Source organism: Salminus brasiliensis, chromosome 1 (genome assembly GCF_030463535.1).
Source record: "Salminus brasiliensis chromosome 1, fSalBra1.hap2, whole genome shotgun sequence".
In the NCBI taxonomy this organism is placed as follows: domain Eukaryota; kingdom Metazoa; phylum Chordata; class Actinopteri; order Characiformes; family Bryconidae; genus Salminus; species Salminus brasiliensis.
The window spans coordinates 26,173,116-26,312,200 of NC_132878.1; the positions used below are offsets into that span (position 1 = coordinate 26,173,116).

Consider the following 139,085-nt stretch of genomic DNA (forward strand, 5'->3'; position numbering starts at 1 on the left):
AAGCAAACTTCAGACCCCGAACAACTTTTGACTCTGTTTGGGAAAAGGAGAAAAACTGTGTTTTTCTGTTCTCACCTTAAGAGTGTTCACTGTCTGTTCCAGCTCCTGCAGCTTCTTCTGCTTCTCCTGGATCCTCTGCTGGAGTTTCTCCTGCATCTCTTTTAGCTGAGTCTATGAACAAACACATTTGATGATGTTTATGAATTTATGTGAATTATGATCTAGATGGGTAGATGGGTGTTGGCTGGTTACACATTCACTAACTGCTCTGATCAGTTTATTGAACTCTTCTGTACAAACAGCATTTGAACTCATTCCTTCAAAATCTATGTACTAAAATCAAGAACCGACTTTCTTTAACTCAATCAAGTGATTAATGAAACTCCTTCTGGATGAGGAATCTAATTAGTCTGAGCTGATTCTGAATGATCTAACAGTTCTCACCTGTTTCCTGCTTCTTTCTGTTGTAGCTGAGACTGTATCGTGTCCCCTGTGATCCTCCATTGTGCATAAATAGCAGATAGAGCTCTGATCAGTACGACAGTAGATCTCGATCAGTCTGTCATGCTGAGAGCAGATCTTCTCTTGTAGCTGGGTGGACGCTTTGACCAGCTTGTGCTTCTTCAAGGCAGGAACTTCATAGTGAGGTTTAAGATGAGTTTCACAAAAGGAGGCCAGACCCATCAGACAGGACTTGATGGCTTTGAGTTTTCTCCCGGTGCAGAAATCACACTCCACATCTCCAGGTCCAGCGTAACGGGGAGCAGGAGAAGCAGCTTGGAGTTGTGTCTTCTTCAGTTTCTCCACCACTTCAGCCAGCATGTTGTTCCTGCGTAGAACAGGCCTTGGAGTGAACGTCTCTCTGCACTGGGGGCAGCTGTAGACCCCCCTCTGTTCATCCTGATCCCAGCAGCCATTAATACACACCATACAGAAACTGTGTCCACAGTGGATGGTCACTGGATCCTTCAGCAGATCCAGACAGACTGGACAGCTGAACTGCTCGTGATCTACTGAAATACTGGCCTCTGCCATTTTCCTGCACTTCTAGACTGAGAGAGAGCAGCACTCTGAGATCACTTTCGTTTTCTCTGAACTGAGCAGGAGAGACTTCCTGCTTTCCTGCTGCTCAGAGTGTCACAGAGAGGGGAGGAGAGAGAGAGAGAGAGAGAGAGAGAGAGAGAGAGAGAGAGAGAGAGAGAGGGAGAGAGAGGGAGATAAAGAGGACAGAACTGATTGGTGGACGGGGAACTAAATATCTTGCACTTTTGCAGAACACATGACCGTTTAACTATTAGCTAAATTCATCAGCAAGAAATACAGCATTAAGTGGCTTTTACACACAGTGCTCCTCATGATCCAGGAGGGAGAGGAGCACACTTGGCTAAATCCCACAAAGTGGCAGACAGATTATTAGGTACAGGAGTTCTTATTTTACCTTATTTTACGGACTGTTAAAGATTGATGGAAAATAACAGCCATTTTCAACAGTATTATTCTGTTATTCTAAAGAAAGATTCTGTTGTAAATGGTCTGAATGTGAAATGCATTATGGGACATTTTTTAGACAAGTCCTAATAAAGCCACTCTGCACAAGCAGACTGCTTTAACCTCTTCATTACAGTTTGTACTTTAGACACATTTTACTGTGTTTTCATGAATTATTTAGCGTTTTATTAACAGTGATATCATGTGTTTATAAAAGCAGCATTTTACTGTACATTTCTACAACAGTGTAACAGGCAGGACTTGTTCATTTATTATGTATCAGTCAGGATCTGTGAAGGACCTGTTAGCATGTATTATGCATCAGCTAGGACCTGGGGAGAGTTCTCCTCCCGCGAGCTGTATTGGGCAGCGCCCACAGGTGTAGTCTGCGTCTATTGGGCATGACGTCAACACAGCATGGCGCCTATATCTATCCGGACTTGCGCAACAGCGTTTGTTTGGCGTGGTGAACGCAGGTAGTATGAGTTATTGCTCTACAGACGGTGGGTGGATCATGTTTTATAGGAAGTGTTCTGTCTGTTTGTTCAGTTGAGGTACTTAATAAATCTGAGTTCAGGTAACTGTGGTGCCACATTAGTTAAAGTGGACTGGGTTCTATTGGTGGACCCATTTGGTATTAAGGTTACATTTACAGTAACTTATTGGAAACCCTGCTACTTTTTTTTGTTGCTACAAATCACTGCCATGTTTAAACAGTGTAACAAGCAGTGCAGTGATGCTGAGACTAATGCTGTGTATGAACCATAACACACTCTGCTTTGACAAATCTAATTTGTGTATATATATTTATTTATTTTAATTAGTTTAGTGGACAGTCACATGAGCGCAGCTAGTTAAGTCTCCCTGTTCCATCTCCAGCACCATCACACTGAATGTGGGGGTGACCCAACACAGTGCCCCAGGGGGTTCTGAGTTCTCTGCTGAAAAACTCAGATCACTTCAAGAAGTTCACCAACTTCCAGTGCTGGGTCTGATCAGCATACAGAGAGGAGGTGCAGAGACTGGCAGACTAGAGTAAAGTCAGCAGCCCTTACCTGAAGGTAGACAAGACTAAAGAAATGGTTGTTGGAGAACGCTACACAACTACTCTCTGCTCAACATCGACAGTCCAACAAGACTGCAACAGCAGTTTCCCCACAAGCAATCTGACTCCAGTGAAAGCATTGCACTACATACTACCTCACTACATCCCTGGACTCTGCACATTTATTGACCTATTGCTGCTCTAACCTGTGCTGCACTCTACTGGTTTGAACATGATATGCACATTTTATTGCACAACCCTACTCACCACTACCCTCAGACTCTTATTTATTTGCACTCTCTAGTCTGCACTGTATGCCTTGTGTTGTGCTGTCTGTATTCGCTTGTTCTGTGTTGGACTTTTGTTTCTGTCTGCACTGTGTTGCGTTGCACCATGGTCCTGGAGGATTGTTTTGTTTCACTGTGTACTGTGAGTTAAAATGACCAAGCCTCTTGACTTGGTCAGTCATAGCTGATTAAAATTTGTATAAATATCTATGCTCACATCAGACACCTTAAACTGATAACTGACTTTTTTGTTTGACTTTATAATCTGATTGGAGCTACAAACACTGCAGGAATCTACAGAACAGTCATCATGGTCTTGTTAGCACAACATGCCCTTAAAACTCCAACCAGAAGACCACATGAAGAACAGAGTGGATGTAGCTCTTTGGGAGGAGTCACATTATCTGCTGCTCCCAGAAAAAAATCTCCCTCATGCTGGTTAAGGGTCAGCAGATGAGGAGTGCAACTCCAGAAGCAGAAAGACCATAAAGCTTGTCTGTAATGAGATTAGTCTGACTTGTGTTTCCAGGTATAGCAGGATTGTGTGATCTGATTCAGATAGACAATATGGTCAGTGTGAACTTGCTGCTGGTCATATCTCATATGGATTAGTAACCACTGAAAGAAGCACATCAGCATTATACAGAGATATGAAGTTTATAGTGGACAGTCACATGATCACAGCTAGTCCAGTCTCCCTGTTTCATCCTGTTTATCTCATACATTTGTTACAATGTCCAGTCTTACATTTCTCTGGTGTGTAGATCAGCTCTTACATTTACATCACTACACTTCTCAAGTGGGTGGGTGTAAGACTCGCACATTGTTCTCGAATCTCACAACAAACCTCTGAAATCTCCAACTTTACTAAATATCTGAGACTTCAAACTCCTGCTGAAAGCATATTACTCAGCATGTTTGGATTCAGGGCCTTTATTCTGTCTTGATGTCCACTGTCTGCTGTGCAGCAAGAGGGACATCTTGTGCTGGTATGATGGTGCTATATGCCAAAGGCTAGATTACTGTAAAGCACTTTTGTCAGGTTGTTCCAGCAGGAACCTCAATAAACTTCAGCTGGTTCAAAATGCTGCAGCCAGGGTCCTTACTAAAACTACAAACCGGATTCCAAAAAAGTTGGGATACTAAACAAATTGTGAATAAAAACTGAATGCAATGATGTGGAGATGGCAAATGTCAATATTTTATTCGTAATAGAACAAAGTTTAATCTGAGTAAATGGAACATTTTAAAGGAGAAATATGTTGATTCAAAATTTCATGGCATCAACAAATCCCAAAAAAGTTTGGACAAGTAGCAATAAGTGGCTGGAAAAAGGAAATTGAGCATATAACGATCAGCTGGAAGACCAATTAACACTAATTAGGTCAATTGACAACATGATTGGGTATAAAAAGAGCTTCTCAGAGTGTCAGTGTCTCTCTGAAGCCGCGATGGTAAGAGGATCACCAATTCCACTATTGTTGCGCAGAAAGATAGTGCAGCAATACCAGAATGGTGTTACCCAGCGTAAAATAGCAAAGACTTTTAAGTTATCATCATCAACCGTGCTTAACATCATCAAAAGATTCAGAGAATCTGGAACAATCGCTGTGTGTAAGGGTCAAGGCCGTAAAACTCTACTGGATGCTCATGATCTCCGGGCCCTTAAACGTCACTGCACCTCAAACAGGAATGCCACTGTCAAGGAAATAACAGAATGGGCTCAGGAATACTTCTAGAAATCATTGTCAGTGATAACAATCCACCGTGCCATCCGCCGTTGCCAGCTGAAACTCTACAGTGCAAAGAGGAAGCCATTTCTAAGCAAGCTCCACAAGCTCAGACGTTTGCACTGGGCCAGGGGTCTTTTAAAATGGAGTGTGGCAAAATGGAAGACTGTTCTGTGGTCAGATGAGTCACGATTTGAAGTTCTTTATGGAACACTGGGACGCCATGTCATCCGGACCAGAGAGGACAAGGATAACCCAAGTTATCAAAGCTCTGTTCAGAAGCCTGCATCACTGATGGTATGGGGTTGCATGAGTGCTTGTGGCATGGGCAGCTTGCATGTCTGGAAAGGCACCATTAATGCAGAGAACTATGTTTAGGTTCTAGAACAACATATGCTCCCATCTAGACGTCATCTCTTTCAGGGAAGACCCTGCATTTTTCAACTGCAGCAGTCACGACATCATGGCTACGTAGGAGAAGGATCCGGGTACTGAAATGGCCAGCCTGCAGTCCAGATCTTTCACCTATAGAGAACATTTGGCGCATCATAAAGAGGAAGGTGCGACAAAGAAGGCCCAAGACGATTGAACAGTTAGAGGCCTGTATTAGACATGAATGGGAGAGCGTTCCTATTTCTAAACCTGAGAAACTGGTCTCCTCTGTACCCAGACGTCTGTTGAGTGTTGTAAGAAGAAGGGGGGGATGCCACACAGTGGTAAAAATGGCCTTGTACCTACTTTTTTGGGATTTGTTGATGGCATGAAATTTTGAATCAACATATTTCTCCTTTAAAATGTTCCATTTACTCAGATTAAACTTTTGATCTGTCATCTAGGTTCATCTATTGACATTTGCCATCTTCACATCGTTGCATTCAGTTTTTATTTACAATTTGTTTAGTGTCCCAACTTTTTTGGAATCCGGTTTGTAGAAATTTTCACCATATCAGTCCAGTTCTATCAGCACTTCATTGGCTCACAGTTAAATTCAATACAAAATTCTTTTTTTAACATATAAAGTCCTACATGGCCTCACTCCTGAGTACCTGCGGCATCTTATTACATATTACGAACCATCAAGACTACTTAGATTTCAGGGTGCTGGACTCCTACTCATTCCCAAAATTCAGAAAACCTCAGCAGGGGGAAAGAGCCTTTTCTTATAAAGCCCCCCAAACTCTGGAATAACCTTTCAGATAACCTTCGGGACTCAGACACCGTCTCAATCTTTAAATCTAAGCTGAAAACTCATCTGTTTAGTTTAGCTTTTGGTAATTAATGTTTCTTAGATAAAGGTTGCAGGTCCAGGGGTTCGCGGACCCAGGGGATTGTAGTACACTGAGATGCTGGAGCTGTCGTCTCGCTGTCGTCTCGTTTTCAGGGTGCTCTCGTGTCTGTGTTACCTTCTGGCTCTCTCCTTATAATTAGGCTGTTATAGTCTGACTTGCCGAAGTCATCAGACACATTCTGATACTGCTCTGATCTCTGCTCTCCATAAAATTCCTCTCAGAATCTTCTCAGAGTAAATGGCCACCCAGCCCGACCTGCTGGAAGATTGCCCGCTGAGGTCCCCTCTACCTGTGTCAAACCAGCTGCCACCTACTGGTCTAACCAGCAGGCCCCCCACCCACCACCACCCATAACTGCTACCTGTTTAATGACCATGTTAAAACCTAAAAAAAAAAACCCAAATGGACTCGTAACTGTCTGCCACTATTAATATCACCATTATTAACTATCTGTTGTATCTGGTTTGGTCATTTTTATCATTAATGTTTAAATAGTTCTGACCATTGGAGGATGGGTCCCCCTTGTGAGACTTGGTTCCTCCCAAGGTTTCTTCCTCCAGCTCTGAGGGAGTTTTTCCTTGCCACTATCGCCATTGGCTTGCTCACTGGGGGTCTTTGATCCATCATATCTTACGTTATTTTCTTCTTTCTTCTTTGTCTCTGTCTTTTATTAATCACTATTTATGTAAAGCTGCTTTGTGACGACAACAGACTTAACTTGACTATATCACAGTGTGCTGGGGCAGAGGTTCTAGTGCAGGGCATTTTCTACACACTGCTTTTCTCTTAGAGGAACTGGGAAGCTGGTTCCTTCTAATGAACTTTATCCCAAATCCTCATGGATTTGTACTTTCCTGAGAGTTGAACGAGTTTAATACTATATAATCTAGTACTATCTAGTACATGTCACAGAGGGAGAAAACATGGCCTCGTTTTGGGGGGATTTCATGGAGTTGAGCGCTTTCACACGGTGTAATGGAGTTTGGGCGACCCCTAGTGGCAAGTGGTGAACTGCAGCTAAACTTAGCTTTGGTGCTTCTGAGCTGCGGTCCTTCAGCAGCAGACTGTGCTTCTAACGCTGGGGGCAGGAGCACAGCTCCGTGTTTTGTTGCTAAATTCAGATTAAAAACGTGTTTCAGTTAAAAATCCTCTACTCACTTCAACTATCATACAGATGAGCAAGTGTTGAGATGAAGACTGCACTGTTTTAGCTCGTAGTTCAGCTTTTATCAGCTTCGTCTTCGTTTCTCTGTCGTGAGTTTGGGTGAGGAGAACATGAGGCTCCATTTTCCTCTGTTTTCTCCAGTCCTGCTAGCGGTGGATGAACTAAGCCATGTTTTACTTTCATTAGAGATATTAGTATTTCTTTACCCAGCTTAAACCTGATCTGCAGTCATCACACCACCTAGAAGACTTTGAACCTCTCCAGCCCTTTTTTCCATTTCCAGTCTGAAATTACACTCCCACATCTTGAGGCTTTCTGCTCCAGCCTTATATAAACTAGAGGCAATTTCACCAGTTACTGAAAAGCCTTCACTTTTGGAGTAGAAAACATGTAGAGATATTGAAATTGATCTGCAGTGGTCAAAATATGATAAAAACCACAAAAAGAATTTTCCTGAATTTCATTTTAAAATCTAGATTTTAGAGACTATAAACTGAAGCCTTCATGTCCCCCAAAACTTTCTGCTTTGGACTCTCGTGTCACCATGGGTCTACTTTCACCAGGCAACATTTGGAGCTGATCCCTCCTCCTGATTTGAAGTTCTTCTAGCTGGAGCTGACAGTGAACAGGCAGCTTCTCCAAGTGTCCTTTTAGAGTCTCCAAAGTCTCCAACCTCTCCATCATAAGAACAGCTCATTTTACTGCAGGAAAGGGATCGTGTATTATCTGCACTTGATGGCAACATGTTATCCTGTATTTCTTCACCTTCTTTTTACAAACTTACGTCATCCACCAGTTCTGATTGAATATTTTATTCTAGTGCCAAACCAAGAGCAATCACTAGTAGATAAGAGCAAAGAGGCAGGAGGGTCTAGTTTCACCTTTGCTTGTTTTATTTAGTCCGGTTTTGTTATTCTAGCTTTCACAGCTCTCACTGCTGTCCGACTCCAGCAAAGCCTCTGCTTCACTTTCCCGTTCCCACTCGGTCAAAATCTCTCCAACAGCATAAAATACTTTCTTCTATGGTTTCTGAGTTTGTTTTGAAGCAATTTTTATTGATTATTGCTGCCAATAATTTCTTCCTTCCTGAGAAGCTGCTTCAGGAAACAATCCTTCAGAAGGAAAAAGGTTCTGGAGCTCAGATTTGAGAAGCTTCAGAGCTGCATGAATGAAATGCTGGATTTCTGCTGGAAATCCATGATGTGAGCTGACAGACTGTAGATGAGCTGGTGTGAAAGGACTCCTTCACATCCTCACCTAATGCTTCCTTTTCCATCAGCTGTGTTACTGACAACCCTCTGAACTCTTCATCTGCGTCTGTTTAAACACTCAAGCAGCAGAGAGGCTGAGAGAATGTGGGTTCAGCTCTGTGGAGAAGACGTGAAGAAGAGTCTTCATGTGAAGAGCTTCATCTTTTTCTCTCAGTTAATGAATGAAAGAGAAACGTAGGAGATTCTTTTCAGATCTACAAGATTTAACACACACATCACTTCTTATCACATAACCTCACAGTTCCTGCAACATAGAACCCAGCGTAGAGCGGCTGAGTGAATGTGGTGTGGAGTGTGTGTAGGAGGGTCATTGTGTCAGAGACGCTGTAGAAGGACAGAGTTCCTGCACTGTGATCCACATACACTCCTATTCTGGAGGATGGTGGAGCTGAGAGCTTAGTCTGAATGTTGTTGTGGAGGAAAGAGAGAGAGGAGGAACACTTCAGACTCCAGGACTGACTGTTGCGTCCAAACACACACTCATTACCCCCTCCTTTCCTGCTGATCCCTTTATATGAGACTGATATGTACACCCACCAATCTCCACTGTTCCACTCAACCTCCCAGTAACAGCGTCCACACACACTCTCCTTACACAACACCTGTTTCCAGCTGTTAAACCTCTCTGGATGATCAGAGTATGACTGGTCTTCTTCACTCCACATCACCACTCTGTTCTTCTCAGACAGTCTGAGGTAATTATTCACTGTGTTGGAATCCAGAGTCAGTCGACAGTGATCTACAGAAAAGTAAAGAAAAGAAAAGTTAAATTATTTAAAGTAAAACACTGTTGCTGAGTGTGTGTGTGCTTGTGTGTGTGTGTGTTTAATTCAGTATATGTCTGTGTGTGTGTTTGTCTTTTAATGTGTGTGAATTTATTTCATTTAGTGTCGTGTTTGTGTGTGTTGGGTATGTATGTGTTTTGTGAATGTGTGTGAGTGTGTGTATGGATGTGAGTGTTCCTTTTAAATGGTTTGTGTTTGTATGTTTTCTTTGTGTGTGTGTGTGTGATGTTGGTTTAATGCGTGTTTAATTCAGCAGTTGTGTTTGTTTGGTATGTCTGTTCGCGCGCGCATGTGTGTTTGTGTGTGTGTGTGTGTGTGTGTGTGTGTGTGTGTTACACATACATTGCAGAAAATCTTCTCTGGTTTTTGGCTCTGAGGATAAAATCTGAACTGCTGCAGCTGTGGAGACACACAAACACAACAGTCCAACAGCATGAATAGAATAAAACAGAGTAGAGCAGAATAGAATAGAATTAAAATGTTCCTGAAGATTAAAGATAAAGTTTAAAACGTAAAAACAATCTTTATTTCTAAGAAACTTAGAAGATCAGTCATTTCAGTCTTTCTCTCTCTCTCTAAAACAGGATTTACCTGTTGATAAATATAACAGTTTTGTAGAAATATGAGAGAAGTAATAACAGTAATAATAGAAGAACAGCAATAATACAATAATTCATGTAAAGCAAATAAATGATATTTTTAAAGGGTGCTCTTTTAAATGTATGTGAATTACACTGATCAGTTACCAGCATCTTTCTCACTGTGTGTGTGTGTGTGTGTGTGTGTGTGTGTGTGTGTGTGTGTGTGTTATTGGTCTAATGAAATATGACACTCTGTTACAGTGTGAATCTGTAATGGTGGACCAATTCCAGCCACCAGAGGGCAGCGGTAGTCCGATAATCAGTCCTAACTCCCAGCACCTGGTGAGCTGAGTATATATACTCCTCAAGGAACAACCAGAGTGGCTGGTCTTTTGTGGAGCACATGGTGTTTACAACATACAGGCGGTTATTTGGTGTCGTTTCATACACAGTGTTCCTTCTGTCTTGTCTCTTTTGAAAAGTTAGGTCTCACCCTTCCCTATTTTCCAATTCCTGTTCAAAAGAAGGCAGTGAGGTTTCTCCATCCCCTTCTCCTAGTTTACTCATTTATCTTTAGGAAGAACTGGAGGTTCAAGGAACCTTCCTCCTTTCCCTCCTTATTTTTCTGCCATAGCTTTGTTTGGCAGTCCAAGCTATTTAGTTCGCCTCAGTTCAAAGAAGGCAGCCAGCCTCCCCTGACATCGTTGTCTGGTTTTCCCGCTCAAACCCTCCCCTGTGCAGTGGTAAAGTAGTGGTAAAGTACCTGGTTTCTGATCCCGTGGACCTGGGTTCAATTCCCACTGAAAGTTGGGATATCATTAAGTTCTGATACCCATGCCTTTCTGTTCCACATCTTGACAGCTAAGTGTTTAGGTCATATTCTAACTACCACTGGTAGCTCTATCAGTAGGGCCCTGGACTAGTTCTATTAGTGCTACCATTACAGAATCAGCTGCTGGACACAGTTGGTGGCTGCAGTGCTTGGTCAGTGTGTGGAGGAACAGTAAGAGGAACAGAGTTCAATTAGATCATTTCTATGGAGCTCAGAGGAAACTTGTCTCACTTGTCCTCTTTCTGTCCAAGTAAAGATTCCCATCCTTATGTCTGACAGCAGGACAGCTGCTCTTACCATGTGGAGGGATCTTCCAGAACTCCTCTCTGCAGAATTCCTCTAGTCGCTCTTTCAGCTCAGAGACAGATTTCCTCACTCCATCAAATGAGGGATGTTGATGGACAGGAATGCTGGCTGAGTCCTCAGATCCAGAAGAGACACAGAGAGACTGGAAACTCTACAGAGAGAAGAAACACAGTGGAGGAAGATGAAGATGAAGGTGGAGAAGAGAGATGAAGGAGATCAGAGCAAATGAGACTAAAGAGAAAGTTGGGATTACAGACAACTTTATTTAGTGGAGCTTAATGAACTTCTGCTGAGAGGAACTTTACAAACTTGATGAGGAGCAGCTTCCTCTGTAGATCAGTGAGTGTTACCTGGAGGAAATGGAGGTGATCCTCTGTGTGTGAAAGCTGCTCCAGCTCAGTGTGTCTCTTCTTTAGATCAGCCATCTCCTGCTGCAGTTTCTCCAGGAGTTCTTCAGCTCCACTCAGTTCAGCCTTCTCCTGAGCTCTGATCAGCTCTGTTACCTCAGAGCGCTTTTTCTCAATGGAGCGGATCAGCTCAGTAAAGATCCTCTCACTGTCCTCCACTGCTGCCTGTGCAGAGCACTGTTACACACACACACACACACACACACAGAGTGAATATTCTCTACAAGGCTAATGTAGCAGTGGTGTAAAAGTACTCTGATTCTGATGAGATCTGAGTAACAGTAAGAGTGAAGGAAAGGAGCTGGAGGAAGAATCAATCAGAGTAAAGAGGAAATAACAATAAAGGGAAGAAAAGAAAAGTGAAAGCTGCAATGAATCAAATCACTTCTAATGAATGTGATCTTTAGCAGAGCTGTTTCAGTACTGTGACCTGATCTGGAACCTGACTGGAATTGTTCAGAAACAATATATTTTTATTTATTTGTGTAAAGATTCAATTTTCTAGTATTTTACTGAATAGAGTAGGTTGAGCTCATGTTTGAGGTAAACACTAAAACACAGAACAGTACTGAAGATCCTCACATTCTGATTATTAGATCTTAGTGTTGATTAATGTTGTAAAAAAGCATAGCAGGTAAATATTTCTGCTTTTTTTACTGTAAAGCCGTTCTAACAACAACTGGAAGCTCATATTCGATCAGTAACAGATCATTTGTTCAGGAAATGTAGTAAAAATAAGGTAACCTTGTTTATGTGGAGTCTGACACTGTATTACACACTGTTATCTATAAACATGGAAAATAAATGATATGTGTGTTTGTCAGGTTTTATAGATTAGAAATAGCTACATTAGCCTCAGTCCTTCACTGCAGAACTGAAAAGCAAACTTCAGACCCCAAAACAGCTTTTGACTCTGTTTGGGAAAAGGAGAAAAACTTTGTCTTTCTGTTCTCACCTTAAGAGTGTTCACTGCCTGTTCCAGCTCCTGCAGCTTCTTCTGCTTCTCCTGGATCCTCTGCTGGAGTTTCTCCTGCATCTCTTTTAGCTGAGTCTATGAACAAACACATTTGATGATGTTTATGAATTTGTGTGAATTATGATCTAGATGGGTAGATGGGTGTTGGCTGGTTACACATTCACTAACTGCTCTGATCAGTTTATTGAACTCTTCTGTACAAACAGCATTTGAACTCATTCCTTCAAAATCTATGTACTAAAATCAAGAACCGACTTTCTTTAACTCGATCAACTGATTAATGAAACTCCTTCTGGATGAGGAATCTAATTAGTCTGAGCTGATTCTGAATGATCTAACAGTTCTCACCTGTTTCCTGCTTCTTTCTGTTGTAGCTGAGACTGTATCGTGTCCCCTGTGATCCTCCATTGTGCATAAATAGCAGATAGAGCTCTGATCAGTACGACAGTAGATCTCGATCAGTCTGTCATGCTGAGAGCAGATCTTCTCTTGTAGCTGGGTGGACGCTTTGACCAGCTTGTGTTTCTTCAGTCCAGGAACTTCATAGTGAGGTTTAAGATGAGTTTCACAAAAGGAGGCCAGACACATCAGACAGGACTTGATGGCTTTGAGTTTTCTCCCGGTGCAGAAATCACACTCCACATCTCCAGGTCCAGCGTAACGGGGAGCAGGAGAAGCAGCTTCGAGTTGTGTCTTCTTCAGTTTCTCCACCACTTCAGCCAGCATGTTGTTCCTGCGTAGAACAGGCCTTGGAGTGAACGTCTCTCTGCACTGGGGGCAGCTGTAGACCCCCCTCTGTTCATCCTGATCCCAGCAGCCATTAATACACACCATACAGAAACTGTGTCCACAGTGGATGGTCACTGGATCCTTCAGCAGATCCAGACAGACTGGACAGCTGAACTGCTCGTGATCTACTGAAATACTGGCCTCTGCCATTTTCCTGCACTTCTAGACTGAGAGAGAGCAGCACTCTGAGATCACTTTCGTTTTCTCTGAACTGAGCAGGAGGGACTTCCTGCTTTCCTGCTGCTCAGAGTGTCAGAGAGAGAGAGAGAGAGAGAGAGAGAGAGAGAGAGAGATAAAGAGGACAGAACTGATTGGTGGACTGGGAACTAAATATCTTGCACTTTTGCAGAACACATGACCGTTTAACTATTAGCTAAATTCATCAGCAAGAAATACAGCATTAAGTGGCTTTTACACACAGTGCTCCTCATGATCCAGGAGGTAGAGGAGCACACTTGGCTAAATCCCTCATGGTGGGACATATTATTAGGTACAGGAGTTTTTATTTGACATTATTTTACGGACTGTTAAACATTGATGGAAAATAACAGCCATTTTCAACAGTATTATTCTGTTATTTTAATGAAAGATGCATTTCTGTTGTAAATGGTCTGAATGTGAAATGCATTATGGGACATTTTTTAGACAAGTCCTAATAAAGCCACTCTGCACAAGCAGCCTGCTTTAACCTCTTCATTACAGTTTGTACTTTAGACACATTTTAATGTGTTTTTATGAATTATTTAGCGTTTTATTAACAGTGATATCATGTGTTTATAAAAGCAGCATTTTACTGTACATTTCTACAACAGTGTAACAGGCAGGACTTGTTCATTTATTATGTATCAGTCAGGATCTGTGAAGGACCTGTTAGCATGTATTATGCATCAGCTAGGACCTGGGGAGAGTTCTCCTCCCGCGAGCTGTATTGGGCAGCGCCCACAGGTGTAGTCTGCGTCTATTGGGCATGACGTCAACACAGCATGGCGCCTATATCTATCCGGACTTGCGCAACAGCGTTTGTTTGGCGTGGTGAACGCAGGTAGTATGAGTTATTGCTCTACAGACGGTGGGTGGATCATGTTTTATAGGAAGTGTTCTGTCTGTTTGTTCAGTTGAGGTACTTGATAAATCTGAGTTCAGGTAACTGTGGTGCCGCATTAGTTAAAGTGGACTGGGTTCTATTGGTGGACCCATTTGGTATTAAGGTTACATTTACAGTAACTTATTGGCTTTTTTTGCTACAAATCACTGCCATGTTTAAACAGTGTAACAAGCAGTGCAGTGATGCTGAGACTAATGCTGTGTATGAACCATAACACACTCTGCTTTGACAAATCTAATTTGTGTATATATATTTATTTATTTTAATTAGTTTAGTGGACAGTCACATGAGCGCAGCTAGTTAAGTCTCCCTGTTCCATCTCCAGCACCATCACACTGAATGTGGGGTTGACCCAACACAGTGCCCCAGGGGGTTCTGAGTTCTCTGCTGAAAAACTCAAATCACTTCAAGAAGTTCACCAATGATAAACCAGTGCTGGGTCTGATCAGCATACAGAGAGGAGGTGCAGCGCCTGACAGACTAGTGTAAAGTCAGCAGCCCTTACCTGAAGGTAGACAAGACTAAAGAAATGGTTGTTGACTTTAGGAGAACGCTACACAACCACTCTCCGCTCAACATCGACAGTCCAACAAGACTGCAACAGCAGTTTCCCCACAAGCAATCTGACTCCAGTGAAAGCATTGCACTACATACTACCTCACTACATCCCTGGACTCTGCACATTTATTGACCTATTTTAAAAAAATGGCTGCTCTAACCTGTGCTGCACTCTACTGGTTTGAACATGATATGCACATTTTATTGCACAACCCTACTCCCCACTACCCTCAGACTCTTATTTATTTGCACTCTCTAGTCTGCACTGTATGCCTTGTGTTGTGCTGTCTGTATTCGCTTGTTCTGTGTTGGACTTTTGTTTCTGTCTGCACTGTGTTGCGTTGCACCATGGTCCTGGAGGATCGTTTTGTTTCACTGTGTACTGTGAGTTAAAATGACCAAGCCTCTTGACTTGGTCAGTCATAGCTGATTAAAATTTGTATAAATATCTATGCTGACATCAGACACCTTAAACTGATAACTGATCTTTTTGTTTGACTTTATTATCTGATTGAAGCTACAAACACTGCAGGAATCTACAGAACAGTCATCATGGTCTTGTTAGCACAACATGCCCTTAAAACTCCAACCAGAAGACCACATGAAGAACTGAGGAGTGGATGTAGCTCTTTGGGAGGAGTCACATTATCTGCTGCTCCCAGAAAAAATCTCCCTCATGCTGGTTAAGGGTCAGCAGATGAGGATTGCACCTCCAGAAGCAAAAAGACCATAAAGCTTGTCTGTAATGAGATTAGTCTGACTTGTGTTTCCAGGTATAGCAGGATTGTGTGAACTGATTGAGATAGACAATATGGTCAGTGTGAACTTGCTGGTCATATCTCATATGGATTAGTAACCACTGAAAGAAGCACATCAGCATTAGACAGAGATATGAACTTTATAGTGGACAGTCACATGATCACAGCTAGTCCAGTCTCCCTGTTTCATCCTGTTTATCTCTCATACATTTGTTACAATGTCCAGTCTTACATTTCTCTTGTGTGTAGATCAGCTCTTACATTTACATCACTACACCTCTCAAGTGGGTGGGTGTGAGACTCACACATTGTTCTCGAATCTCACAACAAACCTCTGAAATCTCCAACTTTACTAAATATCTGAGACTTCAAACTCCTGCTAAAAGCATATTACTCAGCATGTTTGGATTCAGGGCCTTTATTCTGTCTTGATGTCCACGGTCTGCTGTGCAGCAAGAGGGACATCTTGTGCTGGTATGATGGTGCTATATGCCAAAGGCTAGATTACTGTAATGCACTTTTGTCAGGTTGTACCAACAGGAACCTCAATAAACTTCAGCTTGTTTAAAATGCTGCAGCCAGGGTCCTTACTAAAACTACAAACCGGATTCCAAAAAAGTTGGGATACTAAACAAATTGTGAATAAAAACTGAATGCAATGATGTGGAGATGGCAAATGTCAATATTATATTCGTAATAGAACATAGATGACAGATCAAAAGTTTAATCTGAGTAAATGGAACATTTTAAAGGAGAAATATGTTGATTCAAAATTTCATGGCGTCAACAAATCCCAAAAAAGTTTGGACAAGTAGCAATAAGTGGCTGGAAAAAGGAACTTGAGCATATAACGAACAGCTGGAAGACCAATTAACACTAATTAGGTCAATTGACAACATGATTGGGTATAAAAAGAGCTTCTCAGAGTGTCAGTGTCTCTCTGAAGCCGCGATGGTAAGAGGACCACCAATTCCACTATTGTTGCGCAGAAAGATAGTGCAGCAATACCAGAATGGTGTTACCCAGCATAAAATAGCAAAGACTTTTAAGTTATCATCATCAACCGTGCTTAACATCATCAAAAGATTCAGAGAATCTGGAACAATCGCTGTGTGTAAGGGTCAAGGCCGTAAAACTCTACTGGATGCTCATGATCTCCGGGCCCTTAAACGTCACTGCACCTCAAACAGGAATGCCACTGTCAAGGAAATAACAGAATGGGCTCAGGAATACTTCCAGAAATCATTGTCCACAAACACAACCCACCGTGCCATCCGCCATTGCCAGCTGAAACTCTACAGTGCAAAGAGGAAGCCATTTCTAAGCAAGCTCCACAAGCTCAGACGTTTGCACTGGGCCAGGGGTCTTTTAAAATGGAGTGTGGCAAAATGGAAGACTGTTCTGTGGTCAGATGAGGCACGATTTGAAGTTCTTTATGGAACACTGGGACGCCATGTCATCCGGACCAGAGAGGACAAGGATAACCCAAGTTATCAACGCTCCGTTCAGAAGCCTGCATCACTGATGGTATGGGGTTGCATGAGTGCTTGTGGCATGGGCAGCTTGCATGTTTGGAAAGGCACCATTAATGCAGAGAACTATGTTTAGGTTCTAGAACAACATATGCTCCCATCTAGACGTCATCTCTTTCAGGGAAGACCCTGCATTTTTCAACTGCAGCAGTCACAACATCATGGCTACGTAGGAGAAGGATCCGGGTACTGAAATGGCCAGCCTGCAGTCCAGATCTTTCACCTATAGAGAACATTTGGCGCATCATAAAGAGGAAGGTGCGACAAAGAAGGCCCAAGACGACTGAACAGTTAGAGGCCTGTATTAGACATGAATGGGAGAGCATTCCTATTTCTAAACCTGAGAAACTGGTCTCCTCTGTACCCAGACGTCTGTTGAGTGTTGTAAGAAGAAGGGGGGATGCCACATAGTGGTAAAAATGGCCTTGTACCTACTTTTTTGGGATTTGTTGATGGAATGAAATTTTGAATCAACATATTTCTCCTTTAAAATGTTCCAGATTAAACTTTTGATCTGTCATCTAGGTTCATCTATTGACATTTGCTATCTCCACATCATTGCATTCAGTTTTTATTTACAATTTGTTTAGTGTCCCAACTTTTTTGGAATCCGGTTTGTAGAAATTTTGACCATATCAGTCCAGTTCTATCAGCACTTCATTGGCTCCCAGTTAAATTCAATACAAATTTATTTTATTTACATATAAAGTCCTACATGGCCTCACTCCTGAGTACCTGCGGCATCTTATTACATATTACGAACCATCAAGACTACTTAGATTTCAGGGTGCTGGACTCCTACTCATTCCCAAAATTCAGAAAACCTCAGCAGGGGGAAGAGCCTTTTCTTATAAAGCCCCCCAAACTCTGGAATAACCTTCGGGACTCAGACACCGTCTCAATCTTTAAATCTAAGCTGAAAACTCATCTGTTTAGTTTAACTTTTGGTAATTAATGTTTCTTAGATAAAGGTTGCAGGTCCAGGGGTTCGGGGACCCAGGGAATTGTAGTACACTGAGATGCTGGAGCTGTCGTCTCGCTGTCGTCTCGTTTTCAGGGTGTTCTCGTGTCTGTGTTACCTTCTGGCTCTCTCCTTATAATTAGGCTGTTATAGTCTGACCTGCCGGAGTCATCAGACACATTCTGATACTGCTCAACAGTCTCTGCTCTCCATAAAATTCCTCTCAGAATCTTCTCCGAGTAAATGGCCACCCAGCCCGACCTGCTGGAAGATTGCCCGCTGAGGTCCCCTCTACCTGCGTCAAACCAGCTGCCACCTACTGGTCCAACCAGCAGGCCCCCCACCCACCACCACCCATAACTGCTACCTGTTTAATGACCATGTTAAAACCTAAAAAAAAACCCAAATGGACTCGTAACTGTCTGCCACTATTAATATCACCATTATGAACTATCTGTTGTATCTGGTTTGGTCATTTTTATCATTAATGTTTAAATAGTTCTGACCAGAGGAGGCTGGGTCCCCCTTGTGAGACTTGGTTCCTCCCAAGGTTTCTTCCTCCAGCTCTGAGGGAGTTTTTCCTTGCCACTGTCGCCATTGGCTTGCTCACTGGGGGTCTTTGATCCATCATATCTTACGTTATTTTCTTCTTTCTTCTTTGTCTCTGTCTTTTATTAATCACTATTTATGTAAAGCTGCTTTGTGATGACAACAGTTGTAAAAAGCGCTTTACAAATAAATCTGACTTGACTTGACTATATCACAGTGTGCTGGGGCAGAGGTTCTAGTGCAGGGCATCTTCTACACACTGCTTTTCTCTTAGAGGAACTGGGAAGCTGTGTGTAACCTGTAATGGTAGAAACTGGTTCCTTCTAATGAACTTTATTCCAAATCCTCATGGATTTGTACTTTCCTGAGAGTTGAACGAGTTTAATACTATATAATCTAGTACTATCTAGTACATGTCACAGAGGGAGAAAACATGCCCTCGTTTTGGGGGGATTTCATGGAGTTGAGCGCTTTCACACGGTGTAATGGAGTTTGGGCGACCCCTAGTGGCAAGTGGTGAACTGCAGCTAGACTTAGCTTTGGTGCTTCTGAGCTGCGGTCCTTCAGCAGCAGACTGTGCTTCTAACGCTGGGGGCAGGAGCACAGCTCCGTGTTTTGTTGCTAAATTCAGATTAAAAACGTGTTTCAGTTAAAAATCCTCTACTCACTTCAACTATCATACAGATGAGCAAGTGTTGTGATGAAGACTGCACTGTTTTAGCTCGTACTTCAGCTTTTATCAGCTTCGTCTTCGTTTCTCTGTCGTGAGTTTGGGTGAGGAGAACATGAGGCTCCATTTTCCTCTGTTTTCTCCAGTCCTGCTAGCGGTGGATGAACTAAGCCATGTTTTACTTTCATTAGAGATATTAGTATTTCTTTACCCAGCTTAAACCTGATCTGCAGTCATCACACCACCTAGAAGACTTTGAACCTCTCCAGCCCTTTTTTCCATTTCCAGTCTGAAATTACACTCCCACATCTTGAGGCTTTCTGCTCCAGCCTTATATAAACTAGAGGCAATTTCACCAGTTACTGAAAAGCCTTCACTTTTGGAGTAGAAAACATGTAGAAATATTGAAATTGATCTGCAGTGGTCAAAATATGATAAAAACCACAAAAAGAATTTTCCTGAATTTCATTTTAAAATCTAGATTTTAGAGACTATAAACTGAAGCCTTCATGTCCCCCAAAACTTTCTGCTTTGGACTCTCGTGTCACCATGGGTCTACTTTCACCAGGCAACATTTGGAGCTGATCCCTCCTCCTGATTTGAAGTTCTTCTAGCTGGAGCTGACAGTGAACAGGCTGCTTCTCCAAGTGTCCTTTTAGAGTCTCTAAAGTCTCCAACCTCTCCATCATAAGAACAGCTCATTTTACTGCAGGAAAGGGATCGTGTATTATCTGCACTTGATGGCAACATGTTATCCTGTATTTCTTCACCTTCTTTGACAAACTTACGTCATCCACCAGTTCTGATTGAATATTTTATTCTAGTGCCAAACCAAGAGCAATCACTAGTAGATAAGAGCAAAGAGGCAGGAGGGTCTAGTTTCACCTTTGCTTGTTTTATTTAGTCAGGTTTTCTTATTCTAGCTTTCACAGCTCTCACTGCTGTCCGACTCCAGCAAAGCCTCGGCTTCACTTTCCCGTTCCAACTCTGTCAAAATTTCTCCAACAGCATAAAATACTTTCTTCTATGATTTCTGAGTTTGTTTTGAAGCAATTTTTATTGATTATTGCTGCCAATAATTTCTTCCTTCCTGAGAAGCTGCTTCAGGAAACAATCCTTCAGAAGTAAAAAGGTTCTGGAGCTCAGATTTGAGAAGCTTCAGAGCTGCATGAATGAAATGCTGGATTTCTGATGGAAATCCATGATGTGAGCTGACAGACTGTAGATGAGCTGGTGTGAAAGGACTCCTTCACATCCTCACCTAATGCTTCCTTTTCCATCAGCTGTGTTACTGACAACCCTCTGAACTCTTCATCTGCGGCTGTTTAAACACTCAAGCAGCAGAGAGGCTGAGAGAATGTGGGTTCAGCTCTGTGGAGAAGACGTGAAGAAGAGTCTTCATGTGAAGAGCTTTATCTTTTTCTCTCAGTTAATGAATGAAAGAGAAACGTAGGAGATTCTTTTCAGATCTACAAGATTTAACACACACATCACTTCTTATCACATAACCTCACAGTTCCTCCAGAAACATAGAACCCAGCGTAGAGCGGCTGAGTGAATGTGGTGTGGAGTGTGTGTAGGAGGGTCATTGTGTCAGAGACGCTGTAGAAGGACAGAGTTCCTGCACTGTGATCCACATACACTCCTATTCTGGAGGATGGTGGAGCTGAGAGCTTAGTCCGAATGTTGTTGTGGAGGAAAGAGAGAGAGGAGGAACACTCCAGACTCCAGGACTGACTGTTGCATCCAAACACACACTCATTACCCCCTCCTTTCCTGCTGATCCCTTTATATGAGACTGATATGTACACCCACCAATCTCCACTGTTCCACTCAACCTCCCAGTAACAGCGTCCACACACACTCTCCTTACACAACACCTGTTTCCAGCTGTTAAACCTCTCTGGATGATCAGAGTATGACTGGACTTCTTTACTCCACATCACCACTCTGTTCTTCTCAGACAGTCTGAGGTAATTATTTACTGTGTTGGGATCCAGAGTCAGTCGACAGTGATCTACAGAAAAGTAAAGAAAAGAAAAGTTAAATTATTTAAAGTAAAACACTGTTGCTGGATGTGTGTGTGCTTGTGTGTGTGTGTTTAATTCAGTATATGTCTGTGTGTGTGTTTGCCTTTTAATGTGTGTGAATTTATTTCATTTAGTGTCGTGTTTGTGTGTGTTGGGTATGTATATGTTTTGTGAATGTGTGTGAGTGTGTGTATGGATGTGAGTGTTCCTTTTAAATGGTTTGTGTTTGTATGTTTTCTTTGTGTGTGTGTGTGATATTGTTTTAATGTGTGTTTAATTCAGCAATTGTGTTTGTTTGGTATGTCTGTTTGTGTGTGTGTGTGTGTGTATTACACATACATTGCAGAAAATCTTCTCTGGTTTTTGGCTCTGAGGATAAAATCTGAACTGCTGCAGCTGTGGAGACACACAAACACATCAGTCCAACAGCATGAATAGAGTAGAATAGAATAGAATAGAATAAAACAGAGTAGAGTAGAATAGAATAGAATTAAAATGTTCATGAAGATTAAAGATAAAATTTAAAACGTAAAAACAATCTTTATTTCTAAGAAACTTTGAAGAAGATCAGTCATTTCAGTCTTTCTCTCTCTCTCTCTCTCTCTCTCTCTAAAACAGGATTTACCTGTTGATAAATATAACAGTTTTGTAGAAATATGAGAGAAGTAATAACAGTAATAATAGAAGAACAGCAATAATACAATAATTCATGTAAAGCAAATAAATGATATTTTTAAGGAGTGCTCTTTTAAATGTATGTGAATTACACTGATCAGTTACCAGCATCTTTCTCGCTGTGTGTGTGTGTGTGTGTTATTGGTCTAATGAAATATGACACTCTGTTACAGTGTGAATCTGTAAGGGTGGACCAATTCCAGCCACCAGAGGGCAGCGGTAGTCCGATAATCAGTCCTAACTCCCAGCACCTGGTGAGCTGAGTATATATACTCCTCAAGGAACAACCAGAGTGGCTGGTTCTTTGTGGAGCACATAGTGTTTACAACATACAGGCGGTTATTTGGTGTTGTTTCATACACAGTGTTCCTTCTGTCTTGTCTCTTTTGGAAAGTTAGGTCTCACCCTTCCCTACTTTCCAATTCCTGTTCAAAAGAAGGCAGTGAGGTTTCTCCATCCCCCTCTCCTAGTTTACTCATTTATCTTTAGGAAGAACTGGAGGTTCAAGGAACCTTCCTCCTTTCCCTCCTTATTTTTCCGCCATAGCTTTGTTTGGGAGTCCAAGCTATTTAGTTCGCCTCAGTTCAAAGAAGGCAGTCAGCCTCCCCTGACATCGTTGTCTGGTTTTCCCGCTCAAACCCTCCCCTGTGCAGTGGTAAAGTAGTGGTAAAGTACCTGGTTTCTGATCCTGTGGACCTGGGTTCAATTCCCACTGAAAGTTGGGATATCATTAAGTTCTGATACCCATGCCTTTCTGTTCCACATCTTGACAAGTGTTTAGGTCATATTCTAACTACCACTGGTAGCTCTATCGGTAGGGCCCTGGACTAGTTCTATTAGTGCTACTGGATCAGCTGCTGGATACAGGTGATGGCTGCAGTGCGTGGTCAGTGTGTGGAGGAACAGTAAGAGAAACAGAGTTCAATTAGATCATTTCTATGGAGCTCAGAGGAAACTTGTCTCACTTGTCCTCTTTCTGTCCAAGTAAAGATTCCCATCCTTATGTCTGACAGCAGGACAGCTGCTCTTACCATGTGGAGGGATCTTCCTGAACTCCTCTCTGCAGAATTCCTCTAGTCGCTCTTTCAGCTCAGAGACAGATTTCCTCACTCCATCAAATGAGGGATGTTGATGGACAGTGATGCTGGCTGAGTTCTCAGATCCAGAAGAGACACAGAGAGACTGGAAACTCTACAGAGAGAAGAAACACAATGGAGGAAGATGAAGGTGGAGAAGAGAGATGAAGGAGATCAGAGCAAATGAGACTAAAGAGAAAGTTGGGATTACAGACAGCTTTATTTAGTGGAGCTTAATGAACTTCTGCTGAGAGGAGCTTTACAAGCTTGATGAGGAGCAGCTTCCTCTGTAGATCAGTGAGTGTTACCTGGAGGAAATGGAGGTGATCCTCTGTGTGTGAAAGCTGCTCCAGCTCAGTGTGTCTCCTCTTTAGATCAGCCATCTCCTGCTGCAGTTTCTCCAGGAGTTCTTCAGCTCCACTCAGTTCAGCCTTCTCCTGAGCTCTGATCAGCTCTGTTAGCTCAGAGCGCTTTTTCTCAATTGAGCGGATCAGCTCAGTAAAGATCCTCTCACTGTCCTCCACTGCTGATTGTGCAGAGCGCTGTTACACACACACACACACACACACACACACACACAGAGTGAATATTCTCTAGAAGGCTAATGTAGCAGTGGTGTAAAAGTACTCTGATTCTGATGAGATCTGAGTAACAGTAAGAGTGAAGGAAAGGAGCTGGAGGAAGAATCAATCAGAGTAAAGAGGAAATATTTGCTAAAGGGAAGAAAGGAAAAGTGAAAGCTGCAATGAATCAAATCACTTCTAATGAATGTGATCTTTAGCAGAGCTGTTTCAGTACTGTGACCTGATCTGGATCCTGACTGGAATTGTTCAAAAACATCATATTTTCATTTATTTGTGTAAAGATTCAATTTTCTAGTATTTTACTGAACCACAGTAGGTTGGACTCATGTTTGAGGTAAACACTAAAACACAGAACAGTACTGAAGATCCTCACATTCTGATTATTAGATCTTTGTGTTGATTAAAAAATGTTGTAAATGATGTTGTAAAAAAGCATAGCAGGTAAATATTTCTGCTTTTTTACTTTAAAGCCGTTCTAACAACAACTGGAAGCTCCTATTCGATCAGTAACAGATCATTTGTTCAGGAAATGTAGTAAAAATAAGGTAACCTTGTTTATGTGGAGTCTGACACTGTATTACACACTGTTATCTATAAACATGGAAAAGAAATGATCTGTGCGTTTGTCAGGTTTTATAGATTAGAAATAGCTACATTAGCCTCAGTCCTTCACTGCAGAACTGAAAAGCAAACTTCAGACCCCGAACAGCTTTTGACTCTGTTTGGGAAAAGGAGAAAAACTGTGTCTTTCTGTTCTCACCTTAAGAGTGTTCACTGTCTGTTCCAGCTCCTGCAGCTTCTTCTGCTTCTCCTGGATCCTCTGCTGGAGTTTCTCCTGCATCTCTTTTAGCTGAGTCTATGAACAAACACATTTGATGATGTTTATGAATTTGTGTGAATTATGATCTAGATGGGTAGATGGCTGTTGGCTGGTTACACATTCACTAACTGCTCTGATCAGTTTATTGAACTCTTCCGTACAAACAGCATTTGAACTCATTCCTTCAAAATCTATGTACTAAAATCAAGAACCAACTTTCTTTAACTCGATCAACTGATTAATGAAACTCCTTCTGGATGAGGAATCTAATTAGTCTGAGCTGATTCTGAATGATCTAACAGTTCTCACCTGTTTCCTGCTTCTTTCTGTTGTAGCTGAGACTGTATCGTGTCCCCTGTGATCCTCCATTGTGCATAAATAGCAGATAGAGCTCTGATCAGTACGACAGTAGATCTCGATCAGTCTGTCATGCTGAGAGCAGATCTTCTCTTGTAGCTGGGTGGACGCTTTGACCAGCTTGTGCTTCTTCCAAGTAGGAACTTCAGAGTGAGGTTTAAGATGAGTTTCACAAAAGGAGGCCAGACACGTCAGACAGGACTTGATGGCTTTGAGTTTTCTCCCGGTGCAGAAATCACACTCCACATCTCCAGGTCCAGCGTAACGGGGAGCAGGAGAAGCAGCTTGGAGTTGTGTCTTCTTCAGTTTCTCCACCACTTCAGCCAGCATGTTGTTCCTGCGTAGAACAGGCCTTGGAGTGAACGTCTCTCTGCACTGGGGGCAGCTGTAGACCCCCTTCTGTTCATCCTGATCCCAGCAGCCATTAATACACACCATACAGAAACTGTGTCCACAGTGGATGGTCACTGGATCCTTCAGCAGATCCAGACAGACTGGACAGCTGAACTGCTCGTGATCTACTGAAATACTGGCCTCTGCCATTTTCCTGCACTTCTAGACTGAGAGAGAGCAGCACTCTGAGATCACTTTCGTTTTCTCTGAACTGAGCAGGAGGGACTTCCTGCTTTCCTGCTGCTCAGAGTGTCACAGAGAGGGGAGGAGAGAGAGAGAGTGAGAGAGAGAGAGAGAGAGAGAGAGAGAGAGATAAAGAGGACAGAACTGATTGGTGGACGGGGAACTAAATATCTTGCACTTTTGCAGAACACATGACCGTTTAACTATTAGCTAAATTCATCAGCAAGAAATACAGCATTAAGTGGCTTTTACACACAGTGCTCCTCATGATCCAGGAGGGAGAGGAGCACACTTGGCTAAATCCCTCATGGTGGGACATATTATTAGGTACTTCTTATTTGACATTATTTTACGGACTGTTAAAGATTGATGGAAAATAACAGCCATTTTCAACAGTATTATTCTGTTATTTTAATGAAAGATGCATTTCTGTTGTAAATGGTCTGAATGTGAAAAGCATTATGGGACATTTTTTAGACAAGTCCTAATAAAGCCACTCTGCACAAGCAGCCTGCTTTAACCTCTTCATTACAGTTTGTACTTTAGACACATTTTACTGTGTTTTTATGAATTATTTAGCGTTGTATTAACAGTGATATCATGTGTTTATAAAAGCAGCATTTTACTGTACATTTCTACAACAGTGTAACAGGCAGGACTTGTTCATTTATTATGTATCAGTCAGGATCTGTGAAGGACCTGTTAGCATGTATTATGCATCAGCTAGGACCTGGGGAGAGTTCTCCTCCCGCGAGCTGTATTGGGCAGCGCCCACAGGTGTAGTCTGCGTCTATTGGGCATGACGTCAACACAGCATGGCGCCTATATCTATCCGGACTTGCGCAACAGCGTTTGTTTGGCGTGGTGAACGCAGGTAGTATGAGTTATTGCTCTACAGACGGTGGGTGGATCATGTTTTATAGGAAGTGTTCTGTCTGTTTGTTCAGTTGAGGTACTTAATAAATCTGAGTTCAGGTAACTGTGGTGCCGCATTAGTTAAAGTGGACTGGGTTCTATTGGTGGACCCATTTGGTATTAAGGTTACATTTACAGTAACTTATTGGAAACCCTGCTACTTTTTTTTTTGTTGCTACAAATCACTGCCATGTTTAAACAGTGTAACAAGCAGTGCAGTGATGCTGAGACTAATGCTGTGTATGAACCATAACACACTCTGCTCTGACAAATCTAATTTGTGTATATATTTATTTATTTTAATTAGTTTAGTGGACAGTCACATGAGCACAGCTAGTCAAGTCTCCCTGTTCCATCTCCAGCACCATCACACTGAATGTGGGGGTGACCCAACACAGTGCCCCAGGGGGTTCTGAGTTCTCTGCTGAAAAACTCAAATCACTTCATGAAGTTCACCAATGATAAACCAGTGCTGGGTCTGATCAGCATACAGAGAGGAGGTGCAGAGACTGACAGACTAGTGTAAAGTCAGCAGCCCTTACCTGAAGGTAGACAAGACTAAAGAAATGGTTGTTGACTTTAGGAGAACGCTACACAACCACTCTCCGCTCAACATCGACAGTCCAACAAGACTGCAACAGCACTTTCCCCACAAGCAATCTGACTCCAGTGAAAGCATTGCACTACATACTACCTCACTACATCCCTGGACTCTGCACATTTATTGACCTATTTAAAAAAAAAATGGCTGCTCTAACCTGTGCTGCACTCTACTGGTTTGAACATGATATGCACATTTTATTGCACAACCCTACTCCCCACTACTCTCAGACTCTTATTTATTTGCACTCTCTAGTCTGCACTGTATGCCTTGTGTTGTGCTGTCTGTATTCGCTTGTTCTGTGTTGGACTTTTGTTTCTGTCTGCACTGTGTTGCGTTGCACCATGGTCCTGGAGGATTGTTTTGTTTCACTGTGTACTGTGAGTTAAAATGACCAAGCCTCTTGACTTGGTCAGTCATAGCTGATTAAAATTTGTATAAATATCTATGCTGACATCAGACACCTTAAACTGATAACTGACCTTTTTGTTTGACTTTATAATCTGATTGAAGCTACAAACACTGCAGGAATCTACAGAACAGTCATCATGGTCTTGTTAGCACAACATGCCTTTAAAACTCCAACCAGAAGACCTCATAAAGAACTGAGGAGTGGATGTAGCTCTTTGGGAGGAGTCACATTATCTGCTGCTCCCAGAAAAAATCTCCCTCATGCTGGTTAAGGGTCAGCAGATGAGGATTGCACCTCCAGAAGCAAAAAGACCATAAAGCTAATCCGTAATGAGATTAGTCTGACTTGTGTTTCCAGGTATAGCAGGATTGTGTGAACTGATTCAGATAGACAATATGGTCAGTGTGAACTTGCTGCTGGTCATATCTCATATGGATTAGTAACCACTGAAAGAAGCACATCAGCATTATACAGAGATATGAAGTTTATAGTGGACAGTCACATGATCACAGCTAGTCCAGTCTCCCTGTTTCATCCTGTTTATCTCTCATACGTTTGTTACAATGTCCAGTCTTACATTTCTCTGGTGTTTAGATCAGCTCTTACATTTACATCACTACACTTCTCAAGTGGGTGGGTGTGAGACTCCCTCATTGTTCTCGAATCTCACAACAAACCTCTGAAATCTCCAACTTTACTAAATATCTGAGACTTCAAACTTATGCTGAAAGCATATTACTCAGCATGTTTGGATTCAGGGCCTTTATTCTGTCTTGATGTCCACTGTCTGCTGTGCAGCAAGAGGGACATCTTGTGCTGGTATGATGGTGCTATATGCCAAAGGCTAGATTACTGTAATGCACTTTTGTCAGGTTGTTCCAGCAGGAACCTCAATAAACTTCAGCTGGTTCAAAATGCTGCAGCCAGGGTCCTTACTAAAACTACAAACCGGATTCCAAAAAAGTTGGGATACTAAACAAATTGTGAATAAAAACTGAATACAATGATGTGGAGATGGCAAATGTCAATATTATATTCGTAATAGAACATAGATGACAGATCAAAAGTTTAATCTGAGTAAATGGAACATTTTAAAGGAGAAATATGTTGATTCAAAATTTCATGGCGTCAACAAATCCCAAAAAAGTTTGGACAAGTAGCAATAAGTGGCTGGAAAAAGGAAATTGAGCATATAACGAACAGCTGGAAGACCAATTAACACTAATTAGGTCAATTGACAACATGATTGGGTATAAAAAGAGCTTCTCAGAGTGTCAGTGTCTCTCTGAAGCCGCGATGGTAAGAGGATCACCAATTCCACCATTGTTGCGCAGAAAGATAGTGCAGCAATACCAGAATGGTGTTACCCAGCGTAAAATAGCAAAGACTTTTAAGTTATCATCATCAACCGTGCTTAACATCATCAAAAGATTCAGAGAATCTGGAACAATCGCTGTGTATAAGGGTCAAGGCCGTAAAACTCTACTGGATGCTCATGATCTCCGGGCCCTTAAACGTCACTGCACCTCAAACAGGAATGCCACTGTCAAGGAAATAACAGAATGGGCTCAGGAATACTTCCAGAAATCATTGTCAGTGAACACAATCCACCGTGCCATCCGCCGTTGCCAGCTGAAACTCTACAGTGCAAAGAGGAAGCCATTTCTAAGCAAGCTCCACAAGCTCAGACGTTTGCACTGGTCCAGGGGTCTTTTAAAATGGAGTGTGGCAAAATGGAAGACTGTTCTGTGGTCAGATGAGGCACGATTTGAAGTTCTTTATGGAACACTGGGACGCCATGTCATCCAGGCCAGAGAGAATCTTCTCCGAGTAAATGGCCACCCAGCCCGACCTGCTGGAAGATTGCCCGCTGAGGTCCCCTCTACCTGCGTCAAACCAGCTGCCACCTACTGGTCCAACCAGCAGGCCCCCCACCCACCACCACCCATAACTGCTACCTGTTTAATGACCATGTTAAAACCTAAAAAAAACCAAATGGACTCGTAACTGTCTGCCACTATTAATATCACCATTATGAACTATCTGTTGTATCTGGTTTGGTCATTTTTATCATTAATGTTTAAATAGTTCTGACCAGAGGAGGCTGGGTCCCCCTTGTGAGACTTGGTTCCTCCCAAGGTTTCTTCCTCCAGCTCTGAGGGAGTTTTTCCTTGCCACTGTCGCCATTGGCTTACTCACGGGGGTCTTTGATCCGTCATATCTTACGTTATTTTCTTCTTTCTTCTTTGTCTCTGTCTTTTATTAATCACTATTTATGTAAAGCTGCTTTGTGACGACAACAGTTGTAAAAAGCGCTTTACAAATAAATCTGACTTGACTATATCACAGTGTGCTGGGGCAGAGGTTCTAGTGCAGGGCATTTTCTACACACTGCTTTTCTCTTAGAGGAACTGGGAAGCTGTGTGTAACCTGTAATGGTAGAAACTGGTTCCTTCTAATGAACTTTATTCCAAATCCTCATGGATTTGTACTTTCCTGAGAGTTGAACGAGTTTAATACTATATAATCTAGTACTATCTAGTACATGTCACAGAGGGAGAAAACATGCCCTCGTTTTGGGGGGATTTCATGGAGTTGAGCGCTTTCACACGGTGTAATGGAGTTTGGGCGACCCCTAGTGGCAAGTGGTGAACTGCAGCTAGACTTAGCTTTGGTGCTTCTGAGCTGCGGTCCTTCAGCAGCAGACTGTGCTTCTAACGCTGGGGGCAGGAGCACAGCTCCGTGTTTTGTTGCTAAATTCAGATTAAAAACGTGTTTCAGTTAAAAATCCTCTACTCACTTAAACTATCATACAGATGAGCAAGTGTTGAGATGAAGACTGCACTGTTTTAGCTCGTAGTTCAGCTTTTATCAGCTTCGTCTTCGTTTCTCTGTCGTGAGTTTGGGTGAGGAGAACATGAGGCTCCATTTTCCTCTGTTTTCTCCAGTCCTGCTAGCGGTGGATGAACTAAGCCATGTTTTACTTTCATTAGAGATAATTGTATTTCTTTACCCAGCTTAAACCTGATCTGCAGTCATCACACCACCTAGAAGACTTTGAACCTCTCCAGCCCTTTTTTCCATTTCCAGTCTGAAATTACACTCCCACATCTTGAGGCTTTCTGCTCCAGCCTTATATAAACTAGAGGCAATTTCACCAGTTACTGAAAAGCCTTCACTTTTGGAGTAGAAAACATGTAGAAATATTGAAATTGATCTGCAGTGGTCAAAATATGATAAAAACCACAAAAAGAATTTTCCTGAATTTCATTTTAAAATCTAGATTTTAGAGACTATAAACTGAAGCCTTCATGTCCCCCAAAACTTTCTGCTTTGGACTCTCGTGTCACCATGGGTCTACTTTCACCAGGCAACATTTGGAGCTGATCCCTCCTCCTGATTTGAAGTTCTTCTAGCTGGAGCTGACAGTGAACAGGCTGCTTCTCCAAGTGTCCTTTTAGAGTCTCTAAAGTCTCCAACCTCTCCATCATAAGAACAGCTCATTTTACTGCAGGAAAGGGATCGTGTATTATCTGCACTTGATGGCAACATGTTATCCTGTATTTCTTCACCTTCTTTGACAAACTTACGTCATCCACCAGTTCTGATTGAATATTTTATTCTAGTGCCAAACCAAGAGCAATCACTAGTAGATAAGAGCAAAGAGGCAGGAGGGTCTAGTTTCACCTTTGCTTGTTTTATTTAGTCAGGTTTTCTTATTCTAGCTTTCACAGCTCTCACTGCTGTCCAACTCCAGCAAAGCCTCGGCTTCACTTTCCCGTTCCAACTCTGTCAAAATTTCTCCAACAGCATAAAATACTTTCTTCTATGATTTCTGAGTTTGTTTTGAAGCAATTTTTATTGATTATTGCTGCCAATAATTTCTTCCTTCCTGAGAAGCTGCTTCAGGAAACAATCCTTCAGAAGTAAAAAGGTTCTGGAGCTCAGATTTGAGAAGCTTCAGAGCTGCATGAATGAAATGCTGGATTTCTGATGGAAATCCATGATGTGAGCTGACAGACTGTAGATGAGCTGGTGTGAAAGGACTCCTTCACATCCTCACCTAATGCTTCCTTTTCCATCAGCTGTGTTACTGACAACCCTCTGAACTCTTCATCTGCGGCTGTTTAAACACTCAAGCAGCAGAGAGGCTGAGAGAATGTGGGTTCAGCTCTGTGGAGAAGACGTGAAGAAGAGTCTTCATGTGAAGAGCTTCATCTTTTTCTCTCAGTTAATGAATGAAAGAGAATCGTAGGAGATTCTTTTCAGATCTACAAGATTTAACACACACATCACTTCTTATCACATAACCTCACAGTGGATCCACCACAAACCCAGAACCCAGCGTAGAGCGGCTGAGTGAATGTGGTGTGGAGTGTGTGTAGGAGGGTCATTGTGTCAGAGACGCTGTAGAAGGACAGAGTTCCTGCACTGTGATCCACATACACTCCTATTCTGGAGGATGGTGGAGCTGAGACCTTAGTCCGAATGCTGTTGTGGAGAAAAGAGAGAGAGGAGGAACACACCAGACTCCAGGACTGACTGTTGCATCCAAACACACACTCATTACCCCCTCCTTTCCTGCTGATCCCTTTATATGAGACTGATATGTACACACACCCCCCTCCGCTCCACTCAACCTCCCAGTAACAACGTCCACACACACTCTCCTTACACAACACCTGAGGCCAGCTGTTAAACCTCTCTGGATGATCAGAGTATGACTGGACTTTACTCCACATCACCACTCTGTTCTTCTCAGACAGTCTGAGGTGATTATTTACTGTGTTGGGATCCAGAGTCAGTCGACAGTGATCTACAGAAAAGTAAAGAAAAGAAAAGTTAAATTATTTAAAGTAAAACACTGTTGCTGAGTGTGTGTGTGTGCTTGTGTGTGTGTGTTTAATTCAGTACATGTCTGTGTGTGTGTTTGTCTTTTAATGTGTGTGAATTTGTTTCATTTAGTGTCGTGTTTGTGTGTGGGTATGTATGTGTGTTACACATACACTGCAGAAAGTCTTCTCTGGTTTTTGGCTCTGAGGATAAAATCTGAACTGCTGCAGCTGTGGAGACACACAAACACAACAGTCCAACAGCATAAATAGAATAGAATAGAATAGAGTAGAGTAGAGTAGAATAGAATTAAAATGTTTCTGAAGATTAAAGATAAAGTTTAAAACGTAAAAACAATCTTTATTTCTAAGAAACTTAGAAGATCAGTCATTTCAGTCTTTCTCTCTCTCTCTAAAACCGGATTTATCTGTTGATAAATATAACAGTTTTGTAGAAATATGAGAGAAGTAATAACAGTAATAATAGAAGAACAGCAATAATACAATAATTCATGTAAAGCAAATAAATGATATTTTTAAGGAGTGCTCTTTTAAATGTATGTGAATTACACTGATCAGTTACCAGCATCTTTCTTGTGTGTGTGTGTGTGTGTGTGTGTGTGTGTGTGTGTGTGTTATTGGTCTGATGAAATATGACACTCTGTTACAGTGTGAATCTGTAAGGGTGGACCAATTCCAGCCACCAGAGGGCAGCGGTAGTCCGATAATCAGTCCTAACTCCCAGCACCTGGTGAGCTGAGTATATATACTCCTCAAGGAACAACCAGAGTGGCTGGTTCTTTGTGGAGCACATAGTGTTTACAACATACAGGCGGTTATTTGGTGTCGTTTCATACACTGTGTTCCTTCTGTCTTGTTTCTTTTGGAAAGTTAGGTCTCACCCTTTCCTACTTTCCAATTTCTGTTCAAAAGAAGGCAGTGAGGTTTCTCCATCCCCTTCTCCTAGTTTACTCATTTATCTTTAGGAAGAACTGGAGGTTCAAGGAACCTTCCTCCTTTCCCTCCTTATTTTTCTGCCATAGCTTTGTTTGGGAGTCCAAGCTATTTAGTTCGCCTCAGTTCAAAGAAGGCAGCCAGCCTCCCCTGGCATCGTTGTCTGGTTTTCCTGCTCAAACCCTCCCTTGTGCAGTGGTAAAGTAGTGGTAAAGTACCTGGTTTCTGATCCCGTGGACCTGGGTTCAATTCCCACTGAAAGTTGGGATATCATTAAGTTCTGATACCCATGCCTTTCTGTTCCACATCTTGACAGCTAAGTGTTTAGGTCATATTCTAACTACCACTGGTAGCTCTATCGGTAGGGCCCTGGACTAGTCCCGCTAGTGCTACCATTACAGAATCAGCTGCTGGACACAGGTGGTGGCTGCAGTGCGTGGTCAGTGTGTAGAGGAACAGTAAGAGGAACAGAGTTCAATTAGATAATTTCTATGGAGCTCAGAGGAAACTTGTCTCACTTGTCCTCTTTCTGTCCAAGTAAAGATTCCCATCCTTATGTCTGACAGCAGGACAGCTGCTCTTACCATGTGGAGGGATCTTCCTGAACTCCTCTCTGCAGAATTCCTGTAGTCGCTCTTTCAGCTCAGAGACAGATTTCCTCACTCCATCAAATGAGGGATGTTGATGGACAGTGATGCTGGCTGAGTCCTCAGATCCAGAAGAGACACAGAGAGACTGGAAACTCTACAGAGAGAAGAAACACAATGGAGGAAGATGAAGGTGGAGAAGAGAGATGAAGGAGATCAGAGCAAATGAGACTAAAGAGAAAGTTGGGATTACAGACAGCTTTATTTAGTGGAGCTTAATGAACTTCTGCTGAGAGGAGCTTTACAAGCTTGATGAGGAGCAGCTTCCTCTGTAGATCAGTGAGTGTTACCTGGAGGAAATGGAGGTGATCCTCTGTGTGTGAAAGCTGCTCCAGCTCAGTGTGTCTCCTCTTTAGATCAGCCATCTCCTGCTGCAGTTTCTCCAGGAGTTCTTCAGCTCCACTCAGTTCAGCCTTCTCCTGAGCTCTGATCAGCTCTGTTAGCTCAGAGCGCTTTTTCTCAATTGAGCGGATCAGCTCAGTAAAGATCCTCTCACTGTCCTCCACTGCTGATTGTGCAGAGCGCTGTTACACACACACACACACACACACACACACACACACACAGAGTGAATATTCTCTAGAAGGCTAATGTAGCAGTGGTGTAAAAGTACTCTGATTCTGATGAGATCTGAGTAACAGTAAGAGTGAAGGAAAGGAGCTGGAGGAAGAATCAATCAGAGTAAAGAGGAAATATTTGCTAAAGGGAAGAAAGGAAAAGTGAAAGCTGCAATGAATCAAATCACTTCTAATGAATGTGATCTTTAGCAGAGCTGTTTCAGTACTGTGACCTGATCTGGATCCTATTTTCATTTATTTGTGTAAAGATTCAATTTTCTAGTATTTTACTGAACCACAGTAGGTTGGACTCATGTTTGAGGTAAACACTAAAACACAGAACAGTACTGAAGATCCTCACATTCTGATTATTAGATCTTTGTGTTGATTAAAAAATGTTGTAAATGATGTTGTAAAAAAGCATAGCAGGTAAATATTTCTGCTTTTTTACTTTAAAGCCGTTCTAACAACAACTGGAAGCTCCTATTCGATCAGTAACAGATCATTTGTTCAGGAAATGTAGTAAAAATAAGGTAACCTTGTTTATGTGGAGTCTGACACTGTATTACACACTGTTATCTATAAACATGGAAAAGAAATGATCTGTGCGTTTGTCAGGTTTTATAGATTAGAAATAGCTACATTAGCCTCAGTCCTTCACTGCAGAACTGAAAAGCAAACTTCAGACCCCGAACAGCTTTTGACTCTGTTTGGGAAAAGGAGAAAAACTGTGTCTTTCTGTTCTCACCTTAAGAGTGTTCACTGTCTGTTCCAGCTCCTGCAGCTTCTTCTGCTTCTCCTGGATCCTCTGCTGGAGTTTCTCCTGCATCTCTTTTAGCTGAGTCTATGAACAAACACATTTGATGATGTTTATGAATTTGTGTGAATTATGATCTAGATGGGTAGATGGCTGTTGGCTGGTTACACATTCACTAACTGCTCTGATCAGTTTATTGAACTCTTCCGTACAAACAGCATTTGAACTCATTCCTTCAAAATCTATGTACTAAAATCAAGAACCAACTTTCTTTAACTCGATCAACTGATTAATGAAACTCCTTCTGGATGAGGAATCTAATTAGTCTGAGCTGATTCTGAATGATCTAACAGTTCTCACCTGTTTCCTGCTTCTTTCTGTTGTAGCTGAGACTGTATCGTGTCCCCTGTGATCCTCCATTGTGCATAAATAGCAGATAGAGCTCTGATCAGTACGACAGTAGATCTCGATCAGTCTGTCATGCTGAGAGCAGATCTTCTCTTGTAGCTGGGTGGACGCTTTGACCAGCTTGTGCTTCTTCCAAGTAGGAACTTCAGAGTGAGGTTTAAGATGAGTTTCACAAAAGGAGGCCAGACACGTCAGACAGGACTTGATGGCTTTGAGTTTTCTCCCGGTGCAGAAATCACACTCCACATCTCCAGGTCCAGCGTAACGGGGAGCAGGAGAAGCAGCTTGGAGTTGTGTCTTCTTCAGTTTCTCCACCACTTCAGCCAGCATGTTGTTCCTGCGTAGAACAGGCCTTGGAGTGAACGTCTCTCTGCACTGGGGGCAGCTGTAGACCCCCTTCTGTTCATCCTGATCCCAGCAGCCATTAATACACACCATACAGAAACTGTGTCCACAGTGGATGGTCACTGGATCCTTCAGCAGATCCAGACAGACTGGACAGCTGAACTGCTCGTGATCTACTGAAATACTGGCCTCTGCCATTTTCCTGCACTTCTAGACTGAGAGAGAGCAGCACTCTGAGATCACTTTCGTTTTCTCTGAACTGAGCAGGAGGGACTTCCTGCTTTCCTGCTGCTCAGAGTGTCACAGAGAGGGGAGGAGAGAGAGAGTGAGAGAGAGAGAGAGAGAGAGAGAGAGAGAGATAAAGAGGACAGAACTGATTGGTGGACGGGGAACTAAATATCTTGCACTTTTGCAGAACACATGACCGTTTAACTATTAGCTAAATTCATCAGCAAGAAATACAGCATTAAGTGGCTTTTACACACAGTGCTCCTCATGATCCAGGAGGGAGAGGAGCACACTTGGCTAAATCCCTCATGGTGGGACATATTATTAGGTACTTCTTATTTGACATTATTTTACGGACTGTTAAAGATTGATGGAAAATAACAGCCATTTTCAACAGTATTATTCTGTTATTTTAATGAAAGATGCATTTCTGTTGTAAATGGTCTGAATGTGAAAAGCATTATGGGACATTTTTTAGACAAGTCCTAATAAAGCCACTCTGCACAAGCAGCCTGCTTTAACCTCTTCATTACAGTTTGTACTTTAGACACATTTTACTGTGTTTTTATGAATTATTTAGCGTTGTATTAACAGTGATATCATGTGTTTATAAAAGCAGCATTTTACTGTACATTTCTACAACAGTGTAACAGGCAGGACTTGTTCATTTATTATGTATCAGTCAGGATCTGTGAAGGACCTGTTAGCATGTATTATGCATCAGCTAGGACCTGGGGAGAGTTCTCCTCCCGCGAGCTGTATTGGGCAGCGCCCACAGGTGTAGTCTGCGTCTATTGGGCATGACGTCAACACAGCATGGCGCCTATATCTATCCGGACTTGCGCAACAGCGTTTGTTTGGCGTGGTGAACGCAGGTAGTATGAGTTATTGCTCTACAGACGGTGGGTGGATCATGTTTTATAGGAAGTGTTCTGTCTGTTTGTTCAGTTGAGGTACTTAATAAATCTGAGTTCAGGTAACTGTGGTGCCGCATTAGTTAAAGTGGACTGGGTTCTATTGGTGGACCCATTTGGTATTAAGGTTACATTTACAGTAACTTATTGGAAACCCTGCTACTTTTTTTTTTGTTGCTACAAATCACTGCCATGTTTAAACAGTGTAACAAGCAGTGCAGTGATGCTGAGACTAATGCTGTGTATGAACCATAACACACTCTGCTCTGACAAATCTAATTTGTGTATATATTTATTTATTTTAATTAGTTTAGTGGACAGTCACATGAGCACAGCTAGTCAAGTCTCCCTGTTCCATCTCCAGCACCATCACACTGAATGTGGGGGTGACCCAACACAGTGCCCCAGGGGGTTCTGAGTTCTCTGCTGAAAAACTCAAATCACTTCATGAAGTTCACCAATGATAAACCAGTGCTGGGTCTGATCAGCATACAGAGAGGAGGTGCAGAGACTGACAGACTAGTGTAAAGTCAGCAGCCCTTACCTGAAGGTAGACAAGACTAAAGAAATGGTTGTTGACTTTAGGAGAACGCTACACAACCACTCTCCGCTCAACATCGACAGTCCAACAAGACTGCAACAGCACTTTCCCCACAAGCAATCTGACTCCAGTGAAAGCATTGCACTACATACTACCTCACTACATCCCTGGACTCTGCACATTTATTGACCTATTTAAAAAAAAAATGGCTGCTCTAACCTGTGCTGCACTCTACTGGTTTGAACATGATATGCACATTTTATTGCACAACCCTACTCCCCACTACTCTCAGACTCTTATTTATTTGCACTCTCTAGTCTGCACTGTATGCCTTGTGTTGTGCTGTCTGTATTCGCTTGTTCTGTGTTGGACTTTTGTTTCTGTCTGCACTGTGTTGCGTTGCACCATGGTCCTGGAGGATTGTTTTGTTTCACTGTGTACTGTGAGTTAAAATGACCAAGCCTCTTGACTTGGTCAGTCATAGCTGATTAAAATTTGTATAAATATCTATGCTGACATCAGACACCTTAAACTGATAACTGACCTTTTTGTTTGACTTTATAATCTGATTGAAGCTACAAACACTGCAGGAATCTACAGAACAGTCATCATGGTCTTGTTAGCACAACATGCCTTTAAAACTCCAACCAGAAGACCTCATAAAGAACTGAGGAGTGGATGTAGCTCTTTGGGAGGAGTCACATTATCTGCTGCTCCCAGAAAAAATCTCCCTCATGCTGGTTAAGGGTCAGCAGATGAGGATTGCACCTCCAGAAGCAAAAAGACCATAAAGCTAATCCGTAATGAGATTAGTCTGACTTGTGTTTCCAGGTATAGCAGGATTGTGTGAACTGATTCAGATAGACAATATGGTCAGTGTGAACTTGCTGCTGGTCATATCTCATATGGATTAGTAACCACTGAAAGAAGCACATCAGCATTATACAGAGATATGAAGTTTATAGTGGACAGTCACATGATCACAGCTAGTCCAGTCTCCCTGTTTCATCCTGTTTATCTCTCATACGTTTGTTACAATGTCCAGTCTTACATTTCTCTGGTGTTTAGATCAGCTCTTACATTTACATCACTACACTTCTCAAGTGGGTGGGTGTGAGACTCCCTCATTGTTCTCGAATCTCACAACAAACCTCTGAAATCTCCAACTTTACTAAATATCTGAGACTTCAAACTTATGCTGAAAGCATATTACTCAGCATGTTTGGATTCAGGGCCTTTATTCTGTCTTGATGTCCACTGTCTGCTGTGCAGCAAGAGGGACATCTTGTGCTGGTATGATGGTGCTATATGCCAAAGGCTAGATTACTGTAATGCACTTTTGTCAGGTTGTTCCAGCAGGAACCTCAATAAACTTCAGCTGGTTCAAAATGCTGCAGCCAGGGTCCTTACTAAAACTACAAACCGGATTCCAAAAAAGTTGGGATACTAAACAAATTGTGAATAAAAACTGAATACAATGATGTGGAGATGGCAAATGTCAATATTATATTCGTAATAGAACATAGATGACAGATCAAAAGTTTAATCTGAGTAAATGGAACATTTTAAAGGAGAAATATGTTGATTCAAAATTTCATGGCGTCAACAAATCCCAAAAAAGTTTGGACAAGTAGCAATAAGTGGCTGGAAAAAGGAAATTGAGCATATAACGAACAGCTGGAAGACCAATTAACACTAATTAGGTCAATTGACAACATGATTGGGTATAAAAAGAGCTTCTCAGAGTGTCAGTGTCTCTCTGAAGCCGCGATGGTAAGAGGATCACCAATTCCACCATTGTTGCGCAGAAAGATAGTGCAGCAATACCAGAATGGTGTTACCCAGCGTAAAATAGCAAAGACTTTTAAGTTATCATCATCAACCGTGCTTAACATCATCAAAAGATTCAGAGAATCTGGAACAATCGCTGTGTATAAGGGTCAAGGCCGTAAAACTCTACTGGATGCTCATGATCTCCGGGCCCTTAAACGTCACTGCACCTCAAACAGGAATGCCACTGTCAAGGAAATAACAGAATGGGCTCAGGAATACTTCCAGAAATCATTGTCAGTGAACACAATCCACCGTGCCATCCGCCGTTGCCAGCTGAAACTCTACAGTGCAAAGAGGAAGCCATTTCTAAGCAAGCTCCACAAGCTCAGACGTTTGCACTGGTCCAGGGGTCTTTTAAAATGGAGTGTGGCAAAATGGAAGACTGTTCTGTGGTCAGATGAGGCACGATTTGAAGTTCTTTATGGAACACTGGGACGCCATGTCATCCAGGCCAGAGAGAATCTTCTCCGAGTAAATGGCCACCCAGCCCGACCTGCTGGAAGATTGCCCGCTGAGGTCCCCTCTACCTGCGTCAAACCAGCTGCCACCTACTGGTCCAACCAGCAGGCCCCCCACCCACCACCACCCATAACTGCTACCTGTTTAATGACCATGTTAAAACCTAAAAAAAACCAAATGGACTCGTAACTGTCTGCCACTATTAATATCACCATTATGAACTATCTGTTGTATCTGGTTTGGTCATTTTTATCATTAATGTTTAAATAGTTCTGACCAGAGGAGGCTGGGTCCCCCTTGTGAGACTTGGTTCCTCCCAAGGTTTCTTCCTCCAGCTCTGAGGGAGTTTTTCCTTGCCACTGTCGCCATTGGCTTACTCACGGGGGTCTTTGATCCGTCATATCTTACGTTATTTTCTTCTTTCTTCTTTGTCTCTGTCTTTTATTAATCACTATTTATGTAAAGCTGCTTTGTGACGACAACAGTTGTAAAAAGCGCTTTACAAATAAATCTGACTTGACTATATCACAGTGTGCTGGGGCAGAGGTTCTAGTGCAGGGCATTTTCTACACACTGCTTTTCTCTTAGAGGAACTGGGAAGCTGTGTGTAACCTGTAATGGTAGAAACTGGTTCCTTCTAATGAACTTTATTCCAAATCCTCATGGATTTGTACTTTCCTGAGAGTTGAACGAGTTTAATACTATATAATCTAGTACTATCTAGTACATGTCACAGAGGGAGAAAACATGCCCTCGTTTTGGGGGGATTTCATGGAGTTGAGCGCTTTCACACGGTGTAATGGAGTTTGGGCGACCCCTAGTGGCAAGTGGTGAACTGCAGCTAGACTTAGCTTTGGTGCTTCTGAGCTGCGGTCCTTCAGCAGCAGACTGTGCTTCTAACGCTGGGGGCAGGAGCACAGCTCCGTGTTTTGTTGCTAAATTCAGATTAAAAACGTGTTTCAGTTAAAAATCCTCTACTCACTTAAACTATCATACAGATGAGCAAGTGTTGAGATGAAGACTGCACTGTTTTAGCTCGTAGTTCAGCTTTTATCAGCTTCGTCTTCGTTTCTCTGTCGTGAGTTTGGGTGAGGAGAACATGAGGCTCCATTTTCCTCTGTTTTCTCCAGTCCTGCTAGCGGTGGATGAACTAAGCCATGTTTTACTTTCATTAGAGATAATTGTATTTCTTTACCCAGCTTAAACCTGATCTGCAGTCATCACACCACCTAGAAGACTTTGAACCTCTCCAGCCCTTTTTTCCATTTCCAGTCTGAAATTACACTCCCACATCTTGAGGCTTTCTGCTCCAGCCTTATATAAACTAGAGGCAATTTCACCAGTTACTGAAAAGCCTTCACTTTTGGAGTAGAAAACATGTAGAAATATTGAAATTGATCTGCAGTGGTCAAAATATGATAAAAACCACAAAAAGAATTTTCCTGAATTTCATTTTAAAATCTAGATTTTAGAGACTATAAACTGAAGCCTTCATGTCCCCCAAAACTTTCTGCTTTGGACTCTCGTGTCACCATGGGTCTACTTTCACCAGGCAACATTTGGAGCTGATCCCTCCTCCTGATTTGAAGTTCTTCTAGCTGGAGCTGACAGTGAACAGGCTGCTTCTCCAAGTGTCCTTTTAGAGTCTCTAAAGTCTCCAACCTCTCCATCATAAGAACAGCTCATTTTACTGCAGGAAAGGGATCGTGTATTATCTGCACTTGATGGCAACATGTTATCCTGTATTTCTTCACCTTCTTTGACAAACTTACGTCATCCACCAGTTCTGATTGAATATTTTATTCTAGTGCCAAACCAAGAGCAATCACTAGTAGATAAGAGCAAAGAGGCAGGAGGGTCTAGTTTCACCTTTGCTTGTTTTATTTAGTCAGGTTTTCTTATTCTAGCTTTCACAGCTCTCACTGCTGTCCAACTCCAGCAAAGCCTCGGCTTCACTTTCCCGTTCCAACTCTGTCAAAATTTCTCCAACAGCATAAAATACTTTCTTCTATGATTTCTGAGTTTGTTTTGAAGCAATTTTTATTGATTATTGCTGCCAATAATTTCTTCCTTCCTGAGAAGCTGCTTCAGGAAACAATCCTTCAGAAGTAAAAAGGTTCTGGAGCTCAGATTTGAGAAGCTTCAGAGCTGCATGAATGAAATGCTGGATTTCTGATGGAAATCCATGATGTGAGCTGACAGACTGTAGATGAGCTGGTGTGAAAGGACTCCTTCACATCCTCACCTAATGCTTCCTTTTCCATCAGCTGTGTTACTGACAACCCTCTGAACTCTTCATCTGCGGCTGTTTAAACACTCAAGCAGCAGAGAGGCTGAGAGAATGTGGGTTCAGCTCTGTGGAGAAGACGTGAAGAAGAGTCTTCATGTGAAGAGCTTCATCTTTTTCTCTCAGTTAATGAATGAAAGAGAATCGTAGGAGATTCTTTTCAGATCTACAAGATTTAACACACACATCACTTCTTATCACATAACCTCACAGTGGATCCACCACAAACCCAGAACCCAGCGTAGAGCGGCTGAGTGAATGTGGTGTGGAGTGTGTGTAGGAGGGTCATTGTGTCAGAGACGCTGTAGAAGGACAGAGTTCCTGCACTGTGATCCACATACACTCCTATTCTGGAGGATGGTGGAGCTGAGACCTTAGTCCGAATGCTGTTGTGGAGAAAAGAGAGAGAGGAGGAACACACCAGACTCCAGGACTGACTGTTGCATCCAAACACACACTCATTACCCCCTCCTTTCCTGCTGATCCCTTTATATGAGACTGATATGTACACACACCCCCCTCCGCTCCACTCAACCTCCCAGTAACAACGTCCACACACACTCTCCTTACACAACACCTGATACCAGCTGTTAAACCTCTCTGGATGATCAGAGTATGGCTGGTCTTCTTCACTCCACATCACCACTCTGTTCTTCTCAGACAGTCTGAGGTGATTATTTACTGTGTTGGGATCCAGAGTCAGTCGACAGTGATCTACAGAAAAGTAAAGAAAAGAAAAGTTAAATTATTTAAAGTAAAACACTGTTGCTGAGTGTGTGTGTGTGCTTGTGTGTGTGTGTTTAATTCAGTACATGTCTGTGTGTGTGTTTGTCTTTTAATGTGTGTGAATTTGTTTCATTTAGTGTCGTGTTTGTGTGTGGGTATGTATGTGTGTTACACATACACTGCAGAAAGTCTTCTCTGGTTTTTGGCTCTGAGGATAAAATCTGAACTGCTGCAGCTGTGGAGACACACAAACACAACAGTCCAACAGCATAAATAGAATAGAATAGAATAGAGTAGAGTAGAGTAGAATAGAATTAAAATGTTTCTGAAGATTAAAGATAAAGTTTAAAACGTAAAAACAATCTTTATTTCTAAGAAACTTAGAAGATCAGTCATTTCAGTCTTTCTCTCTCTCTCTAAAACCGGATTTATCTGTTGATAAATATAACAGTTTTGTAGAAATATGAGAGAAGTAATAACAGTAATAATAGAAGAACAGCAATAATACAATAATTCATGTAAAGCAAATAAATGATATTTTTAAGGAGTGCTCTTTTAAATGTATGTGAATTACACTGATCAGTTACCAGCATCTTTCTTGTGTGTGTGTGTGTGTGTGTGTGTGTGTGTGTGTGTGTGTTATTGGTCTGATGAAATATGACACTCTGTTACAGTGTGAATCTGTAAGGGTGGACCAATTCCAGCCACCAGAGGGCAGCGGTAGTCCGATAATCAGTCCTAACTCCCAGCACCTGGTGAGCTGAGTATATATACTCCTCAAGGAACAACCAGAGTGGCTGGTTCTTTGTGGAGCACATAGTGTTTACAACATACAGGCGGTTATTTGGTGTCGTTTCATACACTGTGTTCCTTCTGTCTTGTTTCTTTTGGAAAGTTAGGTCTCACCCTTTCCTACTTTCCAATTTCTGTTCAAAAGAAGGCAGTGAGGTTTCTCCATCCCCTTCTCCTAGTTTACTCATTTATCTTTAGGAAGAACTGGAGGTTCAAGGAACCTTCCTCCTTTCCCTCCTTATTTTTCTGCCATAGCTTTGTTTGGGAGTCCAAGCTATTTAGTTCGCCTCAGTTCAAAGAAGGCAGCCAGCCTCCCCTGGCATCGTTGTCTGGTTTTCCTGCTCAAACCCTCCCTTGTGCAGTGGTAAAGTAGTGGTAAAGTACCTGGTTTCTGATCCCGTGGACCTGGGTTCAATTCCCACTGAAAGTTGGGATATCATTAAGTTCTGATACCCATGCCTTTCTGTTCCACATCTTGACAGCTAAGTGTTTAGGTCATATTCTAACTACCACTGGTAGCTCTATCGGTAGGGCCCTGGACTAGTCCCGCTAGTGCTACCATTACAGAATCAGCTGCTGGACACAGGTGGTGGCTGCAGTGCGTGGTCAGTGTGTAGAGGAACAGTAAGAGGAACAGAGTTCAATTAGATAATTTCTATGGAGCTCAGAGGAAACTTGTCTCACTTGTCCTCTTTCTGTCCAAGTAAAGATTCCCATCCTTATGTCTGACAGCAGGACAGCTGCTCTTACCATGTGGAGGGATCTTCCTGAACTCCTCTCTGCAGAATTCCTGTAGTCGCTCTTTCAGCTCAGAGACAGATTTCCTCACTCCATCAAATGAGGGATGTTGATGGACAGTGATGCTGGCTGAGTCCTCAGATCCAGAAGAGACACAGAGAGACTGGAAACTCTACAGAGAGAAGAAACACAATGGAGGAAGATGAAGGTGGAGAAGAGAGATGAAGGAGATCAGAGCAAATGAGACTAAAGAGAAAGTTGGGATTACAGACAGCTTTATTTAGTGGAGCTTAATGAACTTCTGCTGAGAGGAGCTTTACAAGCTTGATGAGGAGCAGCTTCCTCTGTAGATCAGTGAGTGTTACCTGGAGGAAATGGAGGTGATCCTCTGTGTGTGAAAGCTGCTCCAGCTCAGTGTGTCTCCTCTTTAGATCAGCCATCTCCTGCTGCAGTTTCTCCAGGAGTTCTTCAGCTCCACTCAGTTCAGCCTTCTCCTGAGCTCTGATCAGCTCTGTTAGCTCAGAGCGCTTTTTCTCAATTGAGCGGATCAGCTCAGTAAAGATCCTCTCACTGTCCTCCACTGCTGATTGTGCAGAGCGCTGTTACACACACACACACACACACACACACACACACACACAGAGTGAATATTCTCTAGAAGGCTAATGTAGCAGTGGTGTAAAAGTACTCTGATTCTGATGAGATCTGAGTAACAGTAAGAGTGAAGGAAAGGAGCTGGAGGAAGAATCAATCAGAGTAAAGAGGAAATATTTGCTAAAGGGAAGAAAGGAAAAGTGAAAGCTGCAATGAATCAAATCACTTCTAATGAATGTGATCTTTAGCAGAGCTGTTTCAGTACTGTGACCTGATCTGGATCCTATTTTCATTTATTTGTGTAAAGATTCAATTTTCTAGTATTTTACTGAACCACAGTAGGTTGGACTCATGTTTGAGGTAAACACTAAAACACAGAACAGTACTGAAGATCCTCACATTCTGATTATTAGATCTTTGTGTTGATTAAAAAATGTTGTAAATGATGTTGTAAAAAAGCATAGCAGGTAAATATTTCTGCTTTTTTACTTTAAAGCCGTTCTAACAACAACTGGAAGCTCCTATTCGATCAGTAACAGATCATTTGTTCAGGAAATGTAGTAAAAATAAGGTAACCTTGTTTATGTGGAGTCTGACACTGTATTACACACTGTTATCTATAAACATGGAAAAGAAATGATCTGTGCGTTTGTCAGGTTTTATAGATTAGAAATAGCTACATTAGCCTCAGTCCTTCACTGCAGAACTGAAAAGCAAACTTCAGACCCCGAACAGCTTTTGACTCTGTTTGGGAAAAGGAGAAAAACTGTGTCTTTCTGTTCTCACCTTAAGAGTGTTCACTGTCTGTTCCAGCTCCTGCAGCTTCTTCTGCTTCTCCTGGATCCTCTGCTGGAGTTTCTCCTGCATCTCTTTTAGCTGAGTCTATGAACAAACACATTTGATGATGTTTATGAATTTGTGTGAATTATGATCTAGATGGGTAGATGGCTGTTGGCTGGTTACACATTCACTAACTGCTCTGATCAGTTTATTGAACTCTTCCGTACAAACAGCATTTGAACTCATTCCTTCAAAATCTATGTACTAAAATCAAGAACCAACTTTCTTTAACTCGATCAACTGATTAATGAAACTCCTTCTGGATGAGGAATCTAATTAGTCTGAGCTGATTCTGAATGATCTAACAGTTCTCACCTGTTTCCTGCTTCTTTCTGTTGTAGCTGAGACTGTATCGTGTCCCCTGTGATCCTCCATTGTGCATAAATAGCAGATAGAGCTCTGATCAGTACGACAGTAGATCTCGATCAGTCTGTCATGCTGAGAGCAGATCTTCTCTTGTAGCTGGGTGGACGCTTTGACCAGCTTGTGCTTCTTCCAAGTAGGAACTTCAGAGTGAGGTTTAAGATGAGTTTCACAAAAGGAGGCCAGACACGTCAGACAGGACTTGATGGCTTTGAGTTTTCTCCCGGTGCAGAAATCACACTCCACATCTCCAGGTCCAGCGTAACGGGGAGCAGGAGAAGCAGCTTGGAGTTGTGTCTTCTTCAGTTTCTCCACCACTTCAGCCAGCATGTTGTTCCTGCGTAGAACAGGCCTTGGAGTGAACGTCTCTCTGCACTGGGGGCAGCTGTAGACCCCCTTCTGTTCATCCTGATCCCAGCAGCCATTAATACACACCATACAGAAACTGTGTCCACAGTGGATGGTCACTGGATCCTTCAGCAGATCCAGACAGACTGGACAGCTGAACTGCTCGTGATCTACTGAAATACTGGCCTCTGCCATTTTCCTGCACTTCTAGACTGAGAGAGAGCAGCACTCTGAGATCACTTTCGTTTTCTCTGAACTGAGCAGGAGGGACTTCCTGCTTTCCTGCTGCTCAGAGTGTCACAGAGAGGGGAGGAGAGAGAGAGTGAGAGAGAGAGAGAGAGAGAGAGAGAGAGAGATAAAGAGGACAGAACTGATTGGTGGACGGGGAACTAAATATCTTGCACTTTTGCAGAACACATGACCGTTTAACTATTAGCTAAATTCATCAGCAAGAAATACAGCATTAAGTGGCTTTTACACACAGTGCTCCTCATGATCCAGGAGGGAGAGGAGCACACTTGGCTAAATCCCTCATGGTGGGACATATTATTAGGTACTTCTTATTTGACATTATTTTACGGACTGTTAAAGATTGATGGAAAATAACAGCCATTTTCAACAGTATTATTCTGTTATTTTAATGAAAGATGCATTTCTGTTGTAAATGGTCTGAATGTGAAAAGCATTATGGGACATTTTTTAGACAAGTCCTAATAAAGCCACTCTGCACAAGCAGCCTGCTTTAACCTCTTCATTACAGTTTGTACTTTAGACACATTTTACTGTGTTTTTATGAATTATTTAGCGTTGTATTAACAGTGATATCATGTGTTTATAAAAGCAGCATTTTACTGTACATTTCTACAACAGTGTAACAGGCAGGACTTGTTCATTTATTATGTATCAGTCAGGATCTGTGAAGGACCTGTTAGCATGTATTATGCATCAGCTAGGACCTGGGGAGAGTTCTCCTCCCGCGAGCTGTATTGGGCAGCGCCCACAGGTGTAGTCTGCGTCTATTGGGCATGACGTCAACACAGCATGGCGCCTATATCTATCCGGACTTGCGCAACAGCGTTTGTTTGGCGTGGTGAACGCAGGTAGTATGAGTTATTGCTCTACAGACGGTGGGTGGATCATGTTTTATAGGAAGTGTTCTGTCTGTTTGTTCAGTTGAGGTACTTAATAAATCTGAGTTCAGGTAACTGTGGTGCCGCATTAGTTAAAGTGGACTGGGTTCTATTGGTGGACCCATTTGGTATTAAGGTTACATTTACAGTAACTTATTGGAAACCCTGCTACTTTTTTTTTTGTTGCTACAAATCACTGCCATGTTTAAACAGTGTAACAAGCAGTGCAGTGATGCTGAGACTAATGCTGTGTATGAACCATAACACACTCTGCTCTGACAAATCTAATTTGTGTATATATTTATTTATTTTAATTAGTTTAGTGGACAGTCACATGAGCACAGCTAGTCAAGTCTCCCTGTTCCATCTCCAGCACCATCACACTGAATGTGGGGGTGACCCAACACAGTGCCCCAGGGGGTTCTGAGTTCTCTGCTGAAAAACTCAAATCACTTCATGAAGTTCACCAATGATAAACCAGTGCTGGGTCTGATCAGCATACAGAGAGGAGGTGCAGAGACTGACAGACTAGTGTAAAGTCAGCAGCCCTTACCTGAAGGTAGACAAGACTAAAGAAATGGTTGTTGACTTTAGGAGAACGCTACACAACCACTCTCCGCTCAACATCGACAGTCCAACAAGACTGCAACAGCACTTTCCCCACAAGCAATCTGACTCCAGTGAAAGCATTGCACTACATACTACCTCACTACATCCCTGGACTCTGCACATTTATTGACCTATTTAAAAAAAAAATGGCTGCTCTAACCTGTGCTGCACTCTACTGGTTTGAACATGATATGCACATTTTATTGCACAACCCTACTCCCCACTACTCTCAGACTCTTATTTATTTGCACTCTCTAGTCTGCACTGTATGCCTTGTGTTGTGCTGTCTGTATTCGCTTGTTCTGTGTTGGACTTTTGTTTCTGTCTGCACTGTGTTGCGTTGCACCATGGTCCTGGAGGATTGTTTTGTTTCACTGTGTACTGTGAGTTAAAATGACCAAGCCTCTTGACTTGGTCAGTCATAGCTGATTAAAATTTGTATAAATATCTATGCTGACATCAGACACCTTAAACTGATAACTGACCTTTTTGTTTGACTTTATAATCTGATTGAAGCTACAAACACTGCAGGAATCTACAGAACAGTCATCATGGTCTTGTTAGCACAACATGCCTTTAAAACTCCAACCAGAAGACCTCATAAAGAACTGAGGAGTGGATGTAGCTCTTTGGGAGGAGTCACATTATCTGCTGCTCCCAGAAAAAATCTCCCTCATGCTGGTTAAGGGTCAGCAGATGAGGATTGCACCTCCAGAAGCAAAAAGACCATAAAGCTAATCCGTAATGAGATTAGTCTGACTTGTGTTTCCAGGTATAGCAGGATTGTGTGAACTGATTCAGATAGACAATATGGTCAGTGTGAACTTGCTGCTGGTCATATCTCATATGGATTAGTAACCACTGAAAGAAGCACATCAGCATTATACAGAGATATGAAGTTTATAGTGGACAGTCACATGATCACAGCTAGTCCAGTCTCCCTGTTTCATCCTGTTTATCTCTCATACGTTTGTTACAATGTCCAGTCTTACATTTCTCTGGTGTTTAGATCAGCTCTTACATTTACATCACTACACTTCTCAAGTGGGTGGGTGTGAGACTCCCTCATTGTTCTCGAATCTCACAACAAACCTCTGAAATCTCCAACTTTACTAAATATCTGAGACTTCAAACTTATGCTGAAAGCATATTACTCAGCATGTTTGGATTCAGGGCCTTTATTCTGTCTTGATGTCCACTGTCTGCTGTGCAGCAAGAGGGACATCTTGTGCTGGTATGATGGTGCTATATGCCAAAGGCTAGATTACTGTAATGCACTTTTGTCAGGTTGTTCCAGCAGGAACCTCAATAAACTTCAGCTGGTTCAAAATGCTGCAGCCAGGGTCCTTACTAAAACTACAAACCGGATTCCAAAAAAGTTGGGATACTAAACAAATTGTGAATAAAAACTGAATACAATGATGTGGAGATGGCAAATGTCAATATTATATTCGTAATAGAACATAGATGACAGATCAAAAGTTTAATCTGAGTAAATGGAACATTTTAAAGGAGAAATATGTTGATTCAAAATTTCATGGCGTCAACAAATCCCAAAAAAGTTTGGACAAGTAGCAATAAGTGGCTGGAAAAAGGAAATTGAGCATATAACGAACAGCTGGAAGACCAATTAACACTAATTAGGTCAATTGACAACATGATTGGGTATAAAAAGAGCTTCTCAGAGTGTCAGTGTCTCTCTGAAGCCGCGATGGTAAGAGGATCACCAATTCCACCATTGTTGCGCAGAAAGATAGTGCAGCAATACCAGAATGGTGTTACCCAGCGTAAAATAGCAAAGACTTTTAAGTTATCATCATCAACCGTGCTTAACATCATCAAAAGATTCAGAGAATCTGGAACAATCGCTGTGTATAAGGGTCAAGGCCGTAAAACTCTACTGGATGCTCATGATCTCCGGGCCCTTAAACGTCACTGCACCTCAAACAGGAATGCCACTGTCAAGGAAATAACAGAATGGGCTCAGGAATACTTCCAGAAATCATTGTCAGTGAACACAATCCACCGTGCCATCCGCCGTTGCCAGCTGAAACTCTACAGTGCAAAGAGGAAGCCATTTCTAAGCAAGCTCCACAAGCTCAGACGTTTGCACTGGTCCAGGGGTCTTTTAAAATGGAGTGTGGCAAAATGGAAGACTGTTCTGTGGTCAGATGAGGCACGATTTGAAGTTCTTTATGGAACACTGGGACGCCATGTCATCCAGGCCAGAGAGAATCTTCTCCGAGTAAATGGCCACCCAGCCCGACCTGCTGGAAGATTGCCCGCTGAGGTCCCCTCTACCTGCGTCAAACCAGCTGCCACCTACTGGTCCAACCAGCAGGCCCCCCACCCACCACCACCCATAACTGCTACCTGTTTAATGACCATGTTAAAACCTAAAAAAAACCAAATGGACTCGTAACTGTCTGCCACTATTAATATCACCATTATGAACTATCTGTTGTATCTGGTTTGGTCATTTTTATCATTAATGTTTAAATAGTTCTGACCAGAGGAGGCTGGGTCCCCCTTGTGAGACTTGGTTCCTCCCAAGGTTTCTTCCTCCAGCTCTGAGGGAGTTTTTCCTTGCCACTGTCGCCATTGGCTTACTCACGGGGGTCTTTGATCCGTCATATCTTACGTTATTTTCTTCTTTCTTCTTTGTCTCTGTCTTTTATTAATCACTATTTATGTAAAGCTGCTTTGTGACGACAACAGTTGTAAAAAGCGCTTTACAAATAAATCTGACTTGACTATATCACAGTGTGCTGGGGCAGAGGTTCTAGTGCAGGGCATTTTCTACACACTGCTTTTCTCTTAGAGGAACTGGGAAGCTGTGTGTAACCTGTAATGGTAGAAACTGGTTCCTTCTAATGAACTTTATTCCAAATCCTCATGGATTTGTACTTTCCTGAGAGTTGAACGAGTTTAATACTATATAATCTAGTACTATCTAGTACATGTCACAGAGGGAGAAAACATGCCCTCGTTTTGGGGGGATTTCATGGAGTTGAGCGCTTTCACACGGTGTAATGGAGTTTGGGCGACCCCTAGTGGCAAGTGGTGAACTGCAGCTAGACTTAGCTTTGGTGCTTCTGAGCTGCGGTCCTTCAGCAGCAGACTGTGCTTCTAACGCTGGGGGCAGGAGCACAGCTCCGTGTTTTGTTGCTAAATTCAGATTAAAAACGTGTTTCAGTTAAAAATCCTCTACTCACTTAAACTATCATACAGATGAGCAAGTGTTGAGATGAAGACTGCACTGTTTTAGCTCGTAGTTCAGCTTTTATCAGCTTCGTCTTCGTTTCTCTGTCGTGAGTTTGGGTGAGGAGAACATGAGGCTCCATTTTCCTCTGTTTTCTCCAGTCCTGCTAGCGGTGGATGAACTAAGCCATGTTTTACTTTCATTAGAGATAATTGTATTTCTTTACCCAGCTTAAACCTGATCTGCAGTCATCACACCACCTAGAAGACTTTGAACCTCTCCAGCCCTTTTTTCCATTTCCAGTCTGAAATTACACTCCCACATCTTGAGGCTTTCTGCTCCAGCCTTATATAAACTAGAGGCAATTTCACCAGTTACTGAAAAGCCTTCACTTTTGGAGTAGAAAACATGTAGAAATATTGAAATTGATCTGCAGTGGTCAAAATATGATAAAAACCACAAAAAGAATTTTCCTGAATTTCATTTTAAAATCTAGATTTTAGAGACTATAAACTGAAGCCTTCATGTCCCCCAAAACTTTCTGCTTTGGACTCTCGTGTCACCATGGGTCTACTTTCACCAGGCAACATTTGGAGCTGATCCCTCCTCCTGATTTGAAGTTCTTCTAGCTGGAGCTGACAGTGAACAGGCTGCTTCTCCAAGTGTCCTTTTAGAGTCTCTAAAGTCTCCAACCTCTCCATCATAAGAACAGCTCATTTTACTGCAGGAAAGGGATCGTGTATTATCTGCACTTGATGGCAACATGTTATCCTGTATTTCTTCACCTTCTTTGACAAACTTACGTCATCCACCAGTTCTGATTGAATATTTTATTCTAGTGCCAAACCAAGAGCAATCACTAGTAGATAAGAGCAAAGAGGCAGGAGGGTCTAGTTTCACCTTTGCTTGTTTTATTTAGTCAGGTTTTCTTATTCTAGCTTTCACAGCTCTCACTGCTGTCCAACTCCAGCAAAGCCTCGGCTTCACTTTCCCGTTCCAACTCTGTCAAAATTTCTCCAACAGCATAAAATACTTTCTTCTATGATTTCTGAGTTTGTTTTGAAGCAATTTTTATTGATTATTGCTGCCAATAATTTCTTCCTTCCTGAGAAGCTGCTTCAGGAAACAATCCTTCAGAAGTAAAAAGGTTCTGGAGCTCAGATTTGAGAAGCTTCAGAGCTGCATGAATGAAATGCTGGATTTCTGATGGAAATCCATGATGTGAGCTGACAGACTGTAGATGAGCTGGTGTGAAAGGACTCCTTCACATCCTCACCTAATGCTTCCTTTTCCATCAGCTGTGTTACTGACAACCCTCTGAACTCTTCATCTGCGGCTGTTTAAACACTCAAGCAGCAGAGAGGCTGAGAGAATGTGGGTTCAGCTCTGTGGAGAAGACGTGAAGAAGAGTCTTCATGTGAAGAGCTTCATCTTTTTCTCTCAGTTAATGAATGAAAGAGAATCGTAGGAGATTCTTTTCAGATCTACAAGATTTAACACACACATCACTTCTTATCACATAACCTCACAGTGGATCCACCACAAACCCAGAACCCAGCGTAGAGCGGCTGAGTGAATGTGGTGTGGAGTGTGTGTAGGAGGGTCATTGTGTCAGAGACGCTGTAGAAGGACAGAGTTCCTGCACTGTGATCCACATACACTCCTATTCTGGAGGATGGTGGAGCTGAGACCTTAGTCCGAATGCTGTTGTGGAGAAAAGAGAGAGAGGAGGAACACACCAGACTCCAGGACTGACTGTTGCATCCAAACACACACTCATTACCCCCTCCTTTCCTGCTGATCCCTTTATATGAGACTGATATGTACACACACCCCCCTCCGCTCCACTCAACCTCCCAGTAACAACGTCCACACACACTCTCCTTACACAACACCTGATACCAGCTGTTAAACCTCTCTGGATGATCAGAGTATGGCTGGTCTTCTTCACTCCACATCACCACTCTGTTCTTCTCAGACAGTCTGAGGTGATTATTTACTGTGTTGGGATCCAGAGTCAGTCGACAGTGATCTACAGAAAAGTAAAGAAAAGAAAAGTTAAATTATTTAAAGTAAAACACTGTTGCTGAGTGTGTGTGTGTGCTTGTGTGTGTGTGTTTAATTCAGTACATGTCTGTGTGTGTGTTTGTCTTTTAATGTGTGTGAATTTGTTTCATTTAGTGTCGTGTTTGTGTGTGGGTATGTATGTGTGTTACACATACACTGCAGAAAGTCTTCTCTGGTTTTTGGCTCTGAGGATAAAATCTGAACTGCTGCAGCTGTGGAGACACACAAACACAACAGTCCAACAGCATAAATAGAATAGAATAGAATAGAGTAGAGTAGAGTAGAATAGAATTAAAATGTTTCTGAAGATTAAAGATAAAGTTTAAAACGTAAAAACAATCTTTATTTCTAAGAAACTTAGAAGATCAGTCATTTCAGTCTTTCTCTCTCTCTCTAAAACCGGATTTATCTGTTGATAAATATAACAGTTTTGTAGAAATATGAGAGAAGTAATAACAGTAATAATAGAAGAACAGCAATAATACAATAATTCATGTAAAGCAAATAAATGATATTTTTAAGGAGTGCTCTTTTAAATGTATGTGAATTACACTGATCAGTTACCAGCATCTTTCTTGTGTGTGTGTGTGTGTGTGTGTGTGTGTGTGTGTGTGTTATTGGTCTGATGAAATATGACACTCTGTTACAGTGTGAATCTGTAAGGGTGGACCAATTCCAGCCACCAGAGGGCAGCGGTAGTCCGATAATCAGTCCTAACTCCCAGCACCTGGTGAGCTGAGTATATATACTCCTCAAGGAACAACCAGAGTGGCTGGTTCTTTGTGGAGCACATAGTGTTTACAACATACAGGCGGTTATTTGGTGTCGTTTCATACACTGTGTTCCTTCTGTCTTGTTTCTTTTGGAAAGTTAGGTCTCACCCTTTCCTACTTTCCAATTTCTGTTCAAAAGAAGGCAGTGAGGTTTCTCCATCCCCTTCTCCTAGTTTACTCATTTATCTTTAGGAAGAACTGGAGGTTCAAGGAACCTTCCTCCTTTCCCTCCTTATTTTTCTGCCATAGCTTTGTTTGGGAGTCCAAGCTATTTAGTTCGCCTCAGTTCAAAGAAGGCAGCCAGCCTCCCCTGGCATCGTTGTCTGGTTTTCCTGCTCAAACCCTCCCTTGTGCAGTGGTAAAGTAGTGGTAAAGTACCTGGTTTCTGATCCCGTGGACCTGGGTTCAATTCCCACTGAAAGTTGGGATATCATTAAGTTCTGATACCCATGCCTTTCTGTTCCACATCTTGACAGCTAAGTGTTTAGGTCATATTCTAACTACCACTGGTAGCTCTATCGGTAGGGCCCTGGACTAGTCCCGCTAGTGCTACCATTACAGAATCAGCTGCTGGACACAGGTGGTGGCTGCAGTGCGTGGTCAGTGTGTAGAGGAACAGTAAGAGGAACAGAGTTCAATTAGATAATTTCTATGGAGCTCAGAGGAAACTTGTCTCACTTGTCCTCTTTCTGTCCAAGTAAAGATTCCCATCCTTATGTCTGACAGCAGGACAGCTGCTCTTACCATGTGGAGGGATCTTCCTGAACTCCTCTCTGCAGAATTCCTGTAGTCGCTCTTTCAGCTCAGAGACAGATTTCCTCACTCCATCAAATGAGGGATGTTGATGGACAGTGATGCTGGCTGAGTCCTCAGATCCAGAAGAGACACAGAGAGACTGGAAACTCTACAGAGAGAAGAAACACAATGGAGGAAGATGAAGGTGGAGAAGAGAGATGAAGGAGATCAGAGCAAATGAGACTAAAGAGAAAGTTGGGATTACAGACAGCTTTATTTAGTGGAGCTTAATGAACTTCTGCTGAGAGGAGCTTTACAAGCTTGATGAGGAGCAGCTTCCTCTGTAGATCAGTGAGTGTTACCTGGAGGAAATGGAGGTGATCCTCTGTGTGTGAAAGCTGCTCCAGCTCACTGTGTCTCCTCTTTAGATCAGCCATCTCCTGCTGCAGTTTCTCCAGGAGTTCTTCAGCTCCACTCAGTTCAGCCTTCTCCTGAGCTCTGATCAGCTCTGTTAGCTCAGAGCGCTTTTTCTCAATGGAGCGGATCAGCTCAGTGAAGATCCTCTCACTGTCCTCCACTGCTGACTGTGCAGAGCGCTGTTACACACATACACACACACACACACACACACACACACACACACACACACACACACACAGAGTGAATATTCTCTACAAGGTTAATGTAGCAGTGGTGTAAAAGTACTGTAAAAGTAAAAGTTCTGATAAGATCTGAGTAACAGTAAGAGTGAAGGAAAGTAGTTCAGAGGGATTAGGAGTAAAGAATCAGAGTAAAGAGGAAATATAAGCAGCAGCTGATCTTAGAACATGAGTTTGAACATATTCATTAAAGCATTCCAAGACATATTTTGGTGCTAATCTATGATCAAATGTATAAACCAGTATAAATACTTTATAATCCATTGAGAAAGTTAAAAATCATTAAAGGTCATTGAAAACCTTTAAGAGATTTAAATGATTTAGACATTTTATTTTATTTTAAAATCACTTCTAAATGAGGCAGGTAGCTGTAGTCTAATGAAATTAAATGTGTTTATTCTTTTTTGTGTAATAGTGCTCTGACTACAACGGTCTGAACAAGCTGTAGTTGATCAGTTGTGTTTTAAACACAATGCATAACACATTACAATAGTCTAATAGTTCAGGTTCTCATGATCTTTCAGTTTGACAAAAGGTCTAAACATTTTTTATTTCTTAACTGAAGGAGAGTAAAAGTTTTCTAACAATCAAAGTAAGATTTAAAGGTCAGGGTGGAGTCTAAAGGTATCTAATTTCATATTCAGTTAATTACTATTGTAAAAATAAAAATACAATTTAATATTTTACTTTTTTACTTCACATACCTTCTAACACAAACTACAAAATGTAGTACCAATCACTTATCTCTTCACTGGCTGACTGGAGGAGATCCAGACTGAGCTCTGAAATATCAAATCTCTGCTCAGTACTCACCTTAAGAGTGTTCACTGTCTGCTCCACCTCCTGTAGCTTCCTCTGCTTCTCCTGGATCCTCTGCTGGAGTTTCTCCTGCATCTCTTTTAGCTGATTCTGTGAATGTTTATTACTTTTTGTGAATTATGACCTACAAAGATTAGTAATAACTGGCATCTGAAGATGTAATGTTAATTTTTTTCACAGAGCTGTCTTTTAGACTATTACTTTTATACAATTACTTTAATATTAGTAATATTATGACATATTACGGTCACACACACAAGTATTTCCATTGCGGCATAACACTACATGCGAAATTGTGATTTTGTCTTTGCATCATCGGTTCATTTTGGCTAGAAAACATTTAAAAGATAATCACAACGCTCATTTTGTTTGTTTCAAGCTTGTGTTATCAAGGCCCCTTTCACTAGCTTAAATAAAGCCTATTCTAACGTTACTGATTCCTTGGTATTTTGGTAGGTTATACAGTTATAAGTGGCTATAAACAGAACATTCTGCTATAAGCTTTCTTTAGCTTGTCTGTTGTATGGCCTTCTTTCTTTTAAGTATGTACAACGGTCCATTGCTCAGTAAAATTGAACTAAACTGACTGACTGAAAGAGTTAGCTGCTCAAGCTTTTGGAAAGATGCTGGGGCATTATAAGGAATGAAGTGCCTGTAATGAATTTGCATGGTGTGTCCTGTACTACTGCTCAGCAATGGGAAGAAATTGACTTTGACTTTGTCTAATAATGCCCCTGTGTCACACTGTCTTATGAGCACAACAACCCAGGTAGATGGGTGTCGGCTGATTAATAAAACTCCTTCCTCATCCAGAAGGAGTTTCATTAATCAGCTGACACCCATCTAGTCTGAGCTGATTCTGAATGATCTAACAGTTCTCACCTGTTTCCTGCTTCTTTCTGTTGTAGCTGAGACTGTATCGTGTCCCCTGTGATCCTCCATTGTGCATAAATAGCAGATAGAGCTCTGATCAGTACGACAGTAGATCTCGATCAGTCTGTCATGCTGAGAGCAGATCTTCTCTTGTAGCTGGGTGGACGCTTTGACCAGCTTGTGCTTCTTCAGTCCAGGAACTTCATAGTGAGGTTTAAGATGAGTTTCACAAAAGGAGGCCAGACACATCAGACAGGACTTGATGGCTTTGAGTTTTCTCCCGGTACAGAAATCACACTCCACATCTCCAGGTCCAGCATAACGGGGAGCAGGAGAAGCAGCTTGGAGTTGTGTCTTCTTCAGTTTCTCCACCACTTCAGCCAGCATGTTGTTCCTGCGTAGAACAGGCCTTGGAGTGAACGTCTCTCTGCACTGGGGGCAGCTGTAGACCCCCCTCTGTTCATCCTGATCCCAGCAGCCATTAATACACACCATACAGAAACTGTGTCCACAGTGGATGGTCACTGGATCCTTCAGCAGATCCAGACAGACTGGACAGCTGAACTGCTCGTGATCTACTGAAATACTGGCCTCTGCCATTTTCCTGCACTTCTAGACTGAGAGAGAGCAGCACTCTGAGATCACTTTCGTTTTCTCTGAACTGAGCAGGAGGGACTTCCTGCTTTCCTGCTGCTCAGAGTGTCACAGAGAGGGAGAGGGAGAGGGAGAGAGAGAGAGAGAGGACAGAACTGACATCCCATCTACTACATTTGTACTTCTACTCAAGTTTTCTTTTTGGTAAAGACTTTTAAAGTAAATTACTGTTTCTTGAGTATTGCTTTGAATTACAACCTCTGCTGCTGGTAATTAAAAAAAATGTTGTCAGTCTCGACTTTAATAAAATAATATTAGGTATGAACACCCAGGTTCTGTCTCACTGTCTGTCTGTCTTCTTGGCTCTCTGTCTGTCTTTCAGCTGGGGTTCTCTACAGCTTTTGATAAACATCTACAGCTACAACGTGATATACACATATTTCTGTTATGTAAGAATCATCTAGTGCTCAAGTGGTTTTGTTTTTTTGAACGACTTGCAAAATCGAATATTATATTATTTTAATATTATTAATATTTGGTACGTTTTTCTGCAGCAAATGTGAGTGTTATACATTCGCAACTTTGAATAGAAGCGCTGGTTTACGGTGTAGTTGCTGGATTTATCCGCCAGGGGCAGCACCGCAGAGCTGCGTCCCACCGTACCATAACCCCCTGCAGTGCGCATGCGCGTCCTCTTCGGTCCTGCGCTACGAGGGCAACCATGGTATGTAAAACGGAGCAGGAAATTTTCACCCAAAATCCGATATAATCCTGTAAATATCAGCACTCTAGTTCTTATTAACCTTTAAAATATGAATCTATAATACATCGACCCCAAGGTCAATGCTTTATTTGATTACGTTTTTGTCTAATTTGATCATTTAAACTCTTGTTAGCCGTTATCAGGAACCTGAGCTCAACAGACAGCAGTGATGGTGGTTAAAAGCAGAATAACTAGGGTGTGCTCATTACATTTCACATATAACGTGAATAAAATACAGGATTTCTGATGGCGTTGGGATTTTAACATTGAAAATGGACTGTTTTAATCCAGTTATTCGGATGCTTTAGCTTCGTTAGCCGCAAGCTATGGCTAAGGGACAGTCAGCGCCACGCTGAGTAAAGTGTAGCAGAAATTTAGCGTTGGGGTTTTTCTTCTTCAAGTGAGGTTAATGTGTTAACATGGCCACGGCACGAACGTTTTGTCCTTTAGGAAGAGCTTTAAGGTACAAATTTAGTTGAAGTTGATAACTCGACAGCTTCGTATATCGATTTTCTGCTCCACCTTAAGTGGTGCAGCAGTTCCATTCTGCTGCCCGAACCGCCGCCTTAATGGCACTGCACAATTTAAGGTGGACCAGAAAAGTGGAGCTAGACTTTTCTTGTGTTTTGGCGTTTTTGCAGGTGAACGTACCGAAAACCCGCAGGACTTACTGCAAGAAGTGCAAGAAGCACCAGCCTCATAAAGTTACCCAGTACAAGAAGGGCAAAGACTCTCTTTATGCCCAGGGTAAGTGTTCACCCTGTATTTAACAAGGACTAAAAGGTCCATGAATGCCAGGACCATGTGTGCGGAAGAAGGTGAGGATTGTGGTTTGTGACCATTATTTTATTTGTGTCTTTTTCAGGTAAGAGGCGTTACGACAGAAAGCAGAGCGGTTACGGTGGACAAACAAAGCCTATTTTCAGGAAAAAGGTAGGAAAGTGACAGGCTTTGAGACAGTTGTGTATGTTTGACTCTGAAAGGACCAATTCAGCAAGAGGGGAGGGATGAAGAATATGTAGTTCACCGTATCATTGGCTTGGTTGCACATGTAACATTTTAGTGAAGAAATAGCATTTAAAGCTCTATTTTGTCACTTGTAATCCACTTTGTATATTCTACAGCTATTGACTTGCACTGTATCTAGCCTTCAGTGTCACTTTTAAACTGGTCCTAAAGAGGACCTTGCATAGTATGTGTAAACCAAGAGAAACCAGGTAGCCCAAAAAAGAAGCTGGATGTTACAAAGTACTGTTCTTTCCAGGCTGATGCGTCTGTGTCGTGTATTCTTCAGTTATCAAAATTTTGGGATGTTTAAACATCATTCATTGCTAGCTGATCAGAGTTTGGGGGAGGGGGGGGGGTTAAATAAAGCTTTTATCACTTGATTCTTGGATCAAGTTAGGTTTGAGATGTACAAGGGTATAACAATAAAAATGAAAAGAAATATGCTTGGTGACCGGAACACTGCTATTTTGAACAAGGCGTATCTGTAACCCTAACACTAAAATGTGATATTGGCCAGTACTCACTACAGCTATTTTTCACATTGAGACTGTAGACAATGCTTATTAACAAACATTTGTGTTGATGTAGGCCAAAACCACAAAGAAGATCGTGCTAAGGCTGGAGTGTGTAGAGCCGAACTGCCGTTCCAAGAGGATGCTGGCCATTAAGAGATGCAAACACTTTGAGTTGGGTGGAGACAAGAAGAGAAAGGTAATGTTTTCCATACACTCAAAAATCACTAAAGCTATGTTCACACTGCAAGTCTGTGCATACATGTGCAATCCAATGTTTTCAAATCGGATTAGGGTCACTTTTATGTGATCCTAGACCCCAAATATCAAAGTGCTATACCGTGTATCATCGCCCATGTTGTACACTCATCATTCCTGTTTTTGTTCATGAATGAATAACTTTCCTTCACAACAAACAAAACCTTGTTTTAGCAGTAGTTGTATTTCAGCTATTGTTTGAGCAGGGTTATACACTTTAATTTGGGTCCAGCCAGTAAATGCAAGTACGGTAAAGGCACCAAGACAATTGGCCAATAAAAGCTTAAACTGTCACTATCAAATCTTCCCTTTTAGACACCCTACTGTTTTTATCATACAGTGCTCTCTACTGGTCAGGTTTGGTCAGTGTAGTTAACCTCAATCTTTGGGAATGAACATCTGAAAACCTGTATGTTGCACCAAGAACCTGTGAAATAAAATTCAACTAATGTTTAAGCAATGTTTGTTCGAAGCACATGCCATTTCAGGAACTTTTTCAGATTTGTTTTAGACACATTACATTTGTCATTTACGTTTATAAATGTGAATGGTCAAGATTGTCAAATCCGAATAGTCAAATTTGAATTTATGAATGAGGCTTGTCTTCAAATACACACTTAAGATTTGTGTAAGGTGGGATCAGGCATATATCCCAGTGGAATCAGATGAACACAAAGCAGTAAAATGAATATATGCTCATATAGAGTGATGCTTAATGAGTTGGCATTAACAATAAGTTAAGTTCCGTTTCCGTGTTTTTGAACATGGTTCTAGATGGTTTTTAATTTAAGACGATTTGTGAAGTCATATGGTTTAATGTTGCGTTGTGTTCTAGCATTAATTTATGTTGCACTGTGTCATTTTGTTTAAGAGTGTGGTTGTTGCCAAAGCAAATGCTGCTGGGTTAAAATAAATAAAAATCCAAGAGTCAGTTGGTGCAAATCTGATTAAAGTCCTTCTAGCATAACATAGAATTTATGTATTTTTTGCGAAGTGGTGGTAAAAATTAGTCTGCACTGTGATATTTTGTGTTAATGTACTCAATAGGTCAGTTTTCTGGCAACAGTTAAATGTCTTATGTTGCGCAAGTAGTTTTTGGATTTCCTGTCTGGATTTGGTCAGGGCTTAATCCAAGATTGGGATTTAATTAGTGTCGTACTTTCAATGCCTATTGAAATTTAATGCAAATTAAAATGTGATGTCTTGTGTCATGGCTGCTTATAGACTTAGTGCAGTGCATTTCTTGTGTTGAGAAAGGGTGCTAATAGAACAATGAGGCAAAATCCTCAGAATAAAGTATGCCTGCAACAGTGGATGCATTTTAAACCTTTCTCTCTTATTTATTTTTTTATATATATATATATATATATATATATATATATATATATATATATATATATATATATATATATATATAAATAATCAAAATTATATTCTATTATAAATCACTTACTTTTAGCTGCACAAAGTAGTTAAGACCTAATTTGGCTTCTGCACTTAATTATTTGGCCACACTGTGGTGCTGATGGTTAAACATCTGCAGTTTGAACATATCTGGGGCCTTTGAAGTTTGGCCTGTTTGGAAATTTCAGACTTCTGCAGTCCTGTTTCGTAGACTTAACAATTACGCTGTGGGACGTTCACTGTGCTCGCTGTCAAGTAGAGCGTAAAAAGCACTCAATCTATTGAGATTGTCCTTTCTCAAGGCATGTTGTACTGCGGGGAAGGAGCTGCACCTTTTTTCTTTTAATTACTGTAAGTATAGGTCAATGTAACAGGTAAAATAAGAGCAGCTTTGTGCCCCCTAGTCTAGCAGCACAGAGAGGGTTGAGGCTTTAGATTGAGATCAACCTAGTATTTCAGTCTCACTTGGTTTTGTCTAAAATGCCAAATGCTTGTTATAAAAGTATTGAGCTATGCTCATTTTCAGATTCTGTAGCCATTTAGTTATTATACATATTTCACATCTAGTCTCAGCACAATTGAAATTGATGTCCTGCTCAATTTTGTAATCTGGTCGCAATTTGTGTGTAACTTATGCCCTCTAACAAGACGTGTCTTCAAAACTAGACCTTTGCATAAGAAAAATTCCACTTTTTCCATATTTTGAACATTTATATACTGTTCATCATTTGCCCCTTTTAAGAGTCATTTATTAGTCCCGCAGTGGGGAAATTAAGTTTGATTAAAATCTTCAGTGTTAAATATGCACATGTAGTTGGACATGATGACTATTGTAAGATCACCCAAGCATGCCATTTGATTTCCCAGAAGTATAAATTATTTTTCCATAGAAAATGTTCATTTTCAGCAGTGACCCAAGCTAAAATACCAGTCAGTGATGTAGGTCACAGTTCTGTTCTGTTGATTGGTCTCAGAATTCTCATCGCTTCAGTGCAGTTGTAATGGTATGCTTCAGGACTGTTGAGTATCGCCCTCAAAGCACTTAGTTCATGCATGTGGACCTCCCTGAGTAAGAGGGCTTCTGGGTAATTGCCATTCAGAGTGTTTGACTAGAAGGAGAATATTAAATTAGACTTGGGAGACACAGATTGTGTGGTTGAAGTGCTTTGGACTGTTGGGTTGTGTATGAATTGAAGAGACTTCTCATCAGCTCTGTTAACTAATGCTTTCCTTCTGTCTCTTACAGGGCCAGGTCATCCAGTTCTAAGCTGGGCCATGGACGTTTTTGTGGTATTCCATCAATAAAAGTTGTATACAGAAACATATTGACTCCTGCATTTATTTGGATTACTTCATTTGCTGAAGGTGACTGGTTTGCCTATATTGCGTAAACAAAGTACTTACTGAAGTACCAGCGCTTGTCTTTAGGCAATGTAGTGGCGTTAATAGAGAATCATTTAAAATGTAACAGATTGACGTAAACGTAAGGATCTAAATGTACTTCCCAAGTCTGTTTATATGCACACAGTAGCCCTGCAGTTGGATTATGTGGACGTGTTTAGTCGTGACACCCACTGAAACAATATATAGTTGCACAAACAATGTACAGTTGACACTTGTGTTCAAGTGCTGAAAACACAGACGCTGTGGTTCTCTTCCCCTCTTGCGCAACAGCAGTTCCGTTGACTGTAGATCACAACCACAGCAATAATGAACATGTGAGGAGAAGTAGGTGCTCAATAATGTGAGGAATATGCTCTTTCAAAGGGAGCCACAATAACTGGATGAAGAGGAGCCTGTTGTGAGGCACCTTGCAACCCATCCAGTGCCTGCGTCTGTGGTTGAAAGTGCTTTGTTTAAAACATCTACCCAAACGTCTACACATCCGATCTTAGCATTTCAATGACAGCATAACATCCTTACCCAGTAAAGTGGACGTGCTGGGTGCTGGTGAGGCTCTTAGGTTGGATCTTAGGCTACTGTCTTACCTGAGAGCCACAAAACACACACCAAAACTTCCATAATAAAATCATTACAACCCTTTCAACAGCCCTTTTAAACTTTGCTTGTAAAAAAGCTTTTCAAACAGACAGCAAGTCCATGTAACTGGATAAGGCAGCTAGGTGGAGTGGCTCACTTGTACACAGTGTCTTGCGTGTACCCATGCTGGGAAACACATTACGCATGAAAGGCCTCCTGTTCTGCAGAAAGAAGAGTGTCTTGTATAAACACTTATCAGCAGAATCATTTAGCTGCTGCGCCCCATTGTGTCAGTGAGTGAACATCTAAGAGAGGTGAGGGTGCATTAGACAACGACTGAAAAACTGATCTAAGATCTGCACTGTTTGCTCTGAAAAGTGTTCTGCATGTTGCCAGGTTAACTTTTCATAAAGAACCATGTTTAATTCCTGCTACACTAAATGGATTTGGTTTGTCTCTTACAGTAAAGGAGTAGGAAACAGTAACTGTTATGATATTGGAAGTTTAATTTTGATATTTTGACTATCTCTCTTCACCAGAGCCAGGCCAAGGCGCACTAGAATTATGCGGCCGCTTAGGGCCCCAATGTCACCAGGGACCCGTAAGAGCACCAAGATATCATGATAAAAATATTAATTTTAAAAATAACATTGAATAATAAAATGAAATCATATTACACAGGTAAAAGCGACTTTATATGAATTTATTTTCATAGTTGGCACACCAATACTAGGTTAATCAGTTCCTGCTGTTGGCTGCTGCCACTGTTGGGCAAATGCAGATATTTTCCGCTTGGGTGGTTGAGAAAGGCCCGGGAGCTTCTGCGTATTGCACAATATCTCTCTCCTGGCAAATCGCTCCAATCTAATTGACAGAATGTCCTTATCAGTAGATTGCGGGGATGTCAAACACATGTCAAAAACATTTTCCGAATACATTGAAATAAAAGGCATAAACAGTTATGACAAAGCTCTTTTACAGGAAATGATGTCATTAGGTAAAGTGGTTTTATTGCCTTTGAATTGTGCAGAAAGTTGACAAAAGCCTCAGTGTCTATTCTTTTCACAAGCAGTTTGAGATTTGGCTCTAGGATTTGCTGGTATTTTGTGGTACTCCATTCTTCCCTCCACCTGTGCTATATTGAGGGTATGCATGCTACATCATAGATGGTGGGGTTACTGTGGCTACGGCCACCAAGCAGCAAAAAGACAGACTGAGCGGCAGCGTTAGCACTCCGTGTGAATGCCGCTAACACAAAAACAGAAAGAGCTGTTCAGCAGAAATTCAGAGCACCATTTTTACAGACTGCTGAGAGTTAAAGAAAAAAGAAACTAATGGATTGCTGAATTTCACATAAACGACTGGAATCCAGGCACCGAAATGTGTGGGGAAAAAACAAAGCCCACTGCAGTTGCGAATTTAGAAAGCTAGCAAACCTGGATGAGACTAAAGCCATTCACTCAACTTTGTGCTCTCAGATATGAGGCTTTATCATCTAAACGAATGTGATTTGAGCCTCGGTTAGCTGGACGTTTCTGGCTACACACCAATGTCCATGGATCATTGGTTCTTTAGTTAGTTTAATTTGGATGGATCACTGTGGAGTTCAACTGCCTTTAACTTGAGCAGATAGTCGCTTGTTTCATTACTGCTTTGGTTGTTTTTCCTAATAAATGCAGCCATGCTACAGAATGTTTAGCCACTCGGTCTGACTACAAGAGGCGTGTTCCAGCTAGAACGTGACATCAGTTCATACTCACCATTAAAAACGTCACTGGCAACAACACAACCCCAAAACAACGATAGATCCACCCCCATGCTTCACAGTTGGCAAGGTGTTCTTTTCATGAAATGCAGTTTCTTTTTTTCCTCCGAATGTATCCCCGCAACACCCCCCCCCCCAAAAAAAAACAAAACAAAACAAAAACTAAAACAAAAAAAAAAACAAAAAAACATTTTAAGCTAATGCAAGGTTGGAGACCTTCTGAAAACAATAAATAAATATATTAATAAACAGGTTGTTTGTTATGAAAGACAGAGTAACATGCCTGTATGCAGAGAGCCATGGCAACTCAAAGACACATTTGTATGCTTAAGCGGTTCTTCACATTGGTGGAAAAATGTTTGTGGACAGTTCTGTATAGCTCTCCCATTTTGCTTTGAGTGTAGTTAAGTAAGAGAGAGCTGCTCTTTTAGACATCAGGTCAACTGAGGCACTTGTGTATCAAGTCTCTGTGTGTGGTTTTAGAGAACCTTCTAACCCACACTTGCCCAGCTGCTGGCCATTCCCCAAGCTGCACAATCATGGATTGAGGTCATTTTAGCTGTGTGTCCGACGCAGCGCAGTTCAGTACAGTAGAAAAGCTGAGCATTTGGAGGAAAAGCCCAGAGGAACATCAGCGCCCCCTGGGGAAAAGCCACGGTGCCGCAGCTTCTCTGGACATGTTGATTAAGGATTAAGTGTGACATGTTGCCCCATTTACAGAAAGGATTGTATGTGTGTGTGTGTGTGTGTGTGTGTGACACAGAGAGAGAGAGAGACAGAGAGAGACCTCCAGGCTTGGTCAGAGGTTATCTCTCCACAGCAGGACTTTAGAAGAGGGAAAGAGAGGGATGCTTATAAGAACAGATTCTTATAAGACCAGGGGTTGGTGGCTTTGTACTGCAGTGCTGCTTTATTTTAGACACTGTAGGTCTGTTTTGTTTTTATTGGTAAATAATAGTAAATAATATTTGTGCATCTGCTTTAATTGCATGCACAAACGTAAAAGAAATTGCACGAAATAGTAAGCGAGAGGTTCACTTTTTCTAGCCTGCACTGAGGATGTTTAGTCAATGTGCTTGATTAAAGATATAACAACTGTTTATCTGTAATTATGACTTGAATAGCGATTAAACATTTTATTAGAAATTATTGCAGATATAAAGTAAATTTCAAGCGGTAAACCCATTATGGACTTGAATGTCATGGCAATATTGGACTTCTTTGGAATTATTTATTTGAACCTTTTTTTTTTCTAAGTCAGAACGAGTGTGCAAGATGCATCTTTAATAGAACAAATGCAGCTCAGGAATGTACACAATCTTGGAGCCATAAAGCTCAAGTAAAGATGCCAGCTGACCACATGGACAAAGAAATCTTTATCTAAAAAAAGAATTGTCCCACCACAAGAACCTGAAAGTGAGGCATTTAACCCAAAGAAAACAGCACAAACTGTTAAGCATGATGGTGGTAGCATCGTTCTCTGGGTCTGTTTTTGTGCACAAAGTGAATGGAAAAATGAAGCATTCTCCAGCATAACCTTAAACCATCAACTAGATGGTTGAAACCTAAAAACTTACAACAGACCAGTGACCCAGTGTGTTTAAGATGTATGTAGAAAAAGCTCAACGCAATTGAGGCCCAACAACGCCATTACAACTGTAGACCTTTAGAAAATAATCAAAAACATTATTATTATTATTATTATTATTATTATTATTATTATTATTCATAATAATAATAATAATAATAATAATAATAATAAAGGTTTCTGTTCATTCACTTCTTCATCTTTTTAGGATTTTTGTTGTTTTCCCTCGCTGCTGGAAGCATGCTAATCTGATGAGGGAATGAGTCATTAGATTGTGCCGTCACATTCATGATTCATGACCAGTGTTTGTAGTGCTGGGGAACAGATGACTGACAGATTGATGTCAGAGAGTGTGTGTGTGTGTGTGTGAGTGTTTAAGTTGACAATGCATGTGCCTCTGTGTTTTTAAGGTCAGTGCTGTGTTTTGATGCCATTATAATGGAGAAGTATCCAGTTGTAAATGCAGACATATTTACCAAACCTGCTTTTAACTGTGAGCCAAAACTGATTTCACCATTTTATTGATTTATAATAAATTACACTGAAGAAAAAACAAGTGAATACTGTCAAAAGACGTCAAAGTCTTCTGAGAAATGTAAACCAACACAGCCGTTGATGTCATTTAGTTTCCCCACACATATTTATTGCGTGGTAAAACAAAACCCAGTGCAAATGTAACCATTAACTGGTGCCTTCCTCCATGCCAATGTCACTCTCTGCTGATTGGTCAATCGACAGTTCTGTAAAGTGATTGTTTTAGTGTCAAGGGCATGTTTTTGTTTTTTTAATCTTATCAGAGTGAAGATTGGTAGACCTTTACCCAAGGACACACAGACTCAGCATTATCCACAAAAAGTGTTGTTGTGCAAGCCTAGAAAGTCTAGAACTTAAGGGGACACTTAAGTTTGATCTAAATGAAAAATATAACCAAATATGCTTGCTTACTGTACACAGCAGTGCCCTACTATACCCTAGATTAAGATTTCCAAGTTCGAATACAGAAAATGATGTATTTTGAAGTTGGTAGGACTGTTTGGAGGGCTACATTCACTGTTAGAATCCATTTTTCTAGCTAGTAGCAATAGGGATTTTCAGTGGTTGATGAACAATGATGCCCAAAGAAAATCCTGAGAGACTGAACATCCTGAACCATCCTGGACATTTTTTAAGCTAAAAACCTGGAAAAGTATGGAAATGAACACTGTAACAGTCACTTTAAGTGCACAGTAAGAGAGAGAATTGAGACATGAACAGTTATGTACGTGCATGTGGATAGCTCTGGGTTATAGCCTGTATGTTCTACCCTACTGTCACAGTACTTGATGGTGATGAGTGGCATGTAGGTGCTCCTGTGCCCAATAAATGGTTTCCGTTACACTGCACTGACTGTCTCTTGACTGTTTTCCTCTATGGAGAATTGGGACAAGTAGCTACCCACCGCTCGCATCACTCCCCATTGGAGCATTCGTCTGTTGCCACCAGACATTACAACACGCATTGGGAAAAGTATAGATGTTCTGTTGTCAAAGTAATATAGATTTAGAATGCCAATCTTCTAAGATTCTCAGTCCGCTTTAGAAAACCTAATTCTGACTTGTCAGTATTAGTAAAACCAAATAAGCCAAATAAGTGTCAGTAAAACCAAATAAGCTTGCTTACCTCATACAGCAGTGACCTGCTATACCCTAAATTAAGATTTCCTAGTTTAAATACAAAAAACAATGTATTTTGAAGTTAGGAGTACTGTTTGGAGGGCTACATCCACTTATTTCCTAAAATTAACATTACTGTGTTTGGATTTGTGTGATTTGTGGATGAATGCTGGGATGATGTGTCCTGGGCTTCATATACTCACTTTCATACACTTACCGAGCTGTAATGGTGTTACCAGAGTTTTTACTTCATTATGTATATAAAGTGTAGGCTGGAACAGTTGACTTTTTTTCATCATCAGAGAATAGTCCTGACTGATGGAGCATCCACGGGCTGAGCAAAAGGATTTTGTGGATGGGTATGGGAATCATAAAGGGAGCTACCCGAATCCTACATGGGAGCCAAACAGAATGTTCAGTTCGGTCTGCTTGCACTCCTAGTGCAGTGGTTAAATCCTTGAGATGTTCAAGTCCCTTTCACATTACACAACCTATGTATTCGCACCCCGGTAGTATATTTTATTTTACATGCTTTCATTTTTAAAGAGGCCATATTCTACTTTTATTTGCATTTCACTCCACATGTCCATTTCTAATGTTTGTGCACAAAAATCAGGTTTTCATAGTCACTTCCCAACTTTTATCCATTAGAATTGAAGAAGATGCTGTATTTGTTCATGTGCCTTTAAGACATGTGTATGTAAATTGTAAATCACTTCTGATTGTCTGCATTTTCATATGTTTTTAAAAGCAGCCCCGGCTGAAATGTGAAGCAAAAAAAAAAGAATAACACTAAGGATCATATGTTCATAAATATGTAAATGTGTTCATGGTTGTGAGATCACAAATATGATGAATTCAAAATGTAGGCTGTTTCTGCTTCCACATATGAATTGTATAAATTCAGAGGTGACCAGTGCAGCATCTGCTACGATTTCAAGCTCTATTTTGTTATTCCATTATATGGCCCCTTTAAATGACCAGAAATGTCCCTACCTATACCCCACCGATTTTCTGTGGTATCCGTCTTCTTACGACATAAGGAGCTCGAAGCCACAACGACATAAGTCATGCAGTGTGAAAGGGGCTAATTGACACTGTCCAGTCCTTTGGTCAATGCGCCCCTCGTTCACAGGACTGCGTGGATGTCCTCATTGCGAAGTACCTTGTACGTGAGCCAATAGAAGACATTGAAGATCAGGAAACTGAGAGGGAAGACGGCTCGGGAGATTGTGTCAATGCGTTTGGCACGGTCGATGAAACGGCGACGGATCTCCAAGAGGCCGTGGCCAGGAGGCAGACTGGCAAACATGGCAGCTGTTTCAGAGATGGGTCCATCTCCAGAGAGGAAGGTGTCCAGACCATAACCAGGGAAGAAGAAATCTGGATTCTGCTGAGCCAGCTGTTCCTCCTGCAAGATCAAACAGAGAGGAAATGAGCAGCCTCACATAGGCTCAGTACAGTGCGGTTCTCAATACACATATTTTAATTTGTATATTGTCCTAAGGAGTACATACACTGTATGTCCAAATTTTGGTGGACATCTATTCTAATGAATGTATTCAGCTACTTTAAGTTTTACCCATTGCTGACAGAGATGTGCAAATGCCCAATTTTGTCCATATAGTGACATAAGTCATAAAAGTGCCTTGGGTGAAATTAACCTGGCTGATTGCAGTATGATGTGTAGCTCTGCATACCTCCATATGTTTCAATGACAAAACAGCCCATTTTAAGCCCATTTCTCTCTTTTAGCAGTGCAGCTCAGGGGTTAAACTGGATCATAGGAGTATCAGTTGATCTCAGCAGCAAACACTGAACTGTAATTTGATGGAAATGTAAATAGTTTTGGGATAAAATATATGAACTGCACTTTTACTGTTAAAACATTAAACTTTTATTGTTCTAAAATCTTACCAAAGCACTTAAGGTGCTTTGAGGAACCTTTAAGTAACTTGTTTCTTCTAAAAACAATTTCTTGAAGGTTCCTCAAAGCACCTTCAGAGGTTCCTCCACAGTTTCAAATTGAAACCTCCAAATGTTCCTCAAGAACATTGAGGAGTGTACTGACACAAAATGGGTATCCAGGGGAAAAATCTGCTTTGCTTCTGCACTTAAGGAGCTTAATGATGGTGGCCTGAGACACGCTCGGTCTAGGAGAAGGGGGAAAGTCTACCAAATGAGTAGGCAAGTCTGGCTTGCCTCTGGTCTCCACTGCACATGTTCTGGTTGCAAATTTACCAAATTGGCGGACAGTTTAGGCAAAATTTCTATAGAACGGAAGAGCCCATGGCGTCCATGTTTTTTTGTAGTTGGGTGAAATTACCTCAAATTTGACAAAGTAGTAGTACTTTTATTCAGTTGTGAAAAGTTCTGCAATTCTGTAGGGACAAAGGACTAGGCCAGATTCTCAGGCAAGCATTAAGCCAAATCTAAACTGCACTTTACCTACAGAGCAGCCTAGCTAAGCATAATTTTCTGTTAATGGTAGGTGGTAGATGTAAACTATACACTGGTACACTGTATACTGTACACTGGTGACATGATAAAAAAATCAGGCACTGTTTTAGATCCAGCGAACGATATTACATAAGGAACATTGGAACATTTTAAGTTTGTCTTTTCATTAACGTAATAAGATAAATCATGCTCCCCAATTTTGTTCCACACATTCGCTAAGATTCCCCATCACATATATGCCACTAGCGCTAAACCGGGTGAAGGTTAGCACCAACATTCGGAGGACATTAAGTGGAATTGTTTGGTTCATCCATTTGAAATGATGTTTAGTTGGAAGGTTTTAGATGATAGGATTTGAGCTACATGGAGGAAGACTTCCTAAAAACATCCTCAAAACATTCCTGGAACATTGTGAGAACATAATAAAAGAAAGCTGGAGGCTAATGTTTTTCAGAGCTGTGAAGCAGAATAAGAGCAGCGCTGACATGGAAAAAGACTGGGTCGGAGATGCAGGCTGCAGGGTGTTGTTCTAATCACTGATCATAAACCTGCTGGCCATTTTTATAATCATTCATTGTGGCATTGTGATGAGAAGCTGACACAGCATGACACATCAGCTGGGCATCTGCGTGTGGTGTACTGACTTTGCATATGTGTGTATGCTGTCTATGCAGAGTGTAGAGGCAAGTGTGAGTGTGCCATAGAGTCAGACTGACTGTACCAGAGCCTTGTACCCTGAGTCATGCCAGCCTTCATTGGCCTCTTTCATGAGTGACCTGGTTTTAACCAAAGGGCAGGTGTTATCTGGGTGCTTGTAATATTCAGCATCTGCTATGATGTCAGAGGAGCTAATTAGTGAAAAGGGGCAACTATAAACACAGCAAAACACAAGTAAGCATCAGTCTGCTAAAACTCTTGAACCTATGTTACATGGCAACTATGTAGCCTCCAAAAAAACACCACATTAGCTTTTCGGTGACACATCCTAAACCGTCAAATGCGTTAAGAAAGCATTTATGAGAAAAGTGAAAGAGGTCAGAGTTCATGCTTATTTAGGTTAAGCTTCAGGATGAGGTGGGCATGTGTTTATGTGTGTGTACCCGTGCACAGGCGCTGCACTGGCGTTGTGTGTTCCTGCAGGACGTTGTGCTGCCCGTAACATCGTTGTTCTTGCTTTTCGTCTCGGCTCCCCCAAGCTGACCTGAAGCCTGAACACACACACACACACCTTTAGAAAGAAACAGCCATAACACATCATTTATTCACACAGTAAAATGATTCTCTCACTCTTCTCTTCTCCACTCAAACTCTCCAGACACAACACACACACACACACGCAGAGCTCTAAAGCTCTGAATCGAGGTCACTGTGTACCCCAACACACACACAGAACTGAGGATGACTCCTCGCTCTGCTGATGCATCAGCTGGTCTTTAGACTCTCAGAGGAGCAAAGGGAACCTCATATGTTCAAACACACACATGCACACAAACACACTACTGACAAAAGTGTGATCCTTAAGCGTTAAATTCCTGAAGGAATCTGAAAAGGGCCGATAAGCAAGCAGCTCATGCTTAAGATACTAGAAGTATCCTGAAAAAGAAAAGGCGAGAAGTTGTTTAAATATTATCAAACTGCAAACTGGACCCATCTGTCTTCTGAAAAGAGACTGTCTCAGCGCACTGCAGAGCTAATAACAGTAGCTTTCTGTATTTTAGCCTTTTTCAGATTAAGGCCTCCTATGTGGATGATAGTGAGTCCCACTGCAGCCTGTTGTTTATTTTACTTACTGGACCAGAACCAGAATCTTACCAGACACCTGTCCAGGCTCTATCACTGACCTGCACATACATGAGATGAGGTGCTGTTCTATAACATTGAACTCATTAAAGTGCAACTAAACTCAAAATAATGCATTTTTTATATAAAGTGATGGGAGCTCCCTTACACTTATTATTAATTGTTCATATACATTTATATTCTCATTACTTAATTAAATAATTGAATAAAAACAGTTTATAATACATTACTTAATCATTTAGATGGATATTTAATATACACTCTCTTCAGCTCTGTCACAATGACTAGAACACAAGGCTTTGGAGCTTGTATAAACTCTTGTAAAGGGCAAGGTATTTTCTATTGACTATGGCTGTGAGTGGCAGAGAAACTTCTTTGTGTGTCCTGGGTTCCAGATCCTGGGTTTAAAAGATAAGATAAGATAAGATAACACTGTACTGATCCTAAAGGAAATTGCAGAAAGAGTATGATCTATGAGACAACAAGCTATCTAAGTGAATTGCTCGAAACCACTGCTCAGTATAGCCAGCGACTGCCTGTTCTGTGAGGTGTTCCGCTTGAGCTATGGGAACTGCCAAAATAGACCCCCCCCCCACGGCCATCAAAGCCGGACAACATGTTAATCGGACACTGATGACGCAGTCATACTGATAGATGCTATCCAATAGTTTCTGCTTAAGTATTACACTTATGACCTTAGACATGGTGCCAACAGGTTTGTGTTGATCTGCTACCGAGAGTCGTATTCTATTGCCAATACTTCTCTTCATACACTAGACTGTGTGTGTGTGTGCATTTGCACATATGTGTCAACAATGGGTGCAACTTAAAGTAGCTAAATGCATTCTCTAGAACCAAAACCTTTTGCAAGAAAAAAAGACAGATTTCTATCAGCTTTAAACTGTAAACACTGCAGTGTTTCTGATTGTCCAGACCTTGTATAGTTTTATCAATTGTCTTGTTAGTTTTTGTTTGTGTGTGTGTGTGTGTGTGTGTGTGTGAGTGAGTGAGTGAGTGTGTACTGGTGCATGAGACACAGACCTTGTTTCTACCCTGAGGAAAGTGTGTTCTCACTGGAATATGTTATTCAGCACAGTGTGTGTGATTGTGTGTGTAGCCACATATTGTGCACAGGTCAGTGCTTGGTGAGTAAGTGTGTATGAGATCAGACAGTGTGTGCGGGTTCCTTTGCCCAATCATATGTGTGGGGGGACTCAATGTGTGTATGTGTCCATGCTTGCATGCATGTGCCTAACAAAGCTACAGTTGGCCAGGTAAAGCCAAAACCCAGTTCCTAAGCACCTGCTCAAGCACACACACACACACACACACACACACCAAGTGGGCCAATATGCCCTGCAGGAGGATGGAGGGATGATGCGTGGGGGAAGAGTGGATTATTTCTGCTTTCTGCCCTCTCAGGCTGTGCATCCTGACAGTCCCCAAGCGAAGTTCCCGGAATTCTTATCAACAGTTGCTAAACATTTCCACACAGTTCTGAAGTTTCTGTATTCCTGCATATTTTTGACCTGAAATGTGAGCAAAATCTTCACTTACGTCCTTAAACTAGTTAAATAGAGCCCAATTAAACAAATGAAACAAAAGCATTATACGTTCTATTAAATGAAAATGTTATTCAATCAGTCAGAAAAGGTATGTGAATAAGGGATAATTGGGATTTTCATAGAAGAGGATTAGGTGTGAGATAAGCAGGCCCTCTCATGTTTCAAGAACATACATTTGCGTCTTCACTATTTGGTTCTGATCTTTACTGTCACACAGGTTAATGGAAGTGTGCCATGCCTAGAACAAAGGAGATTCCTGAGGAACTTAGAATAAGAGTTATTAAAGTTTACCAGACTGAAAAACAGACATTTCTAAAGGGTTTGGGCACCACTCAGTGACACCGTAGGAGTTAGGATGATTCAATCGGTCTGACAGGGACCTTAAAAATAATTGATTGTTTAATTGAGTATTTTGGATTTGTTAGAGTTGTGGGGCCCGGTGTGATATCTTTTTATGAGGTGTAAACTCCCTGGCAGCGCCCATGCCTCCACCAATCTGAGGCACTGCGAAGCAGATGATATACAAGGGAGTAAATTCAGCACCATTGTTAACTGTCTAACGAGTGGTCGCCCATCAAAAAAACACTCAAGCAATTGCAGCAAGCAATATTATAGGAAGTCACAAAGAACCTCAGGGTAACATCTAATTCTAATTCATCTAAATCTGAATTCAGCATTAGGCAAACACTGAACAGGAATGATGCGCATGCCAGATCTGCTCTCCAGAAAGAACCCTGCTGCCCCTCTGGAGTTTGCTCAAGACCACATGGATAAGCCAGAAACCTATCCAGAAGCCTTCTGAATCCGAAATAGTACTTTAAATGAAAAAAAAACTAACAAACACTGCATTTGAACAAAAGAAGCTCATTTCAACTGTAAAGCATGGGGATGGCAGTTTCATAGTTTGGGGCTACTTTTCTGCCTTGGGATTAAGAAGGCTTGCCATCATTGGGTATTTCACTAGCAAATTCTACTGGAGAATGCCATGGTACCTGCCAGTGGAATCCAGATGAATTGTGTTTATGTTTAATGTTTAGAGCCATACTATCTGCTCAGATTTAGTCATATGCTGCCAAAGTGATGGGGTGATGCTTCACAGTACAGATAGATAATGACCCAAAACCTACAGCGAAAGCAACCCAAGAGCATCTTAATGCAAATAAAGTGAATGTTCTTAAAAGGCTGTTAAACGCTCACCTGACCACAACCTAATTGAACAGCTTTTCGCTTACTGAACACCAAACTGTTCCACAAAACAAGCTGCAAACAACGGCTGCTGCAGTAAAGAGCTGACAAAACATCTAGGGAGAGCATTTGGTGAAGTTCATAAGTTTCAGACTTTAGACAGCCATGGAATGCAATTATAATAATAATTTATTTGTATATAGTTATGTTAGTTTGTCTAATTACTTTTGAGCCTGTGAACATGGAGAGACTGTGTTAAAAATAATAGTTATAATAGTTCCTAAACCGTATGAATTGCATTCCTGTATTAGTTTTTTGTAAACCCCTTAAATTAAAGCTGAAAGTCTACACTTTAATCACATCCTGCTTAATTTAAAATCCATTGAGGTGGTTACAGAGGCAAAACTACATTTTGTCACTGTCCAAATACTTATGGACCTGACTGTATGCTGTTACGACATGGGATGTTTCTGTAATATAGACTTGTCGCTGCTCTCACACTGCCTTCCGTAGAGAGGGTTCCACAGTCGGATGACTTCATTAGCCAAGAGGCTAAGAGGACAGCTTACTTTGGCCTATATTTTCTTGGATGATGGGCTGTTGTATTATGCAGATGTGTGATTCCGCACAACCCCTATGGCACGGCAGTGCAGTTAAATGTCTCGAGAGACAAGAAAATTAAGCTGCTCTCTTCCCTAGGCAGCGAGCCTGTACAGGAGACAAACGTGATTGTGAAGTGCCCAAAGGGGTGTGTGTGTATGTGTTACTCACAGCTCGTTGCCGTTGCTCCTCCCGTAGCCTCCTTCTGAGTCTGAAGAACTCTTTGTGTTGCCGAGAGACAAAGTTTACAGCAGCATATTCCAACAACGCAGCGAAAACAAACAGCAAACACACCGCCATCCAGATGTCTATGGCCTTCACATAGGACACCTGTAACATACACACACACACATACATAAACACTTTTTGTAATTGATTTTATTCACTTATTCATTTAGGAGAAATAGTCAGGTGTGCAGATCTGAAAGGGGTGTCCTGGTCAGCCATGGTAGGTATCTACCGACAGTGGTCCAAGGTGGGACAAATCAAATACTGGCGGCAGGGTTATGGGCGCCAAGGCTTATCGATAGGTAAGGTTCTACCTGGGTGGAACTGACAAAAGGGCTGCTGTGGCTCAAGTCTCAGAAACATTCAATGGAAGTTATGGCAGAAGTGCCTTAAAACACACAGTGCAGCACACCTGCTGCATAGCTGAACACTAGTTAAAGTGCCCATGCTAAACCCTGTCCACCGTCAAATGTCCTGTTTCCTTTGACATCACTTAGATGGTGTCCCGATTTGCAGCGGATGCACCTTTCAACTGTCAGGAGTTAAAGGATCTGTCCTATCTTGGTGCCAGATACCACAGAGCACATTCATAGGTCTTGTAGAGTTGTACTGGTGGCACATAGATGGAGCTTTCATTAATTGTTATGTGGATTAGTTGTATAGCTCCAGTGCAAAATGAATCAAATGTCTTGGCGGATTGATTACATTTCAGGCCAAGCCAAAGTGAGGGGGCTTGGTGGATGTGCAAATGCAAAAGAAGACATGCAAAATGTAAACAAGATTAAATAATATTACTGTAAATAGATTAGTCTGCATATACCCTAAATTACCCTAAACCTAACCCTGTTTCTATAAAATAAAGTCCCTCAGATCTATTCCTACATTACTTTACTCACATTTCCAGACACACTTTCTGAATGGGCTCCTGCAGCCAACAGAGGACACCCACAAATAATACACACATACTTAATTATACAGTTATTAAAGATGTGGGTACTGCACACATGCATCCACACACACAGATTCAATGTAGGACATCCACTGCACACAAACACACACACACACACACACACATTTCGTCATCATGTAGTGAGACGTTAACCCTAATCATACTGATGACATACTGATGTCTTATGTGGAGTGACTTAAAGATGCCAGTTCAAGGACAATGCCCTCAGAGCGGATTGAGTATTTCTAGTTGTGCTAAGGGGCGTGAAGGCAGCAGCTAACCACTAATAGCTACAATCAAAGCCATGGCTTGCTGAATTATAGCTGAGGTTTCTGAGCAATGGGCTAATACACCCCCAAAACACATTACTGGATGGATGCATGGATGGAAATATGGATGAGTGAAGAAATGAAAAGACTGATGGTCAGTGATCCCTGTGGTACCACCATGGATGGATGCATTGATGGGTAAATGCATGAGTGCAGAAATTTAAAGGCAGATGGAATCATGGGTGACATAATAGACAGATGACTGTATGAGTGGACAAAAAAGTCATTGATGGATTCATCAGTGACTATGTTACCACTGTAGTATAGTGGTGGATAGACAAATGGACAGATAGATGTATGGATAGATAATAAATAAATGACTGGAAGATGCTCAGACTAACACCATAAAAGTGGATGGGAAGATGAATGGAAGGTATGATTGGATGAAAAATGTAATACTGAACCTTGGGCAGTGAGGCTCTGGAGCCGGAGCTCTGAGTGGTCATGGTCAGTACAGTAGTGATGCCCAGCCCCACTCGAGCTGGAGCAGCGTCCATGTTGATCCAGAAGGAGACCCAGGATAGGATAACGGTCAGCAGGCTGGGGATGTACATCTGGATCAGATAATAACCCATCTGCCTCTCCAGGTGGAACTTTACCTCTATACAGGTGAACTTACCTACACACACACATACACTCTGAAACTGTGTAGACTGAAGCTAAATAATATTCTAAACCCAAGTAGATGTTTTGGGCTGTTTAGTGTTTCCACTAGTTCAGGCAATCTGTATTATATTAATACATAATTTTGACACATTACTACAATTTGAAATTCAACATAGATAAAAGACTTAAATATTTGTGTGTGTGTGTGTGTGTGTGTGTGTGTGTGTGTGTGTGTGTGTGTGTGCGTGTGTGTGTGTGCGTGTGTGTGTGTGTGTGTGCGTGTGTGTGTGTACCAGTGTTGTAGTGTTTTGTACAGTATCCCAGGTCTTTTTCCTCTTTGAGAACAAACTGAGGCAGCATTAGATCATCAGCCACCTGCACAGGGCCATTATCCAGCCACTGAAATATCAGATCATTCATAGTATAACCAACTGCAGAAAGAGAGAGAGAGAGAGAGAGAGAGAGAGAGAGAGAGAGAGAGAGAATATTATACACATGCATAACTTGTTCCACATAAACAATAAGTCGGTGCTGTCACACAAAAACTTTATATCTCATGTGACATTTTGTCCTTCTCCTCTAAAGTTGCTATTCTGGAGATTTTTGTTTGTTCACATGTTTTTGCATGACAGCAACAATATACAGCAATATGATTAAATACAGAGATGAAGATACCTACCTATAGAACCTAAAGTATAGTATAGTAACTAAAGAAGTATTCAGTAAGTGTTCTAAAGTAAAGAGGTGTTTAGTATTTAGTTATTGACATATTTAAATAATATTTAAGTAATTATTCTTTACTAATTAAATAAAGTAATAAAGAAGTAAAGTTATTAATTATGTAGTAAGATACTTCAGCAGCAGATTAAGTAAAGAAATATTAAGATATTTAACTAAAGTAAGTATGAGAGTTACCAAAGGTCTAAAGTAACTAATTAAAGCATCACTAAAGTGTCTAAAACTAAATGAAAGTAATAACTAGACTAAACTTTAACTAAAGTAGCTAAAACCAGTAAGCAAGTTTACTGTTTACTGTAACAGAAATCAGGAACAAGCATATTATATTGTGAATATTCTGAAGTTTATTGTTTTCTTCTTTTTAAGTTGTAAATTTGCTTTAAGGATTGTCTGCATAACGTGAATCTGCCTTTCTTTCACAGAAATCTTCAGTCTGTGTGATTGACTGTCACTCAGCTCGGACAAATTGGGGTGTATGATCAAACCTCTGATCAGTTTTCCTCAGACCACTTTGACTTGTATTTTAGAGAGCGCTACTACTTTAAATTAAGTAAATAAAATATAAAATTGTAATCAAATATGCAGAAGTGTCTCTGTAGATCAGGGTTTAATTATTGACCTATTTGCTAGATCAGGTGTGTTGGAAGCCTATTTAACACTAAAACACACAGGGCAGGGGGTCCTGGAAAGCACTGCTCTAGAGGATGTGACTTGTTTACACTGAAAACATAATTAATGCCATTTGACCCAGAGTGCCCTGTAGATGCAAACTACTATTGATATCAAAATACAGTGTTTGAGAGGGAAGGGGGGTCCATTAATTCAAACAAAGGGCAGCAAAAAAAATTAACAGAGTAAAGAAAAGAATTGAAAAGGAGAAGTAAAGTCTCACAGCTCTCTAGCTGCATGGTGCAGGTCTGAATGTCCATGGGGAAATTCTTCAGATCCATGGGACAGGAGAGAATCAGAGTTAACCTGAGAGAGAGAAAAAGAGAGAGAGAGATGCAGTGAGACAGAGAGAGGGCAAGACAGAGAAGGAGTTGTGACATATTTACACTGCCGTGTCCTGAGAGAGGTACACACTCCGCTGTCCTGCGGGTTTGTGAGTGTTTAGCCAGGTGACAGACAGCAGGTGCTGCTGATCTGAGAATGTGTTGGAGCAGAAAAAGACAAACTCAGCTGGACAGCACACACACACACACACACACACACATAAACATACACACACCTGAACTTCCAGGCACCGAGGTACAAATCTATGGAGTTCTGAGACCTGCATGAATTTCAGATTGGATGTTTAGTTTGTGAAATATGTTCAGGTCAGACAGATCGAAGTCAGAGTAATACAAACCTCACATGATCCCTACTTATTTATAATCAATTCATTGAACGACACATAAGTTAGAATTAAACAAATCAGCAAAAATATGTTCAGGGGTCCATGTGAAAAAGGTAAAAATGTTTTGTTGTTATTGCAATGCCCATCTCTGAGTAGCAGGTGATGCTGCAAGAATAATATAAGCATCTATAAAGAGTCAAATGCTATACAGGCATTACGTGGACAGTACAGCGCTAACATGAACCACCAGTGAACTGAACCATAATATAAGCATATATATACACACTAATGTAAAGCTAAGTAAAAGAAAAAAAAAGACAGTAAAGAAAGTTCATTAATCTAAATAAGGGGTCTTCCGACTGGCACAGCCATCTCGACGTCGGCTCTATCATTGGGAGATCATTAGCCTGATCCTTGGTGATGATCCTTGATTCATGACTGGGATTCCCACACGACTGGGATTTTTTTGCACGGCCACATAAAAACATATAAAAAAAAAGAATAACCAAAGAGAGAGAAAATATTGAAAGTTGAAATATTGAAAAGGATGTTAAAAATGTAATTTAAATGACAGAGTACCAATAAACCATTTTTAACATCGCCCACCAATGCCCCCACTCAGCTTAACACGACCAACACACATAACACTGTATAAAGGGGACATCCTAAGTGAATGTGGATTGGAAAGGATTAAATTGAGGAAATTTTGGGAAAATCTCTCCTCAAAAAAGAACTAAAAATGAAAAAGGCTGATTGGTCCACAACAAACAGCTGCAATGGTCTCAGGGGTTGAAAAGGTGGTCCTAACCTGATGCTGTAGAGCACGTTTCCATTCTGGAAGATTCTCAGCAGCTTGTTGTCGGTGGTGACTTCATGGAAGTTGGCGCCCTTCTCATTGGCGAAAAATAAGTCGGGTTTCCAGATGGAGTCCAGCATGGAGGGATCCAGGTCCAGAGAGTCATCTGGATACTCCTTATAGGCCAGCCGCGGGTCGTTCCATTGCTGCCTCAGAAACACATTCAACCTGTAGTCCTACAGTAGGACACAGGATTGAAATGTTTAGAGGCTTAGATCATAGCTGCTAACCTGGATGCCATGAGCTTCTAGTGCTTGTTAGCTACATCAACCTCAGAGCTCCAGTGCAATGCTTAAAGGAGCAAATGTCAGACACAAAACATGTCTGATGAACTAAATGTGAGTTAAAGGGGGTGGGGGGCAGAATATAGGTAAGGACACCTGTATCACTGAAATTACTGATAGAAGTAGAATAAAGGGCTCCTTAAGGGTACTTTAGTAAAGATGATAAATGCTTATTATTGGTCTGGTTAAAGGGTTTTCTGGATTGATGAAAGTGGTTTTGTAGATGGTTCTATATAGAACCTTTTAAAAATGGTTCTTTAAAGCACCAAAAAGGTTCAACTATTGTTACAAAGAACCTTTTCTATACTATATAGAATTTTTTTTTGCTTAGAGTAAAGGGCAATTTAGGTTAAAAACAGAAATTAGTAGTGTAACTCTAAATGTATTGGTATATGGTCACAGATGAATGAACAAAATCAAAACCAAGTCTCAGAAGTTCCACCCAGAAAGCTTATGCTGTAAGCTGTTAGCAAGTTAAGCCTGGATTTGTGTGGTTTTGGGGGAATAGTAGTGGATTTACAGGTAGCGCTATGAAATTTTGATGTTTCTCCTCACCCCTAATTGAATTTTCTATGATATGGGTCTTTTAAGATCCCCTTTTTGACATTGCTTCATTTAGTCATCAAGATTTGCTTTTGCTCTGCCAGATTGACATAAATTATTCTGTATAGTATCTGGCTGCTCAGAGTCTACTGTGGCCGATCCACTCTACTTAAATATCCCTCATGCTGTTTATTTAATGGGTTCAAGTAGAGAAGCATGCTGCAGTAATTTGACCTTTGGAAGTGTGTTTGTGTGTGTGTGTGTGTGTGTGTGTGTGTGTGTGTGTGTGTGTGTCTGTGTGTGTGTGCTCCATTATTCATAGAGGGTTTCTCTGTGCTTTATAGCATGTCTGCTGGTTGCTCTGTGGTTTAAAGGTGGACCGGCTTGGTGTAATGCACAGTGACATATGGTGGTCCTGTGGCAATACTTAATATGGCACTTGTTACAATTGTGTGTGTGTGTGTGTGTGTGTGTGCGTTTGTGACTATGTGTGTGCAAGTCATTATAACTTTTAAACTTTCATGTGTCTTCACAAGTACAGTAAATATTGAAATAAACTCCAGTTGCATCAGAATCTATATCCATACTTTATGATACAGATTATACAGATTGAGATACAGTACGTATACTTACACTATAGTTCAGTTTCTGCTCTTTTAATTAAGTTATATTGTGATACAGTACCATATTTACACCATAGTTCAGTTTCTGCTCTTTTAATTGAGTTAGATTGTGATACAAGACTCATACATTCACTATAGTTCAGTTTCTGCTCTTTTAACTGAGTCAGATAGTGATACTGTATATAAATCCCCAAGGGATTTGAGCTCTTGAGCTCTTTACCAAGGTCTCAGGCCTTAATGAGTTTGTTAGGGCTATGGCTTGTTCACAGTCATCAATTGGAAAGAATGTATATATATATATGTGTGTGTGTGTGTGTGTGTGTGTGTGTGTGTGTGTGTGTGTGTGTTTGTGTGTGTGTGCACGTGACTGTACCATAGTTGTCTCTGTGACAGAGCCAAAGCTGTTGATAAAGATGTTGCAGGTGACATTGACAGGAGGCCCTAAAAAAGCACACACACACACACACACACACACACACACACACACACACACACACACATACACATACACATAAAACACACACATATCCATAAACATGAGTTCTCTACCTGTCATTTTGTGTAAAAGACAAATGATTCATCCACACACACACACACACACACACACCCCCATGCAGAGATAAAGATAAAGCTTCTTGTTGTTCTTGTACTTCTTGTTTCTGACATAATAGGCCATGAAGGGCAACACACACATCATTCAGTCTATCACACATTATTATGAAAAGCCAGGAGTGGTTTTGCATCAGTACATCAGTATACTCCTAATAAATAAAACATCCCCACATCTCCAAAAAGACAACTTTACTGAAAAAAGGGGAAAACTTTCCCAGTGAACGTCAGTGTAAAACGTCATTTTGGCCCATTTCTGTTGGTTCTACTCGATTCATCATGTAAAGGAGAACTGGCCTTTTCACATTTTTGAAATACATTACTACTAATATGCTTATTCCAATAAACAAAGCACTGCATTACTATAACTTTATTCTACATTTGTGTTGTATACAGTATTGTGGTATTTATGTATGTTTTCTTTCCCCAGAAAAGTTGGAAATGAAGTAGTGTTGCTGTCTGTAAATCCTCTACAGGAAATAAATGTATATATGTGTTTTTTCTAGTTATTTGTTAACTTTAATATATTTAAACATAGTAATAGTTTGTGCAATAATGTGTATTTATTCACACAACTTATTTATTTCATTTAGCTACTTTGAGATGCATCCATTGCTGACACAGATGTGCAAATGCACATCCTGTAGAGAAGTATATCCCATATCTAGCAGAAAGTCTTCCCTGGACAGTACAGACAGTTGCTCCAACAAAAGCAGGATAAACTCTTTTTTTTGTCCTGAAGAAACCATAAATGAGCAGGTGTCCCAATTCTTTTGTCCATATCTTGTATATTTGTCTCAGAACTACTGGCCAAACAAACCCCATTAGTGATGTCTTACTTGTCAAACTGGCCCAATTGTTTCCAGCTCAGATAAATAATGAAGCAGAACTGTTAGCATCGTAATAGCAAAGCAGAACCGAGAGACTGTGGCTGGGACACAGACAAAGGCTCCACCTGTAGCTCGCTGCAACAGATACCATCAATGTGGTGAATTATCTAAAAGGCTGCCAGATTCTCACATCATTCCCCCTGAAAGTGACAGCACAGGAGGAGCTTGTTGTAGAACGCAGCCAACTGGCAAGCTTTCACTCTCCACCAGCCTGACACTGTCTGACTGTGTTGATCAATTCAGCATGGTCCAATTAGTGGCCAGCCATTTCAAACTATTCGTGGTAAATATTTGATTGTGTTGTTTCCACGGAAATGATCATTTATTGATTAAGCATTAGAGTGATATTTATAGCTGATAAGTTGGGACGTTCCCTCGCCTGCACTGACAGCCTCATCTCTGAGATGTGGAACAGAGATGAAATATACATGAGTTCAGAGACCGCCCACAGATGCAGAGAGAGAGAGAGAGAGAGAGAGAGAGAGAGAGAGAGAGAGAGAGAACATGCGGAAAGCAAGGGAGAGTTGACGCGAGAGCTGGGGAGCGGAAGAGGCGGAAAAAAGGGAACAGAGATGAACGAGAAGAGAAGGAAAAAAGGGGGAGGGAGTTTAAAAATGGAAAGAAGAGAGAAAGTGAAGAAGGGTGGGAGGACAGGAGAGATTGTTCCTATATATATTTTATATTTGGTTGTTCTGCACCTTCACTGCTAATATCATTGCGTTTGCATGTGAAGATTCTGTCTAAATGTCAACCCAAAAGGTTTCCCTGTTTGTTTGTTTATTTGTTGCAATGCATATTCTCATAATCCTAGCTCAGGCATGGCACCAATAATGGCAAGCAGAAACAGCTATTGGACAAAAATATTGGGACACCTCATTCATTGTTTCTTCTAAAATCAACGGTGTTGAAACAGTTTATCCTGCTTTTGTTGGAGTAACTGTCTTCACAGTCCAGAGCCAAGGCTTCCTACTAGATTTCGGAGCATTGCTCTGAAAATGTTAGTGAGTGTTAGTGAGGTCAAACCTCATACCCAACTTATCCCAAAAGTATTGGACAGAGCACCACCATCTTTACAAGAGAACACAGTTCCACTGCTCCACAGTTCAATGCTGGGGGGCTTTATACCTGTCTAGCCCACGTCTGGCATTAGGCACAGTGCCAATAGGTTCATGTTTATCTGCACCAGAGAGTCCTATTGTATTGGCAATACTTTTCTACAGGGGCTAGACAAGCTGTGTTGTGTACATTTGCACATCTGTGTCTGCAATGGGTGCAACTTAAAGTAGCTGAATGCAGTCATTAGAAAGGGTGTCCACAAACATAACAAACACATACAAATACTGTATCATCACTGTCACGCAGAACCTACATATCTCAACTCTACAGGAGAAGGAAATAAACCTGCTAAACATTCAATGGAGGTTTAAATACAATACAAAGTCATTTTGGAACCTTTTATTAGTCCATTCATCAGGAGGTTCTGACACCATGTAAAGAACTACTGCCAGACAGTACACAGTATGTCGATATAGGAAGTGAACGAAGAGACAAGTTTTTTGTGAGACAGCGACGATATATTTAAGGATTTACTTTGAATATTTAATAACTTCTTTGGCAATGTTGTAAATCAGACATACCAAGAAAGAGCTAAATTAACTAACGACAGATAAACAGAGAGAGAGACAGAGCCCGCAGCAAGTGTGTCACACAGAATCTGCCAAGTATATTGATGAACTGAGCAATAGAGGAGAAAAAAACTGAGAGAGAGAGAGAGAGAGAGAGAGAGAGAGAGAGAGAGAGAGAGAGAAACAGAGGGAGAGCGACTGATTTAGGTCTGTGGGTTAACACACAGTCGAGCAGACAGGAAAGCAAACTAAATGGACCCACTGACAGAGAAAATTCCCTCTACGCAAAGACTCATGGACAAGTGGCTGTGGCACTTTTCTGTGCACCGCGGCCTCACAACACACTGTCAAACCGACGCGCCGCCACAGTTGTAATCTTAGGATCCACTTTAATCATGTTCCACAGACCTGCTCTCGCAGAGAATCAATTTTTCAGCTTTGTTTTAATTTCAAAGCAAGGGCCTGTATGTTTAGACCAGGAGTGGCAAACTCATTTGAGGTAATGAGGCACATCACATCAGAACGATTTATCGCATGTCCACGTCTTTAGAAGAGAGGCACAAAGTTCTCAGTTTGCTAAAGAAGAGTTAGTATCATTAGCATGTTTTGCCTAAAGTGTACAAGTGGAACAGCACTGAACTGACTGACAACTGACAACCTTCTCTCACTGATAAAAGACAACTGAGCCACTGACTAACAGAGATCTAACCGTGCTAGCTGACGTCTCTGAAGAACAACAGGTTCCAGCTTAGGGAGGTGAACTGACATTCAGTAGAGTTCACACCGTGTGAAACACAAACTATGACCAATTGTAGAGTTTTTAGGTCTGCCTCCGAGTTTGACTCTCTGTTGTCTTGCCCCCAACTGTCCTGTCTCGTGCCTTTAGATTGGTGTCAGTTTAGAGAGAGTGGATTTCCTTCATAACTCAATTAAACTCAATTAAAATGTTACTATTAAAAACATGGATTCTTCATTTATTTAGTGGGAACCTTCAGTAGATCTGGCTGGTTTTAGGCTGCGGGCTGTATGTTTGCTACCCCTGGTTTAAATGGAAACACATAAAGCAGATGAGACATCAGATTACCCACACCTTTGGACAAACCGTGCTTCTTAAAATGAGCTAGTCATGTCCTGTCTCTTACACTTAGGCCTACCAGCCAATCTTAGTGCAGAACAAAGTGGAATATGACTTGCTGATTCCGATCTTATCACAAGAGGCAGGATACTGTTAACCAGTCCAAGTTCAGGAGGTAGGATACAACTAGTCTTACCAATACAGGCAGTGTGCTAGACAACCCTAGTAAATTAGACAGAATAGTACTAGCAAAAACTATAGCCACTCCTTGTGCAGGCAGGATACCATTAACCAACCCTATTCAAGTCAGGAAATGGAACCAGAAGGTGGGGTACTACTACCCAATCCTAACACAGACCAAACCTCATGCAGGATATAAGATACTGCTAGTCAGTTTTAGCTCAGGTGATAGAATAGTGCTAATCAATCCTAGTGAATGCTAGTAAATCCTATCACATGAGGCGGGAGACCACTTGCCAATGTAAGTCTTAATTCTGGAGGCAGGATGCTACTCACTCCGAGCACAAGATGTGAGATTCTGCTAGCTAGGTGGGACACTATTAGCCAATCCTACCACAGGGCCACTGATATTACCAGTCAATTATAGCACAGGAGGTAGGGCACTACTAGCCAGTCCTATTCCTAACCCTGAAGGTGGGATACTAATGGCCAGTCTTAAATCAAAAGTCTTAGTCCCACAGGAGGCAAAATATATACTCTAGAGCAGGGAGTGGATAGCCAATCCTATTGTAGGTATTGTTAGCCAATCCTTGTGTAGAAGCCAGGAGGTATTGGCCTGTAGTTAATACTAGAGGTAAGATATTACTGGATAAACATAACAAGAGGCAGGATTCAACTTAGATGCAGGTTGCCATTCCTTGTTTCAGCACAGGAGACTAGTGAAGTAGGACACTACTAGGCCGTCCAAGTCCAAGCACAGGACATGGGACTAACCAGTCCTATCAGAATAGGCTAGCCCAAGTGTTGGGATACTACAAGCTATTCTTGCAGGAGGTCAGATACTACTACCCAAGTATTGGAAGTGGGACACTACAAGCCAGTCTTCATGCGGAAGGCAGGACATGTTGGAATATGCGTGGGAAAAAATAACTTAGAACAGATGTCCGTCTCTGTGAAGCAGAAATAGCCTGTGCTGACCTGAGTGCTCCACTTTGCCTTTCTGACCTTTCGAGTTTCTGAGCTTTTTCACAGGTGAGTCTGTCAGATTAGAAAAAAATAGTTTTGCTGCACACGTCAAAACATTCTCTTATGCTCTCATTTTTCGGTCTCTCTTTCTCCTCTTCTCTCACACACATACACACACTCTCTTTCACTCTCTATCAGCGATTGTCTTTGTATTCCTGCAGTCCGAAAGTGAGTGAAGTTCCGGACTGAAAGCATTTTCCGGCTGAAATCAGCAGGTTTCCTTCTGTGCGCTGCCGCTATTTCAAAATGTCCCAAAGTGACAAAAATATCACCAGGAGACAGCAGTGCAGGACAGGCAAGGGAATGAAGGCATGAGGAAGAAAGATTTAAAGAAAAAAACTAGATGAGGAAAGAGAGGAGCATCAAAGAGAAAGTTCAGCTGTGGAAATTAACCCCTAAAAATAGACCATGACTCTTGAACTGAGCGCACTCTTCTGCAAGAATAATCCCCTTGGATCCACTGTGCTAAAACCTTCCGAAATAAACGAAATAAACAATGTGCTAAATTGCCGTTTCAATTTTTAAAAACTCATACTTGATTACACAGGTTGTTTCTGGGTAATCGACTGTACAAATCCCTCCCCCGCCAGCTACACTGATTTCTCCCCGGAAATTGAAATTGAGTCGACAAATCAGTGGTGTGGAACACGAGCCAATGTTAATTTGTTAAGAGTTGTTAGCTCTGTGTATGTTTAGCATACCTTGGCCCAGTATCCCAGACCTAGATTAGGCCTAAGGCTGGAATAAAGACCATTTTCAATTAGTGAATCATTATTCAATCCATGGGAAACCATCTGCTTGAGTTTAGTCAAGGCCTGTGTTTGTGCTATATGCGCACTGTAACTTTAACATTTGTGCTTTTTGTACCTTTAAAGTTAGGCCTGATGCGAGCGTCATAGCCTGATGTTTTTCCCATCAGCTTGTCCAGGAAGTCGGAGGGGGACATAGGCTTCGCTTTACTGCTAGGGGACTTCATCTCTCTACCAGACACAAACCTGAAAATGGACATGGAGAGAAAAAATAGGGAGCAATGAGAGACGGATGTGGTAAATGGGTACAGTGCCCTTCCTCCAATCACAAATTCAAGCACAAGAGGTCACTGGAGACACATTAAATATGTAAACAGCTTTACATTTCACTGTCTACTTGTGATCAGATCAACAGAGGCTGATATTTATACCAAAAATGAACAGGGACTTATTGGTGTGCTTTTCTGGGTGGGGAATAGAACCCTAGTCTGCCAGTCTTGCTTGTGGTTTTTAATGTGCCATAAAATATGATCTGTGAAAAATAGACAAAAGGGGCTCTCAACTGGCACAACCGTATCAGAATCATACAAGAGTTCCATCTCCGGTGATGCCACAGCCACCCCTGACCAAGCATGAGAAGAGCTCTCTGTATCCTTCTATGACTCACATTGCTAGCCAGGGTTAGTTAGCTCATGTAACAGAAATAGAAGTTAGTGTTCTTCTCCAAGCGTGTTGAGCTACAGTGACATCATATTAGCAGCAGTTTGGAAAGATGTGGTGGTGCTTTACATCACAGGGGAAGCACAGGCTAGCCTTCACCTTCCCAACACGGGTAGCATTGTGTGAAGTAGAGTTGGAACTGGTTTCTACATTGTTTCCTCGCCTCCTAACCAAAAAAGAAAAAGCAAAACAAACAAAAAACCCTCAGGGAAAGTGTCTTGAAATGGATATGCATTGCTAGCCAGCCAGCGCAGCTCCCCAGCTCCGATAATACACCAGCTTACAGACGGCTGTGCTGCCCAAAATCACACTGATGAGATGTGGGAAGAAAGTGCCATCAACCCACCCCTGAGAGAGTAAGGCCAATTGTGCTCTCCTAAGCTCCAACTGCTGATGGCAAGCACCATGTTTTAGCTATTTGACATACTTCAGTCCATGTTTATGGACAGTGGGTCAGTTCCCATTTACCACGTAAACATGACTATTAGAGGTTAAATTGAACTCTTCCACATGGTTAATGCAATGATTTAGCCATTCATTTTGTTCCGTTAGTTCCATCTAGTTCTATTAGTTGTTAGCTGCATTAGCCTCTTAGCGCCAGCACAAAACTAAAGAAGCAAACACTTTAAAAACCAAACACGTCTTGACTCCATTTGGCTAAAGGGGGAAACTGTGCAAACTGTCCCTTCAAAGATTATACGTGATTGCACCCACTGTACCTCAAACTCCAGATGGCCACTGTGTATCTAAACAGACCAACCTGCGCCCCCCTGCCACCCACTCTCATTGCACCCTCTGTCTAGAGCACTCTTCCAGTCCAACACATTAAGAAACCTCAACAGATTCTAGTCCTAAATTGCAAGTTGTTGTACATGTGAATATTTCATGTGTGACAAGAGGCCCTAAATGATTATAAGAATAACTATAAAGTGCTCTCTCTGTCTTACACACTCACACACTCACACACACACAGTGTCACACTCCAGTCAGTTTAAGTCCAGTGAATTTTTCTCCACATTTAGACACATTTCACGCTGGAGCTGTTCCAGAACAGAAGTGTGCCACGTTTTACTGCCAAAACTATAAAAACAGCCAGACATGTTAACAGCCAACCCAAAGTACAGGTCCCCGTTAATTCATTTTGGCTTCACGTTTGATTGTCCTACTGGCCCACATTTTTTTTCAGGGCTCGGTCTGACAGTAGCGTGAGCGGTATGTCTCATTAAACCCAAACGGAATGAGTATTTCTGGATGCAGTATTTTTTTCTTCCCTTTTCTGTTCATTGACAGCAAAAATATGAATCTGGACAGTGCTGTCTCTGTGTGTCAACTTCATCATTTACAGAGAACTAAAAGTGCACCACACACACACACACGCATGCATGGACACACTCAGACACATAAACGGACACATAGCCATTCAAGAATAAATAAAGTGCACTCCCACACATCAGCATGCCTTTACACACACTATACATACTATAGGTATATACACTGTAACTGTCCCAAAAAAAACCCCCCAAAAAACCCAAAATGGCAAGTTGATCTGCTGATCTTTTTACAAGGAGATGTAATAATGAATTAACTATTAGTAGCTACTTAATGGTTAAAAAAACGTTCAATCGAAGTCAATGTAAAAAGGTATTATTTCAGGTCACTTTGGAGCATTTCTATTGCTCCACTCATCATAAGATCTTGACACACTGCTATATATATATATATATATATATATGTGTGTGTGTGTGTGTGTGCATACATATACACACTATATATACACACACATTTTCTATAGACACACCCATAAAGATACAAACAGGTGATATACAGTACAACTCTGCATGCACATACACAAACAAACACACTCACACACAGACACACATTCCTGGCATACTGGGGATTTCCATACACATACTCTCCATGCAGAAATAAACACTCCTGTAAATCCCACAGTTTCAAATGGCAAACAGATGTTTACCTGAGGACTCCTCCACACAGCCACAGCAAAAGCCAAATCCACCAAGTCTTCCACACGTGTGTAAACATTCTTAATCCTTCTCTCTCTCTCTCCCTCTCTCTCTCTCTTTTTCTCTCTGTGCTCTGAAGTGGTCTGTGATGTTCTCCGAAGTGCTCACACACTCACCCACCCCTCTCCTCCCACACGGCAGGACTCAGCAACCACATCAGGCATTCAGATAAGTTTTCAACTCTGAATGTAGGAATCTCTCTCTCTCTCTCTCTACTCTTATTCTGTTCTCTGGGTATTTCAATATCTGCCTCTTCTTTTCTATTTTGCTCTCTTGCTATTTACTCACATTAATCTCTTTCCTCTCATCCTTTTTCTCTTAATTTCACTCTCTATTTTCTCTCTCTCTCTGGTTCTGATTCTCTCCTCATGTCTTGCTCTAATCTCTCTGTCTCTACTTCTTCCTCTTTTTCTTTTCTCCATCATACTGCTCTCTCTCTCTCTCTCTCTCTCTCTCTCTCTCTCTCTCTCTCCTTTTTTCTCTCACTGGACACATGCTAGCCCGAGGAGCCGGAGCAGACACAAAAGCTGTGTGTGTGTATGTGTGTGTGTGTGTGAGAGAGAGACATAGAGAGGGAAAGATGGGCAGCTGGGTGAGTGATGTGCTTAAAGATGTTTATGGAAATATAACTGTAATATGGGCATCAGAAACACACTGTCATCATGATCACCACCACCATCATCATGATTAGCATCCTCATAATCATAATCATCATTACATCACCACTATCATGATCAAAATGATCATTATAATGACCATCATCATTATTATTGATGGTCATTATAATGCATTATTACATAATTGCAATCAAAATGACCATTATTATAATCACATTTGCCATCATCACCATTATTATGATCTTATTATCATTATAATTATTATCATAATTACATCATGATTTTCATCATTATGATCATCATCGAAATAACCCCTATTATCCTATCATCACCATCATTACCATCATAATCGCTGTCATAATCGTTATTCTAATCATAATCACCATCATCATCACTATGACCATCATCTTCACAGCATCATTACAGTTATCATTATCATCATTATGAACATCATCACCATCTCCATTACCATCATTAACATCATCACCATTACTGTAATATGTGTAATACTCTCATTCGCATATTTCTTTCTCTCGTCCCTTTTTCCATCTTTCTCTGTTTCTCTTACTTTTCTATTCTCCTATCCATCTCTTGTTCTATCACCCCTCTATCTATCTTACTCATTCTCTCCTCTCCCTCGCCCCACTTTCTCTCATTCGTCTCTGTATGGTTCTGCTCTCCTGCTTGTGTTCTGTTATTTGAAGGCTGATTCTGTAGTGAGCTGATTGCAGGTTCTTTTAGCTAATTGAGCGTCTGTGTGGTGTGAAAATCCTGATTCAGCTTCCTTCCTAGAGGGCAAAACAGGCTTCCCTGCATGAAGTAGAAATCAGATAATAAATCTGAGCTGATTTTATCAGAATCAGCAAACACTTTATTTGCATTTGCATCATCATTATGTGATCACAATATTGCACCGCCAGCCAGTGAACCGCACTGATTTATGTGTACATAATAATATACACCAGTGAGCCAAAACATTAACATTAGATGAAGCACATAACGTTGATTATCCCATAACAACAGCATATGTCAAGGTCTGGGATGCATGTTAGACAGAAAGTGAACTTGCAGTTGATGTGTTGGATGCAGGAGAAATGGTCAGACCTTGGTTATGTCTGTACGAGTGGATCAGAGCATCTCCAAAACGACAAGGACTGTGGGGGGCTCCCGGTCAGCTGTGGTGGGTAACTATTGATGGTGGTGCAAAGAGGGACAATTCAAAAACCGATGACTGGGATCATGATGTGTGACAGAAGGGCTATTGTGGCACAAGAAAACTGTGCCAAGTAAATATCATTTTCTAACACAGTGCGTTAGCATGTTGCATTTGCATTTGGTAGCTTTTCACAGGAAGTTTCAAAATGAAGTCTGAAGAAGTGCTGATGCAAGTGAGGGAGGTCATCAAGAGTCCATCAAGAGCAAAAAAAACAAACCAAAAAATTATCAGAGACAAAAAGACAGGATCATTGTGGAATTCTTTGGTGAGTTGTTCCAGGGAATAGTTTGGGGAATACCGCAATGTGGTGAGACACAGTGAGAGAAGATATTTTATTATATTCCAAGTATATGAAGATTAAGAGCCTCATGAATTGAATGCAGTAGAGACACATCGATCGTCCAAACAGGTTAAAACTGTGCACACAGCAGAGCAAAGGCATATACTACTGTTCAAAGAGCGTTCCTAATGCAAAGTGACCTGGGAGAGTACACACACACACACATGCCCAGCCCGGCCATGTCGCTGTCTCAGAGCAGATGGTGAGTTTAAGGTGTCTCTGTGGAATCAGGGTTGGATGTATATTTCATGTTGCCTTCAGACTTGAGGCTTAAAGAGGGGGCGGAGGTAGAATGAGATTGAAGGAGGAGACTTCCAACAGCTAGTTGTTTCAGAAAGAGACCCTTTCTGTTAGCAGATCATGAGACCCTACACATCAGTTTATTTTCCCAGCACATTCTCTTATCAACCCTTTAACACAGAAAGGCTTTTTACACACTAAGGCCTATTTTTCAGTAACCACAGGGGCTTCTAGAGAAACTGGAGGGGCTATTCTTTAGTAATAGAAGTTTAGTGAGTACACTTTTGGGCCACCAGCAGTCTATAGGCTTTTTAAGGGGTCAGATCTACTGAATCTGTAGCACACCATTGGTTTTGCACACACAGTCAGCAAGTAGCTCACTGTAACATAAGCCAGTGAGCAGGCGTTGAATTCCACTTAGCTATAATGTTTAACTCACCAAACCACACAGCAAAAGCGACCTGTGTTGAGTTCATTGTTTTACCTGCATTTTTACACATATTTACATTTTACTTATAACTTTTTATACTTTATAATTTTACACTCACTGACCACTGACTTTAAGTTTATTAGGGTTTATTCTAATGTTATATAGACTTTTACACTAAACACACTCACTGACCACTGACTTTATGTTTGTGTGTGTGTGTGTAGAGTCAATGCAAGTAACTAGGCCAGGGCCAGTGTTAATTTTAATGTGAGTGGACTGATGCGGTCTGTGGAATGATTCTAACTGATGCAAATTAGGTCCAATTTCAGCCAGTTAAGCCTCTGCTCAGACTACACACACACTGTATCCAGATACGGAAAACACATACTAGAATGATCTGATTGTAATCCAGTCACTGCCTCCTGGGTCCTGGCTTTTTATGTGGTCACGTAATCTGACAGTCAATAAAAAGCATGTTAATGCAAGGCAAGGTTCACACAGCAGGTAAAATTTGGCCCAAATCTGATTTTTTGTTTTCACATTTGTCACAAATGTTATATCTGTGTGGAAAAGTAAATGGCAAAAAACACACTGAATCTGACAGTTCCACTTGTGTGGTACCACTAATGTGGTATTGATATCCGCAATGCGACTCAGTCTGAACAGCCAGATCGAAATTCATGCAACGTTTATCACAATCCAGCTTGGCCAGGAAAACAAAGAGCTACAAAGTTTTAAGAAACCAAAGATGCAAACCAAATAAGTGACCATGGCCGAATAACGTGCCCTTTTTACAGCACGCTCAAACACATTTGCGACGATAAGCCCGGCAACTGGAATTCCATGATAGCCCCAGTGATGCTGGCAAAGATGAATCTTAAAGTTTATGGGTGCACATGCTCACCAGTTTAGGAGCGTGAACTGTTTAGATGCATATCGGATAAAGGTCACATTAAAAAAGATTTCAAAATCAGACTTATGGCCTAAGGGCGTATTTACACCGGCATTAACTTGCCTTTTTGTTATCGGATCACATTGGGATGCCAAAGCCAGATGTAAACACCCCATCGCACATTGTGAATGGATTTCGATCGGCTCACTCAAACCACGTTTAGATTTGGACAGAGTTGCGTCAGATTCTGTCAGACATGATGAAATAGACCTGTCAACAACAATAAAAAAAACGTTAATGCAAGTAATTATTACTGTGGACCTTTGACTTTTCTCTCCCTCTTGCTCTCTCTTCCTGACGTATGTGTGCTTATTTACTAGTAGACAATGGCAGTATTGCAGAATAACATGTTGATTTTGATTGGCTGTAACTGAGAGCATGTGTACCACAGTGATAAAGAGAGCATGTGACTGCACATGTTTGCAGATAATTTGCATATCCAAAGATGGAATTTGGCCTTAAGGAAAAGGAATAAAAACTTTAGTTGGGTTTAATTAGGATTAATATCACAATATTACAGTGATACTCATGTAGGACTATGATGCTGTGTGTGTGTGTAGAGTCAGTGTAAGTAACTAGGCCAGGGCCAGTGTTAATTCTAATGCGAGCGTTGCTTTTTTGGAGTGATTCCAACTGATGCATATCAGGCCCAATTTCAGCCAATTACAACTCTGCTCAGACCACGCACACACACACACACACACACACAGGCTACATGCATGTGCATCTCTACACCCACATATGTCAGTTCATAAGCCACAGAGAGACGTATGTACATGTAAGTCATACAAAGGCATGCATACATAAATATACATATACATATTTCATCTGGTATTTGCTTTATAGTGTGAGTAGACCAAGTATGTGTGTGTGTATGCTGGGGTCAGTGATGTTCACATGCTTGAGTGAATTCTGCAGCAGTGTGTGTGTGAGTGCTTTTCTCTCATTCTTCAACCCAGAATCTCTGCACAGTTTTGACACAGCAGTTCCAGAGCTGCTCAGAACACACACACACACATACATATTGGCCCCCTCAGTGACCTAAATGGATGGATGCACTCCCACCCACACACACACTATAGCAGTGTGTATGAAGAACAGTAGAGCATGGCCTTGTTAAGGTCAAAGAGGTCAATTCCTACTGGTTTTGCTTTTGGGGCATCACATTAAACCCACTATGAAGAGATGGAGATGCAGCTTCTCAGTATACATTATTAGGGGAACCGCTGTGTGTCTTGCCGCAAGAGTACACTTAAAGCAAGAAATCTAATTTGCACCTAAATGCAGTCACATGGCCAGGACATGTTTAGTATATGGCATTTGCTTTATAAGTCTTGTGCTGTATAATGGAAGCAATGGACACTAGCTTGTACACAAGCATCAGGAAAAAAATGGTAATTATTGTTAATAAAAAAAAAAAGATTTTTAATAAAGTGTTGATTTTTGTGTTTTCAGATGTGAGAAGGGTGGTCTAGAAGTGGAATACTGTCAGATGTTTAATTGCGGAGGAGATGCCACCGTTCAGTATAGCCTTATGTGCATATTTAGCATTGCAAACACAGCAAAGCATCAGAAGTAAACAGTCTGATTTGTTGTAGTTCGTAGCTATATATTCATCATAAAACAAAATAGGTTATATGGCTCCCTTAGGGACTTACTGGAAACCAAAATGTAAAACTACAAAAAAACGCAAGTGGTGTCCAAAATGTGCTTCTTTAGTTTTGCACTTGAGCTATGACACTAATGTAGCTAACAAGTAATGGAAGCTAATAATCCACCAATTAGCACGGTGCAACCAGCAGCCATGTGGAGTTGTTCAGTAATTTTGTTATAGACTTGCAATAAACATGGACATTAGCATAGCTAAAAACAGTAATAGCAGCCTACTTTTATCTATTTTAATGTCACATTAAGAGAGACACAGCTGGAGGGAATGGATTTGGTTCCTAATATACACATACAGTACCCATGGCTGTTTTCCATATGGCATCCGTCTTCATACTCCTGTGCCAAAATAATGCTCAAAGAGAGAGAGAGGGAGAGAGGGGGGGGAGAGAGCACAGAAAAGGCGCTCCTAGAGTACATAAGTGTCACAGGAAAACTGAGTCACTCCATACGATTGGTGCCAATTGGACAGGCACACTACACTTTTTATGTATAGGCTACACATGTATATACAGTGGCATCCCCATCCCCATTTTCTTAGTGTGAATAGTTAGTGAGAAGGAAATCTTTAAAAAGCAATTGCAAAATTGTAGAGTGAAACCGGAATCCAATCCAAGCACAATCTACAAGGTATTTTAGCTCTCAGACAACTTTATCATGGTCTCACACCTTAATTAGCCTAATAGGGCAATCGTTTTTTTCACAGTCATGGTTAGGAAAGGTCAGGTGACTTTTCAAACACTGCCCCAACAATCAGCAGCCATGGGCTCCTTCAAACAGCTGCCTAACACTCTGAAAAGACAACCATCCAGGCTTTTTTAACGTCCTGGCATCAAAATACAAATCTCTCCTGGGTGTCTGAATGGCAGAGTCGCCTGTTGTCTTGAAAAGCAGACTAACAAACCCATCTCTTCCAAGAGTACTTAGGCAAAGTGTAGTGTGTGTTGAGTTGTGGTCTCCTTACAGACGTTTGTATTTAGTAGTAGCTTAGAGATATTTTGAATCCTAGCCCATACAAATCAGAGGTGTCAAGTAACGTAGTACAAATACTTTGTTACTTTACTTAAGTATAAATTTTGCTTATCTATACTTTACTGTAGTAATTATTTTTCAGCTGACTTTTTACTTTAACTCCTTACATTTTCACTCAATTATCTGTATTTTCTACTCCTTACATTTTAAAAAATAGCCTAATTTTTCTATTTCCTTTTGGTTTGTTTTCATTCCGGGTCGCCAACTTTCAAAAAAACAAACAAAAAACCCTATCCAGATGAATCATCAGGAAAGTGTGAATTTGATTTTGGTTGGATGAGGATAAATATAAAGGTTATTGATAACATGCCTCTGAGGTTTGACTTTTTGCACCATTACAATACTTATAGACAACTACTCATCATATTTTCCGCTCCAAGAAACACGCTAATGCTCAATAGTGCACATAGATACTCCTTTAATATATTTGACATTACTAAAATGCATTCATTTTCAATGGGCATATATGCAGCTGAAACAGGTCCTAGTGCATCCCAACATTTTTCAACATTAACATTTTAATAGAACATTCTGTCACTATGCTTTTAGAGAATTGTTTTTTGGAGAGGTGGGGTAGTGCACTTGTCTTTTTAAACCCTAGTATCTACACTTCTACCTGAGTAATGAATGTCAATACTTTTGACACCTTTGATACAAACTAGCTAAGGGTATTTTCTGAGTAAGAGCATCCACTCAATGCCTTAAATGTAAATGTAAAATAATTTAATCGATGCCCTCAAGGCAAGCGATATCTATAAAAAGATAGCAAAACGTTTTCATCTTGCTGCTTCTTCAGTTCATAAAATAATTAACAGTCACTGAGGAGGTCAAGTTGGGGCCTGGAAGACCAAAGATTGCCTATGGGATTCCTAGAAAAGCTAATCCAAATCTAGTTTGACTGCAAAAGACAGTCAGGGAGATTTAGCAGACTCTGGAACAATGGGGCACTGTTCTACTATGCAGCAAAACCTGCACAAATATAAACTTCATAAAAAAAGTCTTTATTTTTAAACGAAGCAATCAAGGTGTGACTAAAGTGTAGACTTTCAAGCTTTAATTCAACAGGTTTTAACCATTTAGGTTAAGTCCCTGAATTATCACAGGCTCAAAAGTAATTGGACAAACTAACAAATTAATATATGCAATTGGTATTAATACTTTAGGCAAATTCTTTGCAGTCAATGACTGCCTGAAGTCTGAAACCCACAGACTTCACCAAATGCTTCCTGCCCCTGAGATGCTTTGCTAGGTCTTTACTGCAGCCTCCTTCAGCTACTGCTTGTTTTGTGGTTCTTTCTGCCTGCAGTTAAGTCAGTAAGTGAAAAAGCTGCTTAGCTGGATTGAGTGACTCAGCCTTTTAAGAACATACCATTTTATTGGGAGGCTTTGGCAATATGTTTTGGGTCGTTATTCATTTGTACAGTACCATCCTATCACTTTATCTGAGCTGATAGCAGCTCTGTACACAGAAATCGTCCTGCATCTTCTGTCAGCAGTAATTTAATCAATACACACCAGTGACCCAGTTCCACTGACAGCTACACATGCCCATGCAATGACAATGGCTGGACCGTTTTAGACAGTTGATGTGGAATACTTCAGATTAAAAATGCTTCCTTTTCCTCTCTGTATTCAAGTTAATCTGGAGTTCATCTGGCCTAAGAATCTTGTTTTAGAACTGAGAACGCTTTTTAAGAGGATTCCTCTAGACTTGATACACCAAGTACATAAAGGTGCTTTAAAGGGTTCTTTGAGTGATGCCATTGAAGAACCACGTTTTCCCTAAAGGCCTGTGTTTGAATTGGAGAGGTGTGAGATTGGAGAACCTTTACCTGATGAAATTTAAAGCAATTTAAAGATTTTTCCCGCTGACATCTCTAATCCAAATCTTTCAAGGCTTTTAGACCTTTTTGTTGTACAGGTGCTGAACTACGGTTCCCAGAGCTGATGCTGGGGTTGGTAATGGCTTATAAGCTTATGCCAAGTTCACACTACACACTTTTATGCCTTTTTAGGTGAGTTGCTAAAAGTTTTTAGAGATCACAGTTGAAAGATGCAGGTTGGGCAAATCGGCGCTGGCCTGGTCTCTATGTGTGAACTGCTAAAAGATATGATCCGAGAGCTGACATAGAGCTCGCCAAGTGATCACCAATGTCTCGCAAGCGCTTGACAAATATCCTGACCTGTCTGTGATGCTTAATCCAGTAGTGTGAAATGTTTTGTGAATGAAGGTTAGTGCAGTAAAGTGCACTATAAGATTACTGATTGCAAGACATGTTGAGTAGAGTACAACAATCTGCAGTGTGTACATGGCATTTATGGTTGGGCACCTTGATGCTTCTGTTTCTTCCAGACTGAGAGAATGCTTACTGTACAGTAGTTTTGCTTGCTCTAAGGATATTACCTAACCATGCTAGTCTTTATGAAACCTTCTACCAACTAAATTTTGATTAACTGTGGTGGCATATGCAAGCCATAAACTTCCAGTCGTGGAGTACATGGACTGGACTTGTTCAAGGTGTTCTCAACATAGTGCCACCTTAAGATAAGCAGGACTCCTGATGAGTCACAGCTGAGGAAGTGAGCACTTAGCACAGTCCAGTGCTCTCCCTGCACCTGAGCCGACTCGGAGTAGATCTTGCTCATTAGTTGAAGCAGGTGCGTTTGCACAGGGAAAATAAAAGTTCTCCCCGGGGTCTACAGGGCACTCTAACACACCTAGGGGACATACTGTGCTATTTTTGGGCAGGAAAGCTACCTTTAGCTCAGCCTAAAGCAACATCACAGCCAAAATGAAAAAAATAACCATCACTGCATACTGTTACATCTGCTGCAGTTCTCTCTAGAGACTTACTGGTTTGGGAAACCCCCTTCTGATTGTGGAAGGACCGTTTGGGTAAACAAAAACAAAAACAAAAACAAAACAAAAAAACACTTTTGGGGGGATTTTGGGGGATGGGCTGTTGGAAATGTCTATTTTCTACAACCAGATAGCTAATGTTGCCACAAACTATACTTTACTCCACAGGCATTTATCAATTGACTTGCATAAATCTTTCCAAATTTACCTCCCTTAAACCAAAGCTAGAAGATTAGGCAAGACATATATGTGGCTTCAGTTATGCATTGGAGCTACAAGACTAACTTAGGTGAGCGAATTCCCAACTGGGGCGGAGGGTGGGGGTCATTTTGCCCCTACAACATGCCTCATTTTTTTTGCTGACAGTGGTTTAAAGGACCAACAGTGCTGAAAGTAACAGGGTTGAGTTTTAATTAGCATCCATGCTAACATGAAATATTAAAGGCATTTGGTTTTAATTACATTTTACTTAATTTCTCCAGGAAATTCAACTGGTTTCTTCCAGCACTTCACAATGTAGCTATAATACACTGGTCATATCAGGTGACAAATGGTACAGTAGTGTAAAGGAAGCAAGATGGAAATTATGTGTAGTGCTTTTAATGTACAGAAGTAGCTTAAAAAAAACAAAAAACAAACAAAAACAAAACACACACACACTGGGGACTCTTTACTGACAAATGTCAAATCCATACAAACTACATTGTATGAAATGTGAAAAGTATTGGGACACATGCTCATTCATAGTTTCTTCTAAAATCAATGTTATTTATTAAAAAAAAAAAAAAATGGATTAACTGCCTCCGCTTTTCACTACAATGTACAACTTAACACAACAAGTAAGATACTGAATACTAGATTTAGACTGAAATGTCCCTTTAAGGTGGCACTGAATTTAGGGATGCATTAGAATACCTTACAATAGCCGGAATACCTTAATATTAGCCAGAATGTTATTCAGTGAAATCATGTTATCATTCTAGGGCTGGGAGATATGGACAATCTGATGAAAAATCTGACCCCTTATTATTAATCATTATGTACAAATATTATCTGCATTTTTAATGCTTAAGACCCATAACAAGCCAGTAAAAAGATGCTAACTGCGAATGCATTCATGTGCTAAAACTGTTAGCCTCATTGTTCAGGACATACAGGCCACTAACAAAAATGCGTTTTAATCAGTCTTGGGAAGTCTTTTAGGGGCATATTTACTGTACCCAAACACACCAAACTGTTATCAAGATTCTATAATTAGCTTTACTGTTCTATAGCCAAGGCCTGTCACCTACACTTCTCCATTCTCATCTAATCTCAATAGACTGAGTGCACATCTAGGTTAGTAATGAAAGAACCCCACAGGCTGAATTGGAACAAGCTCCCTGTTTATCATACAGTGTATGATGTGGCGTAGAAGCACACAGTCCATGCTTATGCTTACGTGCTGAATAGATTCAGCCAAAATCCATCACAGCATTGAGAGGGCTTCGAGAATTAGCTGATGAAGCTGAATCGGCCGGGATGCTATTAAAGCAGGCTGTGCTGTGGTTCTCGTCTGGAGTTTGACGGAAATCCACAGTGATATAAATGAAATCAGCACATCCTCGTGGAGTCTGAAAGCACATTTGAGTGAGTAACAGGTCAGAGATCTCACAGTCTCCAGAGTGTCCGGTTTAGTGCAGTATGTGGTGTGCCAGAGTGGTAAAGGAGGCCACTGGGCCAGGCAGTGCATGCATGTGTGTGCGTGTGTGTGTATATACAAGCTGGCAGTGGGTAGATTTTACAGGAGCAACCACGGTCCCCATGGGTAAAGAGAGCATTAGCGCTGAAGCAGACGCATCATTAGGCTTCACGTTAGTAACAACACTAACTTATTTTTCATTAACGCAGTTAGTGTACACACCAATTCAAGGCTTCACTTATTAGTGACTTTAGCTTCAGAGGTCCACTGCAAAAGAAGCAAGTTTAGATTTTGGTTGATTGACTACCAAGGAGGTAATGGTCAGTTTTTGACCACACACCTTTGTTAAAACACTTGTTTTGAATAAGGGAGTGTGTTAACACCAACCTCCACTTGCTAACATTTCTGGGGGAGGAAGAAAAAAAGATCTTTATCTAGTATTTATCTAAATGAAAAGTTCCAGCTGTTCCAGTTGATCTAAACACTCAAATTAGATGCAACTAGTTAAGGGTGTAAACACATGTGCTCAACATATAGAAAATGTTAAAAGGAGAAATTCTGGGAAACCACTTTCCTGCGATACATTACACAGATATACAGAAGTCATGACTACCGGCGGAGAGTTCTTTTTTTTAAAAAATACTCCGGCTGAGTAGTTTAACTGAGCTGAACTAACTAAACTGACTGAACTAAAGCAACTTCATCTCTCCTCATACCTCCACCCAATACAAACACACTCTGCACTTACTTGGAGCTAACTGGAACTGGGATCAACTGCTCAGACACTGATCACACTGCACCCACCGGAGACCCTCCCAACTATATGTAAGTAGTAAAGAAAACATTTCAGATTATATATTAAAACCTGTATTTTAACTAGTGCAAAAATGATCTACATTGTGTATAGTGTATGTATAGTATAGGTTAATGTGTATATGTTCTTTATTTCTAATTCTACATATACTTGTGTTTCTACTACTGTGAGGGACTATGCATCCAAGTTTTTCCACTCACCTTTACAGCCGTGTAAATGTGATGTGACAAACCTGATTTGATTGTATTTAAAATGAGCAGCTAAATGTAGGCTTCACACACAAATGACTCAAACACTCCACTGCTCAGAAGTGAATGAGAAACAAAGCTAACATCAGGGTGTGTGTGTGCGCACACTGCTTCTGTAACAAATCTGTCCTAAAACAGTCTCCCAAACCCAACCATCCTCACCAACACCCATACTCGCCTTACAGATATACCAACTCCAGTTAAACTGAGAACATAAAATGCACAATTAAAATGCTCCAACATTTAAGAGTGTACAAGTGGAGCTAGAAAAGACTCAAATATTGTTCAAATACATGAAATGCATAAATAAGAAATATCACAATATCTCTGAACATGTTTAAAAATAATTTATTTCAATCAATTTATCAGCTATTTTGATCTTGCAAACAGAAGGACAAACTGGGCTCAGGTGGGACAAGGAACAAATCTGTGCAGCCTTTTCTTTTATCCTTTCTAAAGTCCAAATCAGAACTGCAGCAACTGCCATAATATCTCAGAAGTACAACAACTGAAGCTTTTAAATAACACCACATTCAGACACGGAACATCTTAGTGTGCTGTTAAACTCCAAGCCAGTTCTGTAGTGGGTATGACTGATCTGAACAGGTCCTGGTCCTGATTAGGGCTGTAATATTCGTTTACTGACCTCGATAGAAAACACATATAGAATGTTTCTCCCTTCCTCAGCAGACAGTGAACAGTACTAAATAGACAAGTCCATGAGCACATTGTGGCTGCAGTGCCACCATCAGGCCTGGAGGCAGAACTGCAGCTCACAGAGAGTTCAAGGCCAAAGTTGAGATGGCAGGTTGGAACCATCCAGAGCTTTTGTGGGTTTCTGGCCATTTTAGTCTTCATGAATGTTGAACAGCTTTGCCACCTCATTCAGATCAGCATGCTCCTCTCCATCTTTAATGATCTAGGGGGAAAAAAACAAAACATGCTCTAACAAGAAAATAAAGCTAAGATGTTTGTAGTAAGAGCCATCAGAAAGAGACATAAGAGGATTTTAGGTTGATTTAGTGATGTAGGTTGGCGTTTTAGGCTGATTTAGTGGTGAATTCTAAGTTTTAGGTTGATAGTGTATGTATGTGTACCTTCCTGGCAATGGGCATTCTGTTGAAAACATTCCACAGCACAATGCCCACCACCACTTTATCCCTCAGGTAGAAAATCACTCCTTTTCCATAATCTTCTTTCTGCTGTGTGGAGGGGGGAGGAGCCGTAGTTTCCACAGCAACAGACCCAGCAACCGCCTCTGTCTCACTCTCTGACCGGATACCCGTACCTTAGCACAAACACAAATGTTTTACATACGTAATTTCATAGCAAATGCGAATAGTTTACTTCCTTGGCATGACCCAAGTACTCTGTGGTTTGCATATACAGTGCTGTGAAAGACGTCCATCTTTGCATGTGTTACATTAAATGCTACATCCAAACAATTAACAACACAAACAACTTACACACAGTGTAATTACAAATAAAGACTGATTCAAAACTGATTCACCTTTGGGGGGGGGAAACCCTGCCTCCTCAACCAATAAATCAACCAGTTAACCAAATTCAATTGACAATTACAAGCACAAGATGCAGAGTTCTAAAAGAGATTGATATACAGAAAACAACCAGTCTGGAAACGGTTACAAAGGCTCTGGTACTCCAGCAAACCCCAGTAAGAACCATTACTCACAAATGGAATAAATGTGGAACAGTGGTGAGCCTTCCTAAGAGTAGCAGGCCTACCAGAATTTCACTGAGAGCACATCAAGGTTTCCAGTATGTCATAAAAGAACCCACACAAAGTGCAGGCCTTACTTGCTTCAGTTAAGATTAATGTACATGATTCCACAAAATTAATAAAAAGTCACTGGGCAAAAAGAACACACAGGCTTGTCTCACATTTGCCAAACAATATGTAGAGGACCCTCCACAAGATTTCTGGGATAATATTCTGTGGACTAATAAATGAAAGGTTGAACTATTTGGAAGACATGGGTCCAGTTACATCTCCCATAAAGCTAATAGTGCAATTTACCATAAGAACATCATAGAAACAGTCAAACATGGTGGTGGTGGTGGTGGTGTGATGTCTGAGGCTGCTTTGCTTTTGCAGGACTTGGATGACTTGTCATAATTGATGGAACCAAAATCTGCTCTCCATCAGAAAATCTTGAAGAAGAATATCCACCTGTCAGTTTGTGACCAACTCACGTGCAGTTGCTTTATGCAGAAGCACACAAGCAAGTCTACCTCTGATCAGCTCAAATGAAATAAAATACAGGTTTGGCCAAGTTCAAGTTCTGACTCAAGACCTTAAACAGGCAGTGACTGTTTCTCCATGGGTGACAGGTTTTTAACAAATCTTGATCAATAAATGGAATGCTCAAGATCATTTTACTCAAGTTGGTTGTTTCTTTATATTAAAAGTTGCTGGATGATCTAAACATTTAAATGCAACACATATGCAAAAACACAGGAAATTGTGAAAGGTGCAAATACTATTTCACAGCACCGTATGTCTGGAGACGAATAAGCGCACATCTCCATTTATGGGTGTGTATACCTGATTGCTCGGTCGCTGCCTTGGGTGTGTCCTTGGCAGTAGCTTTGGCGAACACTCCTACAGTAGGGAGACTACTGTCCACTATACCAATGGCCTCATATCCCACATCGGGGCCTAGGTCACTCCTGTACACACACACACACACACACACACACACACACAAATGTACATTTGAAACTATATTTACGATCAGCCATATTTATCATATTTCTGTAGTTTACCCCCGGGCCAACAGCAACCAGCCACTAAAAACATTCACCATTCCACGAAGCAGGAACAGTGCAATTGCATGGGACTTTGCCGCTTGACAAAACAGTCCAAATATGGACACGACAAAGAGCCTAGGGCTTGCTTATGGGGGGGTGTGTGTGTGAACACGTGCATGCTTAACGCTAGCCTGCCATCACGCACACTAGCATCTACATCACACAAATCCCTCAAACAGCCCAAATATTTAGCCACAATCACGTCTGTGTGCCTAAACATACCAGAACATGGACTGGTGCCAATAGGGTTTTCTGGCTCCGGTCATGTTTTCTCCGGCCAGTCGGCCGCTGACCACTGCATGATCATGATGCTCCACCCGCCTCCGGCCCAGCTTGATGTCATAGAAACATGCTGCATCTCCCGCCTGCATCCACGCACACACATACACACAGGGTCAAGTACACACTCTCAAAACAGTGGTCTACAGTACTTCACAATTCAGCATTTTCCTTGCTCTAATAACACTTCACTGAACAAATCAGCAGTTTCCAAGAGCAACACTCTGTATATATAAAACAAAAATAAAAAGTTGCTTTCATAAGAAATCCATCATCATTTAGATTTGGTCATTTCAGACATTTCTTTAATGAATCTATTGACTTGTTCTGTTCAACTAACTAAACTGTCATTCTTTGTACACTCACAGTGAATGATGGTGGCGCGTTGACAAAATTTTATCGTGGTGACAAAGATGGTCTACTCCTGCTCGGCTGGTCTGCCCTGACACTGGTCTGCTAACTGCTACTAACTGTCCTAACAGCTCTTGGTTTAATGACAGCTTATTTAATTAACCATATTTTATAAAACAATAGAGAAAAAAGCTCTGCTAGCTAGTTAGCATTTTGTGTTTAGGTAACATTTCTAACATTACTATATTGAATTGTTTCTTGTGTAATGTTTAAGCCATAGCTACAGTCATTGTTGCTTTCATTAGAGAAGTGGGCTTGGGACCACAAGGTTGGTGGTTCCATCCCCTACACCGGCAGGAAGTAGAGGTTGTGCGAGTGCTGAAGCTTCCTTGAGCAAGGCACCTAACCCCCTGTTGCTCCCAGGCTTTAAGGATGCCCACAGCTCTGGGTGTATGGATTCATTGTCATGAATAGGTAAAACATGGTTCAGTTTCTATGTACTGCTATGCAATGGACACATAGATGATCTTAAACTCTGAAAACACTCCTCAAACTTGTAAAGGTGATGACAGGTTTGCGTCATACAGTGCACAGGTATTGTGCAATGCAGAGAACAGTCCTGAGGGGACATGGTACCAAACTTAAGTTTTGTTTCTAACCTAAATTTTTGGAAGCCTAATCTTCAGCACTTTGAGCAACATAGGGAGTGTAGTGTGTTATATGTACATCGGCAGGCAAGGCTGCAAGTCACACTCACCACCCAGATGTTGGAGCGCGCCTGCAGCTCGGCGTTGACTCGAAATCCACCAAAGTCAGAGTCGACTTCAAGCCCAGCCGATTTAGCCAGCTCAACACTGGGTTCCAGACCTACTGCCGCCACGACATGGTCCGTTTTCACCTACAGCAGACACACAGGGACAAACAGCAGTTAACACACTGTTGACAGCTATACAGACTCTGCATAGCAAAGAACCACCCTTTTATCTATGTATCACCCACCTATATGCAAATTTAAACAACACAGAACTAATGTTTGATTAAATGCTTTGTTTGATGAAATGCCTTAAATAAAATGGCTGCCATACACCGAGGTGAAAAAAAAAAAAAACTAAATATAAAAAATATATTCAAAATATTACAAATTTAAAAGTTGTCTATTAATATTTTCCAGAGCTGTGCATATTATATCTCCATATCTGTAGTCAAATGGTGGTGTCAATCTGTTTTGGGGCATGTTCAGTTTGGTCTAACAACAGGTTGAAGTTGTGTAGTGGATGAGCTCTGGGACATTTTTGACTCAGTCAGGATATGAGACATAACCAGTCATTTTATAACTTAAAGGCTTAATATAACTGGCAATTAGAGCCATCAGTCTGGCTTGTATTATGCTGAGTAATAGGGGGGAGAGAGAGAGGTCCACCCTAACAACCCAGAGTAAAGCCAATTGTGCTTTTTATGGGACCCCAGTTTACATGTATCTTTGGCAATCTGGGCAACTGATCAGGCGATCTCTTAATGATAAGGTAAACACTGACAAGATAGAAAAAAAAATGTTGCCCTGAAGTGCATTATAGGCTCTGCCATTATAGGCAGACTGACCTTCAGAAAAGAGCACTTTAAATCATCTCAGTGTCAGCTGCTTGTACCGCAACACAGTGTTTTTTCATAAATGACAAGATAGACAAAACAAGTAATGAAGTTCAGACATCTATATATAAGATTAACCACGGCCATCCCTGATGTTTGAGCCCCACCCTGTCATGTCCGTAGACTCACCACTCGGCCATCCTTCAGCTTAATCTCCACTTTGTCATCCTTGTAGCTGACGTTCTTCACCACAGCCTCAGTCAGCACCTTCACACCCTCTGTCGGGGGCAAGAAAGTCAGTTCAGGACAGACTGGTTTCACTGGTACCAAGTGTTGAAGCAACTAAAACACAACTTAAAAAAAACATTAAACTAAACCATAAACTGTGCACCGATGTAATTCACAATTTTTATAATAGTTATTACAATTATATCAGTATCAGCAGATACAAAAATTACATAAAAAAACACAAAACACTGGACAGATGTTAAGATGTAACGAATATTACAAGCCGTTATTTTAAGTGTTTATTGAACTTTATAAGAGCAGAATGATTAGATGACGCTGCCAAATAAAAGGCAGATCTGTTCACTGCAGATCTGTTTACTGCATCTGTAACTGAAATTGATGTTCTATTTTTCTGTAATGCTGAGCAAAGTGGATTTTATTAAATAATTTTATATGGGCTTACATTCCCACATCCCTAATTATATTTGTCACCTTTCTTGACTTTCTCTGTCGTCCAGTTGCTCAGGTATTCAGGTAGAACTTTCCCCATGTTCCCTTTCTCTGGAAACATCTGGACCACCTCCAGGCCCAGGTCAGCAGCTGCAGAGGAAAACAGCAAGAAGAGTTCCAGCTGCTACAGAGGTCTTAGAAGTCTTTATGCTGAAATCTCAAAATTTCAGAAACCTTGAAATTAATTTCTCAATCTCCAATTAATTACTGTCTTTCCCCTCCCAATAATGAACCACCCATTTGCACCAACTAAAAAGATGCAAACACTGATAGCTGGGGGAACAAATATAAATAAATAAAACACCCCTCTAAACAAGCATGTTTGCCTCCCTCCTCATTATGAGGGACACCCACAGTGACTAATCTGCTTCTTGTCATTTATATATTTATTTATTTATGTATGTATAAAGGTGGTGATCCGAGTGCATTGACCCGATTCCGGCTGTTTGACTGACAGCTGAGTGATGGTGTTTGGACTCACATCTTCTGCCCAAGGCGCAGGCCAGCTCACTGCCCAGAAAGCCTCCTCCGATGATGGTGATGGACTTTAGTTCGCGTGACACTTTCTCCAGCGCTTTGAAATCCTCAATCTGCAGAAAACAACAGGAAAGAAATGAGGGCTGGAAAGAACAAAGGTTGGAACTTGAAAAGCATTCAAATGAAATAATTTAAGGAGATGCTTTAATGCTCGAGTGTCTTGTGGAAAGGAAGGAGGGGGAAATAAATAAATAAATAAATAAAATCAGACTGCTGTCAGAGCTCATAAGGTTGCATGCAGTTTGCACAGGAGATGGGAGTGACAGTGCCTTCTAGTGGCTACATAACACACATACACAGAAAGAGCCCTTCACACAGTTTCCTAAAACCAAATGCTTCGTTTTACTAGCTGCAGCACCTTTCTGTGGTACTATACCCGTACAGACTAGCACAATCAAAACTGAGGGGAGTAGATTAATGCACACGTTAAAGAAAACCAAATCACAGCGCATTCTCTGGATGTCCCTAGTGACTCAGCATTGGGGGCTGATCCAGACATTTTTAATGAATCGGGTACTGGTTTTTAAGGAGGAGGCTAATGCAATGTAATTTTTCTCTAAATTGTATGTGATGCATCTGCACAAAATAGTCCAAGTTGTTGAAGTGAAGTTGAAATGAGAAAAATATATATAAAAAAATGTGTGGAAATGTGCATATGTATTCACCCCCTTTGCTATGAAGTAAAAAGTTCTGGTGTAACCCACTACCTTTAGAAGTCCACCTGTGTGCAATCTAAGTGTCACATGATCTGTCAGTATACACACCTTTTCTGAAAGGGCCTAGAGGCTGCAACACCATTAAGCAAGAGGCACCACTAACCAAACAACACCATGAAGACCAAAGAGTTCTCCAAACAAGTCAGGGACAAAGTTGTAGAGAATTACAAGTGGTTGTCTTATAATTCTATTTATTTATTTATTTATTTTTAAATCTCAAAATCTCTGATGATCCCCCGGATCAACTCAATCATCAAATAGAAAGAATATGGTACCACAACCAACCTGTCAAGAGAGGGCCAGTCACTAAAACCCTCAGACCAGGCAAGGAGGACATTAATCAGAGAGGCAGTACAGAGGTAAAGCACCAAAGGTAACCCTGAAGGAGCTGCAGAGTACCCAAGCAGAGACTGGAGTATCTGTCCATACGACCACAATAAGCTGTACAATCCACTGAGCTGGGCTTTATGGAAAAGTGGCCAGAAAAAAGCCTTTCCATACAGACAAAAAGAGGTAGCCTCATTTTGAGAAAAGGCATGTGGAAGACTCCCCAAATGTATGGAGGAAGGTGCCATGTCTGGCGCAAAACAAACACCTCATCACCCCAAGAACACCATGCTTTTAAGCAGCAGGGACTGGGAAACTGGTCCGAGTCGAGGGGAAGATGGATGGTGCTGAATATAGAGATATTCTTGTTTCAGTCTGTCAGTGACTTGGGATAATGATGGAGGTTCACCTTCCAACAGGACAATGACCAAAAGCATACTGCTAAAGTAGCACTTGAGTGGTTTAAGTGGTAACATGTAAATGTATGGGAATGGCCAAAAGTCAAAGAGTCAAAGCCCAGACCTTAATCCCATTGAGAATCTGTGGTCAGACTTGAAAATTGCTGTTCACCAACAAAAAAACATCTAACTTGAAGGAGCTAGAGCAGTTTTGCTTTGAGGAATGGGCAAAAATTCCCAGTGGTAAGATGTGGCAAGCTCATAGACACTTATCCAAGACACTTATCCAATGCTGCTAGATATTTTTTTTGTTAATAAATGTAGTTTTGCTAGTGCATTTTATTTTTCACTTGTTTGCAAACCTCAAAGAAAGTATAATGATAAAATGTCATGTATTGTAAAAGATTTTACATTTACGGCATTTAGTTGACGCTCTTATCCAGAGCGACTTACAAGGTTACTGGTTACTGGTTACAAGGGAGGGCCAATGTAGTAAAGGTGCAAAAGGTGCACATATTTGTCACTGTGCAGTGTACACTGCACAGCGAAATGTGTCCTCCGCATTTAACCCATCTGTGGTAGTGAACACACACACTAGTGAACTAGGGCCAATGAGTACACACACACCCAGAGCGGTGGGCAGCCAACTCCAGCGCCCAGGGAGCAGAGAGGGTAAAGGGCCTTGCTCAAGAGCCCAACAGTGTGAATCAAACCCACAACCTTGTTATTGACAGCCCGGTGCTCTAACCGCTGAGCCACCACTGCCCCTGTTAGGAGTCTTGCCCAAGGACTTTTATTGGTGTAGCGCAGCATAGCCACCCAGACCTGGAATCGAACCCCAGTCTCCCACATGGTGTGGCAGCTCAGTGGCAGGTACTGATGTTATCTGTTGCGCCACACCAACCACAGATTTTCTTCTCACCCCTAATTTAAAACACTTCAAACATTACAAATTATTCAGTCATCCTGTAGATACCATTCCTGCCACCACACAGTCCATAAAATGTACGTGTATGCATGTGTGTATTAAGTACCTTTCTAAAGAGTGTTGTCCTCTTCATAACCTCATCACCAGCTCTCTCAATTACCTGCAGATTCCTGGGAATTCCACCTAAAGTGCACACACAGACACACACAGTGTGGTTAACATCTAGGATATCTAGGAATTCAGGGTTCATCACAGTGTTTAAGAAATGTTTCTTTTTACCTGTGGCAATGAGGCACTTTTCATAGGAGATCTCTAAACCGTCACTCAATTTAACCTTATTCCCCCGGACATCCATATGCACCACCTAGAGAACACACACACACAGATCTACACATTCCCACATGCTGCTTTTTTGCTGAATCTAACACATTCGAAGACTTTTGCCAGAAGTGTCAGATCCTGGCCTGAGGGCACAGAAGCTGTAAACTAAGAAAGTGCTGAGGTCAGCCATTTTCACCTTCTTGCCGGTCAGCACAGCCACGCCTCCATTCTCCACCGACTCCAGCTCAGTGGGGCTCACATAGAACGTGGGAGGTTGGAAATAAATACTGTCAAATAAAAACAATAGACACAAAGCCTTTTGAAACATTTATAACATTCAGAGCTCACTCACATGTAGGTATTTATGAATGATGCAGCTGGTGTGGGACATGGCTACGCAAGTACTCGAACATGTGTGTGATATACAAGACAAACGCATTATGCAGTCCTTAACTACCCATTTACATATGACAACACTGAACTTAATTACAATTTTAATGTGATGTACATCCTGAAACTTGTCTATTGCTGTCTTGTGATGCTCAATTGTATCACACTGACCTAAATTCTGTGACTACATTAGTCAGGCCATAGCACAGAAACCCTCTAAGCACTTTACAGCTGTAGAAGCTTAAAAAAAGAAACTAAACTACACAAAAACAGGGAGGATGTCAAAATCAATGTGACAACTGCAGCAAAACCCTTCTGCTGGAACTGGGTGTAAACAGAAAGAAAACAAAAATGCTCATCTAGGTCCTGCATCCCACTTAGCATAGAACTATATATATATATATATTGTAAAGAATGAATATGTAAAAGAAAAGTCATGGTATAAGCGTTTAAAAACATCAATTTACAATATTTTGTTACCAAACTTCTGCACATTTCAACTCCCCCCCCCCCCCATCAGCTCTGAATAACATCTCTTACAAACACACCTCCTCTCCTTGCCATTCCACTGCTTGAAGCGGAGCGTTTCTGTGACTGTGGGATCATCAGAGAACCAAAGCTCTTTAGAGAGAGGAGGCCTCATGTATGGCAGATCAGGTTCTTCTGTCACAATCAACACCTGCAGAAAAACAAAAGACCCCCCCCCCCCAAGTTCCAAACATATGAACAACAGCAGAGAAATCCAAGTTGGCATGAGTGGAGATCTACCCAGGGATCTACCCTTGGCCCTCTACTTTCCCCCTAGTTATACATGGCATTCATGAGTGCAATTGCAATCGATTATGAACTTCAACTGAACTGCTTAACTGTAACTTTATGCCTTTGCAAACAGCTGCTAATGTATAGTGGACTTGAGATGGTGTTGCTCACCCTGGCACCAGGGTCACGGGCACGAATGGATCTTGCAGCTGCAAATGATGCTGTGCCACCACCAATCAAGAGGTAGGGGGCGTGTGTGGGCCCCACTGGTGCAGCCGTGGGAGCAGGAGCAGGTTCAGAAGCTAAAATGAAAGAAAGAGGGTTTCAGATAATGCACTAAAACAGAGTTAGTATGCAACTCTGGCTGCATCATTTCTACTTTCAACACCAACCATCTCTGCAACAGAAAGTTATATGTTGGGGGGTAAAAATGTGGGAGATCATTTCAGGAAAACAGGAATTCAGGAGCCCATGTGTGAGTTCATAGCATTAACAGTTACCTTAGCATTTATCACACATTTCATCAAAATGCCCTTAAATATAAAAATGCAGCAACTCAACATACCAGAGGTGGCCTCTTATACAATATGCTGTTACAATTACAAAAGTGGAAAAAAAATAATAATAAAATTGAGGAAGAAAAATATAACAGGTAGGCCAGGTTGGAGCAGAGTAGGGTAGACGGGGCATAAGCACAGCAACAATGACCAACAGAAAACAAGAGTCTGTGTCTACAAATAAATAAATTAATTAAAATAAAAAAAAATACTCAGAATAGACACCCGAATCCCACTTTAAGAACAAAATTCCCCTGATAACTTTAAAAGAGCAAAAAAATCCAAATACCTTAAAAAACATTAACAGTAATGCTATGGGTACACATAAAAAAAAACCCAAACAAACAAAAAAACCCCATCTGTTTTCATCCAGTTAAAACTGGATTCTTACCACTTTCTGTTACCGGTGGAGTCTCAGACACGCTTTCTGCCATGGCTGTAGGAAGAGGCTCTGTTGGTATTTGCCCACCAACGGAAAAGCACATGGAAATGATTAGCCACAATTCAAGGAAGGAAAGTCAACAAAAAGAGGTCCTTCATTTGGTCTAAAATATTTGTACATTGTAGATTCCCCATGCAGATGCATCAGGCTTACCAGTAGACACTGTTTCAGTTACAAGGGCTTCAGTTACAGGTGCTTCTGCCACAAGATGTTCCACTACTGGGGCTTCTGGGACCACTTCCGGAGCAAGTTCTTCTAAAACTACCTCAGGGGAAGCCGCTTCTGGGATCACTTCAACTGTGGATGATTCCAGAACTGCTTCAGGGACGGACGCTTCCTGGGTTCCTTCCTCCACAACAGGTTCTGTAAAGCATCCCTCCACAACAGAGGGTTCTGGGACAGCTTCTAGAGCAGGAGCTTCAGTGATAAGCTCAGAAACAGGAGCCTCTTGGACAGGTTCAGCAACGGGAGGTTCCAAAACGGCTTCAGAAACGGGCTCTAATTCCACAGATGGAGCATACACAAGAAATAACTTCAGCAGTGAAATCACTCTGAACTAGTGCTGGTTGACCAGATGCTACAGGAACGGATACTGGAAAGCTGGGACTACTGTAAGCTGGAATACAAAATCTGTGATGCCTTAACACAACCAAAAAAGCTCCTTGGGTGGTGTTTCTCAACATCTCTTCATTCTTCACTCTCTGGTTGGACAAGCAGCATATTCTACTACAATCTAATTGTGGTCATCAGTATGAGGCATAATGGGATAACTGACAATATTGAATTTGTAGAATTGCTTGTGAAAATGAATCATGTAGAGCCAAGTAGAGAAGGACAGGTAATTGTGGGCATCAATTCCACTTTGTCTTACTATTTTCACATTCTTTAGAAAGGCTTCTTAAGTTTCATGAGAAGAGTATGTTAGCATGACCGGATTTAAAACATCGAAGGATTTCTCCATCTTGTAACTTTATCCCACTGACTGCTGAACTCCACAGAGTATCGATCATGCACTGTATAAGTGTGGAAACCAACTGATCTTCTATGGCACTTAGATCCCTCTTTGCAAGTGAAGATTTAACAGATTCCTCTGTATCTTCCAATGGCCTACAAGGCATAAAACAAGCTAAAAACAAAAACAAAAGCTTGTAACAAAAGACAAATCAAAACAGACAAGTCAATAACAAAATTTCCAGAGGATGCTGTGGGGTTAGTTAGAGACTAGAGAAAGAAGCAGTATTCACAACACAAACTTTCACCAGAAAAAAGTTTGACTCTGGGAATGACGACGTGTGACAGGAGAGACAGGAAGAGAAAATCCATTGACAAAACATGAAGAGCACTGGAAGGCTAGTTCTGGGACAACAAGGGACTTCAGAGAACATCACCTCAGACCAACCATTACAATGCTGGATGTAGTCAATTTTGTGAACCTTGGAACTGAAAATGTACTTTTAGTTCAAGCAATGATCTTCTGTCAAAACACAAAGAAAAAAAATCCACTTACTACTACATAAGCATAAAGAACTATGGTTGGGGGAGGTATGCCAATGGAGTTGTGGAAGACCAAAAGACAATCACAGTGACAAATGCTTACATGTTCACAAAAAAGGTTAATAATAACCAGCTTAAAGAAAGTGGACATTGCACAAAAGATGTAGTTGCAAAGATGGTGAATTGAAAGGTGCAGAAAGTTAGCATGCAGAACAGTGAGTGGTGGCTACATGCAAGATGTGGTGCTCTTTGAAGCGTGCACATAAAATGGGTTTGGGCCTAGATAAAGAAAAGCTTCCACCAGCCTTACTTTCAAATCAGCCCAGTGGTGGGTTCATGAATGAGGTATGGATGTGGAGGGGGACGAGGGGGCTCAAGGCCAAGCCTCAAATCACTCACTTATTCCCTAAACATTAGCATATACAATATTGGGCTAGGGAACATCAAGCATTTGAGTCCAGGCCATTGTTTTCTGGGCATCTATAGAACGTGTTGGGACATCTGCTGACTCACTAGTGGGCGCTGATTCTTCTACCACAGGTAGAAGGACACTCTTCATCTCCTGTGCCCTCATCAGTAATCTCTTGATGATGAAAGACCACATTGAGTTAAGATTTTATGAGAAGTTGCTCAAATTTGTCCAAAACACAGTTGACAGTTGTTTCAGAGCATTTGGACAGCATTTTGATTAAATGACAACTGTTCACGGAGCCCATGTAACATTTAAGGCCTGTCCGAGACACTAGCAAGCTATGGAAAAGAGGTTTTAAAAAAAGGGTTGGATTTTGTAGCTACTGCTTCAAATTGGACTGTGCAAACCCTTATGCCAGTTAAACTTGGTCAAGTCTATGACAAAGACTCTGCTTTATAATATCAACTAACTTGCTGATCAACTAGATATGGCAAAAACGTAGTGCCACATTCCCAGACATGGATGAAGTCTTGTCTTGGACTAAACTCTCAGTGGAGAACAGGGACGTCCCAATCCAGTTATTTTGCCCTCTGATCGAATCAGAGTCTCGATGTGTTTGTATAAATAACAGAGACACACAGTTTAGATGAGATGTGCTGCTGATATACTGAAGTAATACTGAAGTAAAAATCCCTTTATTTTTAGTAGCAGTTTCTATAATAAGACATTCTGGACTGATTGATTTATTTTAGCAGAGACTTTTCTTAAACTGACTGTTTTATAGTGTTTAATATATATCATACTCCAGTCTGACTCACGTCTGTAACTGTCTTGTAGTTAGGTGAATGCGCTATGATTTCTGTAGCATGTGTGTAAACATTAACATTACCCTCCCTGATCGTGAACACGCTACTCAGCGATGGATTAAAAACAAAGAGAGGCCCATGGAACTTCCACTGATTTCCGTAATAGTTTTATATAGGTTCAGATCTCTAAACTCTTATTTACCTTCTGAAAACGTCCTTACTGCTCCAAACAAGTCACTTGTCACGTGACAATAATGTCTGTTAATGGTGCCTTGAGGACATTAAAATAGCCGATACCTGATCCATTAAAACATGCCAGGATCGAACATCCAGAGTGGAGGATCGAAGATCCAGAGTGGAGACTCTTTATAGTCTACACTTAATCTAATTCACTGCACGCTGTTTAGCATTTACCTTCAATCTGCTACAGAACATAGCTTTTTTTTTGTGCTAAATAAAAAAAGATGGTAACATGCTACCACACATAATGCAAAGTTAAATGTTAGCATTTACACAGTAGCAAGGATAATGCAAAAAGCATAGTTCGAATGAAGATATATGTGTATATTATCAAGGCAGTTATTGCAGTGCAGAAGTTGTGTTTGTGCTCTAAAAAAGAAAAGTTTTTTCAATCAGGAACCACTGCAACTGGCAGACATAATAAAAATACAGGAGCTAACTGGGCTGGAAGCAGAACTGTTGCAGCAATTTCTGATTGAGGTTTGAGGATTGAGATTGAGAAAGTGAGTGTAGTGAAGTGCTACACTAATAACTTTTAAACTGACCAAAATTCTTTATTTGTTTGTTCTTAATTTTTAACTCATCATTAGGCCTTTAATTTACAAGGCCAGAGACTTACTGCACAAGCACTGTTAATTGTTGAATTTATGTTGCTTTCTCAAATGGCACAAAAAGTCACTATAAACGTTTACAGCAGCCTAATTTGTAGTTCAAAGAAACTTGAATACAATCATTAAAGGGTTTTTGCTAACCTATTTTTCAATGACAATTAAAATCAAATCAAATATAAAGTTTAATAAAACTGCTGAGCATTCAATTTGAAGTTTGAATAATAGAAGATATATAAATAAGGATTAAATAAGCAAATAAATAAGGATTCCAGGTAATTATTTAACCGAGGGATGCTACAAGCACTAGAATCACTTGAGTAAGCCGAGTAGTTCAGCAGTCAAGATAACAGGCTAAACCTCCTGTGCAGCAAACACTGTGGTGTAATGATATATAGAAATAAGTTAATGAAATACATAACACACATTTTAAATTCCACTGCTGACTATTCTAACAGGGAGGAAGAATGTGTTAAAAAAATCCCCTCACCTTCTGTGGGTTCTGACACTGCTTGTGCTGCGTTAAAACATAACAATGGCATAGAATTACATCATGCAAATGCAAAAGACTACACCTAATAAGGGTGAATAATACACTGGGATAATTTATCATTATCGTTTTAGATAAGCTAGACTGAATGTTGAAAACTATGTATATTCAAAGCTAAAATTATGTCCTAGCTAGCTTTACAGTTAAAGCTGAGCTGCAAAAAAGACCTTTGTTTAAATCAGTTCATCTTCAGACAAAACGATTTGTCTCATTAAAACCTAAATCTAGCACATCTAGAGGGCACCTCACCTATGTACATCACAAAACAGGCCCACACATATTGACCATAACCTAGTGATGGATTTTGGTCAGTGACTATTACATCTATGTGTAAAAAAAAATAATGCATTAAACAATATATGAAATTTCCTTACATACATTTGTCATACATTGAAGTCACTTACAAAAGTTAATCACTTTTTTGACATGACACTTCTACTCTTTGTCATGCATTATTATGTCAGGCTTAATGTGTAACTGTAGATCAGCAAGGGGGGGGGCACACTAGGCGAAATCAATGTAAATGAGGTACACTTGTTATCCTTGTAAATGTCAAACACATATTACTTAAATATTACAAAATCAGCCAAACATTCTCCCCAGATGTGGAAACACATTGGTGACACTGTGCTAATCATTTTTAATGGCTTTTTGAAAGTAGATTAGAGCACAATGTGACTTGGCTGGGGAATTTGAGGACTGGAAGCTCAAATCCTGTCACAGCACTACACAGTTTAATGTGGGCACAAGGGAAACTAAAAACAGGCCTGCATTGTATACAGTCTGTTTATCATGATCATAAGATGAGCTCTTTAACCAATCACATGGTTTCTTACAGTCTGCTTTGAGCATCCTGGCCAATCATAACTCTAGATGAGGTGTGGGTGTTTTGATGAATCAGTAAATCATTTTGTTTAAACTACTTGGTAATGTCACATAGCAATATTAATTACAATACTGGTATCGTGGGCATGTCACACAGTACTTCTGTTAACTGTGTAAGTGACTAAAGTTTTGACCTGTTGGAGGGATTTTACAAAGCAAGAGGTTTCTCTGTGGCTTACCTGCAGTCTCTGACTGTGTTTTTGCAGGAGCGGAGGTCTCTGATGGTATTTTGCTGGGTCTGCTGGCGAGTTCTGTAATTCGCTCATCATACCTTGCTTTATCTCCCGATAAGGTGCGATAAGCCTTAAAAAAAAAAAAAAAAAAAAAAAAAAAAAAAAAAAAAAAAAAAACAGAACACAAACTCTGTGAGCCTCAACACTCCAATGAAACAGTTCATCTAGGATGAACAACACATCAAAATCACATCACGTCACAGATGTCTTCTTTTAGAGCCAAAAATTACTAGAACATTCACATGACAGATTGCCAGCAATATGTTTGTGGTGGGAGCAGAACAGGTTCTGAGATTTTGAAAAACTTTTTGAAAAAAAGAAAATAGAAGAGTATTTAGGAAGAAAGAATAACAAAATGTTTACTACAAAAACTACAAAATGTTTGGACCCTTTTATCTGTGCAAAGCCACGCAGTGTTATTTTTACATTCAGGCTAAGAGCCAACCATTTTCTTCCCGTAAATAATGCCACATTTGCCTTGTTTGTATCCACTGGAATCCATTCATTCAGGAGCCGATTTTGACCTCAATATTTCTTTTTAGCACATTTAATATACCAGCTTGCATAATTTGACCCTGATCCATTTACACACCTTTTATTTACAAAGACTATGCAAGTTCAGCACTTGAGGCTATCTCCAGACGAAAATATGAGAATATCAAAACTAAAATAAGGATAAGACTGACTGTTTGCGTATGTGTGAGTGAGTGTACGTGAGAGAGAAATACCATCATACTCCAAGATTAAAGTCCAAATGCAGCTCCATTATTGTTTAACAGTAGTGGGTAAACTTACTGCCTAATGACTAAAAACTGCAACAGACTAAATTAAGTCTGCGCCAGTAGCCTCACAAAACACCAAAGTAAGGGTGAGTGGTATGACAGTATGTCACTATTGTCACAAAAAATGTTACAATTACATTTGGAGAAAAACCATGAAAATTTAGACACATGATTATCACCTGCAGAGTTATGGTGATAAACAACAGTATCTTGATCCAGATTCAGTCATGAAGCAGCCCATGTGAACGCTGGAGCATTACCATCCTTCTCAGAATCTCCTCAGTGGTAATATAGGCTTAATTACCAGCAGGGCTCGCTTCTAATATTACGGTATCATTTGTAATGACAACAATAATCTGTACAGACCACATCAACACTGTTTATGATCAGTGCTTCTTCACATCCAATGGGTTGGACCTCAAAATATTGTTAAAATTCTGCATTTTTCTGTACGGGCTCATCCATCTTACTGTCCACTGGCTAGCAGAGCTCATGTACCACAGTTCCTGTTTTAGCACTAATTACTATCCGACTGAAAAACCTACATTAAAAACTTTCCAAGTGTATTCAAAGTATGGGTGTATGTACTTATTTAAGTAGGTACTTTATTATGTTATGTTTAGACCATAGAATTAAATGTGTGTTTCTCTCTATTTTATTAATTTTTGAACCAATGACAGACTAGAATGATTTTAAGAAATTGAGCAACACAAAAAACCCATACATGCAAGAGAATGAAACAATAAATAAATTCAGACATCCAATACACAATTCAGAGCACTGAGTATGTGTGTATTTCCAAGCAAGATGATACTCACATAGACTGCACCTCCTAAACACGTAGCTCCAACCAGAACAAAGTAAATGGCATTCTCCCCGCCTCCTCCTGTAGGCCCGGCGGACATGTGGGCCTGCTGGACAAACTGTGGCCTCCTCTCATGTCTCAACACTGCAAAATCAATCAATCAATCAATTAATCAATCACTCACCTCAACAAGAAATACAATTAGAAGTGCAAAGAGTAGTTCTGTCACTGTCTACCATACCACAGCAAGTGTAAACCTTACAGTGAGTGGGACTTCCCACTGTGCTAGTGACTCAAACACCTGCCTTCGAGTAAAAACCTTGGCCACAATGTAACACAAACAACTAGAAAAGGTATTAAAACTTGGAGAATTATTGATCAGAGGGCACAGAATGAGAGGCAATAATTGCAAGCCATTTACTGCCTCTTGAGCTCCAACTTGGCACCACACAGGTGACAATAGGTACACCACAGCAGAGAGCCAAACAGTTCAATAACAGATTGGCACATGTAATCAAACCAGAAGCTTGATCCCTCCCCCCCCCCTCCCATTTTTGCCCATCTTGTAATACCAATGTGTTACTATTCAACATTTAGCCCCAGTTTTAAGATTAGCCTGAAATGCAAACAGATTGATCGAAAACTATGTTAGCTGTGGTCAAACTCCTTAAGCTTATGAATAAACCTCTACTTAACTACAGTTAAGGGCTGGGTGACATGGTAAAAAAAAAATACGACTTTACAATATTCATTACGATACAAATACGAATGTGATTAAAGATTAAATACGTCAGTAGTGACAGATTATTAAAAACTGCTATTCAGATCCTCTCCTGTACTGCATACAGTGATTCATATTCAACATCTGCTGCACTTCATCTAACTAAACCAGTGTTTATTAAGCACTAAGGATATCCTCAATATGCTTAGAAAAGCACATTGTGTATCACAATACGATACGAGAATATCACCACACTGCCCAGCTGTAATACAGTGTGACCCAACATAAATAAACTCTCTTAACATCACCTCAATTTGGAGAAATTCTGTCTAAAACCATATTTGCTGGTGGCACTGCCAGCTTGAGGAGCAGCCTGATTAGGCTATAAAGGGGTAGCTAGCTTAGCTAAGCAGTGCTGCACAACTTTGCTTGGTTTTAGAGCATCTTCTTGTCAGGTATTAGGAGTCAAAGCAGACAGCCCGCTTCCTCAGAAGCAAAACCCGCGCAGTAGCTGCAGTTATCGGGTGAAGTCCGGTGTGTTTCATTCATATTTAGACATGCTTTCATTAGCAGGTCTCTAAAGCTACGTTAGTCTTCTGTTGAACAAACGTTTAAAGGGTGATAACCTGACCGTGCAACATCATTATTATTAAGCTAGCTAGCTAGCATTCCTGGTAATCCCAGTGTTGCATTTGGGGGCGAGTTAACCTGCAGTAAGACAGAACAGCTTACCTGAATTTTCCGTTCCACCTTAAAAGCTGCAGCATTTAAGCAGCATTTAAGGTGGAACGGAGAATTCGATTAGGAAGCGACTTCATCTTCCTATAAACGAGTTGAATGGTATTGAAGGTGGTCAAGCTGGTCGCGTTAGCAAACAGAAACAGGTCCAGGACACCGGTCGCAGAACAGAGCTGAGCGTGTTAGAATGAGAGTCCGTGAACGGTGCAGAAGGGAACTTGCCTGCTCTCTTCCCTGCTTGCCGACACACAGTTGATGAGGCTCGGGCCAGCGGGGCTAATTTATTCCACACTGTTTTGCATTTAAACATGATGGCTCAGACAAACACTGATTCAACAGCCAAACGAGCCCCAACACCACCTCAGCCGCCGCTGTTTCAGGCACAGAGAGAAACACGCGGCCCTGTTGAGTCCTTCTTCTTAGGGTCACTCCGCTTTCTGCACGACCTTCCGATTTCCGATCCAGGTCCCTCCTCCCGCCCGCGTCCATTGGCTATTGCTCTGACGCGCGACTCGTTCATTGGTGAGTTTTGTTTTTTATTACGATGTCTGCTCGCCCATTGGTGGAAGGTGTCCTCTTTCTCCTGCGGATTGGTTGTTCACAGCGCACTTCACTTTGCTTCATACGTGTTAGAGGTCAAATACAAGTTCTAGTTGAATTTTGGTTCATTGTCAAACTTAAGTTCATTTCTTTCGGTATATCAGGTATTTTTGCATCAGCCAGTCTGATTTTAACAATGTATATAATTCTATATATTTTTAATGAAGGCAAAAATGTTGTTTTTTGAATTTGGAAATGGTATTATGTTATTATTATTATTTTATAATCAGATCATGGTGCACGTATGTGGACTAACACCACAACGATAAAACGTCTGATTCAGTTAACTGTGTAAACAAAGGTCTTTAACGATTCTTGTACTCCTTGTAAATCCATATTGAGACTGGGTTGTGTGTGTGATGTAGGTCAGGTTGGGTGTGCTTTTTCACTCATTAAAGTAACAATTCAGCCAAAAACACTCCAAATATAGTTGTTAACTATATAGAGCTACAAATAACTGTCAAATTGTCTCATGCTGTGTGATGTGTAATTACAATTCTCTGTATTTCTGCAGAAAGATCTGAGATGTGACCAGATCTTCATAAAAGTCTTAAAACTTGATAAAATTAACCTCATTCATCAAATCACACAAAATATTGTAGTTTTTACATTTATTTATTTAAGAATATTACCCAACAGTGTTTTTTTTTTACTGCCCTCCTCTTAGTTATCCTTGTTATCCTCTTCCTTGTTACTGGCCTCCTCCTTGTTGGTGAACTCATGACCACCAACGTTCCTCGGTGTAACAGAGGGATGTAGATCCTAATATGTATATATGTACATGTAATATGTTACCTTAGGGTTCTTTGTTGCTTTCCATAATAATATTGGTTGGTGGTGATTCTTGCTGGACAACCCCTTCTTCATTCATTATCTGCATCACAGTGGATTAGTGTAGAAGAAAAAATGTCCAACTTTGATAGTGAAGACCCAAGTTTATGTTCTTGAAACATGGGATGACCCGCTAAACCCACATCTGATTGGAATCCTCTGGATTGAAACCTTTGACTTCAGTTACCCCTTTCAATGGACCCATACTCCCAGATGTTCACATGCTTTCAAATAAAAAAATGACTTGTTGAGCTATAATATTCCATAGTGCTGAATGATGATTATATATGAATGTATGAAGGACAATTGTGACCATGACCGACAGGGGTCCTAAAAAATGATTAATTGAGTTGTTAGAGTTGTGGGGCCCAGTGTTATGTAATTGAATAGGGCCCAAAATCCCTGGCAGCACCCCTGCTGCCGTTTCTACTCTTATTAATAATAATACAGATGTTTTACAAGCTGAATGAGTCGTGTTCCCACTGTGTGATATTGCTGTAGTAGTGTGTTACAGTGATTTATAGGACTTGGATAGCGCCATTGAAAAGAATCGGTTCAAAAGAACGACTCGTTCACAAGTTCAGCGCTCGTGCATGTTTAGAGGGGCGGTGCAGTGGGACTTTCCAACTTCCATCGAAGAAAAACACGGAAGAGTCGGGAAATAACAGACCTTTGACTCATCTCGGTCCAGCCGTTCCCGAAAAACGAGAGAGAGAGAGATACTTTCTCTTTCTACCAACCATGATAAGACTCCTCTCCACACAACCCAAACATGACCGCGGACATTCAGACTAAAGCCGGTTATAATGACCTGAAAGAGGACTCCGGAGGAAGCGCGCAGTCTGGAAGATGGGGCGCTTACTTTCTGATTTTGAGTTTGGTTTTGGCCGTGGAAACCTTCATCACAGCCTGTTTTCTGTATGACTTCGCCAGTGACATACACACTGTGAGTACGACCAGACAAACTGCAGTCTACAGCCTACAGCCCTATAACACCATCTGTGATCATGAGGAAAGACTACAACCACTACTACTACTATTACTACTACCAGTACTAATACTAAAATTGTATAAAAATAACTGATTTTATACAATTATCATTTCAAATTGTAAAAAAAAAAAACATATGAGAAAATGCATGTTAACATACTAATATTAAATCTAATGAAGTCCTGTGTAGATTTTGTTCCCAGTTTGTAGTTTGTTGCGTTCCACCTTAAATGGTGCGGCAGTAAAATCATAATGGCCACGATGTAGCGACAGCACTGCTTAAGGTGGAACGAAAAAAAAAAAAAAAAAAAAAAAAAATTTTATATATATATATATATATATATATATATATATATATATATATATATATATACATACATACATACATATAGGTTAATAAAAAAAACACATTCCCATTACTTAAAAACAACATAATATTTGGTTTCATAATTGAGCACATTGCTAGGTCAATATATATATATATATATATATATATATATATATATATATATATATATATATATATATATTCTTGACATGCCAAATACCGTGATTAAAGTATTTGCTTTATTTCAGTGCTGCAGTCACCCTCGTTTCAGAGCATATTTGGGACATATATATTATTCATTTATTATGTATATATAATTCTGTTCTTTTAAAGGAAAAAAAAAAATCTTTTTTTAATGAAGTGATTTTACCTTTGTATCCTTTTTGAAATATATGCATAGTAAAGCTTTTGGGATTGTGTTATTAAGACACATGCCAGAAGTCATGTTCCTGTTTATATGCAGTTGTTTGTTTCAATGCTTTTCTCTTCACTTTCTCAGACTGATGAATCCCTAAGGCAGGGACTCTACCCCACAGACTGTCTTTACCATTTCACAGATGAAGATGAGGTGAATGGAGGAGGGATGGCAAGCTGTGAGCTAATGAAGAAAGAATTTCAGAACAGCGCCCATCAGGTACTGGCCAGGGATGTAAATATTGATATGATTGAGAAAAGGATTCAGAGCATCAGGAAATGTCTATTCAGCTAATTTGGTATTGTTCACAAGGATTCTCCGGGGGAAAAAAAAGAAATCTTCAGGATTTTGAAGACATGTTCAAAATTCAGAGTTTGGTCCCTAGTTCATATATGCAAAAATAGCGTGTTTGGAGTTCACAGTTTTTATAATGTTACAGAAACCATCACATTTACATATCACTGTCACACAAAAGGCTTGTCATGTCAAGTATTTTAACCCTATACAGAGTACACAGTGAAACGAAACAACGTTCCTCCAGGACCATGGTGCAACACACAATGTAGACAGTACAGTACAAGAAAGTGTAGCAGGCAGGATACTATAAATAAATCAGTTTGTGAAACCACAAACTTTATAAGTGGATCATGGTGGGGTACGGGGGAATGTGCTCTTTCAGTATCACAGATGCTCTGAACATTTGCTGTAAATCAGTCAATCAGTGTTTTTGTTTCCTGTGCAGAGACTTCTGCTGGACATCCAGAACTCTCTTTGGCAGAGTTTAGGAGGTAACACCCTATAACTGCATTTTACCACAGATAGTATTTACTGATTACACATCAGTTTGTAAATGCTCCTATTTGCTTTTTTCACAGAACACAATGTTACCCAGATTTTCAAACCAGCTATACACCTCGGAGCCAAGCAGGAGCTGAAACAGTATCAGTATCTGCAGAAAACAGGTGGGTTAAACTGATACTCTTGTGAAAAAAAGAATACATCTTATTTGCCTCAATCTCAATGTAGCCAAGACATGTAAGCTAATGGAAGCTTATATCCCAACCATTTAGCATGGGTCTGCTAACTGTATGTCGAATTCACCACACACAGCTTCTAAAACCAGAGCTTTGTCAGAATTGTCAGAGCTTCTTTCTGGTTTTGTTGATAACAGCATGTCATACATGTCCAAGGCGAGCGTGTGATGTCTGAAGCGTGCAGTTCGCACATTGCTAATTGGTGGGGTATAATCTTGCATGGCTTGCTCGCTCTCCTCATCACGCTTAAGTGATGTTAGCCAGCACAGGAGTCAGGCGTTAGCTGGTGTGGTGGAGCTGGGGATACCAGCCCTTTTGTTGTGAGCATGATGGCTGTCTGGCAATACAGCATCAGCGGCAGTTCGAAGGGGCGGTGGCTTTGCATGTATCGGAAGAGACATTCTTACCCTCCTAGTGTCGGGAGCATTGCTAGTGCTAGGGCGGGTTAATTGGCAGTTTCAAAAGACAACGTATGTATTGACCTGTGTAGGCTTCACTCAGTGCTTTAAGGTGAATTAACTGTAGGATAGTCTTAAATACCTGGGTGTTAGCATTGGGTGACCATTTGCATGGCATATAACTGCTACATAAAGCCATACATCCTTAAATGTTTGTTCTATAGGTGACCCTGAGGCTGTCGCACTTGCATTAGAGCGTTTAAACTGGGAGGCCTTGAGTGGACAGAGCAGTCAGGAAGGCCTGATGCGCCTCAGTCCTGACGGAGAGATTGTGGTGCCACAGGATGGGATTTATTTTGTGTACTCGCAAGTTTATTTCGAAAGTGCGCACTCAGGACGTGACCTGCAGGTCATGCAGTACTTGTTCAAGCGGACAGACCTTCATCCGGAACTGACTGTGTTGGCCAAAGCTGCGGCGACTCAGTGTCTCAACTCAGAATCCGGTGTGGGACTATATTCCAGCCACCAGGGCGCACTATTTCACCTGGAACGGGGTGACCGGCTCGCACTTTACGTGCGCAACATGGGCGCTGTGCACTTCCCCCCAGAGGCCACTTACTTTGGGGCTTTTATGATAGATTGACAGAACCTGTGCTGAATGTCCACAGTATCTCAGGAATCAAGATCAAGCCAAGTACAACACTCCGGTCCACCACGACAGACACAAGTTGGTCAATATATATTTTAAAGCATTGTAATGTTTTAAAGTCTTAAAGTGCAACAAATAAAGCAGTGTATAAGCTCACTTTTCTCCAAATAACTGAACACACTGGGAAGTGCTAAGGCTCTTGAGCTTAGTGTATAAAAAGCAAGTAAAAGGCATAATGTAAAGCCAGGCTGATATACATGACTGAAATGTATATCATGTAACACACTAAATAACAGTTTTTTGTTATGGCATCATAAGAATTTGCAATCTTTTTGCTAACTTTTTTTATATGTAAATGAATTATGTAAACATTAAAGTTTTCTACTTTCCAACTTTTTAATTACTGTTTTTTTTTTTACACATTGTCTTAACATTTTATGACGAATGGAAAAGTGAAGATTGTTTCTTCTCTCATTCAGCTTGCCATTCTGGAAAAAACAAGGTTTTGGCCTGACCGCAATAAAAGAAACCCTGCTACAAAAAAAAAAAAAAAAAAAGTTTACATGCACTTAGCAATCCAATCATTTATGCCGTAATTGGATTATTCAAGTGGTCATGTAAACAAAAAAATAAATAAATAAATAAAATCAGAGTATGATCTAGAAATCCAATAGAGAGAGCTGGATTTTAGCTCAGTAATCAGATCTCAGTGCATGCATCTTAACTGGAGTACTCTTAGATTCAAGCGGTTACCTGCAATTAGCAAGCATCATTTCACTGCAATACTTAAGCAGTATTAAAATCAACATTTTCACCAAAGTGTTGTCAAGGAGTCTGAGACCCAGACTACAACCAGGTCCAATTTTTTTTTTTATAAATAAACCTACCATAAGAGTATAAAAGCTAATCAACATTAGTAGAACATTCACTACAGTATGTTTAGTATGGTAATATCTGGTTTTGGGTGCAGCCTGTGACCCTCTGGCATGTAGTCAAGCCTGGCAGATACTGTGAGGATTTACTGAATTTATGATTGCAATATAACAAGTGTTTAAAAAAAATAAATAAATAAATAAAAAAGACCAGGTAAGATAACATTGTAACATGGAATTCTGATTTATTGTAAGGCGTTTAGAAATGTGGGTATTTCAGAAAATGTGACCGACAAATGAATTTTCTAATTCTATATAAAAAGTACACTGGGTGAAATACAAAATAAAAATACGAAAAAAAAGAAAACACAATAAAACAGAAAAACAAAACAAAAAGGTCTATACAAAAAACGAGTTTTCCCCACCCGTAAGGTACAAGATAATAAATCTTCAGGAGCAAATTGAAATTAATACTCTGTATAAGCTTAAAACAAACTCCACACAGAAGCCACATGTTTTTTTAAAATGTGTGCCAGAGAAGCTACCAATCCATGGGCTGGACTTAAAAATATTGTACAGTTTGTGTGTGTGTGTGTAAAAAAATAATCCAGAAAAGATAGACAGAGAGGGAGGGAGAAAGAGACACGATGAGAGAAAGAAATAGAAAGGGGAGGGTGGTCTGTTGTAGGGTCTCAGAACCTGCGGCGTTTGTTGGGGCCAAAGTCAATTGGAGGTCCTGGGCGAGGGAATGGAAGAGGAAGACCACCGGGATTCCCTCCAGGACTCTGAGAGAAAGCGAAGGAAAATAATGCAGCAATAAGTTGACGCATTTTATTTTCCACATTCACCCAATAAAGAAAAATTATGAATAAAAGTGATCTTGCATGTATGGCATGACTGAGATTTATGCACAGACTTAAGCCATTACCTCGTTGGCAGTCAGGTTGGGTGCACCTGGAGATGAAGCGTTTCCTCCCATTGGGTTCCTGTTCATGGGCAGGCCCTGACCTTTAACCCCACAGAGAGAAAATTGAGAGTCACAGGTGGGTTAGGATTTCACACACTGCTAGTTACAGGTATATAGCTAGCACAGTATACCAGTGCTTGCAATGCCTATCCTCTGTCAAATGCAGCTTCATTGAGATTTGTTTGCAGACTGAAACCAAAAATCCCTGCTTGCAGTAGTAGTTTCTATGTGAATTCAGCCCAGCACACAAATGACACTTGTTTTAACAGTCGAGGGAAGAAAAAAAAATAAAAGAAAAAAGGTCATCACATCTAGTTTACATGGACATTCATGCATCCCAGTAAAACGTGTGTGATCAATATAGTGGCACTGGAATTAGCAGCAGCTCTGCATCAGCACACCAGATGGCATTGTTTTACCTGCAACTCTGCACTGGTAGAAGTCTTGCAGTATTTATATTTATATAAAAAAAATGATTTACCAAGCTTTCTTCTGTGCCCTGGTTGTGTTGCATTTGTGCTAGAACTGAATGATCATGTGTTAATCTCTGTGATAAGATAAATAATTACTTCAAGCTTTCCTTAAGCCACAATATGCAAATATCACACCAATCCAAGCTCAAACCAGCAGTAGTAGCAGCTGTTATTTTTAGAGTTTTAAATAGAAAAACCAAAGTAAAATAAACAATTAGCTTGTGTGTACATGTAAAACTGTTTGATGGCTTTTGATTGGCAAGTCTGAACCACTATATGGCACACATTCAAAACTAAAAGGTTCCTAAACGGTCTGATGAAGTTCTACCTGACATTGTGCTCTTTTTTTGCCAAAACCAAGAATGCTTCTAAAAATCACAGCAGAAAACCTTCCTGAATCCTTATTTAAAGACTGTAGCTCTTAAACTCATTTTTGAAATTCATCATTTAGTGTAGTGACTCACCTCCCATGTGCATTCTCATGTCTTGTTCCCTCTGAAAAGCAAGCAGAAACACCAGAGGCATTAATGACAAATATGAAGTCACTTAAACGCAATACATGTGGAACATACATGCGTGTGAAAACATGTCTGCCTGTGTATATACAGGGTTTCCCAATTTTTAAGATGAACAGACAAAGAATGAATAAACAGAAAAGCATGATTTACCATTGATCTGTTGAAGTGTGTGGGAAAGGCTGCAGTGTATTGTTTAAATATTAAACAGTGGCCTTTAAATTACTAATATATGCTGCAATATTTAAATAACCCAATAACCAATCAAATGTTCACAGCATGATGTGTAGAGCTGTTTAAAATATCAAGTCATTGATTTCCAATGGCTTAGGTCCATTTATGTATTTAAAATAAGCCAACACCAAGGAAACATTCTACTTGCCTGCTTTTGAAGAATAATGCGATGACCAAAAAAAAAAAAAAGAAAAAAAAAAAAAGAAAAGAAGTGGACTCTGGTGATCAAACTACAACCCTGTAATCACTAAACCAGCATTCTAACCACTGAGCCACAGTCTGGACCTTGGTGTTAAGACAAGTGGTGATTCTTTGTCATAGTATGATTTTGTCTTTAGCACTCTGACATTACACTTGGTATCAGTGCTATAAGGAAAAGACAACTGTAATGCTGTAAGAATTTCAACCTAAAACTGTCAGGAGTTCTGACACATCACGATACTCATTTAACATAACTAAATTATCTGGGTAAAACAAATACAGTCACCATTGAGTGCAACTTCAATATTAAGGAAAAAAACAGCAATATAGTATGCAGCCCTAGTGTGTGTGTGTGTGTGTGTGTGTGTGTGTGTGTGTGTGTGTAAGCATCATGTACAATCCCAGCTAATCCACCCCCTGGCCCTGTGTGTATATATTAGATAGTATAAAATCTCCTTCCTTGGCAACTTGCATGCGTGTAGTGCATGTACTGATGGATCAAAAACGTACTTTCTCTGCAAAGTTTCCCCCCTGGCCCTGCTGTCTCCTCATTAAATCCTCTGTGTGGGCCCGTAGCTCCTCCTCCCTGCGGCGCCGCTCCTCCTCCTGGCGCAGCTCCAGCTGCTTCCTCTTCTGAACCTCCTGGTTGTGCGCCTCCTCCATACGCCTCAGCTCTTCCTGCCTCCTCAACAGATCTGAGAGAGAAATAGAAGCAAGTTTTTAAAGCACACAGGTTTAAAATCAACTGTGGATTTGTTAAGATTTACCCTCCACTTAAGCTCCACTACTTTTTACACAACTTGTTTTACACAACTAGTGTATTTGGCTTTGTTACTAACTCAATGAACTGAAAAAAATAAAATAAAAACAATTTGTTGCATCTACTGCATTACCACTAATAAGGCATTTTCAACTGAACATAACAGCTTGGTATTTATTACCATTGAAAGCCATGAGATAAAGGTGCACGTATTTGTCACTGTACAGCGAAATGTGTCCTCCGCATTTAACCCATCTGGTCTGTCACACACACACACACACACACACGCCCAGGGAGCAGAGAGGGTAAAGGGCCTTGCTCAAGGGCCCAACAGTGGCAGCTTGCCGAGCCCGGGAATCGAACCCACAACCCTGTTATTAATATCCTGGCGCTCTAACCGCTGAGCCACCACTGCCCATGAAACACTGTGGGAAGACTTTGGCCATATCCCCCACCTCTAGAGGAAAGGGACACGCAAACAATGTTTTCAGACTCACCCTGTCTCATGAGCATGACCTGATGCTCGTGCCTGGCCGCATCCATCTCCTGCTCCAATTTCTCCTGAGCTTCTTTAATGTTCCTGTCCACCTGCTCAAACTGCTGCTTCTCCATCTCCATCAGAGCCTTCCAACGCATCGCATACTCATACTCAAACGAGCCAGGTTGAGCAAAACGAGGAGGCTGCTCACGCTCCCTAGGGAAGACGAAAGAGAAATTAAAATATTTTCTTTACATTGCTTTTCAATTACATCAAATTATGAATGAAAAGCACAATCAAAATATGTATGATTTCACCTAAATGATTAGATTTTATTGATGTTTAATGCTAGCCCATTTTACAGTATACGACACTCCCTTGTGGTAGCAAAGTAAAACTAAGCAGAGACTAACATGAAAAAGAAAACGCTAATCATGAAAACCTTTGTGAGAAAAACTCACTTGTGGTACTGAGGATTTTTGCTGACCAGCCTCTCTGGAAGTCCCTCATCTTCATCCAGCTGATCCATGGGCTCCACCATTACTGGCCGAGGAAACCTGAGCAAGCGCACACATACACACAGCTGCTTAGAACTGCTACACCAAAGGTGACCAATACATAAAAATACAACCATCATAAATATTACTACCAAACACACTACGTATCCTAAATCTAATGAATCAGGGCGCTTATTATCCTGTGATTTGCTCAGAAAAGCATACCCCCATACTTAATCATGAAAATTAAATAGTGATATTCCCCTCAGCAAAAAGAATGCGTCATGGTTCAATATTTCCCTAAAAACCTCATTCCATCAGTGCTAACTAACCCACAAATTAAAACCCAGGGATTTTTTTTTTATCTGTCTAGGTTCAACAGATCAGAGGATTTAACAAGCTGTTCATATTTGGCTGTTACAGCTACTGTAGAAAAGGGACGAGGGAAACAAGCTTTGTTTCTTTAGCCAATTAGCACTAGCTAACATTAACAAGGCAAAAGAACTGTAGAAACACGTTTAAATAAACTTGTTCTGATACATTTAAACGTGTAGCTGATTCAGGATCAGTACTGCATTGTCTGAAAAACTCACGAGGTGAGCAGAAACGCTCCGTCAGCGCAGCGATCAAGAGCTTTCCTGGCTGATGGTTTGTTGGCAAACTCTACGATGCCTTTGCCGGTGGGTCTGCCTCGGTCATCCACAATGACGATGGCACGTTCGATCGGGCCGAACATGGCGAAGGCCTCCTCCAAAAGCTCGTTGGAGACGAACTGAGGAAGGTTCTTCACAGACAATGCTGCACCATGAGTGGCAAAGCGCACACGGATCTGGCGGCCACGGAACAATGTGTCGTCCAGTTCAGCTTTGGCGATGTCAGCCAGTGTCTTTGTTTCCTGAGAGGAGAGAAGAGGACCATCATTAATGGCTCCTGAGAGAGCAGTGGGATTTAACATGACTGCTTTCCCACCTACTGTCTTGACCTGCAGATTAGGTTCACAATCATAAAGAACTGACAGGCAGGGGAAACATAGCTCAATCTCGGTAAACAAGTGGCACTGACGCACCACTACAGACAAGGTCACTTTGCCCCATCCTACATTCATTCACGTTTATATTGCCTGTGCGCCCCAAAATCATCAAAATTACAACCAATTTGCATGAGAAATAATGACAATGATTAATTACATAAGCAATTATAAAAGCAGCCTGTTATGATTTTATGGATGCGTCACCATTGGAACTAAATTTTGCTTAATTTAAAAAAAAAAATTGAATAACTTCATAACTTGTTTAGGGGTAATGGTGAACCCCTAAGAATCCTCCCTAAAGCACTCAAACAGTGGTACTGCTGTAGGGGCAAAGCAGGCCCATTTACTGCCACTGCTTTCTCATTTGGGACACAGTCTAACATTCAAGTCTGTCAGGCTTAGCCACCACCCTTACCAGTCGGATGAAGCCAAACCCGCGGTCCTTGTTAATGAAGATCTCAGAGGGTTTGCCATATTTGGAGAAGAGCTTCTCCACTTCTTCTTCGGTGGTGCCAGCCGGCAGGTTCCCCACAAACAGCCGGCTGCGCTGTGTGTAGGTCTTCTCTCCAGGCTTTCTAAAGCTCTGCAGGTCTATGGTCAAGGCATCATCTGAGCAAGACAAAAATAGTCAATTTTAGTCACAACAAATGGTCTAGAATAATAGCTGAACTACGTAGCAATATAGCTGCAGTACTGTTCAAATGTGCAGGCACATTTCACAATATACATTCATATTGAACAGCACTAGAAAAAAAGAAAAAGTGCCATACATGCCAACCAATCAATCACTTCTCAACTGACCTAGAGATTAACCTCTGACACTAGACAACAATGACAAGCAAGCGACACCTGTCCTCCTCATGGCTATGTAACACACATGAATCCAAGGTCTTATGGAAAGAGCTGGGCAGAACATGTAGTAATAGTAGTGCCTGCTTAATACCGAACCCACTATGATAGATATATATAATCAGATAAATACAACAGTACATAAAATAATATCCAGATAACACATTGCAGACATGTAAGGAGGGGAAGGGTTGATTTAATGTATACTTCGTTTACACTGTTACAACTAGAGCAAAAAAGGCCATTTTCAACCCCTCTCTCTATAACCAAAAGGTGGTGAAATTTGTTGCATGTATGCAATATAGCACCGCATAATGCATATTCTACACAGCCTTAAACTAACATTACGCATTACTTAACTAACATTAATGCCACTTTACAAATGTTTTTAGTGCATAAATATAAAAAAAATGCTCTTCTTAAAAATAAAAAATAAATAAAATAGCAAAAACTGATTTATGCCACGTGAACACAAAGTAAACACAGCCTTACTGGGGCTGGCCTGGTCGGTGGAGTCAGTGTGCTGCCCATTGCTGTTGTCCGCTCCTCCACCGGGCTTCCTCTGCTGTTCGTGCTGGGGGTTGTTCTGCTGTCTCGGGGGGCCATGGTTGTGGTGCTCGGGACGAGGTCCTCGGTTTCCCTGCATCTGAGAAGGAGAGGAGAAAAAGTAATCAAACTGATCATACACACCCAAAGGCAACAAATCTTACTTGAAACCCAAAAATCTAAAAACTAAAACACAACGAGACAGAGAGGAAAGCTGCAGCAATAAAAAAGTCTTTCATCTGTGATCACAGACAAAGAGCAAGTCCAGCTGGTGCTTGGTCCAAGTGACTGAAGTGAATAGGGCAGAAGTCCATATGGTGACCCAGAGCACTACCAGGGTTCACAAACCACTTCTTAAAGAGTTATGTCGCGCACTACATAGGGAGTAGGGAATAGGGACCAAGGAACAAATACATAATAAATCTCTTACGCTGGCTAGCATCGCTGCAAGTAACGACTGTATGACAAAGAGATACATCGAGCTCCACACAGGCAGCAATTAAAACTAGCTAAACGTCCCAGCAACCTTATAAAAGTCTAACTGAACCATATCTTTAAACAGCAGACGAACATCATTTCAGCTCACTATACACCATTTTTAAATGATGGTCTTTTCAGGCTAACGCAGGTAGGCTAGCTACACAGCTAGCTAACTAGCTACATAACGCTAGAAATACACAGGCTAACCACATCTGATATGAACTTAGACATGTAAGAAGCTAAATGAGAAATGAGCAATCTGTCAGTAGTTAGACACAGACTCTGGTAGTTGTACTGTTTTATTTAGCTAACATCGTGGTGCAGGAGCCACAAGGCTTAATGCAGAGATTCTCTGCTACTAGCTAGCCAGCTAGCCCCCTCAGCTAGCTCATTCACATGCACTGATTCAGAGCTTCGGCGACAGAGATTTTCACTGCATTTACTGTGAACAGACTAATTGCATTAATAAACACTAGCGTTATTAATTTAAAAGAATTTATAAACCATAAAAAAGGTCCGTTACCTTAAAGTAGATGAAATATTCCGCCGCACACAAAAACTAGGTTGCCCACAAAGAAGACTGAAGGAGGAGGAGCAACTCTCAACTCAACCCGAGCCTTATGGTCGACGTTCATTAGCCGACAGCAAGCCAACGTCGAACGAGTGGCTGGATTTTAATTGGACAATTGTATGACAATCATATTACGTCAGGCAATCCAAACGTTTTCATTGGTGCGCGTCGGTTTCAAACTGCTCCGTAGACTCTCGTTGGTCAGAGCAGTGTGGAAATGACGTAGGAAGCTAGTGCGAGGCGCAGAGATGAAGCTGCGATGGCGCCACCAGCTGGTGTTATTAATAAACAGGCCGTTTGAAAACCTAAAATCGTAGATACCTCGTAGCCCGTCTTCGTTTAGACGATGATTCTCGCTGCTGAACCAGAAGTCCAGAAGGTGGAGCTGGACCTGATCCAACTCCTCTGCCATCGTGTTTTCATCGGAGGTTTTGTAGCTAGTGAGGAGCTGAGGTCTGAGAAAGCGCCTCTGATTTGTGACCCTCTGTGCAGTGGCAGCTGGTGAAATTATCCTAGATGGGGCTGTTTGTGCTATAGTGTCAGTTTCAACAACTTTTTTTTAGTGAAGGCATCCTTTTAACATTTTTGAGACGACTTATTTAGTAAGAGTAAAACCTGTCGCTACCGTTAGTCCCCCTGGTCTGGAACTGCGGCTGGCTCTCCGGCTCGGCAGATGCAATTGGCTGTGCTGCCGAGATCAGTGGGTGATATTTGACATTAATTTTTCAAATAAGTATAACTGACTATATAAAAATGTCTTAAAAATCTATATCATTTCTGAAAGCTTTTGTTTTTGTGTTCACAAAGCACCAAAGGGCTGTGAAAATCCTTGTGCTGGTATGGGTCTTGGTCTTTTTATTATTATTATTACACCGAAAGCTAGATTAAATTGTTGGATTTAATTTATTGGATGTGGGAATGACTTTGCTGAAAGAACCCCTTTCCTCATTATCATGTTGAAGAGACTAAATAGGTCATGTTACCACAGACAGACTGTGAAGATCTATGCATGAGGCATGGTCAGCTCTAGGGAAGCTAGTGGGTAGTATACAAAAGTTACCCATTAGCTCAATTCAGAGAATCATCTATTATTATTATTATTGTGACAAAACTGAGAATAGGTTTTAGTAACAAATACATAGCATATAAATTCAGCGTGTCAGGCATTGGTCTGAGCAGGTTACCTGTTATTGGCAAACCTTTAATTAAATGGCCCACTAAACAAGCTGTCCTCAACCAGATGCCGAGGCTTTATGAGAAACCTTAACAGATGAAGATTCATAATAGACTGTACAGAAATGATCATTGAGCAGCCTGGTACTTCGACCACAAGGGCACAATGTGGACCTATTTTACAGTGAAATATGAAAACTTACAGTACTATATGAAACTTTATAAGCTGTCACTGAACCGCTCTGTTTTAACAGTGGGAGAACCGCACGCTTTTCTTTGTTTTTAAACCATCACTAAAGAACACATTCAGGACTGAGTAAATAAATATGTGTATTTTAGTCCACATATGCAAGAGAATAGGTTTTATAAAGGGACTGAGTTTTGTTTACCTTTTAAATTTTGGTGCAAAATAAGATCCATAGATCCATAGATTCTATGTTTCATAGAATGATTTAACAGATACCATTCAAAGTGTGTTTTTCTGCAAGATCACAATGGGCATGCCTATTTTGTTTATTTTTGTTTTAAAAATAAATGTATTAATTGAATTGAATAAACAGTGATTGCACATTGAAAGTATGCAGAAGTATGTATTGGTAGAGGACAACGTTTTTATTTTTTATTTGAACATACAAAATCAACAAAACATGCCATTTGACCCCGGGATGACCAACCACTGCCACAGGCCTGGACCTCATAAACACTGGTCTGGTCTGGTCTGGTCTGATCATGTGGGAAAATAACTGGTGTACATTTGGTGCCTCTGCTCTTAATCTGTGAGCTCCTCTCTCCACACTGGCACCGCTAGACCTGTCTGTTTGATCGAGCTAGCGACAGTAACGAGGAAGGGCGGGGCTTGTGTCGTCCTGATTGTGACGCCACGGTTCGGTATTTAAGCGCGTTCGTCAGGAGAGGGACTCGTCTTTCCAACGCTGCTTCTTTACGCCTCAGATGGATTGAAAACAAAGACACGTGA

General features: G+C 41.0%; 11 protein-coding genes across 13 annotated transcripts in view; 2 read left to right on the forward strand and 9 right to left on the reverse strand.

Moving 5' to 3' along the window:
- LOC140552240 (tripartite motif-containing protein 16-like) overlaps positions 1-3,068 on the reverse strand; it is a 7,335-nt gene extending 4,267 nt beyond the window's left edge. Inside the window, exons 1-2 of the mRNA XM_072676367.1 lie at positions 445-3,068; positions 76-171 (exon numbers count right to left, since the gene is read on the reverse strand). Of these exons, the coding sequence (XP_072532468.1) occupies positions 76-171; positions 445-1,035 (687 nt within the window). The 5' untranslated portion in view covers positions 1,036-3,068. The remainder of the gene's footprint in view (positions 1-75; positions 172-444) is intronic.
- A 3,617-nt stretch (positions 3,069-6,685) lies between these two features.
- LOC140552247 (tripartite motif-containing protein 16-like) lies at positions 6,686-13,110 on the reverse strand. Its single transcript, XM_072676379.1, has 6 exons — positions 12,511-13,110; positions 12,142-12,237; positions 11,130-11,363; positions 10,771-10,930; positions 9,403-9,459; positions 6,686-9,014 (listed from the first exon to the last, which is right to left on the reverse strand). The coding sequence occupies exons 1-6, from the start codon at positions 13,099-13,101 to the stop codon at positions 8,491-8,493; spliced, it is 1,662 nt and encodes a 553-aa protein (XP_072532480.1). The 5' UTR covers positions 13,102-13,110; the 3' UTR covers positions 6,686-8,490.
- Positions 13,111-19,884: 6,774 nt separating this feature from the next.
- Positions 19,885-30,633, reverse strand: LOC140552274 (tripartite motif-containing protein 16-like). The gene is made up of 6 exons (XM_072676431.1): positions 24,579-30,633; positions 24,210-24,305; positions 23,129-23,407; positions 22,821-22,980; positions 21,454-21,510; positions 19,885-21,101 (listed from the first exon to the last, which is right to left on the reverse strand). Exons 1-6 carry the CDS (start codon positions 25,167-25,169, stop codon positions 20,575-20,577), a joined length of 1,710 nt encoding a protein of 569 aa, XP_072532532.1. The 5' UTR covers positions 25,170-30,633; the 3' UTR covers positions 19,885-20,574.
- A 99-nt stretch (positions 30,634-30,732) lies between these two features.
- On the reverse strand, positions 30,733-41,290 carry LOC140552261 (tripartite motif-containing protein 16-like). The gene is made up of 6 exons (XM_072676405.1): positions 35,238-41,290; positions 34,869-34,964; positions 33,809-34,087; positions 33,501-33,660; positions 32,137-32,193; positions 30,733-31,946 (listed from the first exon to the last, which is right to left on the reverse strand). The coding sequence occupies exons 1-6, from the start codon at positions 35,826-35,828 to the stop codon at positions 31,423-31,425; spliced, it is 1,707 nt and encodes a 568-aa protein (XP_072532506.1). The 5' UTR covers positions 35,829-41,290; the 3' UTR covers positions 30,733-31,422.
- Positions 41,291-41,389: 99 nt separating this feature from the next.
- On the reverse strand, positions 41,390-51,950 carry LOC140552254 (tripartite motif-containing protein 16-like). Its single transcript, XM_072676393.1, has 6 exons — positions 45,898-51,950; positions 45,529-45,624; positions 44,469-44,747; positions 44,161-44,320; positions 42,797-42,853; positions 41,390-42,606 (listed from the first exon to the last, which is right to left on the reverse strand). The coding sequence occupies exons 1-6, from the start codon at positions 46,486-46,488 to the stop codon at positions 42,080-42,082; spliced, it is 1,710 nt and encodes a 569-aa protein (XP_072532494.1). The 5' UTR covers positions 46,489-51,950; the 3' UTR covers positions 41,390-42,079.
- A 99-nt stretch (positions 51,951-52,049) lies between these two features.
- LOC140552266 (tripartite motif-containing protein 16-like) lies at positions 52,050-57,769 on the reverse strand. The gene is made up of 6 exons (XM_072676420.1): positions 57,170-57,769; positions 56,282-56,377; positions 55,172-55,405; positions 54,819-54,978; positions 53,457-53,513; positions 52,050-53,266 (listed from the first exon to the last, which is right to left on the reverse strand). The coding sequence occupies exons 1-6, from the start codon at positions 57,758-57,760 to the stop codon at positions 52,740-52,742; spliced, it is 1,665 nt and encodes a 554-aa protein (XP_072532521.1). The 5' UTR covers positions 57,761-57,769; the 3' UTR covers positions 52,050-52,739.
- Positions 57,770-58,409: 640 nt separating this feature from the next.
- On the forward strand, positions 58,410-63,020 carry rpl36a (ribosomal protein L36A). Its single transcript, XM_072694230.1, has 5 exons — positions 58,410-58,478; positions 59,159-59,264; positions 59,383-59,450; positions 60,114-60,236; positions 62,946-63,020. The coding sequence occupies exons 1-5, from the start codon at positions 58,476-58,478 to the stop codon at positions 62,964-62,966; spliced, it is 321 nt and encodes a 106-aa protein (XP_072550331.1). The 5' UTR covers positions 58,410-58,475; the 3' UTR covers positions 62,967-63,020.
- A 5,039-nt stretch (positions 63,021-68,059) lies between these two features.
- Positions 68,060-91,719, reverse strand: glra4b (glycine receptor, alpha 4b). Its single transcript, XM_072694241.1, has 9 exons — positions 91,639-91,719; positions 89,062-89,189; positions 83,163-83,230; positions 81,292-81,515; positions 80,037-80,119; positions 78,700-78,837; positions 78,205-78,419; positions 76,466-76,624; positions 68,060-70,095 (listed from the first exon to the last, which is right to left on the reverse strand). The coding sequence occupies exons 1-9, from the start codon at positions 91,704-91,706 to the stop codon at positions 69,814-69,816; spliced, it is 1,365 nt and encodes a 454-aa protein (XP_072550342.1). The 5' UTR covers positions 91,707-91,719; the 3' UTR covers positions 68,060-69,813.
- Positions 91,720-104,114: 12,395 nt separating this feature from the next.
- On the reverse strand, positions 104,115-123,675 carry aifm1 (apoptosis inducing factor mitochondrion associated 1). Of its 3 annotated transcripts, XM_072676445.1 has the most exons (19): positions 123,441-123,675; positions 121,773-121,903; positions 120,119-120,242; positions 118,995-119,021; positions 115,098-115,442; positions 114,894-114,953; positions 114,117-114,247; positions 113,735-113,865; positions 112,993-113,083; positions 112,755-112,839; positions 112,582-112,658; positions 110,051-110,159; positions 109,552-109,659; positions 109,021-109,109; positions 108,002-108,142; positions 106,837-106,979; positions 106,349-106,473; positions 104,880-105,070; positions 104,115-104,701 (listed from the first exon to the last, which is right to left on the reverse strand). In XM_072676445.1, the coding sequence occupies exons 1-19, from the start codon at positions 123,526-123,528 to the stop codon at positions 104,630-104,632; spliced, it is 2,268 nt and encodes a 755-aa protein (XP_072532546.1). In that variant the 5' UTR covers positions 123,529-123,675; the 3' UTR covers positions 104,115-104,629. The 3 variants fall into 3 exon arrangements, with proteins under 3 accessions (XP_072532546.1, XP_072532554.1, XP_072532564.1); XM_072676453.1 differs by lacking the exons at positions 114,894-114,953; positions 115,098-115,442 and having other exon boundaries at positions 123,441-123,671; XM_072676463.1 differs by lacking the exons at positions 114,894-114,953; positions 115,098-115,442; positions 118,995-119,021 and having other exon boundaries at positions 123,441-123,671.
- Positions 123,676-125,290: 1,615 nt separating this feature from the next.
- Positions 125,291-128,863, forward strand: tnfsf10l4 (tumor necrosis factor (ligand) superfamily, member 10 like 4). Its single transcript, XM_072676488.1, has 5 exons — positions 125,291-125,595; positions 126,467-126,601; positions 127,125-127,170; positions 127,258-127,344; positions 128,039-128,863. Exons 1-5 carry the CDS (start codon positions 125,422-125,424, stop codon positions 128,455-128,457), a joined length of 861 nt encoding a protein of 286 aa, XP_072532589.1. The 5' UTR covers positions 125,291-125,421; the 3' UTR covers positions 128,458-128,863.
- Positions 128,864-129,560: 697 nt separating this feature from the next.
- nono (non-POU domain containing, octamer-binding) lies at positions 129,561-136,977 on the reverse strand. The gene is made up of 10 exons (XM_072676475.1): positions 136,889-136,977; positions 135,832-135,985; positions 134,906-135,099; positions 134,054-134,355; positions 133,425-133,520; positions 132,983-133,179; positions 132,236-132,420; positions 131,240-131,270; positions 130,264-130,343; positions 129,561-130,120 (listed from the first exon to the last, which is right to left on the reverse strand). Exons 2-10 carry the CDS (start codon positions 135,983-135,985, stop codon positions 130,028-130,030), a joined length of 1,332 nt encoding a protein of 443 aa, XP_072532576.1. The 5' UTR covers positions 136,889-136,977; the 3' UTR covers positions 129,561-130,027.
- Positions 136,978-139,085: the final 2,108 nt, after the last annotated feature.

Coding starts and splice junctions, on each gene's coding strand:
- LOC140552247 (XM_072676379.1), bottom strand. CDS start 13,101: ATGGCAGAGGCCAGTATTTCAGTAGATCACGAGCAGTTCAGCTGTCCA. Junction 12,238..12,510: donor CAGAAAGAAGCAGGAAACAG/GTGAGAACTGTT, acceptor GTTTGTTCATAG/ACTCAGCTAAAAGAGATGCA. Junction 10,931..11,129: donor ATCACCTCCATTTCCTCCAG/GTAACACTCACT, acceptor TTCTCTCTGTAG/AGTTTCCAGTCTCTCTGTGT.
- LOC140552274 (XM_072676431.1), bottom strand. CDS start 25,169: ATGGCAGAGGCCAGTATTTCAGTAGATCACGAGCAGTTCAGCTGTCCA. Junction 24,306..24,578: donor CAGAAAGAAGCAGGAAACAG/GTGAGAACTGTT, acceptor GTTTGTTCATAG/ACTCAGCTAAAAGAGATGCA. Junction 22,981..23,128: donor AGCTGCTCCTCATCAAGCTT/GTAAAGCTCCTC, acceptor TTCTCTCTGTAG/AGTTTCCAGTCTCTCTGTGT.
- LOC140552261 (XM_072676405.1), bottom strand. CDS start 35,828: ATGGCAGAGGCCAGTATTTCAGTAGATCACGAGCAGTTCAGCTGTCCA. Junction 34,965..35,237: donor CAGAAAGAAGCAGGAAACAG/GTGAGAACTGTT, acceptor GTTTGTTCATAG/ACTCAGCTAAAAGAGATGCA. Junction 33,661..33,808: donor AGCTGCTCCTCATCAAGCTT/GTAAAGCTCCTC, acceptor TTCTCTCTGTAG/AGTTTCCAGTCTCTCTGTGT.
- LOC140552254 (XM_072676393.1), bottom strand. CDS start 46,488: ATGGCAGAGGCCAGTATTTCAGTAGATCACGAGCAGTTCAGCTGTCCA. Junction 44,321..44,468: donor AGCTGCTCCTCATCAAGCTT/GTAAAGCTCCTC, acceptor TTCTCTCTGTAG/AGTTTCCAGTCTCTCTGTGT. Junction 42,607..42,796: donor CAGAGAAGACTTTCTGCAGT/GTATGTGTAACA, acceptor ACTTTTCTGTAG/ATCACTGTCGACTGACTCTG.
- LOC140552266 (XM_072676420.1), bottom strand. CDS start 57,760: ATGGCAGAGGCCAGTATTTCAGTAGATCACGAGCAGTTCAGCTGTCCA. Junction 55,406..56,281: donor AGACAGTGAACACTCTTAAG/GTGAGTACTGAG, acceptor TGTGTGTAACAG/CGCTCTGCACAGTCAGCAGT. Junction 54,979..55,171: donor ATCACCTCCATTTCCTCCAG/GTAACACTCACT, acceptor TTCTCTCTGTAG/AGTTTCCAGTCTCTCTGTGT.
- rpl36a (XM_072694230.1), top strand. Junction 59,451..60,113: donor AGCCTATTTTCAGGAAAAAG/GTAGGAAAGTGA, acceptor GTGTTGATGTAG/GCCAAAACCACAAAGAAGAT. Junction 60,237..62,945: donor GTGGAGACAAGAAGAGAAAG/GTAATGTTTTCC, acceptor TGTCTCTTACAG/GGCCAGGTCATCCAGTTCTA.
- glra4b (XM_072694241.1), bottom strand. CDS start 91,706: ATGTTTACACACGTGTGGAAGACTTGGTGGATTTGGCTTTTGCTGTGG. Junction 81,516..83,162: donor CTGTCACAGAGACAACTATG/GTACAGTCACGT, acceptor GTCCTACTGTAG/GACTACAGGTTGAATGTGTT. Junction 70,096..76,465: donor AGGAGCAACGGCAACGAGCT/GTGAGTAACACA, acceptor TTGATCTTGCAG/GAGGAACAGCTGGCTCAGCA.
- aifm1 (XM_072676445.1), bottom strand. CDS start 123,528: ATGTTTAAATGCAAAACAGTGTGGAATAAATTAGCCCCGCTGGCCCGA. Junction 112,659..112,754: donor AAAGTGCCTCATTGCCACAG/GTAAAAAGAAAC, acceptor TGTGCACTTTAG/GTGGAATTCCCAGGAATCTG. Junction 109,660..110,050: donor CTGCGCCTTGGGCAGAAGAT/GTGAGTCCAAAC, acceptor TTTCCTCTGCAG/CTGCTGACCTGGGCCTGGAG.
- tnfsf10l4 (XM_072676488.1), top strand. CDS start 125,422: ATGACCGCGGACATTCAGACTAAAGCCGGTTATAATGACCTGAAAGAG. Junction 126,602..127,124: donor TTCAGAACAGCGCCCATCAG/GTACTGGCCAGG, acceptor TTTCCTGTGCAG/AGACTTCTGCTGGACATCCA. Junction 127,345..128,038: donor TCAGTATCTGCAGAAAACAG/GTGGGTTAAACT, acceptor TTTGTTCTATAG/GTGACCCTGAGGCTGTCGCA.
- nono (XM_072676475.1), bottom strand. CDS start 135,985: ATGCAGGGAAACCGAGGACCTCGTCCCGAGCACCACAACCATGGCCCC. Junction 135,100..135,831: donor CACCGACCAGGCCAGCCCCA/GTAAGGCTGTGT, acceptor TGTCTTGCTCAG/ATGATGCCTTGACCATAGAC. Junction 134,356..134,905: donor GGTTTGGCTTCATCCGACTG/GTAAGGGTGGTG, acceptor CTCTCCTCTCAG/GAAACAAAGACACTGGCTGA.